The sequence below is a fragment of the Pteronotus mesoamericanus genome, unplaced genomic scaffold, assembly GCF_021234165.1.
Source record: "Pteronotus mesoamericanus isolate MK-2021 breed Mesoamerican mustached bat unplaced genomic scaffold, CSHL_Meso_final contig_25, whole genome shotgun sequence".
NCBI lineage: Eukaryota > Metazoa > Chordata > Mammalia > Chiroptera > Mormoopidae > Pteronotus > Pteronotus mesoamericanus.
The window spans coordinates 878949-1000844 of NW_026555105.1; the positions used below are offsets into that span (position 1 = coordinate 878949).

The window sequence follows — 121896 nt, forward strand, 5'->3', positions numbered from 1 at the left end:
CGTGGGGCGGTGACAGAGCCCACCCCCTCGCGCTGTTTGGGGAGGTCCACGAAATAGGTCTTGGGAGCGGCGCTGCCCCGAGCCGGACAGAGGGCCACCTTGTCCTGTCGCTGTATCTGTGATGATGATGATGATCATGACGATGATGATGATGATGGCACGCAGCATTTCTGCAAAATAAACGGCTCTGCCAGTGGCCGTCCCCGCGGTGGTCGGGCGGTTCCCCAGGCGAAGGCTGGTCAGTCTGGTCGCCTGGGAGGTACCTGTTATGCTGAACTCCCTGTGTATAATGGTCCGAACATTGTCCAGCTTGGAAAATGTTTAAAAACCAGAGCTCAGGGGGCTGAGGTGACTTGGTCACTCAGGGAGCTGGACGTCGGTGTGGCTCTGGAACCCACTTCTCCACGCGTCAGCGACGTGGCCCGGGCTCCCGCCGCCCGCAGCGGCCACGAGTTGTGGGCTCCTCCCGCGTTGGGGGTTCTCCACCCCCGCACGGGGCGTGCTCCTTCCCCACATGCGCGCACATGCAGTGCACACACAATCGCCCATACACATGTGGGCATGGACACACACAAGTGCACATTATCACACACAGGAACACATGTGCATGGGCACGTGCACACATGTGCACAGAAGTGCACCCAAAGGCTTAACACGGCAAGAGATTTTAGACGGCAGCTCTGATGTCGCTGCTGACGTGGACACTGGACACGACATGGTAGCAGAATGGCCAATGGCCTTGGGTGGTAAAATCTGCAGCGCCGTCTGTGCGCTGCGGACCAAGCACCGGCCCGGGGACGCCCCCCGGCAGCCAGCCCCGTCTGTGGGAGGGGGTGACGCTGAGTGTGGCGGGCGATGCTGGGAGGCCCTGCAGACCGCCGCGGCGACTGAAGGGCCAGGGCCGCGCCCCCGGGGCCCTCCGCGGGGGCCTGGGTGTGCGAGACGCTCCGTCAGGGTTGCTGCCGTTGTTCCCGCGCGTCTGGTTTCACTTACTCACAGACCAAGGTGCATCAGAGTCTCACCGCCTCACCCTCTGGAACATGCACGTCCGCTGTTAACCAAGAAGCCCCCTTGCCGAGCGGCGCTCTGCTCGCTGCACGCAGAAACGCGGCCGTGACCCAGCCTGGGCTTCGCACCAGGAGCCAGCCTCGCAGCCTGAGAGAGCACCGCGGCCTCCCCACGTGGCCGCCGCCAGCCGCTCGCCAGAGCCTGCCGGGTGGCACAGCAGCTGAGGAGCCCCGAACGCCAGCGGTGGCTTCTCCCCGCCTTCTCCATGTAGAAAAGTTCTCATTTTTTTAACAGAAGCTCATTTGTTTAAAACCCCTCCCATGCGATTCTGCATGTTTCACTGGCTGTCTTTCTGAGACCGGGAGAAATACAACTTTCCTTCTGAGGAAAGCAAGTTCCGCGCGCACTGGCTTTCTCTCGGGAAGACCGGCTCGGCTCCGCCCCACAATGAAGGGCATCGCCATCCGCAGCCTCCTCCTTAGACACGAGGTGCCCAGACCTGGGCTGGGGACAGGGGTCCCTAGCAGGCCAGAGGGCAATCCCTGGAGGGGGCGGGGGGCTGCCCCCATCCCTCGGGGCCCCACAGGGAACAGGGGCGCCCTGAGGGGAACAGAGGTCAGCTGTGCCCACTTAGTACTCTCCTTTATTCTCTGGGGCGACCTGTTTCCCAAGATGCTCCGTGGAGCGTTCAGCAGGCGGCACCCGGGCCCGGCTACAGCTGCGGAGCCCGGGCCGCCTGCTGGCATGTATATCGCCTGCGGGAGACACAGCCACTGCACCGCCCCAGCTGGGCTGATGCAAGAGCAAGTCGGGGATTTGTCCCAAGTCCCCTCGCCTGCTGCTCTGTGTGAACATTAGTCCCAGAGACACCCGAGCAGGGAAGCTCCCGGGAGCTGCCAGGGTGTGACCCCTCCTGTCCCGGCCCCGCCCACCGCGGGCTTCCCTCCCGGACTCCGCCCATCAGTGCTCACTGGGCATCACCCGGCTTCCTCCGCCTTCCGGGCTCCTCTGCAAAAGTTGGACCCATGTGGCTGGGGACAATGGGCCAGGAACAGAAGTGGCAGCGTGGCTCTCGGGCTGTTCAAAGGCAGGTGTGTCCGTCTTCTCCTGACTCCTTTGCAAACCTTGCACACCATGCAGCCTGGATGGGGGGCCACCGTGTGGCCGAACCCCCTCCATCTGGGGTGTGGCAGGTAGGGGGCCCCACCTGGCCGCCCGGGGAGGGTCACGTGATCAGAATAAACCTTCCTGAGCAAAGCCACCTGCCCTTCCAGGGTCATCTGCTGCAGCAGCCAGAGTAGGTCACTCCATCGAAAACAAGCCCCTACTCTGTGCCAGGCCCTGGAAGGGACATTTGGCAACATAGCAGGAGACACAGGAGAAACAGACCAGTGAATCTGTACTAAGAAGCAGGACCAATTCATGGTCAGGACGCGGGCGCGGAGGGTAACCGGGGCGCCCTCTCTGTTTCTCTCGGGGGAGGCCTCTCCAAAGGGTAACCTCGGCGGAGAGAGCGTGAACCTCAAGGACCAGCCGTGCCGAGTGTGGGCAGGAGGGCGGGCGCCGCGGCAGCCGAGCAGGCCGGTGGAAGAGGCCAGTTGGGACCCCACAGACAGAATGCAGCCGGCGCGGCCGCGACCTGCTGCCCGCGTGGACCGAGCAGGCGGACACGACAGGCAGGGACAGATCACAGGTGTCATCCGGTGTCATCCTCACCGTGCGGCAGGCGCCCGCTGGAGGATTCTAAGGGAGAGAAAGTCATGGTCTGATGGACTTTGTAAGGGATCGTTCCGGCTCTGCATGGAGGGGACAGAAGCACCGGGAAGATGACAGAGGAACCGTGTCTGTCACCCTGGTGGGAGATGACAGTGGCTCAGGGCAGTGGCAGGGAGAAGGGAAAGGGACGGACTTGAGAAAGGTGTCACCATGGATTAATACATCACACGTGCTCCAGACATTTGTACCTGCTCCCTGCATCCCGACGCTTCCAGCTCCGTCTGGTCAAACCCGGCGGCTGAGGTCCCCCGCCCCTGCCAGCAGCGGCTCCCAACCTGGTTCCCCGAGATCCAACAGGGGCGTCCCATCCCTGGACACTGATGTCTTGACCTTACGAGAAACCCCAGGGTCCCGCGAGCCAGGGGGGAGTACCCGGAGCAGCAAGAAGGCCTCCCAAGGGGCTGCATATCTCAGCCTGTGTCCGCCTTGCGCTCCACCCTCCCAGAGACAGATCTCAGCGTGACCCGCCGCCTGCACCGACCTCTGCCTCCGTCCTCGCTGCCCCCCCGTGTGGACGTTGGCAAGTGGCCTCCCGCGCGTTCCCCTCTTTCAAGCGGATTTCCTCTGCCCGGCACGTGGGCTTGGCTTCGTGAGAAAGAGCGTCTCAGAGACGATTCTGCCTCCATGCTCCCTGGGGGAGCTTTCCAACGAAGCGTCCAGGCCCCCCGCTGCGGCCCACCTACGTGGACTGGCTCGGGAAGGGCCCGGCAGCCCAGGTTTCCGGGGCCCCCGAGGGGACTCGGAGCGGCAGCCACTTGCAGAGGTGGCCTCTTCCTTCCCCACAACGTGACGCTGCGTGGAGGGACGGCGGTGCCACTTGACCTGCCCTGAGCTGAGACCTCACGGCACGGCCGCCCCCAGCCCAGCGCTCCTGGGTCCCCGGGCCACCTGCACGTCTGACCCATTCGCTCTACATTGGGGGCCCCCACAATGCTCTGGGGCGCAATACTTTGCTGGAAGGACTCACAGAACTCAGGGGGCTGCCACCCCGTGGGCACAGCACCATCACAGGATACGGTGAGGACCAGCCAATGGAAGGGCCTGGCCCCAGAGCCTCCTGCCGCCTCCCCATGGGAGCAGGGCGCGTCCCCGTCTAGCACTTGCCTGTGTGTCTCTGACCGGGAAGCGCACCTGCACCTGGGTTTTGACTCACTGGCCACAGGCGCAAGCTCAGCCTCCAGCCTCCTCCGCTCCCCGGGGTCTGATACCACGAAGTCTCAGTCCCCACCCTCCGGCCCCAACACTGGCTTCTGCAGCGGGGCCAGCCCCGCCCCTTGGGTCATCTCATTAGCATAAGCCCAGGTCTGGTCCAAGGGGCCGCCCAGGAATAACGAAGACACTCCCATCGCCCCGGAGATCCCAAGGATTTGGAAGTGTCCTCTCAGAAACCAGAGACAAAGGCCCCTTATTACGTGGCCGGGACACCCGTCCTGGACTGCCGTCGGTCACGAAGGACAGCCCTGTGAGGTTCCGGAAGCTTCCCTGCATGGTTCACCAACAGAGTCCGGAGGGAAGGGCCCCAGGCACCTGAGGCCCCGCCTCCTCACCCGTGACCCGAGAGGCCAGGCAAATAGCAAAGGCAGTCGTGGGTCTGGCCACTTACCGCTGGGCGTCTCTTGCTGTGGACATGAAGGGAGCTGACTGGGGAGAGGACTTGGAGAACATTCTGGAAGGCCCGCCTGCGCTTCGGGGACAGCCAGGGTGTGCAGCGCCCCCTGGCGTCCTGGGGGACAGGTGGCCCACCGGCTCGGTGCCCCGGGCAGGGCTGCAGGCGTTCCCGTAGCAACTCTAGGCCCCGCCCCGCCCCAGCCCTTGGTTTCGGGCTCTAATGGGCAAACAGAGGAGAGAGGATGGAACCCGGCGTTTCCCGGGCCAGGACCCGGACCCAGGGACCAAACTGCTCCCACCGCAGCGTCCCCTCCCAGGCCTGTGGGAAGAGGTCCTTCTCCAACCTGCTCACGCACCTGCTCCGGAGCAAGCGCCATGAGCCGCCGGAGACAGGGCCGCACCGGGACGGCCCTCCCCCAGCGCTGGGCCGTCCGACCCACCGGGGCTCCTCCTCGGGGCAGCCGGCTCGGGCTGGCCCGAGGCGGGCCGGATCCAAATGGCCGTCAGCAGCCAGCGTTTCAAGCAGCACTTGGGCCCAGAAACATGGCAATGAGGGCTTCTTCGCGTGACTCGCGGAGGCCAGATACAGCAGCCACTCCCCGGCCACTGGCACTGCTTTCAGTGACTCCCCCGTGGCCGGGGGCTCTCAGGCTGTGGGCGGCCGGAGGCGGAGACGGCCAGACAGCCGGCTGCTTGCACACATGCCTGGTCAGCAAGTTCCAAAGCATTTGCTCAGCAGTTCCTGCTGCTTCCAAGAAAGTGCACCGTCTCCTCCCTTCTCCCAGTCCCAGGACGGACTCTGGGGCCTGAGGGGGAGGCCGAGGCCGGGCCCCCCTCCCGCGTGGCCTCCGGGCCCTGTGCCAAGGGAATGAAGGAACCTCATTGAGCTCGTCGAGGCTGCAGGGTGCCTGCCGGCCTGGCCTCGGTGAGCACCCTCCGAATAAGGTTTCCAAGAGGGAAAATGGCCGTGGCACTGTCACTCACTTCCTACCCCCAGGAGCCACATGAGTTCAATTGGCAGGATCGCCGACTGGGTCTCCCGGCAGGAGGCGCTAGGGGAGCCGGAGGCAGCCCCTGGAGGAATAACCAAGCGCCTTCGGAAGACGTGAGCCCTGCCAGCACCTCGGAAGAAATGGGCTTTCAGGCGACGAGCAGATTCAGGCAGAAACCGGTCCATGCCGCGAAGGACAGGCAGGCGAGGCAGTGCCCCGCTTGCGGCAGGGGAGGCTGCGGCGAATTTCTGGCTGCAGCGGCAAACACGGAGGCCAAGCGGCGCTTTGGCGCAACCCGCTGGGTTCTGGGTGCCCGGTGTAAGTGCCAGGCTTGAGAAAATCAATCAACAGTGGCTCTAATTAATTACAGGCTCCGCTCACTCAGCGACAGACATCCGTGAGGCAGAGCTCCGCACGCAGGCTGGGCGAGGGCTCTGTCGCCCAGCGTCACTGCAGCTGGGCTGCGAAGAACCCTCACACAGCTGGGGGCTGCCACCCGTCGGCTGCCAGGGACCCTAGAGGAGGGTCCCACCTGCCGCTCCACAGCGCGTTCTTGGGGGCATTTGTTATTTTTCTTGTTAACGACAAAAGGAGGCGGGCTCACCCTGACCTCTCCTTGGGTCTCAGTCCGTTTGACCTTGACTGGGTGTGCAAGAGAGCCCCCTATTGGCCGTTTATATGACATAACGTCCACATTTTATCAGTTCCGGGAAAGGCTGCGGGGAGCAAGTTTTCAGGCCTCAGAAGCTCAGGTCGCATTTGTCATGTAATGAAGAGACAGGTTAAAGGCAGGGACTGAGTCAGATCGGGGGGCGGGGGGGCAGGCAGAAGGGGAGTCTGTCCAAACGACCTGAACGGCATGGCCTGAGGGGAGGGGACAGGGGCCGCAGCGTCCACCCAGCCTCGCCGCCACGCCTGGGCCCACGCTCCGGCTCCCCTGGGGCACCCACGCAGGTGCATTAAAGGGGCCTTTTCATTCTGTGAGTAAATGCAGGTAAAATTTTGACCAGTAAGTATAGATGGACACATGCACATGTGTGCATGTGTGTGAAAGTATGTGGATACCTGTGTGTGCATACACACATGTCTGTATGTGTGCACGTGCATACTCATATATGCATGTCTATATATTGTATATGTATCTGTGTGCATGTGGGTATATATGTTTATATATCTACATATGTTTATGTGTGTATCTGCCTGTGTGTATATGTAAATATGTGTGCATGAATATGCATATATATGCGTATGCCTACATTCGTGTGTGTGTATGCATACATGTATAGATGAGTTAGGCATGCACATATGTATGTGTAGTGCATGCACGTACGTGCATACACATGTAGAAGTGCATGTGTATCTACATGTACGTGCACATGCGGGCATTGTGCACACGTGTGTTTATCTGTGTGCATCTGTGGCCATGTGGCATGTCATGTGTGTGCACACACACGTGTGTTTGTACAGACATCTCTGCGCTCTAAGGTCTGCACAAACAGGAAGGAGGGTTCCGTGGCTGCAGCTCCAAGGCAGATTCTCCAAGGACCCATCTGCAGGTGTCACTTCCGAGTCCCCTGGGGCCTCTGCCTCCCCGGAGGCCAGCTCAAGTGACCACAGGAGGGCAGGATGGGAGGCTCCTGACAGCCAGGCCTGGGACACACCTGCAGCAGCAGCCACTGGGTGGCAGGAAACGGGCCACGAGGAGGAGACGAGACGCGGGACGGCCTGATACTCTGCACGCCTGAGTCGCGAGGAGCCGTCGGCTCGCCGCCTTCTCAGACACAAGGAGCAGCGACAGCAGGGAGGGGACAGGCCAGCCCCCACACTGGTTCTGCCCAGCCCAGGGACCAGCGCCGGGCCTCCCCAGGCCTGGCAGGGGGCTGTCGGGAGAGCCAGTGCGCAGGCCCGAGCCGGGCCGCGGCCGCAGGAGACAGAGCTTGCTGGGGACGTGGCGTCAGCGAGGGCAGCTAGGAGTCGGCCTGACACAGTCCAGCGGCCCCGAGCAACCTGATCCCCTGGAGCAGGGGTCGGGGCAGGGGAGGGGAGCTGGAAGTAGGATCTGAAAAGCTCATAAACCACACCCTCAGGGAGACGTACGTCAACAACGGTCAGGTTGAACCAGGTGAAATTGCTGCCCTTGGCCAGGTGGGCACTTTGACATTCTCTGCCCAGTGGAACCCCAGCTCCTGACGCTGCTCCCGGTGGCCAGGCCCTGGCACCCTGGCCTGCGCCCCAACCCCAGGCACTCTGCTCAGCCGCCCGGCCCCTTCCCGTTGTCCAGACGGGCAGCTCCCTGTACCTGAGTGCCCCCTCACCTGGGACTCGCTCCTCTGGTCATCCGGGCCCAGCCTTCCCTGGCCACCCGCCACAGAGTCCCCCCGGTCCTCCTTCCCACGGTTCCTGTATCTGGCAGCGTCCCCCTCGACCTCCGCTCCTCCCCGGCCGTTCTCCTTCCCTCCCACCGGAATGCGAGCCCCCCCGGCGGCCGTGGACCTCGTGTGCGCTGTTGGCGCTGCTCCCCCGAGTCCGGAAGAGGCCCGCGCAGAGGCCGAAGCCCTGGAGCACTGGCTGAGTCACTGGATGATGGGCCATGCCCACCGGGGCTGGCCCTGGGCAGTTACCGTCAAGAACCCCCTTTTGAGCGACAAGGACACACTGTCCCCAATTCCGTCCCCGGGCCTTGGCACACCACCAGCAAGAAACGTCCTCGACAGCCACGGAGCCGAGGCGAGCGGGCATCGCTCTGCCAGCGGCCGACTCGGGGGAAGAAGTGGGCATCAGTGCCGCTGGGCTCAGGCGGGAGCCCTGGGCCGTCCGAGCTGGGCGCGGAGCCAGCGCTGAGTTTGTTCCGCGACACGCCTGGAATGAAGGACGGCTCTCACACCGCAGGTCGCCTGATACAGCCACCCGGGCCAGGGGTTCTCAAAGACGCTGCCGCTGCCGCCCCCGCCAGCGGAGAGGCCCTGGCTCCCGTTCCTGGCTTACGCCTGCCATCTGCTGGCCACTCGTTGAAATGCATCGGAGAAGGGTCTGGCCCAGGCTTTGGTTTCCTTCTGAGGATTCTTTGCCACCTTTACCTCCTGCAAGTGCAGTCTGGCTGGCCCAGTCCTTGAGCAGGGCAGGCTCTAGGCCCCAAGCCGGTTGAGGGGACCCTCGGGCCCTGCATCTCCTGGCGTCTCTGCATTTTGCATATATAGTAACCCTATTAACACTCAATAGGCAACACATGAGGGAGGAACACTTCTATCACTGGGTACAGGTGAAGACGTTAAGGCACAGAGAGGTTAGGTAAGTCGTGCAAAGCTGCACAGCACAGGCGGTGGAGTAGAAATGCGAACCCAGACAGGAAGGCACCCGAGGGCACATTGCCCCAACAACTGTGCACTGCGGCCCAGGTGCCCCCCTCAAGTCCGCTTGGCGTGAACACGTGCCCTTCTCCAAGGGCCCACGGGCGCACCGAAGAGAGCAGTGCGGGGAGAGGGGCCCTGTGCAAAACTTTTAGCCCAGCGGCAGTACAGGGCAAGTGCTCAATAAACGTTACCTGTCACTGCACCTACCGTAAAGACTCTGAGAAGTCCCGCAGGAGGGAAACCTGCCAAACTTGAGCTCGGCCCGCCTCCAGACCAGCTGTCTCAGAGCCACCCCGGAGCCCCGAAGAGCCATCGCTGCAGCAAGCCCGGTTGCCCTCACTAGTTCAACCCGCTTCCTCGGACGGTGAGAGCCCTGGGCCCCACCGGGGGCGGATCGGGGCGGGGACTCAGGCCCCTGGCCCCCAGCTCCCTGCGCCAGCTTCCACCACATCCCTCCGCCCAAAAAGCGGCTCTCACCCCTGACAGGAGCCTTGGGCGCCGCCCCTTGAGGCCCAGAGACTAAGTGTTTCACATTTGAAAGCTGCGGTGCTAATTTGTCAGCTTTACAGACCAGAGGCAATTAAGAGTCCAAGACCGGGAAGCCTGTTTTTAATAATTCCGTCATTATTCTCAATTTTCAACACCACCACACATGAAAAACTCATTTCCAATTTCTTTAAAGGTGCTAAATGGCTTTGTACTGCGTGGCAAAAGTTTACCCCCAGCCCAGCTGCAGAGCAGGCTCGCGGCCCCCAGGCCCTGGGCTGCCCGGCAGCCAGGTTCGGCCGGGCCCCCCGGGCGGTGCTCTCTCCTGGAGTGTTTGGTGCCCAGCACTGGGGACTTGGGCCCCGGAGAACTGGGCAGAGTGGTGCTGGGTGTTGCCGTCCACTGGGATTTCACAAGGCCCAGGGCCTGGCTGAGGTTCCGCAGAAAGTGGACAGGAAACCAGGCTTCCCTGCTGGGCCAACAGCCCGGAAGCCGATGGGGGAACTCAGCGACCAGCCTCTGCGGTGGCAAGCGGAGTCAAGAGGAGGGAAGTGACTCGGCATCGGGGCGGTGTCTGTGAGGACGGCCCGGAGGGAGCCAAGGCCAAGGGGGCTGGGCCCCGGGGGCCGCTGGGGGAGCCTGTCCTTCTCAGGGCATGGCAGCTCTGGGGCCGGAAACCGGAGCTTTTCTAAGGGGCCAGGATCTGGGCGAGAAAGACACTGGTGAGAGAGGACGCCGAAGATCTCAATGAATGAGGTCACCGATTGATTGAGTGATGAGAGAATAAATGAGTGAAGGGACAGATGAGCAGCGACTGAAGGAGTAAGTGAACAAATGAATGGATGAATGAATGAGCAAATGAATGTGAATGAATGGACAGTGAGTGAACGAGTGGACGAACCAAAGGACGGTGAGTGAACGGGCAGGCGAACCCCCCGGCGAAGGAGGAGCCCGGGGCTGCCCGGGCGGGGCCTGAGGCTGCCTCCCCAGCGAGTTCCGAGTCGCGGCCAGCTCTCCCGCCTCTCACCCTGCTACGGCAGGCGCAGCACGTGCCGAACACAAGGGCCTGTGTGCGCCGGCCGGTGTGTGTTTGCACGAAGGCTCAGGGAGTTCCCTCAGGGAGAAACAGAGCGGAAGGAGGCAGCACGTCTATTTGGCAACAAAACACAGCAAACACGGGGAGGAGGGTTCCGCCTCGGCCGCCCGCACACACAGGCCACGGTCCGCGGGCCTTCGGAGCGGCAGGGCCTCCCGGCCACGGGCTCCTTTGCCCACGTGAGCCTGTGTGGGTGTGTTTGGGGGGACCTGGAGGAGCCGCACGGGGATCTCCTGAACGCCCAGGACAGGCCTGGGCGGCCGGCACTGTTCCTGCCCGCCCCCAGGTGGGGGTGCTGCGGCCCAGGGCGGCGCGGCCCTTGCTCCAGGGCAGTGCCAGAGCCAGGATTGCCCCTGACCCCACAGCCCTCCTTCGCCAGCTCGTCCTCAAAGGCCATCGCGCTGCCCCAACCCGTGCGGCTCAGGGGGTCGGGCGTCCTCCTGCAAAGCACAAGGTCGCTGGTTCAATTCCTGGTCAGGGTGCATGCCCGGGTCGTGGTTTCGGTCCCCGGACACGGTGCCTCCGAGAAGCGACGGATCCACGTCTCTTGCTCTCTCTCACGCGTTGATGTTTCTTTCCGTCTCTCTCTCTCCCTCCCTACCCCTCTCTCTAAAAGTAAATAAATAAATACAATCTTTAAACAACAAAAAAGTCAACGTCCTAACGACCTGCCATTTCCAGGGAGGGGAGTGCCTCTCATCCAGTGAAGCCTTTGCTGGGAAAGGTCGAGCGAGAGGATGGGAGTGAGGCTGCCCCCGGGGAACGTCGGGGTCGGGGTGGACCTGGGGCCAGCGGGAGGCGTGCGCGGTGCCGGCGGCAGGGGCTCCAGGCTCGGGGAGCCCGTGCCTCTGGGCTGGGGCGTCACCCGTGTTCTCAGTTCCTTCCTCCTCTGAAGGTGGGTTGGGGGCAGGAGAGGCTGGAGTTGGGCATTTCCCTGCCCAGATCAGTGGGCGCTGGCAGCCCAGCTGGCCAGGCCCCGGGAACTAGTGTCCCCGGAAGGCACGGTGTGTCCAGACCCGAGCGTTCTGGGGCGTCTCAGGGGGGCGCCTTCCTCCCGCCCCCGCCGGAAGCCCCAGAGGGGTTTTGGTTTGGGGTTTCTTTCTGATACTCACGGGAAAACCGGTCGAGCTCCCGCAGGCGACGTTCACGCACGTGTCCGGGCAGCCGGGCACTGAGGGGCAGGTCTCTGCGCGGCGTTGGCTCCCACCAAGGCCCCCGCTGCGGCCAGGGTCGGCCGCGAGCCTCCATGTGTCTGTGGGGCGCTCCAGGGCGGGGTCGTGGTGCGCCCTGGGGCTGACCCCTCTCGTAGACCCAAGCCAGGGTCTTATTTACGTTGATTTTTTTCAATGAAGTAATTAAGAGGGCCAGTTGGGGAGGCCGGAGGCACGGCCGTGAGGAGGCGTGGGAAGTGCGCGGGAGTTCGGGGCCATTGTGATTACTCCCTGGAGGCCCAGGTAGCGGCCAGGGCGGGCAAAGGGCCGGTCAGCGCTGACCGACTCCCAGCCACTCACCGCCCCTCAGGGGAGGGGCAGGCTCTGCCGGCGCGGACGGCAGCAGCAAAGCCGCACTGGGACCCTTGCTGCTCGGGCTGGAGACTGACTGCCCACTCTCCAGAAGCTTCCTAACACCCCCTGCTGAGGGCTGTACTCAAGCACACCCCTCCACGGGGGCTTCCCTCAAGCCTCACAAAGTGCTCCTCGTGGTTCAAATAGTGCCCTCAGGACTGGGACCACGGGGAATTAATGGCTGAAGCCACGCTGCCCCTCTGACGCACAGAATGTTAACCCTGCCTGTGGCCACCCACTCCGCGCTGGCCGATGGGTCCACCCACGGCTCGAGAGACCCCAGGAGGCAAGTGACACCCCTCGCCTGCGATCCGTTGGAGGAACCCTGGGGTGGCGGGCCAGGGACAGCCGGCAGCAGTCGCCCTCGGCCCCACCCCCGGGGGCACATCTCTCAGGGCGTGCTCAGCACCGGCCGGGGAAGCCACAGGCAGCGGCTGGGGACGGTGTTCAAAACACACTGGGCAGGGCTCCGCAAGGCTGTGCTTGGGACGCTGGCAAACAAAATGGCTCCATCCAAGGAGGAGCAGAACGGGGCGAAGCAGAAGCCAGGGACTGGGCCGAAGGGGTCCCCTGCCCCAAAGTGCCCGTCACTGCCCAGCCGCTCCTACGAGGGCTGTGTGCCTGGGAGTCTGGCCAAAGAGCCATGTCCAGGAGCACTGCCCAGAGGAGCGGGAGCTGGGAGCTGCCATGGGGGACATTTCTGTCCCAGAGTGAGAAATCCATTTCACACCGGGACACGGCCAGCTCACGTTTACCTGACAGTGCAGAATTACGTGGCCCTCTTTGCCACTATGTCCCCGTTCCAGGCAACGTCCTGTGCTTTGCCTCTGGTGACAAATAGACCCAACCAAATGTTTTCTGAGAACAGCCGTTCTGTCAGGCGATGAACTTTCCCCCACTCCCTGGGGCCGCTGGGGACACGGCCGCTCCGGCCCCACCCCGGGCCCCGCCACCCCGCCTCTCGGGGCACACGGCGCTGGCCTTTCCCGCCGGGAGCAGCTCCAGGAACCGCAGGCGGGCTGCCTTCTGGGAGGCTGCCCGTGGAGCTGCTAATCCCCTTGATCTTGGTCACAGATCCGTCACCTCCCAGAATGTCCTTCTTGGTGGATATTCAAAATGGACTAAACTTTACAGCCACTTTCCCTGCGGTGCCCAGTACACTGGGCTTGTGGGGCCACATCAGAAACCAGTCGGTGAGGTGGTTTGTTTCCTCTCCCTCCTGCCACTCCGATGTGACTTCAAAATCTGTCCCCAAGGTTAAGAGAAAACTCTGTGTGTGTGTGCGTGTGTGTTATGCTTTTGACCCAGCGTGACGTGGCAGGGGGCTGGGTCCTCACACGTGTCATAACCTTGAAATTAACCAGAGGAGGGGAACACTCCAAGAGGGCGACCCATTAAAATGAAACACAGCAACCCTGGCCGCCGGGACCGGGGCCCGGAGCAGAGGAGAGTCCCATTCCGCGCGGCCACAGACGCGGCCACAGACACGGCCCCTCGGGGCACGGAGGCAGGCCCTGCGGCGACCCGGCCCCGCCCCGGACAGAGAGGCAGCCTGTCGAGGCTCCTCAAGGGGCTCGTGTGCACTCGTCACTCACCTGCCCCTCGAACGCCCTGAGGAAGCGTCTGCCGCGTGCCCGGGGCGGAGGCCTCAGGAAAGGGTGAAAGGATTGAGATGCACCACCTGCCCCTAAAGGGCTCTCCTGCGGTGGGAGAAGAAGGCACGTAGGCCAAGCGGAGGTCTGCTTCCTGTGCCACACAAGGCGGCTGCGGGAGGAGCTCTGGGGGGGTCACAGGAGAATCCTGGCCTGGCCCGGGCTGCTGGCCGAGGCCTCCCCGACTTGCCCCTGCCGGCCGAGACGGAGGGAGCCAGGAAATCTCAGTGCGACTGGGACGTAGGAGCCGGGCAGAGCAGGGGACAGGCAGGCTGGAGGGCCCACCCGGAGCCTGGGCTCCCCACCGAGGACACGCAGGCCCGGACCTCGCGTTGGACTCTCGGGCAGTGGGTGTGGACGGCCCACCTGCTGTGACGGGGGGCAAGGGCCGGAATATCACCCGAAGAGCAGCGCCTGGATGGATGTCATCCATTCGGAGACGGTTTGCAATAAAATAGTCTTTACAGTTATTGAGAGTTTGCCCTGCTCCTGCCAAGCCCATGCTTGATTTAAAATCCTTCCATCTGGAATTATTAGTTAAGGGCGGTTTTTCAAAGTAAAGATGGATGGCGTGTGCAGATTTCGCTGCCGGCTTTCAGAGAAACGTGGCATCTTCCTGCCACCCGGCAAAAGTCCTTTAATCGTGGTTGATTGAAGATTAGCAGCCTTGAATTATTAGCCAATGGCATCTCTGCAAAGGAATGATTTATTGGGCCGGCCGCTCGGCAAACGAATGCAGATCGTGCACCGCCGGGCGTTTCATCTCGAGCTGAAACGCGCATCTCTTCGACTATCTGTCTTCGCAGAGGAAAATGAGCCCAAAGCGGGGGCCAGCCTGGAGCCCGGCTCTCAGAACGCCGAGCATTCGACATGTTGGGAAGACAGGAGCCTGGGCGCGGGAGAGTGCCCTGCTTTGGGGCTCCCCTTACGCCCCGCAGAGCCCCGACACAGCCACCCTGGGGCCCCCGGGACAGACGCAGGCTTCCAGCAGCGTGGGCCATGAGTCGGCCACCCCTCACGAGGGTCCTGTCCTGAATCCGCAGCAGGGCCAACACCACACCCTGCCCCTGGGTCCCGGCTGCCACCCTCTCCGTTCATTTGCTTGAGAGCAAACTGTTTTGGTTCCGAGGGAGAAGAACGTGCCGGTTTCGGGACAGGCCCCGCTGGCAGACACATCTCACTTCTTCCCTCGCCCGGGGCGTGGTTGAGCCCCCCATGCTCTGAAGGCGGCAAGGCCAGGGGAAGCCGGGATGCTGTGGATGCCGTCAGCCGCTCCCTGGCCGCCCGGGCCCAGGGAAGGCCCAGGGAAGCACCGCGCTCGCGCGCCCGCTGGCTCCTGCCTGCCCTGCCGGGCCCTGGCCTGGGCTGCTGCCTCCCTGCCGGCCGCCGGTCAGACTCACGCTCACCTCCAGCGTCACTCACGGGGCAGCGTGCTCAGGGGTGCCGGCCAAGGAAGTGGGGGGACCCCGTGGCCGCTCCGGGCTGTGGTTCTTGGCCTTCCTGAGCATCAGAACCCCCAGGAGGGCTCGTCGGGCACCGCCCCACAGCTGCAGGTTCTGCAGATGAGGGGCGGGGCCTCAGAATGTGCAGTGAGCCCGTTCCCGGCCGAGGCCGCCGCCGCTGCTGCTGCGGCGGGACCAGGGTGCCCCACTTTGAGAACCACTGCCCGAGCCGAGGGGTCAGAGGCTTCCGATCTGGGACAAAAGGCACCGGGAGGTCTGGATAACGTCCCACAAGGATCACAAGTGCAGCTTCTATTTCGGCCTCAGGGGCCTGACCAAATCCTGCCCTGAAAATAACCAATCCCAGGGCCGTGACCTGGCCTTGGAAGCGCGGCCCAGAGAGCCGGGGCCGTGAGATCACTCTGCTCACAGAGGCCCCAGCCCAGGCAGGTCTGCAGGCGTCCGAGGAGCCGCGGGAGCAGCAGCAGCCCGCTCTGCCCCCGAGCTTCCGGGCCCCGGGGGGTGGCACAGGGCAGCCACGGTCCTGCCTGGCACTCCAGCCGGGATTATACCCGACAGTGCCCGGCAGGCCGCAGGCTCAGGAAGAGTAGCCGCCGCGAGTAACAACACGAAGGGGCTGCTGGACCCAGCCCTGCCCCAGCCCCGCCTGCCCATGTGCGGAGACAGGACGTGGGCATGTAGATCAGTTACACACAGGCCTGCACGTCTGCGTGAGTCCGCGGGGCTCAGCGCCCTCCTTGTTGTTGCTTTGACATTAAGCAGCCCCCCGAGCCAGGCGGGCAAGAAGGAAGAGTTGGGCAAAATTTCAGCCCCCAGCCCCGCACCCCCCAAAGACAGTGATGCATTTCCTGCTCACATCTGTCCCTTCCCAGGAGCAGGGACAGGAAAGTATATGGTGAGCTCGACTTGTGACCCTGCAGCGATTGAGAACGGAGGTGGCCCAGAGACGCGGCTGCGGGGGCATTTTGGACGGACGCTCCTGGGGTCCCGGCCCTGCCCTCCTATTCGGGGGGTGCCGTTGCCCCCTTACCCAGGACCGGCTGAAAGTGGCACTGCGCTTGCACCTCATGCTCATGTCCTGGCCGAAGCGCGGGTCCCCAGGTGTCCCGGCCAGCGACCTTTGCGGCTGGGAAGCCGGCCCAGCACACACATTCCCGCTGGCGGGCCCCGGGCTGCCTCCGGAAGGCAGTTCCCTGCATGGAAGCCCTGGGCCCACGACCAAGGTATTTTTAGCCACTGTCCGAGGCCACAGCTCCAAGGTGGCCACGGCTCCAGGGCTCTAAGCAGGGACCTCACGGGAGGGGCCCCAGCTGATTGAGACTCTGCGTGGATTTCCTCATACCCTTCCCTCCAGAGCACAAAGCTCTCTCTTCCTGACCTGTCCGGTTTCGTGAACTGCAAGTCGGTGTCCGCTGAGGCTCCGGGAGGCTGCATGTTAAAGGCTCATCCTGCAGGCCAGCGGAGTCACCCAGGGCGATATGCCCCAGGGGACTCTGAGCAACATCTGGAGACGCATCTGGTTGTTACAACAGGGAGCAGGGTGCTCCTGGCATAGGTGGGTGGGGGCCAGGGATGCTGCTGGACATCCCATGGGGCGCAGGAGGGACCCCACCGTGGAGAGGGACTCAGCCCAGAACGCCACCGTGCCGGGGGTAGGGAGCCCGCGTGGACCCGCTCAGACCCATTCTGCAGTTCCGCCCAGGTGCCAAGAAGCTCACAGCCTGCATTTTAAGAACTGGCGCTCTCCCGTGGGCTGAGGAAGCGGGCCTGAGCCGGGGAGGCGGGGTGGGGGGTGCTGCGTATTTCGGAATCACCAGCTCTCAGCGCCCCGCCCGCCCCGCCCTCCTGGGTGTGCTGACCCTGAGCTGTCGCTCCCCTTTAATTCGCACCCTTAAGCCACCGCTCGGAGGGGGGCTGAAAACAGAATAAAGATACACAGGGGTTCTCGCCCTCAGTCCCGAGTGCAGCTGGAGCAGGCGGAATCAGCAAAACGAACCCGCAGAGCTCACCGAGATGGTGGCGGGAAGTCTCCACGCGACCTGGCATGAGCAGAGCCCAGAGCCAGGCCCGGGGCCGCGAGCACGCACGTGGCCCGGGAGAGGGTCCCCTCTGACACGGAGCCTGCAGGCAAGTCCCACGGAGGAGCTCCCTCCTCACCCCGCCTGACCATGTCTGTTGCTCGTCTCCCTGTGGGTGGCAGACTTCTAAAGGTGTCCCCGAGACCCCCGTTTGCTGAGGCAAACTGTAACCTGGCACCGCCTCAGGGCCCGACAGCCTACACTGAATAATAAGCTCCCGGGTTCCAGGGCCCCCACGCTGAGGTAGGTGGGTGAGGACAGCACACTTGCCACAACTACTCCCGCTCGCACACGCGCGTGACCTGGGGCCGCCCACGGGAGCACGCCGGCAGGACCCGTGAGGACGCCGTGGGCAGCGCGGCCGTCCGCGGCCCCGCCTTGCGCCCTCCGTCTCCTCCCCACGTGCTGGTCGGACGTGGGGATCGGCAGCCGGGCCCTGCCTGGGCTGCGCGGTTTCACGTCGCTTGTCTTCCCAGTTGGTGTCTCCAGGGATGGCGTTGGGGCTGGACAATCCCAGGCTTTCTCAGGCTGTGGTTTCTTGGGCAGAACAAGTCTTTCCAAAATGTAAAGACTTCCGACCTGCTTGTGTTCAGTCATTCTGTCTGTCAAGACCCGGCTCAGCAGCCTGAAGAGCCTGGCCTCCGAGCTCAGCCGGCACCCCCGGTCCGAGCTCACAGGGCGGCGCCCGCCCACCCCCCACATCTATGCCAGGCCTTGGGCAGGAAGGCAACCCCTCACAACGGCTCGGCCACAAGGCCCGCACATCGCTAGGCTGGGCCGCTGGTTTTACTTTCTGCAAAGTTGCTGTGCTTTGCACAAAACCAGTCCAAGGACTGACGTTCGAGAGACAGCAGCAACTGCGTTTCTCAGCTCCGCAAGGTTCCAAATGACCGAGCTCCCGGCCACGGGACGGCAGGCCACAGGCGGAGGGCGTCCATTAGCACAGCTGCATCCCTGTCACTGGGCTCCGGCGCTGGCTGCCACCGGCCGGAGCCCCCCTCTCTCTCCCAGGGCTCTGCTAAAAGCAGCGAGAAGCAGTAATGCATTGCTATGTTAAAAACGTCTTCTGCCTCAATCCCTGTTCAGAGCACGAGGTGCCTTTCAACAAAAACAACAGGGGACCCTTGTTATCGAAGGCTGTGTTTCTGCGTGAAAGGGGTCACCGGTCCTCTGGCCCACAATATTTGACCACATCCATTAAGCCCATGCCGTGTTTCAGTTCAACTACTTGAAGCTTGTTTCTCTGGGTCCTATATTTTATATCAGTTAAGGTTAGATTTGGCCACAAGTGACAGAATATCCAAAATAGCAGTGGCTTGAATGAGACATAGGTAACGTATTTGCTATGTATAACGCGCACCCACGGTTTTGTACGCATTATTCACGGAATTACTATACCCATGGTGTGAATCATTATACTCATGTATATATAGTGCGCATCCTTGTTTTTCCCTCAAAAATGTGGGCAAAAACATGCACATTATACACGGCAAAATATGGCAGCTCTCCTTCATTTGAAGACTAGAGTTGGGTGGTCAGGACGTGGTCCAATGGGGCTCCCTGGCATCAGAGCCCTGCAGCCTTTCTGTCCTGTTGTTGCACTAATGGCCAGAATGGCTGCGGCAGCTCCAGCCATCACATCCTCATTCCATCCAGCAGATCTAGAAGCTGGGGAGAGACTGACACAACTCCACCCTTCAAGGATACTTCCTGGGAGTTGCCCTCCATTGGCCAGAACTTAGTCACATGGCGAAGGGAGGATGGGAAATGTCACTCACATTCTGGGGGGCTGACAATTCAGTGTTCTTCTGTTGAGGAAGGAGAGGTAACAGGTACGGAGACAATTTACAACCTATTTGTGTCGGATTTCAGCACCAGCGTCCTTGTGCTGGAAAAGTTAAAGGACTGTGTCTTTCCTGTTTTTATAGCCCCCGAATTCAGTCTCTGAGAAGCGTGTTTCACTGACGACAATGGCTAGACGAGGTTCATGGTCTGCTGTCCACGTTCTCTGGGGGGACTGTTGCGAGGCAGCCCAGGGCTCCTGCCCGAAGGACGTAGGCCAAGGTTTCCGGCTTCACTTCCACTTCCACGTTTGCTGTGTCCATGGCTTCTGCGTCCGGCAAACGACCAAAGGAAGCAGAACCAGCGTCTCCGCTGAACAGCTCCACAAAGCCAGTGCGATTGTGCAAGCACATGGAAAACCAAAATTGATGAAACGCAAAATAGATATTTAACTTTCGGGACGGCACGCATCTTCGGACCGCTAGGTAATTCGGAGACCAATGTTCTTCATACGATCACGTTTCCCTTGAAAAGATCTACAGTTTCGGCTGCCTGGCCCATCTCGTGGCCATAACAGGACATAGTTCATTCAATTCCTGAGGAGCTGCCCTGGAGGCTAAGCCGTCTGCCAGACCCTCGGGCCACCACGGTTCCCATAGGAACGTGGTACACAGACAGAGAGACCCGGGAGTGACCTTGCAGGGGGGAACCAGCCACATCTATGACATTCAGGGCCATTATCAGTGGGGAGAGGTGGCAAAGTGAACACAGACTGGCATCCGAAGGCAAGGCTGACTCTCCCAGGCCAGGAGAGCTTCAGACTCATGCCGACTGGCCCATCTTATCCCCAGGACACCACTGTGCCCCGAGGCCTGTGCCAATGGCCAGGCTCCAACACCCACATCAGCCACAACAAAATCCAAATTAACAAAAGTCTAATTCGGTGTCTACAAAGTGCAGTGTTTTGATCTTGTTGTTAATTGTTAAATCGGGCCCTGTTGACTTTGTGTGAATATTTTATTGCTTTGGAGTCTCACCGTCGCAGGGATCCCCGGACACGCACAGCGGCCAGGGTGGCAGAGCGCGGGTGGGGCGTGTGGAGCAAGCACCCCGCCACAGCGTGTTCACTGAAGACCCTCCCACAGCTGCGCGGCCGGGGATCAGCAGTGACACAGGCTGTGGCTACGTCATCCCGTTGGGTACGGTGTGGAGTTTCTGAAAAGGGTGCCTGAAACGAGGGGCAGCACCCTTTTCCCCACAAAGAGCCAAAAAGTAAATCCATTTGGCTTTATGAGAGCGTAGGTTCCCGGTTGTGACCACACAGCTCGCTGGGACAGCGCAGAGCCTTCTGAGGTGGAACAGAAACAACACAAGGGCGTGGCTGGGGGCCGATTAAACTTTATTCACAAAACAGACAGAGGCGGGGGTGCGGGGGCACAGATCCGCCCATCGCCACCATTGTCTGTCCCTTGCCCCAGGCCCAGGAAGGTCCCTGCCAACCCAGCAGACTCAAAACTACTCTTAAAAAAAAAGACTGTTTCCGTGAATCACCCAGAAGACGTCCTAGACTGCGCGAAACGCCCCACGTTGTGGGCTCAGCTGTTCTGCGGCCACAGGCTGGCTCGGGAGGCGCGGTCCCCTCTCAGATGCCCACAGCGTGGGCGTTACAGCAAATATTTCCTCCGCTCCTCTGCAAGGAAAGGGGGTTGAGCCCCAACTCAGCTGAGTCAGTGCAACGCGATACCCCACTGGTTAGCCCAGGGCGCCACGGGGTCCTCCGAAAAGATGAGGCTCGTGAACCACGGAAAGGCTTCAGGTGCGACCGTGAACTGGCTGAGCCACGTCAGAGGCTGAAAGGGCCCAAGAGTGTTTAAACCCACGCTGAGCTGGCCTCCGTCTACCGCTCAGACCGGAAAACTACATGCAGGGTGGGGGTCCGACTACTGTTCAAAATCTTTAATCTTTTTAAGAGAACCGCCCTTTCCCCTCCACCGCACTTGCACTAGCAGTAAGCACACAAGTGAAAAAACCAATGAAAGCTTGTGGTTTTGTTTAAAGACAGAATCTAATTGGAATTTATTCATAAAAGGCTACTAAATTCTTTTACATCTGCAATACCATACGAGTTAAATCATGTCTGTTCATTTTTAAAGTATGTACTACGTATACAGTTTTAGGCATAATCATTTTTCTCATAACATATTTATCACCTCAAAAAGTAGAAAGGATCACTGTGTATTCTTTTCTGTTTCTTTTTCCTTTATCCTCTCTCAAGGATTTTTCCCCCCATTGGTTTCAGAGAGAAAAGAAGAGGGAGAGAAGAGACAGAGATGAGGAGAGAAACACCGACCGTTTGCCCCCCATACGGGCCCCGACCCGGGAATGAACCTGCAGCCTGGCTACGCGCCCCCGTCAGGGAATGAACCTGCAGTCCTTTACTTACGGGACGATGCGCCAACCAACTGAGCCACACCAGCCAGGGCTCACTATTTATTCTTTTTAATCACTAAAAACACCGACCACAAATCTCCGAGAAAACATTTTCCTTTCCACCTCTTAAACTGAAACAGAATCACAATTACAGAAACACAAACAACCGCTACAGCATCTTTGTCCCCCGCCCCCAGTATGGCCCGTTGGTGCTGAATCGCTGGGTAACCTACCGGTGACATTTCATTGACCCTCTGAGCTGGGCTGCTCGTGGAAGCAAGAATTACAGAACTCAAGTTTCTCTGGAAAACCCGACTGGCGGATCAAATTTTTTCAAAAAGCATAACCTGCTGTTTAGTTCTGGTTCGAGATGTCTGGCCTGAGACTATCAAAGCAGCTAATCTACACTCACAGCTTGTGCTGCTCCTAAGACTGGGAGGAAGGGAGGGGAGGGAGGGGGAACGGTCCCAGCGCTCTGTGCTGTCCGTGGTTTAGGAGCAAACACGCGATCCCATCCGTGGGAGCACACGCCTTCAGGCCTCGGCGCCGAGCCAGTCCAGCAGCCCCGGCGGCAGAGCCTGCTCAGAGACGGCGAGGGAGCTCAGCGTCTCCGCCCTCTCGCACTCCCCCTCCTCCGCGTAGACGTGGGGCAGGGAGCCAGACGCCTCCGCCGGTGCGCCCAGGCCGCAGAGCCTCTGCAGAGAAGCCAGGGGAAGAGGAGGTGAGGGCCGGTTCGCCCACGTGTGGGGCACCTTCTTCACGTCCCATCAAGGGGCACCGCAGTGCACCGGACGACAGGCCGCCCCTCTGTCCCCGGCTGTCACAAAAGGTTCTACAGGCTCAGAAGGGGCAGCCAGAGGGGACTGAGCGCGTCTTCGCACGTTTCAGCTGATTTCTGGGGGCGGGGGGGGGGGGGGAGTGGCGTCTGGTGGTTTCTGCCCAGACTCAGGCGGCACGGCACGGGCCCTAGGTAGGGCCTCCCCCTCGTATGGATTTATTGTGGGGGGCGCGTCCCCCACCACCCGTGCCCTGACACCGGCTGTCCCTTCCTGAGTGGCCGTCCCCGGGCCTCCCTTCTGCTCTCTCCACCCCGCCTCCCCGCAGCCCGGTGTGTGTGCTCCCTCGGCCTTCGGACACCCCGTGTCCAGTGCCGGAACCAACACAACGTATCCGGCCCGAGGCTGTGCTCCGCTCAGGCAGAGCAGGGTGAGGCTCCTCTCTGTGCGGCCGTGGCGAGCCCCTCACCAGCGACCAGACCTAATGGGGCGCCCCGTCCCCAGCAGCCACGACTCTGCAGGCACAGAGACCTGGGCCGCCTGCGTCCGGGGCGCCTTCCGCCCTCGGACACGGCCTCGGTGGGTTTTTCTCAGCAGCCACCAGGCACTGTTCCGCCTGCAGCCCTGTCTGCCAGCCGCTCTGATGGCCAGTGGGGGGCAGTGAGGGCGGTCATCGGGTTTCGCAAAGCGGGGTCCGGGACCTCGCGTCCGACCGGCTGCCGCAGGCTCTGCAGAGCCGGGGCCCTGGGTCCGAGGCTTTTGCACCAGCCCCGCGTGTGCCCGCACCCCGGAGCCCAGCCGCCTGTGTCTGACTCCAGCAGTACCACTTTCGGTGGCTGAGACCTTGGATAAGTCACCTAGTTCATCTGTCCCGGGGTCCCCTCCTTTTGTGGTGAAGAAAATGATTGCTCCAGCCCGGCAGGGGCAGGGACGCAACGGGTGGGTGAGGTGACAGCCGTGAGCCCTTCGGACAGCGGCCGATACGCTGCGGTGCTCGCGGCTGAGCCCGGGGAACAGAGCAAGCCTCGGCAGCGCGGGGCGGGGCGGGGCGGCGGCGGGCCTTGACAGTTCCTCCCGGTTACAGTTTCTCGGGTTTGAGCCCAGCTTTCCTGCGACATGGGGAGCCAGGCCCTGGGAGCCAGAAATCACACCGGCAGCTTCTGTGACCTTTCTCTGGTCCAAGGGACGGGGGTGGGCGAGGGGAGGACACAGGGCCCCTCCCCCGACACCTTCCGCTCCCGCTCAGTCCTCGGGAGCCACCCGCAGGGGCGCCCAACTCCCGGGGCGCCTTCCTGGCTCGCTCAAGGACACGCGGTTGCTGTAAGAAGCAACCGTATGGGTCGCCCCACAGCCCCCTTGAGCCAACCCACGGCGCTCGTGATATCACCAAAGGACACCAGTCACCCTCGCCTTAGGTCGTGTTCCGCAGAAGCAGGCCCGGAATGGGGACCCTGTGGAAGCACGTGCCCTGGACTGAACCGCGACTCGGAACAGCTGCGCTGAAGCCCCGCCCCCAGGGAGCCGCGCAGGGAGGTGGGGCCTTCGGGAGACAATCAGGGGCCGAGGTCGGGAGGGCGGGGTCCTCCCGCTGGGGTGAGCGCCCAGGTTACGAAGAGCCCGCCCTCTCTCTGCCACGTGAGGACACAGCAGGCTCCCCCCAGAGGCCGCCCCTGCTGGCACCGGGTCTCAGGCCTCCCGCCACCGAGCTGCTGGGTCAGCCGCGCCCCCGTGGTCCCCTTCCTGCAGCCCCGCGGCAGGGGCAGTGACTTAGGAGACAGGGCCCCGCCTCGGCAGGTGAGGAAGCGGTCCTACCTGCCGCAGGATCTCCGCTATCACTCCCGCGCTCCCTTCCAGGGGCTGCCCGGGCACCGCGGTCGCTGGGCGCACCTGCAAAGCAGAGGGGCAGAATCTTAACACCGTGCGGGAGCCGCCCTTGAAGCTGCCATGGCAATGGCCTCTGCTGGGGGGCCGCCTCCGGGCAGAGCTTCTCCCCGAGGGACAGTGGGATGAAGGGCGGCTTGGTCACGTGCCACCTGTTTGTGGTGACAGAGAGAGGAGGAGACCCTGCCAACACGCGGCCAGAAACTGCTACCACCAGATTGCTTTTTCTTCCTGCACCAAGGCTGTACAACTCGTAAGGACAGCAGAGTCGGGATCCCTAGCAGAGAGAGGTCCACGGGCAAGCCTGCCAGTTGCTTTACGGGGCTGGAGCGTGGGAGTGAGGCTTCCAAGCCCCGCCTGGTGCCCGCAAAGGCTCCAGGGCCTGGCTTCACCGTCCGTGAGCGAGGGCCACCCACCCCTGGGACCCAGGAGCAGCGGCATCATTTGCAGGACCCGGCGCAAAATGGGAACGTGGGGCCCAGCGCCCAAGTAGTGGGAATTCCAGGATGAGGACGGTGGGGCATTAAACCAACAAGCACAGGCCCCCCAGAGCACAGAGCCTGTGCAACTGACCTGGTTCCGGCCCGCAACGCTGGTCCCACCCGGACCGGGGAACACGCCTGTCCATGCACAGTCCTTGCAAGGGAGGGTGTGCGGCGCCATCTCTGTGCAGCGCGGGGCAGCGCGTTCCTCTCTTTGCTCAAACGCAGGCTGAGAAGGGATCATGGAATTACAGAGCTCTTAAACATTTTTGGAAGATTTCCATCATAAAAATTGTGGCTCTTTGGCCCTTGAGGACCTCTTTGAGCTTTTGTCAGAAAAGCACTTTTTTGTTGTTGAAATAATAGCTAGACGCACGAGTGTGGTCGCAGGAAGGTCTGTATTCGAGACCGGCATGAACGGTGGCTCCCCGAAGGCCATGCTCTGGTTTTGAGAGTGCACTGGGGTTATAGAACACGCTCCCCTTGGGGGAGGGGTGCCCGGGAACTCTGAGCTATGTTTACAACTTCTTGTGAGTCTAAAATGATGTCAGAATAAAATGTTTTAGGAAGCAATCGTTCTAGAATCTGTACAAAGACGATATAAAAACATGATGCAGCGGGAAGCCGGGGCTCCTTCTGGCAGGAGGTGGGCAGTCACTGGGCGAGAACTGGACCAGCGTCAAGGCCACGAGCTCCTACTCTGGTACAATAGATGATCTCCCGTGCCCTTCAGTGGCACAGGAAAGCGTTTTTACTTGTGGGTGTTCTAAAAGGTGTCGTATTTGATCACGACCATCAATATCAACTCTTAACAATAACCACATCTGTATCAGTGGGCCAGCTGGCGTTGTTGTGAGAGGCTGCGTTTGGCTTCAGTGAAGTTTTTAAGACTCTTTCACTGAGTTTGCCCATTTCACAATGGGTGATATACCAGTGCACCTGTCCACATTGCACTGAATGTTTAGCAATTTTTGACCAAAAATGGCATGACCCCTGTGCCCCACCCTCCCTATTCACCCCCCCATCTCACCCGAAGTGACTCTTTTTTTTTTGTTTTCTTGGATGAAAAAAGTCCTCAAAGAGAAAGGCGCTGATGGGGAAGAGGTGAAACAAAAAAAACGGCAGAAGCACTAAAAAGTATTAAAACCGTTGAGTTCAAAAACTGTTTTGAGCAGCGGATCAAATGCCTCAACAGGTGTATCTCATCGAATGGAGAGTACATTGAAGGTGACTGAAGATTAAATATGTAAGAATAAATACACAAGTTTTTATAAATAAATTCCAGGGTTTTTTGGTCGTCCCCCCCCCTTATACATGAAAGTTGAGGATCACTTAGATTATGTGTCTAAGCCACAGTTCTGTAATTTAAACCCAGGTCTGCTGTGTGCCCTGCTCTGGGTGTGCAAAGATACCTCGGCAGCCTGGCCGGAGGGCTCAGGTGGTTGGAGCATTGTCCCATACACCAAAAGGCTGCGGGTTCGATCCGGGTCAGGGCATGTATGGGAGGCCGCGGACGTTTTTTTCTCTCATATCAATATCTCTCTCTCTCTCTCTCTCTCAAATCGATAAACATATCTTCGGGTAAGATACCTTGGCAGTAATGGGGTGTGTCCTGAGCTATGAGTAAGAGACAGAGGGAAGGACATCTTGGTACTAGAAGAGGACATGGGCTCTCGGCCCTCTGACGGCTGGTCCTTGGCCAGGGACGTTTGCCACCGGACTCCCTGCCACTGGCCTGGCCTAAGCCCTGCAGTGACCAAGCTTCCCTTGCACACACTCTGCTTCTGCAGCTGCTTCCTCTTTCCAGGGGACGCCACCAAGCCACCTGCCCACGAGAACAGCCCCCGGGGCATCTCCACGACCTTCCCCACCTCGGCTGTGCTGGCAGCCCGTGCTGAGGGGGCGGCTTCCCCAGCATCTCCTCCGAGCCCCGCAGCCTCAGCTCCGCACTCCCTGACCGGGGAGCCCCGTCCACGGTCCCGGTTGCAGGAGCTTCAGAGCAGGGGGGACTTGCCCAAGGCAAGGCGGTTTATCTGTTAGGCAAAGCTCCTCTAGTTGTCAAGATTGTTTCCTTCTTCAAATGACACAGACAAACCCGTTCAGGGCTGCTCTCGTTGGGGTGGGGGGACCCAGCTCCCTGGCTGGTTTGGACTGTGCCCGCTGCCTGCGCAGCCCCGCCCTAGGAGGGCAGAGAGCAGGCCTGCGTGGCCGTGGCCCAAGGCCATTGCGTCCTGTGTGCTCCCGCCAGTAGGGAAGAGAAGGCGGGGCAAGGAATCAAGGAGTCTTGGCGGACCGCCAGCTTCCCCAGCCACCAGCGGTGTCGCCAGGTACCCCCTTAGTTCCTACGGCACAAAGCCAACGTCTGTCCATGGGAGGATCTCTTCCCAGAAGCATCTCACATGGTGTAACAGGTCTAAGACAAAGGAAGGTGGTACCCTGAATCCTCTGTGAGCGGAAAGCGGCGCCTTCTGACATTTCCTTGGCTTTCGTTCGTTGGATCAGCCGCCCTCACTTCCCACTGAAGGCAGAGCGCGAGGCCAGCGCTCCCCTCTCAGGGCCAGGCCGGCCGCACCCCGGGCTGCCACCCCGGAGGTAGGGTCAGAAGCAGCAGGTGTGAAAAACCAGCAGGTGCCGGCTGAGGGCCTCGCGGCGGGGCCTGGGGCGCCTTCGCCCTCTTCCAGCCCACCTGTGAGCTTGATCTTCTCATCCCCGACCCAGCGGGGGCTGCGGGTGACGTGACATGCTCAATAGGATGAAGCTAATACGATGCAGAGCCCGGGTCTTCTCCCTGCAGGGCCAGCGGGTCCTGCTCAGCCCCCGCCAGTGAGGGGCGGGGAGTGGTTGGGCCTCATTCTCTCCCAGGCCAGGCAGCCAAGCCAGTGGGGGCGTCTTTAATTAGCGAGTCCCGCCCCTTGTCCGTTTATAGAGACTGTACCTGGTGAAATCCAGCTTTCCCCTAAGCAGGGTTTCAGACCCTCGGTGCTGCTGACGCTCAGAGCCGCCCCCTCGCTGCCAGGGGGCAGTCCTGGGCACGCGGGGACGTTCCACGGCATCGCTGGGCTCCACCCACTAGGTACCAAAAGCATCCTCTCTCCCCGCCCCGCCCCCGCCGGGTTGTGACAATCAAAGTCGTCTCCCAACATTGGCAGATGTCCCGTGGTGGGCAGAGCTGGCCCCAGTGAGAACCGCTGGCCTTAAACGATAAACCCATTTAGGTAACTCGGACGCCTTTCCCCCTTTGGCTGCGCGAGGGTGAGCGCCGGCGGAGTCGTGCGAGGCGGGCGGGAGCGGGACACGCGTACCTGGGCCGGCGGCGGCAGCGTGGGGCTGCCCTCCACAGCCAGGGCCGAGGTGGCTCTGCTCTCGTCGTTGTACGTGATCAGCGTCTGCTGGCCTTCCTCGCGTGGGACAGGGCATCTGTGCCTCTTGGCTCCAGGCACCAAGCCGCGCCGCCACAAGAAAAACAGAGCAACTGTGACGAGACAAGGCGGGGAGTGAGCTGAACAAGTTCGTCCGCATCAGAGCCTTCACCGGGGTCATGTCCGTCAGCTCGCAGCTCAGCCGTGAGTGGCAGGGTCAGGCTGGCCCTCAGTCACCCCTGTAGCTACAGGGCCTAGCAACGCCCGTGGTACAGGGGCGGCTTACTGTTCGTTGGCCCGCTTGTCGCATGCCGCCTGAGCAGGACGTGAGGCCGTGTTTGTCTGTCCGCCTCCCCCACGCCCCGGCGCCCTGACGGTCATCGGCACACGCCGCCCGGCCTCAGGGCCGCCCTCTGATGCAGTTGCCCGCGGCTCTCATGGCCGCGGGTTGCTGCTCACAGAATAGAAGCAGCTCTTGCCACCCAGACAGCGTGCCCCGACTCGCTGAGCCCCCAGGCCTTTCTCTGGGCACCCCGCTGCTCCCTGCCAGCGTCTGCTTCCCACCCTGGGGGGCTCCGTTGCCCCGGCTCCCGGCCCGGGCCACCCTGCAGCCCGCTGACCTGCCAGAACCAGGAGCACCGCACAGAGAGCGACCGGGATGCCCACGTGGAGCTCCGGCCCTGCGCCCAGGGCCTCCGCCGCACACGTGGACCCGCCGGGGCAGGAACAGACCCGCACGTGGACCGTCTGCTTCTGGGACAGACCCTGTCTGTCTCTGATGAAAAGCGGCACGAAGTAATCCCCACGGGCGAGGCTTTTCTGCATTAAAAGTTCAACCGACCAACCTGCAGGGAGAGGGCGATCTTGAATGTATTAACTCAGTGTTCGGCTCTGCAGCAGATATTTACAAACACCACGCACGTGCCAAGGCTCTGGACGAAAGTTGGCCAACTGCAGAGTTAGAGGGAACCGTCGCCAAGATCACCCTCACTTCTGACAGCAGCTGCAAGTTCAGGGGCTCCCCAGGCCAGCCAGTCAATAGAAGAGGCACGAGAGGGCAGAGTCCAGAGACGCACCGAACACAGCGCCTCTGGTCTCTTCAGAGTCCGGACAGCACCACCTCCCAGCATCAGCGAGGGGTGGTGCGCAGGGACCCTGCCAACCACGGAAGCCCACCCGAGCCTGGCCTCCCCAGTCTCTGTGGGGACTCAGCCTCAAAAACCTGGCTGCCCGCCCACATGACCCAAAGCCCCGCCCTCACCCACACCGTTCCTGTTGATTGGCGCCAGACCCCCAGGTGAACACACGGCTCAGGCAGGACACGCCAAGGGCTGGCGATCTGCCCCCAGAAGCCAGGGCCAAGGCCAGGTCTCTTTTCGGGTGGGGTCCGGTGCCTCCCTACACACTCTGAGTCTGGGAGGGTACCCGTGACCTCAACTACAAAAGCAAGCTACGGCCCCCAGAGCCATGAGTGAAAGCACAAGGGACAAGGTTGCTGGCGGGGGCCAGTGGCTCCTGCTTCGAACGGCGCCCGGGTCTCCTTTGGGGAAGCGCACGTTCCTGAGCTCTCGGCCCACGGGGGTCAGGACAGGCCAAGCCCAGACCCCAGCCCGGCCCAGGTGTGGACGCACTGCCCCCCGGGACCGGCAGGGCAGGGGGCTGCCCTTCAGCCCCGAGGGGAGACCCTGCCTGAGAGTGAAGGGGCCCCAAGCCAGGCCGCGCTGTGGGGCGACAGGCCGCGCCCTCGGGCGTCCCTGAAGTCGACCCAGCTCTGCTGGGACACAGGCTGCTCCGGCTGCATCTCCGCCATGCAAGCCGACCACCTCCGTTTGCCCACGGCTGGGTCAGGGTTCGGCCGTCTCTGTCCTTTGTCCCCGACTGGCACAAACACTCACCCTGACTTTGCCCCAGTTTCCACGCGCCGCCTGCACTTCCCGAGGCCGCGTCCAACTCAAAGGTGAACGGGCCTGAGAAGGGTTCCAGGTCGCCGTCCTCCGCCTCGATGAGGAGGGGCTCGGTCCCCGAGGGCTCGCAGACCTCCAGGTACTGAGAGTTGGGGTGCAGGGCTGGGGCGTTGTCGTTGATGTCGGACAAGAAGAGCGTCAGGGTCCCCGTCCCTGTCTGCGGCGGGCGGCCTTGGGGGATTCCAGGAAGGACTGTTTATCGATTCAAGAGCCTACCCTGTGCCCACAAGCCCCTCCCCGGAAGAGGAGCCCCCGGGAAGGGAACCATCCCACCGAGCTGTGGAAACCGTTTCCCTTCCAAAGCCGTGAGCTCGCTGTGCGTGCTTGGCCTGCTTGCCTGCTCTGTCCACATTCGGAGGCTCTCTTAGCACCAGTTAACAAGGCGCCACCTCAAATGGCCCTCAGAACCAGGCGGGATGTGGAACTGCCAAATGCACAGAAATGCCAACGGCACCGGGTGTTACGCCGGGGGCGGAACGGGCAGAAAAGCGTGTGGTGTGCGGGTGGAACCGTCTGTTTCCGGACTGGGCCCACCTCAGGGACCTGGCTGTGATGCGCGGCGTGCGTTTGCAAGGTGCTACCGTGGCGGACGCTGAGCACCGGGGACTCAGAGCCCCGCTCTGTTATTTCTGTAAATGCCTGGGAGATGGACCCCTCTTTCCTTCCTCTCACTTAGGCTGATTAGAAACACAGGTGTATTATCTTCCTAACCAACGCTCTACTGATTGATTTTTACAATCGGCTCCACATCCCTGCGACCCTGGGTTTGGATTTGCAGATTTCCTTCAATACAATTTTTGAAGCTATTTGACAGTTGTTATGTATTCAGCCTCACGTCCTGGGGGGTTTGGAACTTCGGCCTTGGCAGGGGGGTCACAGAGGACAGTGTTGAAACATGCTCATCATGCTCACCCACTGGGACCGTGACCAATCTGTCTCCTGCGGTCACGGTCACCTGAGCTTGTGAGCCATTCCAAGTCCCGAGAGAGCGCGCTGCATATTTATCACACACCGTTGCCTCTATCCAGGGGCTAAGGAGTTGTCGCGAGCAGATGAGGAGGAGGCTGGGTTTGATTGCGCTTCCGCGGGGCAGCGGTCTCCTCCGAGCGGGTGCTCCCCGCCTGTCCCTGGCCCTGGCCCCGGATGGGCCATTTACGGAGCTACCGCCAGGCACAATGAGCCTGCGCCCACAGCGATGCAAAGGCTGTGTGTCTCCCGCTGGCGCGCTGACTGCTATTTCCCTCCGGAAAACACCCTCTCCGCGTCTTGGGTAAACACTCACCGTCATCAACAGCATGCACCACGACGACGTAGTAGCTGTTGTTCACATACGGGGACTCTCGGTCGATCTGCTTCCTCGCGACCACCGCCCCCGAGCGCTCATCCACAGCGACCCAGCCGGCAGGATCGTGAACCAGCTTATACCTGGAAGAGGGAGCCATGCACAGTCTTTAAAATTGCAAAGTCACAGCGGACACGGTGGCCACCACAGGTCCCGTGGGGAGTTCTGCGAGCGACGGCGTAAGACGCGCTCCTGAATTTGGGGAAGGCCCAGAGACGGCGGCCCGAGACCGCACTTCAAATGTCACATCGACAGTCACTGCGGAGTCAGGGTCCGGTCCCTGCTGGGCTGAGCATGACTTGGTCCCCCTTAAGAGGACACTCGTCCTGGTGGTGATGGTCACACAGCGATGTGAATGTACTTCCTGCCACGGAAATGGACACTGAAAAATGCTTCGAGGGATACACCTTATGTTGTATATGTTTTACCACAATTCAAAAAAACCCCCACAAAACCAACAACAACCTCTTCTGTTGCCCAGAAACAAGGGGGCTGCCAGTTCACTCCCTTTGGTAAAGGGGGGTAGAAACACTGAGGGAAGGATCTAAGTAAGACAAGGAAAAGACAACGCCAAGTCCGAGTGCGGGAGGCGCGAGCCAGGACCGGGGCCAGCACGCGCCGTGGAGGGAAGAGACGGCGAACCTGGGCCGGGGCGCTCGGGGGCTTCTGGAACTTTCGTAACTGGGACAGAGGCAGCCTCCGCACCACATCGAAGGGGCCGGGTTTCCAGCAGGAACGTTCTCGGCCCTGTGGCCACGCCGCGTCAGCAGCTTCCTGGCGTGGCCACAGGGCCGAGAACCTCTCTCCTTCCTCGCGACTCACCTAATCTGGCTGTGGGGGCCGTCTGGGTCCGTAGCGTTGAAACTTCCCAACCGAGTTCCGGGCCCGGCGCCGTCAACCTCGCTGACCAGGAGGGTCGGGGGGTGAAAGGCCGGCGGGTCGTTGGTGTCTGTCACCTGCACGCGCACCGTGGCGCTCGCCGCCGCCTGGGGCCTCCGAGGCTCCCCGCCCTCGCAGGAGAAGAGCGGCTCCTCATTTTCCACCGCGATGACGAGGCTCCACGTGGGGCGGGTTTCATAATCCAGAGCCTGCGGGGGCCGCCGGGAGGAGTTCCTTAGCGCTGCAGCTCCCGGCCAGAGGGCCTGTGGCTTTGCGCTTCACTTACTATTGACCTTGTCTTTGATAATGATCAAGAGACAGTTGTCAGCTCATTGTCAAATCCTTCTTGCAGCTCCTTCACCTCCTCCCCCCCATCCTGGCGGGAGAGTGCCACCATCCGTCAGAGGGTAATGAAAAATGCAACAAAACCCGTCACCTAATGCAACATTCATGTGACAGCCGTGCCGCCCAATGAATCAGGGGGCCTGGAGGAGGTGACACATGAATGCTTGCCGCACCCCAGGGTGCAAGGAGGTCAGCGATTTAAAAGGGATGGAAAGACTAGGAACGTTTGGGCAGCTCAGCCGCAGGCACCTGGTGTCACAGGGTGTCTTACAGGGAACCTGCCGCGTGGGCAGGCAGAGAGGATGGCCACCCCAGGCCTAGTGGCTCAGGCCTGCCTTTGAACCTGACCCTGGGCGGCCGCCGCAGGCTCTCGCTGACAGCAGTGAAGCCTGAAGGCCTGGGAGCCGGGCCGCCAGTCCGAGCCCCACTCCACCGCGCAGCCTCATGAAAATGGCCCAGCCCCTCTGCGTGTCGGTGTCCTGGTCAGTAGAGATAGTGACACTTCGCGGCAGGACCAGCTGTCCATTCGGCACAGCAGGTCGAGCGCCAGCCAGCGGCCCATGACACTCTCAGGCGCGTGGGCAAATGTTCTCATTTTTGTTAGACTGAGAAGAAATGAGTGCATTCTTGGAGTTGGAGAAAATGCCGTAGATAATTTTTATTAAATGTCGAAGTACTTAAAGCCTTATCAAAAGCAGTATTTAATGTTGCTATTAACCTGGTGGGAGAGGCCAGGCAGGCGAAGGGGCCACAGCTCGGCCCTGCCCTCACTGGGCGCTGGGGGCCGGCCGGACACGGCGGGTCACAGGGCTTAGCTCCCGCCTCAGCGTCCTCAGGCACCTGACCGGAGTGCGTTCCGCGTGGCTTTACCTCGATCACATTTATGATCCCTCCGTTGGTCTCAGGGTCAGTCACAATGTCAAAATGCCCCTCTTCGTTGCCACTGGATATGCTGAATTTTGCTCTCCAGGCCGACGTGAATGGCGAGTCGCCGTCTTGGACCGGGAGACGCAACACGTCCTGGGTGACTTCGCCTTCAGGGACCTGGACCTTGTACTGGGAGAGACGGTCATCATTTCCGAGCGGTGGCGGCGGAGGCAAAGAAACGCAGTCGGAAAAGAAAGCAGGGAAGGAAGAGTCTGCCCTCACACAATAGCCTGGATGTTTCTCTTGCTGTTGAAGTTGACCTCAGGGGACGTTTAACTGCCTGACACAGCAGAACGGGCATCAGTAACAAACGCCTCCGTCCCCTCCCTGTGACTCCACACCTGCAGGGGACCGACTTTGAAAGGGCTCTCCAATCCAACACCGGGCCCCAGTTTTCTAAGAATTTTAAAAATAATAACATCCTAGTTTATGCTGCCTAAAAAGCCCAGCTCTCCCCTGAAATAGAACTCCCATGGTTACTTGAATCTGTTCTCCAACAAACAGATCATTCCCACAGATTGCTTTTCAGGGCTGTTGGTGAAGAGATAATTTCTCTATACGAACACATCCAAAGCGCAGGGTTTATATTTCCCAGCCCCGCTTTGGAGAGCACAGCTTCTCTCCGAGCCAGAGGAGGATTTGGAAAGGTGGCTCACACTTGATCAATATTATTTTTCAGTTATTCTGTGCTGTTTGGTGCTTTCAGTGAAAACATTTCGGCCTGAGTTCGTAGAGTTTTTTAAAATTCTTCAATGATATTTTTTAAAGATAACGATTTGTTGCATTTATTTCTGTATCGGGTTTTGTTTCAGGTGCGATGAACAAGAGACCAGCCCGCCCCCCAGGGAGCGGACGGTTGAAAGTGCGGGCGCGCTCGCCGCGTGCTGCGGGTGGGGACGCGGGGGGCGGGGCCAGAACAAGGACACAAATATAATGGATACTTCCCTTTCGAAAATTCAACAGCGGAGTAAAACATGAAGGAAAGAAAGGAAAACAGATCCTGAGCGGGTTTTGTTTTCCCCCTGGGCCACCCTGCCTACTAGAGGTGCCAGGTGGGGGTGCAACACCTCCGCTCCAGGCTGCGACACCAGGTGTCACTCCCAGTCGGGCGCCTTGTAGCATGTGACATCCTATGTGGGACACCGATGATAAACCGGGAGGCGGAGGCCGGGCCAGAGCCTGCCTGCTTGCCTTCCCTGTCCCCCCAGGGGGCATGTGACAATATCTGCAGGAAGTTCTGGTTTGTCACACAGGGGCGGCTGCCAAACATCCTACAAGACGCAGGGCAGCCTCCTCCCCCCCGCAAAGCCCCCGCCCCCAATGTCGGTAGGGTGGAAGTGGAGCGGGGTACAGTGAGCGGGGCGTCTGTGACCTCCCGAAAGGCCTCTGTGTCCGGGACGCAGCTCGGGAGCGGAAGTCAGGGGTAGTTCCAACAGCTAAGAGTGAAATGATGCCGCGGCGGCTCCAAGTGCAGTGTCTGGCACAAAACGGTGAGAAGTGCGAGCTCATTTATTTTCAAACGATCCTCTACCCCTGGGGTCACCTCTCGATTCTAGTTTCCGTGATCTTGGAGAATTGGAAGGATAGGGGGTGATATGGGCAGTCGCCCAGTGGGTGCCGTACCTCCTCCTGGGAGAACATGGGCCTGTGGTTGTTGCCTTCCTGCACGCTGACATGGACCGTGGCCGTGGAGGACAGCGGCGGGTCCCCGCAGTCCCTCGCTCTGACGAGCAGTGTGAACCTAGGGGCCGTCTGTATGGGGAGAAGAAGGGAAGTCAAGCCCTTCGCATCCGGGAGAGGGAAACATGAACAAAAATTCCATTTTAACACTTTCTAAAGCCAGTCTGGCCACAGAGGGTTCTCACTGCAAATACAAGTCCTGCGTCCGGGGCGCAGAGGTAGAGAACACATTTCAGTGTTTTGAAATAATAAAATCCACATAACCTCGTAATCTAAGCATCCCGAGAGCCGTATTTCTCCGCTTCTCTGGTCAATCTTGAAGCCACTTTCTTTCCGTGCCGGCGTTTGAGAAACAAGGGAGTAAAGGACTTGAGAATTTGGAGTATTTTCTTGATCCAAATCAACTGCTAACATCTGAAAAATAGGTCGACCTGGAAAGAATTGTTTAAAAGGTTACTATTGACCGGAGGCGGCCAATGAAACAAGCAGGAGAGGGCTGCTTTGCCAAACGGCGCTGGGGGCGCCCCGAGAGTCGCTCAGATGTTTAAATGCAAAATCACACCGTGGCTAGAGCAGGCAACATAAAGAGGGGCGTTTCCAGGGTGCGCGTTCTACGCCGCTGCAGTGCCAGCTCCGAGTGAGACCTCGAGCACGTCACAAGGTCACGCTCGCAAATGCAGAAGACTTAAAGGGCAGAACTGATAGACAGATGTTTAAATGTGTGGCGAAAACCAAACCAAACCAAAACAAACGAAAACTACAGACAGAATTTAAATGGAAATGATAAACCAGGCGGACGTCTGTGAAATATACATGGCAGGCACAGACATTCTTAACATAGAATGAATTAGAAAAAGAGGACATACACATAGAACAGGGAGGTTAAAACCAAGAAGAAAAACGGCAAACACACTAACAATGGAAGGAACAAGCGACAGCAAGGAGGTGTGGAGCTGTCCCGGAACCTGTGCAGACGGCCACGCGCTGGACTGCTCCGGGTGACCCGTCCACGCCCACCACGGCCACTAAGCGGGGAGACCGGACGCCTACCCCATGGGCGCAGTTCGAGTGAGCAGCTCGGCGTCTCTGAACCTGTGCTAACCGACCACTGCTGGGGCGGGATGCAGGGGTGGCCCAGCTCTGCTCCCTGAAGCACGTTTTACGAAAATAAAAAGGGGCAACCAAACATCGATGTCCAGCCGTAGGGGATTCGGCACCTTAAAGCGCAGCCATAAAAGAGTTCACTCTCCCATGCTGTAAAATACTGTGAGATTACAAACAGAAGATCCCATTTCTGAAATTCATAAATATGCTCATACATTTGTAAGTATTTATACTATGGTGATTTTTTCAATGTATGTATGTAAACAAATATGCATTTGAAATTATACAAAAACCTGGGAATACACACACATATATACAGTGTGGATACACACAGATAAAATGCAAAGAAAAACACTGACAGCAGAAACTAAAACAGCAATGGTACTACTGCTGATTGGTAGCATTAAAGATGCATTCTGTTGCGGTCTTCTCAGAATTTTCCAAGTTTTCTAAAGACCATTTTGCAAACGAAATAGCGCTTTTTGTTATTAAGACAGAAGTGCATTTTAGTAAGAGTGGTTTGGCTTTAAACGCTCGCAGAACCTGTAGCTCAGAAGCTCGATGCCGTCTTGTCCTGTCACCCTGGTACGAAGGTCGCAGCCAGCCGGGAACTCCGCCCCGGCCCTGCCCTCTCCCCTCACCGCACTGGGCGATCGATTGGATTGCTGGTTACCCATCAGCCCTTCCGGCGGACTCAGGTCCCATCATCGCATTGCCAGCTCAGAGTGAGACCTCAAGCATTTCGCTCTACCCCGGGGCCTGGGACCTCTGGCGTGCGGACAGGGAACGTCGTGCTGAAGCCAGCTGGGACGAGGTGCCCCGCGGCCGGGGCAGAGCGCCGTCAGGCAGCGGCGGGGGGGAAGGGCAGCCTGCGGCCCGCCGCACCCACCTGGCGTGTGGTTCTCCCTCACGCTGATGTTAAACTCCTCGGCAGGGAACTGGGGCCCATGATCATTCACGTCGCGGATCCTGATGTTGAAGATCAAGGAGCTGTCCATGACCTTTCCGGTCAGGCGGTCCACAACATCGAAATAAACCTAGGGAGCAGAGAGCCACATCAGCGCCGGCAGGCCACGGGCTGGGCCGCGCTGGTTAGCGGCCGGCGCTGCGCCCGCCGCCTCCACGGGACCGGGGCTCCGGAGGGCACGCGCCAGCGGCCCGGTCCGCAGGATGGGCCACGGTGCTGGCGTGCTGGGTGCTCAGCACACGTCTGCAGGGCAAACCTAGTGCACTCACTTGAGAAAACATGTCACTCGTCATTATGAGGTTCAAGTCTCAGTTTCTCCACCTGAGTAAACATGGGCATGTTGCTCAGGAGCTTCAGCCTCTGTGGCCTATCTGTTGTTGTGTGAAGTAACTACGTGAATGAGTTCTATTCTGCGCATGCAAAATGCTTCAGGGCACCAATACGCGTGTGATCCTTTATTTTCTGCATCAGAGGCTTGGGCCCGAGGACAGAACCCGGAGGCTCACTACACCTGGTCACGTGGCGCTGTGACAGATTCTGCTTCGCCAGCTTGCTGGGGCGTTTCCGAGCCTCCGAAACCCACCCTCCTGCCCCCGCAGTGAGTGTGATTGAGGAATCGTCACGAAAGGAAGAGCAGCAAGGAAAAGAGCCGCCATGCAGTTGGCGCTGACGAAGGGACAGGCACGGGGACAGGGAGGGGGGCGGTCTGGCGAGCGGGCCGCTTTCGTCGCCGTCCTTCAGCCCAGTCGTGCCTCTGAGGGACGCAGGAAGCGCGTTATCACACGCACTCAAGGGCGGCTCCGTGTGGGAACCAGCGCTCGGACAGGCGGCCTGATCGCACCAAGGCCCCGGTTCCGTCTTCCGCCCTTCGCGCACACGGCGGACGACTGCCGGCAGAGGAAGAAGGGGCTGCCCTTCCCTGGAACTGCTGCGGGCGTCAGCGAGCTGAGCATCCGGGGGGTGTAAGCGCCTGCCAGGGCACCCCCGCTGCAGGGCACACTGAGCTCGGCACGCGCGCGCGATGGAAGAGGGCGGAGGTGGCCCTGGGGGACCGGCCGCCGCCCTGTCCCCTTGAGAGCTGCTTGCGCTCCATCAGCACCATGTCTTTGGCGCGAGGGCCCGCTTTTCGCAGATGATCACGTGAAGCTGCAGAGGCACACGAAAAATAGGAGACACCAAAATGCACCAGCAAGGGCAAGCGTCCCACGTCCAGCTCTGAGACTCTTTTAAGCGTCTTCTCGTGGCCCGCTCGGTTTCCGTCTGTGGGGACGTTTCTGCAGGAGGCACAGCCTCGGTGACCGGCTCGGAGAGACGGGATGTCGGGGGCAGGCGTCACTGTCTGTCATTAACCGTTCGCGGGGAAGAAGCAGCTGAGTAACTCTGGGGCCACATCAGAGCCAGACCCAAATGCCCCTGCTCCACGGGGAGTGACATAAATCTGTGCAGTGTCACAAACACACGTCTTGTCAGCAGGGGCCGCTGAGAGGCTGTCTGCGCAGACGCTACTGCTCTGGCACAGGTCACGATGCTTGCAGTGGTGCCTTGTTTGCCCTTAAACTGTAACAGATTTCAAGCCTACGCTTGTTGGCAATACATGTCACCCATGCTCAGAGCACACATGTGACATGGTGGCCTCTTGTAACATTGGACCAGAGAGCAGAGTTGGAGGTGAGGGCAAGGCTTTTAATGACTTTCATAGACCCCTGTATTGTTTAAAATTTTGTAAGAAACCTTTGTTCCTTTTGCATCTTACAAAAAGTAAGAAAAGTAAGAAAAGCAACAGCCGCTCTCGCTTACTGCCGGGGGCGAAGCAGACGGTGCGGCCACTTTGGAGGACAGCTGGGCAGTTCCTTACAAAACTAAACAGACTCTTACCGTACAATCCATCAGCTGTGCTCTTCGGTATTGTATACAGGGAATTTTCAACTTATGTCCATGCAAAACCCCGCACAGCGTTGTTTAGCTTTATTTATAACCATCCTTGGAAGCAACCGAGACGCCCTTCCCAGGCGACAGAGAACAAACCGCGTACGCCCCCAGCATTCCATGCGGAGTTTTATTCAGCAATACAAAGGCATGGAGGAAACGTCAGTGCACGTGCCCAAGTGAAAGAAGCCAATCTGGACAGGCTACCTCCTGTATGGCGCCAACTATGCAACATTCTGCAAAAGGCAGAAGTGCGAGGAGGCTAGGCTCCGCGGCCGCCAGGGGCTCAGGAGGGAGCGAGGAGCTGGTGCACAGGGCCGCGGCTGCTCTGCGTGAGGCTGTGCGGGCGCATCCACGTCACCGCGCTGCACAAACCCACGGGACGTACAACACTGTGCGTGAGCCCCGCTGGGAACCGCGAGCGCTAGTTAACTCCAATCGTCACCGACGGCAACGCGTGCACCGCCGCGAGGCACGACGCGGTGACAGGGACGCGGGGGGCTGGGAGGGGCGGTGGCCCTAGAGGGCGAGCGAATCTGTACATCCCACTCTGTATTTCTGGAAACCTAAAATGACTCTAAAAAACAAAATCTTTTAATCTTTTTTTTTTTAAGTCCCTACTTGTAAAATAAAAAAGTGAGCAACCATACAGACTTTTAAAGTCAGCGTCACCTGTCTTGCTGCTGAGCCTCAGGGCGCGGGATGAACGGGAGTTTCCTTGTGGGGAGGAGTCAGCGGCCAAGCAGAGGGGCCGGGTTACAGGGAGAGGGGAGGGCAGGGGGATGTCGCACCAAGGAGCCCTCAGGTGGGGGTCCTCTGCCGTGGGGCCGGGGTTATCTTGCCGTCAGGTAGAGTCCTGCTCAGAGACACTGAAGAAGCTTCGTTCCAGAAGAAGCCTCTCTGGTCTTCCCTGGTCTGCAGATGCATCACTCCTGTCTCTGTGCCCGGCTCTCCACGAGTCCCCACTGCCCGCCCCCGCTGTGTCTTTGGCTGGGTCTGGACCGGCGCCCCCCCTTACAAGGGGGCCGGTCCCTGGATTTGGACCCTCCCCCGCAGCCCAGCACGGCCTCGTCTTAGTTTGCGTACATTTGCTGAGGGCATCTCTCCTGGGTCGGGGCCTGAAGCCATCTCTTTGGAACACACAGTTCAGCCCCCGGAGCCCTGGAGGGCGGAATATACGCTTTGCTGGGCGCGTTCATTCATCCAGCATGATGAAGGGCGGACCTACTGTGTGCAGGGCCCTGTTCTTGACACCGGGGTTGTGGCCGTGAATGAGACAGGAACTTCTCAGACCTTACACCCCGGGGGGAGATGCTCAAACACAGAGGTAGGCATCGCATGCAATGCAAAGAACTGGGGAGAAAGCCCGGAGCCGCGGGACGGCGAGCCCGGGGGTGGGGCGCGGCTCCGAGTCCCCACCCACCCGTAGCTTCCGTCAGGGAACCTGGCTGTGAAAAAAGGGGCCTGACAGACAAGTCGCGGCAGAAACCCGCGTGAAAGGACAAGAGGGGCCGATGCTTTGGGGGAAGGAACAGGGACTTGACCCACCCAGCGGCCCGCGCGGGGGGCCTCAGGACCTGGGCGGGGGGGGAGCACGGGGACCCTGTTCCCGTGCCCCCCGCCTCTTGGGCCTCACTGGCCCCTGGGACCTGTCTGCGACATGCCAGGCTTTTCCATCTGGACTTCGCGTTCCAGAAACCCTGTGCGTGCCAACCCGTAAGGCATCACCACGGATGCGAAGGGTGAACAAAGAGCAAAAACCCAAGAAGAAAAAACTGTAGGCACTGCTGGGTCATTGCCCCCTGGCACAGGCCTGTTGGGACTGGCACGTTCCAGGTCCCCGAACTCAGCATCTAGAAGCCTCTCCTGGAGCCTGAGACGGCAGGGTCTCAGGCCCCGACCCCACCTCCTGCACAGCGTCCACACCTGAACGAGACCCCGGGGGCCCCTGCTTTCTGAAGACTGGGAAGCGCTGCCCCAGGGCCCCGAGGGCCCCTCCCTGTCCCTTCTCATAACCGACACGCTGGCTCCTGTGGAGGAAGGAGAGGCGCCTCTGCCTGCCTTTCGGAGTTTGGGGTAATTTCTGCCTGTGTGCAAGTTAGAGATGCAGAGCCAGCGAGGGAGCAAGCGGTGCACATTTGACTATGTGTGTGAGTGTTTGCAGGTCACCGAGGGGCCCGCGTGCACCGTTTCTCTCTGATGTCACCGTCTTCCCACGCTGAAGGAGGCAACGCACAGCCAGGCGGGCTGCGGGCTAAGCCCGGTTTTCAGCACAAGGCAGCACAGAACAAAAGCCGGCTTCCACAGAACCTTCTAAAAGGTTTGCTGGTAACAGGAGCCCCTCCCTGTGGCCAGGACATTTTCCTTTCTGATTGCCCTTCCTGGTTTAGAACTGGAATTTCCACCTCGCAGGGGCGCTGGGGGATGAAAGCCGCAGGCGCGCCTGGGTTCGCGCCTGGGTTCGCTCCCGGGTGCCGCTGTCAGGCGCGCGGCGCCTCACTCATCGGGTATTAGTCAACACCGGGGGTTCCGCGTCGCCCTCTCTCCGCAGGTTTCGGCTGTCACTCACCGAAGGATAAACGCGCCCACTTCACAAACATCCTGTAGCTCTAGCCCCACAGCCGTCAGAGACCCTGATGCGTGCAGGCACCGGTCCACAGAAGGCAGGTGTGTGGCAGTTCACGTAGATGGCAGAAATCGTCCCGGAAGGAAGGTTACAAAATCACCCCGGGTCCCGCGCACACGTCTAAGCTCGCCACTCGCATGATACAACACGTCAGCCTCCCAGGACCTGGCACTCAGCTCAGGTCGGGCCCACCAACGCCTGACCCCCACAAGCTCTGTACAGCCGCAAACTCAGATACCATGAAGGATGGCGTCGCCTCTCGGTCAACAGGGCGGTGAACGTATATTTTCCCATTCTCGTGGTCTTCTATAGAGAACAAGCCAATCTCTGGATATTCATCCACACCAGGCCCGCTGATTAAATACATCAGAGACCTGTTGCCAGACACATTGTTGAATAGCTGGAAAGAGAGAATGTGAACAAAAAAAAAAAAGAGAGAATGAGACGAAGCCACTGTGCCCGTCACCCAGCCAGGTTAAGGCGCAAAGGCTCTTGTGAAGAACTACATACACCCAGCAACCGCACGTCGAGGGCTTATCCCAAAGACCTAAAAGGATCGGCTGAGAGGCAGGAACAAGGAACAAGCTGACTCGTGAGAGGGAGGCGTTGGAAACGGCAGCCGTGTGCGTCCGTGTGGAAGGACTCCTGCGTGACGGCCCCATCACGCAGCACAGGGCTGGGGTTCCCACGCCCCGCTCAGAGCCGGGTGGGACCACGGGAGAGGTGCCCCGCACCACAGCCCGTGCAGAGCGGTCCCCTCCTGTCCGCCCAGACTCACATGCTAAGTCCGGAGAGACGTATCCGGAAGAACATGCGTGTTTGTTGATACCGGTTGTCCAGCCAGGGAAAGACAAGTGACACCACACAGCTGACGTGTAGGAAGGGCTCAGCGGGAGCCCGCGCCCTGGCTGCCTCGCTCGCCCGGCCCCGGCTCTGCCCGTGACACGGCCCCGCAGCATGGGCGCGTCACCGCCGACCTCCCGGTGTTGGGGGAGCGGAGAGGGCCTCTCCCGCAGCTGGGCTACGGCACGTCTGCGGGACGAACGCCCTCGTTCTTGGGAGTTCACGCTTTCAGCCACTGAGCTGGAAAGCTTCCCGGAGACGTTTTCTGAATAGCAGGCAAATACTATTTTATAAACAATGCAAACGCAGGGGTTTCTCCTCATTGTTTTCTAGGGCTCACAGGGCGTCAGAGCTGCAGGGCACGTAGGCCCTCGGGCTGGCGCTCAAAGGCGCGTCAAGGCTGGGGAGGTGGTGGAAGAACCGCCGGGCCGAGCGTGTGGGTTCTGGCATTCCCACAGTCACCCGTGTCCCCTTCGGCGCCTCGGCTGGCCCCCCACCGCAGGGCGGGGACACGGCCGGGCGCTCTGGGGGCCTCAGGCGCACCTCGCCGCCGCCACGTGGGAATGGGCTCGGGTGGTCAGATCTTCCGATTTCTAAAAAGCCTCTGAAGGGCAGAACTTTCCATACAGTCTCCCTATTTTTCTTTCTTTCTTTTTTTATCGTGCCAAGACGACGCCACACAGAATGTACCATCTTAGCCAATTTTAGGGGCATGGCTCAGGGGCAGTGAGTCCACGCAGGTGGCCACGCAGCCGTCACCCCGTCACCTCCAGGGCTCTGTCATCTCGCAAAAGTGGAACCGTCCCATCCAACACTAAGCCGGCCCCCACGACGCCCCACCCCCGCCGGTGCCCGTCACCCATTGCTTTACTTCTTAGTTTAACCTCCCCTTGGTCCCATACCCAGCTTCAGGTAACCACACTCTCCTTATTTTTAAATAATGCTTTTTTGTAAAGACTCCGTGTGGGCCCGATAAGTCAGCCTGAGGCTGGAATGAACCGGTCCTGCTTTTCTCGGGGACACGCCCAAGGAGGGGCTGCCCACCCAGCAGAGGTGGGCGCCCGCGCCCAGCCCGCCGCCCCTCCCAGCGCAGGGCAGGCCTTCCGGGGCCTCGCCCTCCTGCCTCTCGAGAACAGGTGACCGGGCCTCACCTCGCCGACAAGTTTAGGGAAGGGTCCTGGGTCCTCCTCCTCCAGCTCCAAGGTGGTGACAACCCATCTTCTCTTGAATCGCCGTAGAGGTCGGTGGCTCTCTCCCTGGAAGTGACCGTGACATGGTTCTAGAAGGGTGGCGAGGCCAGCAGGCCCCGGGCCGGCCGGGGACCAGCGTCCTGTCTGCCATTCCCACGGCTGCCTCCCGCGCTCAGAGCTGCTCTGTGCCTGTTCCCGGGGCCACCGCCCGGCCCTCTCCAGACGGCGGGGCACACGCCCCCGCAGCGGTTCAGCGTGATTCCTGAGACCGCGTCAGGGGCTCTGGAGACAGGACACCAGGGGTGGCTGCCTATTCTGCGCTCACACGTGTCCCATAGCCGGCGTGCAGGTAGTTGGCGAGTGAATGAGAACGCGCCCCCTCTCCTTCTGAAATCACTGAGGGGGAAGATAGTCCCCTAGTCGGTGCAGATAGGTTTCTAACGCCTCTGCCTGCTGGTCTCCCTTGTGACAGAGGAGAGAGACTGACTCCAGCCGTGGGGTCGGAGGTTTGTCAGGAACACAGATAGAATTCCACAACGTGGCTTTGTTTGTCTTGTGTATATATTCTACAGTTACCATCTATTTATTACGTGAACCTGGTTTATTGCCACATTCAGGTTTATCCAGAAAAATGTACTTAAAAAAAAAACAAAAACGACTTAACTACACAGTGAGTCGATCCCAAGAACAAGAGGAAAGAAAGGGCCGCGGGCGGCCTGCGCGCGGGAGGGCACGTGACGGCGCTCGGAGGCCACGCTCCCGCAGAAACTCCCAGCCGCCTCTGTTTCCCCGGCCCAAAGGGGAAACGGCCCGGCCACAGAGCCTCCGGCTGCTCCCCGACGGCCGCAGAGCGATGAGGGCCGGCCCGCATCGGCCACCGGCCCGCCTGCCGCCCGCCCGCAGCGCCCGCCCGCACCCTGACGCCCGCCGCCAGCCCAGCGCTGCCGCAGGCCCGGCTCTGGGCCGCGGGGGCCCCACGGGGGGGTCTCTAGAGAAGCCGACCGCCAACCCCACCTTTGTTTGCTTCACCAGGACATCGCTTACTTGTTGGAAGCTGTCGATGAGGTTGACCTTAAAGATAAAAATGACATTAATTAGTAGGGAATAAACGTATCAACATCAGCTAGAAACAGAAAACCTGTAGAATTGGGGGGTGGGGAGAGCGTCTGTGTGTGTTTATGTTAATAAATACAGTTTCTTGTTCTAACATCTCGATCCCCAATGACCGCTTCCGGGTGTGAATGCAGGAGAGCTCGCCAAAGACTCCTGGTCCAGGGCGACCCGGGGTGAGGGCGTTTCTGGCCGCGCAGTTAGCCAAGTGGGAGGTCACACTGTCTGCTGAGGACACGCACACAGAGGCACTTCTGGGTGCACATGTGGGATGGCACCAAATCTTAATGGGTGGCGGGGATCCAGTGGGCTTTTTTCCCATTTTTCTTTTCTTTTTTCCTTATTTTTGGACTTTCTCTTACAGTAACCCCGCCCTGGCGATTACTTCAAGCATGTCAATGTTCCCATCATAGGGGCGCCAGAAGGAGAAAAGAAAGAGCAAGAAATTGGAAACCTATTTGAAAAAATAATAAAAGAAAACTTCTCTACTTTGGTGAAGGAAATAGTTATATAAGTCCAGGAAGGACAGAGAGTCCCAAAGAAGATGGACCCAAAGAGGACCACACCAAAACACATCATAATTAAAATGCCAAAGATTAAAGATAAAGAAAGCATCTTAAAAGCAGCAAGACAAAAGCAGATAATTACCTACAACGGAGTTCCCATAAGACTGTCAGCTGATTTCTCAAAAGAAACTCTGCAGGCTAGAAGGGGCTGGCAGGAAGTATTCAAAGTCATGAAAAGCAGGGACCCACAGCCAAGATCACTCTACCCAGCAAAGCTCTCATTTAGAATAAAAGAGCTTCCCAGACAAGAAAAAGCTGAAGTAGTTCATCATCACCAAACCATTATTATACGAACTGTTAAAGCGTCTTCTTTAAGAAAAAGAAGATCAAACCTAGGAACATTAAAATGTCAGTGAGTGCATAGCTATCGACCATTGAATCTAAAAAAACGAACTAAGCCAACAAGCAGAACAGAGACAGAAACACAGATGTGGAGAACATTGGGATGAGGGCCAGGGGGGTTGGGGGTCTGGGGGAGTCAGGGAGAAGGCGCAGAGGTCAAGAAGTACACATGAGTAGGCACAGAATAGGTACGGGGATGTTCAGAGCAAGTATAGGAAAGAGAGTTGCCCAAGAACTTATATGCATGACCCAGGGACATGAGCAACGTGGGGAGAGGGGATCGCCCGAGGGAGTAGGGGTGCTGGGTGAAGGGGGGCAAAGGGAGAAAAATTGGGACCACTGTAACAGCATAATTAATTTTTTAAAAAAGAATGAAGCCATCGATGTGGTCACTTAATTGCTGAAATCACTTGAGAGACAACGGAGCCGGGAAAGTTCCTGATCTTATTCCGTTGCAGCCCTGGAGCCGACACCTTGGCAGCCCTCTGCGGGCCAGACCGGGGGTGGGGGAGGCCCGAGAGGCGGGATGTGTCGGAGGGCGGCCCCTGTGTGGTGGTCACAGCGGCCAGCTGAATAGACCACCGTTTTTTGTGGTTTTGTTTCTTTTTTAAAGATTTCATATATTTGTTTTTAGAGGTGGGATAGAGAGGAAGAAAGAGGGGGAGAGACGCATCAATGTGAAAGAGAAACATCAATCGGTTGCCTCCCATACGCACCCCGACCGGGGACCGAACCTGCAACCGCGGCACGTGCCCTGACCGGGAATCAAACTGGCGACCTTTCACTTTGTGGGACGACGCTCAACCCACTGAGCCCCTCTGGCCAGGGCGAGGCCACTGTCTTCATGGGACAGCAGTCGATAGAATTTAAGCTTTCGAGCAAAAATTAGGATGTTGGAAAACATGCGCCTGCTACCATGAGCTAGGCAGCTGTCCCAGTGCGTAAAGATTCTCCCGATAGACCCACGGAGACACTATTTTTATTTTGTGAACTAACCCACGTCAGCGTTCGGAAGATCCGCGTGGCCCAGGGGACCGAGAGCCTCCTCGGGGCGAACGCATCACGTTCCACGCCCAGGCGCCAGCGAGAGCTGTCCAGTGCGGAAGAGAGGCCGGGAGTTTCGATGTCCCCAGGACATTCACGTCCCACGTTGAGAGTAAGTGCTGCTAAACGACCTGTCCAGTGCAGGGCAACTGGACATTGTTCCCTTTCCAGAGGCCCGTCTGAGCGAGGCCGGACCGTCACCCCACGCGCTAACCAGCCACACTCCCAGGAGGCCGGACGCAGAATCGGGGGGAGGCTCCCGCGTCCTCTTTTAAGCTGGACATTCAAGAGACTGGCAAAAACACACAACAGTGCCACTCCTCAAGCTAAATGGACATTGTTAAAATATGGTGTTTTTTTTTTTTTTTTTTTTTTTTGTCCTGGCTGGTGTGGCTTCATGGATTGAGTGCCAACCTGTGAACCAAAGGGTCACCAGTTCGATTCCCAGTCGGGGCACAGGCCTGGGTTGCAGGCCAGGTCCCCAGTAGGGGGCGCGTGAGAGGCAACCACACATGGATGTTTCTCTCCCTCTCTTTCTCCCTTCTCCCCTCTCTCTCTAAAAATAAATAAATAAAATCTTTAAAATACTGTTATTGTCCCTAAGATATGTGATTTATATTAAGATGCAATCGGCTTATCATCATCATCTTCAATGGACTGAGAAATACGCTTCAAACCCCGCAGGCTCCAGTGCTAGCCCACAGACGCCGACGCTCCCTGGGTTTTCAGTGACATTCGCACGCGTGACGGAAACAGGCAGAAGAGGCAGAGCTTTGCCGCGTGCTTCCTGTCAGAGCAGCCGCGTGGGTGTGGGGATGCGTAAGCGTGACAGCTCTCCGCAGAGCAGCCTCAGTTTCAGATTCGGAGGTCAGAGCAGGGAGGAGGAGTAGAAAGCAAGCGCGGCCTAGTGCTCATTCGGCAAAAACACTCACAACCCGATATGGAGAAGAGTGAGCCTGCCGGGGCTCCCAGCGCCAAGCACCTGGCGCCAAACCAGCGTCCCCTGCAGGGTGAGTGCCGTAGACGGGAGTTCTTCCCCTCTTTTGTTTCCTGTGACGTCCCGGCGCTAGGGAAAGTGCCTGGCCCAGGACAAGCCTGCAATGGGCCGTCCAGTGTGGGGACTGAATGCACGGAGCCAACTCTTCCCCGGGGGCCGGACAGACCAGGAGAGACCGAGGGGTGCGGCGGCTGAGCCGTCACCGGACCGAGCACTTCCTGGTTCACTGCCATGACCGAGGGTCAGGCAAATGCTGATGTCAGCTCCCTCTTCCAGTGAAGGAGAGAGGACCAGACAAGGTTCAGTTCAAACCTGATGCCCGGGCCACACCCCCATCAGCGCAACACAAACTGCTGGACGAGGCTTCAGGAGCTTCACAGCTGCTAAAAGACTTCTGCTGAGGCCACGGTGAGGACCGAGGTCAACCAAGTGACCCAGTTCTGCAGCCAGATGTGGAGGAGCCGGGGGAGGCCAGGGGAGACCGCACACCTGGGACCCACCCGCCCAGAAAGGGCTGGCAGAAATCAGGGAGCCACAGAGTGGCGGGGACGGGGGTTGATGCCTTAAGTTTTGACCACATCTCTCACACTGAGCGTCTGATCAAAAGTGGGGAACTGTTAGAAAAGAGAGAGCAGACCCCACATGAAGTCACCGGTGCTCATCAGCCCCATGTCACCAAACTGAGGCTCAGTCCTTAACTTCTTGCAGCTTCAGCCTGTCCCAGGAGTGGGCTCTTCACCCAGTCCGCCTGGCATCGCTCCCGGGTCGGCACCGGCGAGGTCAGCGGCCTGGCCCGGCCCCGCCGCCCCCTCAAGAAAGGCGCCCTGGCCACGGTCAGCGCTTTGCCAGCCCAGGCCCCTGTCCCGCGCCCCCCGCCTGGGACGCGGAGCTCCCGTCTGGCAGGCGGGAGGCTGCGCGGCTCCTGAATCGCTCAGGACACCAGTCAGAGCATTGGAATTTACCCATCTGCGCTTTGTTCGTGAGCAACCTACACAACTGAGATTCTCTCGGTCTGACGTCAAGTGTGAGCAGGAGACTCCTTGGTAGACTTGCGTGTTGATAAAAATCTAAACAAGACAGTGTGCGCCGCTTCGAATGGAGTCCCCTCAGCCTGGCCCCCCACTCCCCCAAACCCTCATGGCCTAAGCCCCTCGGGAGGTCCCGGCAGCCCCAGCACACTCGGCTCTGGCCCTGGCCCACGGAGGCCACGGGCGCGCGGGCTGGTCCCAGCCCCACTCACCTGCAGTGGCAGCAGCAGCAGCACTGTGAGCAGGCGCAGCCGGGAGAGGGGGCCCCCGGCGCCCATGACCACACGACTGCCCTAGGGGTCCGAGCCCAAGCCTGTGGGTGGCAGCAAGTCCCCTGGGCTATGGTCTCCCCTGGAGCCAGGCACCGTCCTTCCCAGCAGGACCGTCTCCCCAGCCACTCTGCGTCCGTTGCTCGGCCCCAGACGCTCTCCTCTCAGCACTCCCCTCCCGGTCCCCTCCCTGCTTCATGTCTATGTGGGCGGGGCTGCTGGAGCCTTAAACTTTGACCTCCCAGTTCCTGGGAAGGGAGTGGAAGGGAGGCTACTGCTCCCTTTTGTTTCTTTGTTTGTGTTGAGTTTCCACGTCCACTGCCCAGAGCTGAGCTCCCTCTGCAGCAGGGTAGTCAGAGCTGTTCCCTGTCACCCCCTCCCTTGTACAAAAGAACTAGAAAAGAACTCCAAGAAAAATAACTTTATTAAGGAAAAGAAGATGGAAGGAAGGGAGGGAGGGAGGGAGGAAGGGGGAAGGAAGGAAGGGAGGGAGAGGGAGAAGGAAGGAAGGGAGGGAGGAAGGAAGGGGGAAGGAAGGAGGAGAGGAAGGAAGGAAGGAAGGGAGGGAGGGAGGGAGGGAGGGGGAAGGAAGGAGGAGAGGAAGGAAGGACGGGGAAGGGTCATTACTTTTCCTTTCCAAAGCACTAACCATCTTCATCACAACCATGACTCAGGGCTCTGGGGTTGACAGACAATTGCTGCCAAAATCCCTTTTAAGCTTAGATGGATCTGCCACTGGAGTTCGGGATTAGAGAAGGAGGGAGAAGGCGAGGGGGAGAGACTCCCTGTGGGAGGGCCTCCCTGGCCCGGGTCTGGCTCTGCATTCGAATTCTGGAAGAAAAGGACACCTTGGGAATTCTACTCTGTCAGTACTTAGGGTTGCAGCGGTGAAGCTTAAAGCAACACCTGAGATCGGTTGTAATGCTGATTACCTTAGCAGACGACTGCGTTATCATATTTCCTTGTTTAAAATAGTAAACAGCTCTGGCTGGGCCAGGCGCGGCTCAGCCGGTCAGAGGATCGTCCTGACTTGCCAAGGATGCGGTCAGAGCAGAGCCCTGGTCGAGGTCGTACAAGCCTCAGTAAGTGGATCAGCAACTTGATGTTTCCCTTTCTCTTTCTTTTTCTCTCTTAAATCAATAAAGGAAACAAATTAAAATAGCAAACACTTCCTTAGTGGGTGAAACAGGTGGTAAACTTTCTTACTGGACTCCTTTAGCTCTACGAGATGCTGCCGAACACTGCAGCTGGAATAGCTTATTATCTTAGTCCAAATTAATGGCTTATTATTGAAGAGGGTAACCAATGCAGTTTTAAGCCCTGTACATATTTCCTGCACATAAAAAGAAACAATAAAAATTACTGGATTTACAACTCTGTGCTCATTTTTACAGTGGGTAAGTTCATCCCACGGCAGTCTATTGGGAAACTTGATCAAGGGAGAATCTCTCAGAACTCATGGGTCAGGCAGGCTGAGCCTTGCTGAACGGTCGTGGGGGCGTCAAGACGCAGGTTGCACATGGCTGGTGGCAGGGAGAACAGAGATGAGGAAGACAACGTCGAGCCAGAAAGGCTGGGTGCTGACATCCAGGGATCGCGGTGCGGGGGAGGGGATGCTTGTGAAGGGCCCTACTTTTCCATCTGCTGTAAGTGCAAAGAAATTGGTATATTAAAAACAACCAAATTTTTACCCTGGCTGGGGTGGCTCAGTGGGTTGAGTGCCGGCCTGCAAACCAAAGGGTTGCCAGTTCGATTCCCAGTCAGGGCACCTGCCTGGGGTGTGGACCAGGTCCCCAGTGGGGGGCGTGTGAGAGGCAACCACACATGGGTGTTTTCCTCCCTCCCTTCCTCTCTCTCTAAAAATGAATGAATAAAATCTTTTTTTAATTAAAAAAAATAAAAACAACCAAACTTTCAACATCCTCAAGCGTTTAAAAAGAGCTGAGCAGGAAGGCAGTTTCCTCTGTGGCAAGCCTTCTCCGTGAGGCTGTGCCACCCTCCGCAGGTGACCCCGGGCTTCCTCCGCTGTTGTCTTAGCTAAGACCCACCTGGGGGACACTCGAAGGCTCCCTTATGCTCGGCGAAGACGGTCTCGGGTCGTCCCCAGAGGTGCAGTAACGCGCTGCGGCCACAAGGTGGCAGCGCCCCGCTCGGTGGAAGCTGCTACCGGAAGACACGGACAGCTTGGGAGATAAAAGCGCCTTGCAGCCCCGGGGGCCCGCGCGTGGACTGCAGCTTGTCACCCAGGCTTCTCCCCTCGGGTGTCCAGAGCGCCCGGCCGACCGCCAGCACTCAGTACTCTTTCCGCAATGACGAACTTGTAAGGCAGGGTGAGAAAGGAGGGACTTTGTCCTGAGTTTCCCGTGCCCACCAAGGCGGGCGCTCGAGTGTCTTTGCAGGGTCCTGAGTCCCCGCGACATCAGCCTGCTGCTTTGTCACCTCCTGGGCAGAGGGGCGGGGGAGCAGCGCGCTGAGGAGGAGGCTTTGCAAATCTGCTCAGAATGCACTTTCCAGTCCCAGGAGTCCGAGGTCAAGGTCGCAGGTCTTCGGTCACAAAAATAGTTTATCTCCCCAGAATAACCTCAAGTGAAGAAACAGAGAGACAGAAGGGGCCTCGGGGACGGGCTGAGCGCCCAGGAAGAGAGGAGCGGCCCTTCCTTAGCTGAGAATGAAGACACAACTCAGCGCCTTCTGAAAAGGAAGGCCCGCCACCTCCGGACTCCACAGGGCGCGGCCCAGAAGGCCATCCCCTGCCATCTGCCCCTGCCCCGGGGGCCCGGAGCCCGCCTCCCCGCTCCCCGCCGCCCCGGCCAGGTCTAGAGGACCCGGGGTGCCCGGCGCCTCCTCTGCCAACTGGGAGGCCAGTGGGTGGGTCCCCAGTGGCTGGCACGGGAGCCAGGGAGCCCCTGGTGGGTCCCTGCGGGGAGCAGGGGCAGGGCGCGGGTGCCACGGCACTGCCCGGCGGGCAAGAAGGCCAGGTTGGGCCAGCAGGGCACCCAGCAGCGGGGTAGGGAAGTGCCCAGTGCGCCCCCAACTGCACCTGGCCCAGAAACACCGTCTGTCCTGTGTCACAAGGACAAGTGCGAGAAGATGGTCGGGCTCTGCCTCCTTACTGCTGCCGGGCGGGAGCTGGGGAGGGGCACAGGCGGGGCCTGCGCCTTCCTAGGGACAAGCCGTGTGACACCTGTCCCCAGGTGAGCCAGGAAGCCTGGCAGAGGGGCCTGTGGAGGGGGCACACGGGCTTGTTCCTTCGCCTCTTTCCTTTGTCCTGCCCCTGGAGGACGCAGAGCCAGCAGAGGGGGCCGATGGAGGGTCCCAGGGGCCGAGCACAGCCATGACCTCTCCCCGTCGGGGCTGGGGACCCTCACGTGCTGACCCGGAGGACAGCGGCCGTGGCAGGGACCTGGTCGTTCAAACTGGGCTGGTTTCCCCGACAGGAGGCGGGTCCTGGGAGTCGCCCCGATGGGCTGCAGGGCGTGGGGAGGGGGCGGACAACGCAGGTGAGGGACGTTCCGCGGCTCCTGGCTAGGCCTCGCGTGGCGGCCACCCTGCGGGCGTGTCGCTCAAAAATGCACATTCCAGTCCCAGGAGTCCGAGGTCAAGGTCATACGTCTGCACAGTCACAGGAGAGTTTAACTTCCCACAATAACCTCACGTCAAGTGAAGAAACAGACAGACAGAGAGGACCCTAGGGAAGGGCTGTGCGCGGGGGATGGGGAGGTGGTTCCCGCAGCGTGGCCCGGCCACCCGGACCTGTCGCCTGGCCCTGCTCTGTTTTCAGAGCTTCTGCTGCGCTTTCTGTCTCTTAAAAATGACCAGCCTAACATGACCCTTATGCCAAGGAGGCCTGTTGTGGTAGCCAACTCTGCCCCCTTTACCTTTTAGGGCCTAAGAGTTGGAGTCATAAGGCAGAGGCGACAGGAGAAAAGCACCCCAACGTATGGAAGACAAGTCTCCCAGGCCACGGGGGCTTCCGAAGGAATGGAGGCCCCAGGGACCGGGGGTGCGGACTTGCTTCTGCGCGCAGGTGGGACGGAGGGGCCACGGTGAAAGGGAAGCACGCGGCGGGCGAGGCGAGAGCAGCAACTAAATCTGCGCAGACCTTTCCGGGTCTCAGCCTCTCGGCTCTGATGGTCAGGATGTGACTTTCTTTCGGGTATAGGGACGCCTCTCATACAGGGTTTTCACCTGCTTTCTGTCCGCTGGATGGGAGGCCGCCCCATCCACATGCCACTGAACAAAGCCAGGAAGGCCTTTGAAAGGCACTCAGCTGAATTTTGTTTAACATGCCCCCCAATTATACGCTGCCACTGCTCGGTGGGCCCAGAAGAATGCATGTCGCTGAGGGGGAGCGAGTTGAGAAGGGGAGCCAAGGGCCTCCCATGGTGTCCGGAGCAGCAGCTGCCCAACACTGCCTTCTCCGCACCAGGGGTCACGGGAAAAGAGGGCACGTGTTTCCAGTTAAGGTGCAGGTGACACGCGGCACGTGACGTCAGGTGTCCAACTCCCCACCCTGCTCCCAAGCCCCCCAATGCTGTCCGGGCGATAAAAAGAGGAAGAGGGACTCGAGACAGGCACAGCCCGCCCCGGTGCTGTGGGTGTCGCTCCGGGTTGAGAAAGGGGTGGAAGAGCTTCCTGCTTGGCCCATCCCCAGCCTCAGCAGGGGAAAGGCAGACCCGGAAAGCGAACGGCGTTAAAAACCAAGCAAACCCGGCAAGGTGCTGACGGCGCCCTTCCACCGCCTCATGGATCCCAAGGAAAGAAAACTGCAGGTCCACAAAGACTCGGGCGTGGTGGTTTTATTGCACACAAAACAAGCATACGATAATTGTCCGCACAGCAAAGAACACACATGCTGCGTACTTTCAGGCTGTTTTGAAAGGTGCTCCGTGCGTGTACATGAACAAACAACAAATACTGGCTCTCTGGCACCTTGGAACAAGCTGCCTCCCAGCTTTGTGTTTTCCTGGGGCCGCTCGAGTGAGTGAGCATCAAGGGAAGCGGGAGGAGGCGATGTTTGTATCGTAGGAAGAGGGATTCTCGCGTCTTCTTGGAAACTGACCTCACAGGCCTGAGGCCCCCTACGAACCGCCTTCCTTGTGCCGCTGGCACAAGGCCAGCAACGGCCCCGGCCCCTCTTTCTGTCTTAGGCTCCCAATGTGACTCCAGACAGGACAGTTCCAAGCCTTCAGCCAGCGCAGTCAGTCAAGTTCTGAGACGGTCTAACCCTGCACGACGTAGATAATACTGGTGTAGATTTTTAGGTCATTCTTGTACATTTTAAAAAGTTTCCCCACTAACCGGTTCTACCCTGAAGCTGTTCTTCTTACAGTCTCTCCATGGGTTATTATTTTTTACACGTGGGATTGTTTTAATTGGTTTAAATGCAACTTGTATGTAAACAACTCCCCAGAAATGAGGCACTTCTTAGAAATACAGTGACTTCTGTCACCAGATTGGCACGAGACTCAGTGTCTTAGACATGAACTGAATGACTTCCTGACTCAACGTTCCAGCATTGGCTGCTTGAAATCAGCTGGGTTTCTATCTACGGCATGTAGGGCGTTGAGCTGGGTCAGACGCGTGCATGAGAGATCGTGACGCCAAGACCATGCGTGTGCTCTCTGGTGGAGCCATCCTAGTCATCAGTGGCCCGGGTCCATCCCAGGACCCCTGGTTAAGTGAACCATTGGCCTGAGGAAGCCGGAGGCAAGCAAAGCCACTTTTCCAGGCTTTTGAAACTGCCTTGCCGCGTAACGTTATGGCTGTTCCCAAATGAAGCCAGGCCCTCAATTCTAGAGCAAGGAACAAATGCAACACTCAGGGTGTTGCCTCTGAATTTCTTAAGCAGTATGGCCTTCAGCTCAGACACACACGAGGCCAGCAAAGTCGCCCTTGTGGGCTCGCCCTGTAGGGTCCCCGGGAGCACCCACAGGATGGGCAGTTACCGGGACAGGCAGCAGCTCCGCGTGAGGCCTTCCGCGTGAGCAGCGGGAGTATGCGTGCACATCAGGGGCTTGCAGAGGTTTATCAGCCCAGGGTCTTCTCAAGAGCCATGTGAAAATACGGCAGAGAAGGAACCAGGGGTGAGCTGCCGGCGTGTGCGAAGGACTAACCCACGTGCGCGCACAGGGAGCAGGCGGCCCGGACACGCGGGGCGCCCCCTCCGGGCGCACAGGGAGGAGAGCAGGCGTAGCTGTGTCTCTAGAACACAGTTCCCACGGGTGGACGCCCGGCGCTTGCCCCGATGGAAAGGTGTGAGGCCACAGGTGAGAGAGTGCGTCCTCCCGTTGGGTGCGATGGGGGGTACAGGATGGAAGACAGGAGCCGGCTGTTCCTCAAAATAAAGCCTGGGGAAGAAAAGACTGCCGTGCACGTTTGTACATTGTTTAGTGTGACCGAGAAGCAGAGTTTAACACAGGATCTTAATATCTAGCACTGGCCCGTTATTCTAATTATGTGTATCTGGTCCTTCTGCTGTTACTGACAAAGTGTCTCGGATGACGCTGGTGATTGCTGAGGGACCAATCTGCAAGCTGGGACGTGTGTTCAAATGCAAAGCTCCATGTTTTTCATTTGCTCCCAAGTGGAGAAACAGAGAAACGCGTTACGTAAAAAAGTAGAACATAGGATGGGTGTTTAAAGGGATGCAATCCGCTCCTGCCGCTAAAACGCACTGTCCAGCGAGCAGCAGTCCAACGGAGGCCTGAAAGCGGTTCCGAGAATGGCAGCAGGTGGTCACGGCACAACCCCAGGGCCGCCGACTTGTTACTCAAGTGCGGTGACAGGAGAAGACTCCCGGAGGCCCGGAAGCCAGGGCCGGCTGAGGCCGCCCAGAGGGCGGGCAGGAGCGCCATGCATTTCCACGGCAGGGCTTGCCCCCGGCAAGACTCTGAAATCCTGCTCAAGCAGCTGACGAGGTCACTGTTTTGACCGCAGACGGCGGGATGCAGGTCCCAAACCAGTCGCATAGTAACTGTTCCGTTCAAAGCGGCTCCCCCGTTCTACCGTGCAGGCCTCGGTTCACAAACTCAGCTCAGTGGTTTCGCCGGGGCGCCTGCAGGCGGCGCCAGGGACCCCATGCAGCTCCACGGGACAGCAGCAGCCGCAGCCGCAGCCCCTCCCTCGGGACCTCTGCACCCACAGGCCACTCACTTTTGTCCTCAGCGTAGGGGACGCAAAGAGCCGCCGGCTCTAAACTGAAGATGCCCTCTTTTTTTTTTTTTAACCCAGTTCAGGGAAAATGCATGAAAACATTAGATTCTGCAGTCTCTGGTCAGTTCCTGATAAACGTCTTTGCTCAAAGTACATGCTCCCTAAACTGAGCCTCTGGGACTGAATGGGACAGGGCTTCTGCTCCAAGGGCCCATGACGGGGACTCAGAGGCCTCACCCCCTCTGCCGCTTCACACCCCAGGTGGGTAACGCTGGAGGCGCTGTTTCCCTGCGCACAGGCCAGGGGAGTGGGGGGTGCTGGACGTGCCAGTCTGTTCCCCACGCTTCCTGCCGGTTCAATGGAGGCGACTCTTCCTCCGAGAGGCGTCGCTTTGTCCCTTCGCATGGCACAGGCCTTGGTTAGTTTTTGTCCAAAGGGCTACCATTTGCTTGAAAAGACAGGCTTCCTGCCAGACACCTTTTTTGGAAGAGAACCCGGGTGTGTGGGGGTGAGGGGGTTGGGGCGGACTGAAGAACCAGCGGAGTCCTTAGGTGGCAGTCATCACACCATTTCTTAAAATTCACAGTATTGTCGCGCTTGAAGGAGCTCTGATACTTGGGCCCCTGTGGGTCTCCGCGGTCCCCCGTCTCGGCCGTCATTTGAATTTATGTGCATTTTGCTTTCCTCCGTTGGTTTTGAGTTTTTTCTCGCCGCCGGACCCCGAGGCGTGGCCGCAGGTGTTCGCAGTCCCCTTCTTCTTCAGGCCCGCGTGTGCCTGCGGTTGGGAGGCCTTGTGGGCGTCGGCGGGGTCCGGGGTCGCGGAGGCCTGTTTGGGGACGCGGATGTTGCCACTGCTCTCCATGGCGGCGCTGCGGTCGCCGCCGGCCGGCAGGTGCCAGCGCGGCGGCCGGGGGCTCTTGCTGCATTTCTTCTTCTTCTCCTCGGCCCTCAGGTCGAGGCTCTGCTTCTGAGAACACAGCCGGCCGCCGCTCGGCCCCTCGAGGGGCTTGGGGGGAGTCACAAAGGAGTGACAGGCCGCGGGGCCCTGCGCCCGCGGAGGGCCTTTCTTGCGCGCGGGGCCTGGCTTGGGGGCCCCGTCCTGGGGGGGCCTGGACGCCGCGCCTGCGGGGAGCTTGCCTCCGCCTGGGCTCCGCAGGGGCCCGCAGGGCGCGGCGGCCGGCCGGGCTTTGCCGCCCTTGGCCTTCTCGCCCTGGATGGTCTGGATCTGCAGCCATTCGAGCTGAAGCAGCCGGTCCACGTACCTGCCCAGCAGCCCGCCCGCGCGCGGCACGGCGCCGGGCCTGCGCTCCGCGTGCGCCAGCACCGCCATGCCCCGCAGGTCCCAGGAGCTGCACGGCGGCGGGAGGAAGTCGGGGTAACGGTACTGGGGCCTCGCGGGGCGCTGCCCCGGGGCGAGGTCCAGATCGAAGCAGGCCGGGTCAATGTCCTCCGCTCGCAGGCGCAGGTCTGGAGGCCTGCGCGGCGAAGGGCCCATGGGGACCCGCTCCGAGTCGGAGAGGTCGCTGGCGCTGTCCTCGTCCGCATCTCCTTTCAGGATCCCCATCGACCGAACGGTGAGAAACAGCTTGCTCTCCGGGGTCCCCAGCGGGCTCCTTTGGGCTTTGCCTTCCGCCGGGGAGATGCTGCCCCCAGGAGCCGCCGGGGCCGGCGGGGAGACGCCCACGAGGCTGCTCTCGGGCCCGGGGGACACGCGGGGGACGTGGGGCTCACTCTGCCTTTTTCCTGAAGAGTTCTTCCCACGTGGCACTTCGGTCCAAGACGGGCCAGCATCCATACTGCTGCGGGAAATAAAACTGCAACTCTTAGTACCTGTGACCAAGGCTGGTCTGGGAGCCACGACCCAGGAACTGGGCCCTCTAGTGACCGCTGGGGGTAGAAAGGGGACGGCCTCGCAGCCCCTCCCAGAGCCAGCCCTTCTCGCAAGTTCCAGGGCCATTTCCACCCGGGCCTCTCGTTAAGCAGCACGATGTTAACGATTAACTAGCACAGGTGCAGGAAGTACAGGCAGGGGTTCTATTTTATGTCAAACACCAGCATCAGAGGGAGAGGTGAACATTTGTTAAAGTGCCTATGTGATAATCATCCATGGCCATTTCCAAAGGCCATGGCATGGACTTTGGAAAACACAAGTTGGAAAGAACCCGTCAGAGAACTCCGTCTGTTTTGTTAATGCGGACCGGAGTTTAATAACGTTCGTGAGGAAAACCCGCGGCGGCCTTTGGCAGGCCCGCTGTAAGCGAAGCGTAAACAAGATGCCAAAGGCCCGCTTTATAGAACTTACTGATGCGAGGGGGTCCTCAGCTCCCAAAGTCCTAACGTGAAAAAGGGTAGCACCTACAACCTGGGCCTTCCACCGAAAGCGTCTTAGTGTTTTCCAATGGGAAACACTCCGAGCCCTGGGTTTCTTCAAATAGATGGCCACATGGCGTCTTGATGCACGGCATGAATGGAAACTCGGGGTTAGTGCGGGTCTGGCAAGTGGCGGGTGGAGGGAGGCAGCGAGTGCTGTGTCGCGATTCCACAGCCTGATTCTGTTGGGGGTACCTGAGCCTGAGGCAGGATCTCATATCCAAACCGAAAAGACTTTCTTTTCAACCGATTTACCCAGGACAGAGCATTTTACTAAGAATAGTAATACCTCTCCATACCCTAAGGCAGATGGAGTAAAAAAAAAAAAAAGGGGGGGTGAACGAGCTTTTTGGACACCTCAGGGGAATCATGTGTCCACGCAAAGTCATCTGAAAACGCGTCACCTGTGGATTCGTAAGCAGGGAGGATATGAAATGGTCGCCCGTAGCACACCGGGCGCTCAAAAGACAGATGGAGGAACTGCCAGCACTTAGTTCTCCTGACCAACTCTGTCAACGCGCTTGTTTACCTCTCGCTGTCTGAGTGGATCCCCAGATGTTATCAAACATTTCCTTTTTAGGGAAAAGGAAACTAAGGTAGAAAGATGATTAAGGGGCTCACCCAAAATGGTCGGTTCTGCCAGACAGAGTGCCAGAAGGACGACCTCTGGAACTTGTACCAACTAGCTCTGTTGGAAAGCACTTGCTCACTGACCCCTGCTAGAGTAAAACATACACGTGTGCGTCTCTCATCCACAGACACGCCATCTCTTTTCCCAGCCACGTGCAGCCCCTCTGGTGGACTGAGATGACGCGATTTCCCCAAACCAAGCAGTTATACAAACACTCTTTACCCGCTTTTCGGATGAGATTCATTCACCCGACTCCCTCTCTGGAGAAGGTCGCATGGCTGGTCATCATCTAGTGCTGCAGGGACTGTCTACAAAACAGACACGCAGTAAGAAACAGCAGGGGCACACGCACCAGGAGCCAACGCACAGAAAAACAGAACAGATTGAAGCGAGGTCCTCCTGCAAAAGTTACATCACCTTCGCCGCGGCGTCTGAAATATTCTTGCTCAATCCGCTGGAAGGGGATGGCCGCTGGGGAAGTGGCCGCTTTATTCCTCTTGCAGCGGGGACGGCCTCCCTGCCACCGGAACTGTAAGCGACAGAACAGTCAGTGAGCGCGTCCTTCACTCACCTTTCGATTACAGTGGACAAGCACGGCTATGTGAGTTTCAGGTGTACATCGTGGCAGTCAGACATTTCCATAACTTGCCGATTGCCCCTAATACGTGCAGCGCCCCGCTGACACCGTGCATGGCAAAGACAATAACACTGACTCCGTTCCCGGGGCCGGACACGACAGCTCTGGGACAGCTTCTGTCACCGCTACTTTGTGCTTCTTAATCCCTTCCCCTTTTTGACCCATCCCCCCCCCCCCCCCCCCCCCCCCCCCCGCTGCTCCCCTCCCATCTGGCAGCCATCAATTTGTTCTCTGTATCTAAGGGTTTGTTTCTAAAAATATGGAACACTTTGTTTCTAAAAATATGGAACGCTTCACAAACTCGGAATTTGCGTGGGCTCCTTGCCCAGGGCCCAGGCTGACCTTCTCTGTGCGGGTCCCCTTTGGGGGTATGCACCGCGGAAGCCAGCAGAGCCAGCGGGCATTGGTCGCACGTGGTCCTGTCCCCAGAACGGGGCTGGTGTTCACCTGCTTGGTTTTAAATATTTGCTTAGTATGAAAATATTGGTAGGGCATATTGCCTTATGTTTACAGTTTTGTTTTTTCAGTTTTTTGTCCACAGTGGACATGGAACACGAGATCACACGACCGTAAATGCTGTGGAGGGATTCCCGCACCCGCGGTCTCCTTGGAAATAACACACCGAGGGAATCCGCCAGGCTACGGCCAGGTGCTACGCCAAAGCTTCACAAACAGGGACGGAAGTGCCTAGGAAACGGCAGACACCATGGCCACGGGCCAGTTCCCACGGAGCTTGAACTCGGTGGGGGAAGCTCCCTGTCAATTCTCCCTATCACAGCAAGCCCATAAAAGACTATAAATATACTAGCGCCTATCTTATCTCTTCGCGAAATTCTGTTGACTCAGACCGCAGGGCCCTGCTACTGCCTCTGGTTCGGAGGGGCCTAAAAGCACCCAGAGTGGAAGGTGGACACTTTCTCCGGTGATAGCCCCTGCCTCTCTCTCCCTAAACAGAGGAGGAGGTGGGATTTAGATGTTTATTTTCTTCCTGAAAGTTCACTGTATCACTTCTCACAAAAACAGTACGCCTTTGTAGCCAGTGTACCTGCCACGGTGATCAAAGTCCCACCTGGGCTCTCACAGTTAATGAATTCCACCCTGGTCCACAGGCTTGATTGATTTTAGACACACAGGCTGTCCTTTCCCGGCCCCCTTTCATTAGTTGGGTTTCCCTTCTGCTCTGCACAGTATAAAGGAACCCTCTAGAATTCCTGGCCCCAAACTGCCCCCTAGGCTGCTGCGTTTTCTGCACAGAGTTCCTGAGACACAAGCCTGCGAGGCCCTGGGGATGCAGAACACAAGAGCGGATTGGGGTTCCCGAAAGGTCCAGGCTTGCCTCGCAAGAAAGCTCCAAGTCTGCGACTCTGGCTGCAGAAACGCTTCCCCAGCGTTGAAGGCAGATTAAGGTCAGCTACGTCATTCATCACAGGGTATTAACTCTTGTCCCCAGATCTTCCTCTCTGGCTGGGCGTCCAGAGACAGACAGACAAGCAGCACCGCCCCTCCCGGCTTCCCCACCCCCAGGAATCGGCTGGCGGTCCTGGGCGGCAAAGCATTGTGGGTGATGTGTGGACAGGACGCTGCTCCACGCAGCCAGGCTCCCTGGGTCTGGGCGAGGGTCCAGGCGGCAGTGCAGACGTCCAGAGAGCTCGCCAGCCTAGAGGCTTCAGAATGAGCCTGGGGACCGGCTCCTGGAAAGGCCAGTTTTTGCGTCCCCCATCCCCCTGCGCCCAGTAACCCAGAAATCCAAGGACCCGCAGCATTTTCCCTGTCTTCCGTGTGTGCAGACACCGATCTACGATCGATAGGCGCGCGGGCCAGGCAGACGCAGACAGAAATTGATCAGACCTGTTTCGCGATCGCCCGGGACACGTGACGAGGCCGCCAGCCCTCCTTCCCGGCGCGCGGGCGGGAGGCCGTTCCGCCGCGCGCTGCTGCAGGGGCGCCGCAGGGGGCGGCGCGCGGCGGCGCGCGCCGGGCAGGGCTTCCCGGCTGTGCTCCGGCCGGCGCGAGCCCGCGCCCGCGCCCGGGCGGCGTCACCAGGGGCGGGGCGGAGGCTCGCCGGGAAGTTGCACCCGGACAAGTTGCAGCTCCGTAAGTAACATCGCGGACCGCGGAGGTGGGAGGGGCCGCCCCACCAAAGCAGCCTCCCCATAAGAACCTCTAAGGAGGCCAAAGGCGGTGTCACCCTGCGCTCTCTGGGTGGCCCCGAAAGGCTTGCCCTGCAGACAGCACTCATCTCTTGGGAAACAAGCTCCGGTTTCGCTGCAAGAAACGGAAGACCTGGTAGGGAACTCGAGGGGCGAGGTGGCAGAGGAGGGAAAGGCGGGGCAGGCCCCAGGGTTTTCCTCCAGGCTGCATTTTGGGGACTTCTGAGCTCGGCCAGGGAGGCCGCCGAGGTAGCGGAGGCAGGGTCGGAGGCTGCCCCTCGGATCCCTACCCCCATCGCCGGAGGGCCGGCTGGGCCATGTCCACAGGCTCGGGCTCCGCGGTCCTGCCCCGTGCCCTGGGGTCTCGGAAGATCGCCCTACGGAGCCTTAGCAGCCTCTCGGACTTGGACGGCCGCGCGGTCCCGGAGCGGCGGCTTTGCCGGCCCCCCGGGAGCCCAGGGCGAGCGCCGCCGCCGCCGTCCGCACCGTCAGGCTGCGACCCCAGCCTGCGGCCCATCATCCTGCGGCGGGCGCACTCGCTTCCCAGTTCGCCCGAGCGCCGCCAGAAGACCGCGGGCGCCCCGGGCTCTGGGTGCCGGCCGGGCTGCAGCCGGCAGCACCGCGTGCGCTTCGCCGATGCACTGGGCCTGGAGCTGGCTCAGGTCAAGGTGTTCAATGCGGGCGACGACCCGTCGGTGCCACTGCACGTGCTGTCGCGGCTCGCCATCAACTCAGATCTGTGCTGCAGCAGCCAGGACCTGGAGTTCACCCTGCGGTGCCTGGTGCCCGACTTCCTGCCGCCCATCGAGGCCCCCGACTTCGGCGAGCGCCTGGGGCGGCAGCTCGTGTGCCTGGAGCGCGTCACCTGCTCAGACCTGGGCGTCAGCGGCACGGTGCGCGTGCGCAACCTGGCCTTCGAGAAGCAGGTGGTGGTCCGCTATACCTTTTCCGAGTGGCGCAGCGTGCACGAGGCGGTGGCCAGGTGGCGCGGACCCGCGGGCTCCCAGGGCACCGAGGACGTCTTCGCCTTTGGCTTCCCAGTGCCGCCCTTCCTGCTGGCGCTAGGCTCCCGCGTGCACTTCGCGCTGCGCTACCGCGTGGCCGGCGCCGAGTACTGGGACAACCACGACGGCCGCGACTACAGCCTCACCTGCCGCAACCACGAGCTGCACATGCCCCGCGGAGAGTGCGAGGAGAGCTGGATCCACTTCATCTGAGCCGCGGGGCCAGGGACCTGGCGCCTCCGCCCCCAAGCCCCACCTGCGGGGGCTCTTCTGGAAGAGGCCGTTGCTCTGCCCGACACTCCATCCCCAAACCGAAGCCTGACCTCACGTCCTGCTGCAAGGTCCCTTGGCAGGGGCGATCCCACCATCTACTTGAAATGTGTCACTTGGTGTAAATAGTAGCCTCAGGTGGCCAGAAGGCCGGGTGCGTAACATGCTGGGGGCGGTGCGGGTGGCCGCTGCGTGGGAGTGACGCGCCCGCTGGGAGCGGCTGTGGCTGGGTGTCGGGGAGAGGCCCGCCGCCCTGGGCCAGCAAGGCCGGCGCTTTTGCACGGGTCGCGATTGGGTGTCTGTGAACGTGATATTTATTGTCATTGTGAAGCTGGAGCTTTTGACGGATGCCTTCTCAGGAACATTCTGGATTTAATAAGCTAAAAAAAAAAAAAAATCAAGTCTTGCGTATTTGTGACCGAGTGTGACTCCCTTCATGGTCCCTTGAGGCATTCCTGCCCCGGGACAAGGAAAACTTGAGACCATGTGTGCTGCCAACGTCCGTGGACCTCTCGCCGTGGGAAACTATTAATAGGCAAGAAATTTATGCCTCATCAGTCACCGCACAGCCATTCTGAGGAGCTCAGGCTGTCCTGGCCAGGCCGTGTGCCCTGCATCACAGCCGGGAGAGGGGAAGCGGAAACCTTGTCACCCAGCAAGACAGCCCTTCCCTGCGCTGTCTCCTCTCACCTCGTGTACTTCTCCTGTACGTGTTTGATAAGTATGTATGTGCATGTTACCAGGCCATTCTGTGGACGTATGAAACTGCCAAAACCTGATAAGAAACTCTGCCTTAAGTTATTAAAATTTCCAGGTGACTCTCTAGAATTTCAGGCAACAATGTCCTTCTCAATTACCTTTCTATGATTAAGATGACTTTTTTTGTCTCCTGAAGTGGCAGAGTGCCCCAGCAGTCCTCTCGGAAGTCAAGATACCAAGTGGAATTAGGTGTTTTCAGCCACGGCCAGAGAGCCCTGGGGAGAAAGAATTCCCAGTATGTACACTTTTTGATAGTTTTAAGTTGTATGTAGTATGCACGCTCTTTTCAGTTACCTGCCAGCTCTGTGTGTGCCTTCAGATTGGGGAGTGTCTGGATTGGTTCCCCAGTTTTAAAATGTTAACTGCTTTTCTTTTGTAAAACATCTCCAACCAAGAAGTCAAGGCCGGTGTCCCCTGCAGAGCGCTGCAATGACTTAAACGCCCGGCAAGGGGCGGTGATTTCTTTGGGTGCGAAGTGATGTCCATCGGACAGCAGGTGCTGGCGCTGAAGTGTGAAACCCACCGCAGGGTCGAGGCCTCCAAGTTGTGAAGTTCCATTATGCTACTGTTGAAACCAGTGTGGTCAGTTTTGTGACAGCTGTCGCCAGTGGATTAATTCTAAATTTGTAAATTCTTGTTGACATATGTTAAATCAGTAGGTAAAGCTCTTGCCTTTTGACCAATTTCTTTTTTACCATGGCAACTTCTGTGGTTTTAGAATTCCGAGAAGGAGGAAGCTTTCTGATCTAGAGGGAGTACCTTCTGATGAAGAAACACTGAATTTTGATGTAAAGTATTGTGATTAAGTTGAACAGCCTTTGGCTGTTAGCACTGGGCACTACATTGACATGCAAGAGAGAGAGTAGCCTGGTTGCATTTCCTGTTGTTTAACAAACTGTCCAGTTAGGTCAGCAAGCCCGTGAGAGCCCTGGCCGCTCTGCCCTCGGCCCCAGCCCAGAGTGCGAGACGATCACCCAGGGTATTCACGCACGGAGGTCCGAGCTGCCAGAGGCATCGCTGTACAAGGCACGCAGAGAATCTTACAACCCGTGGGGAAGCCACTTACCAAAAAGGTTCTGGTCATGGAATGGAAAGTAAATATTGTATCTGCAGTATTAAGAGAACCTTTATGTGCCTTTTAAAAAAATCAATGTTTTTTTTTAATTTAAAAGCTTAAGTATCCTTGCTTAGTTCATAAAGGTCAGCTTAACAAGAACTTCCACACCCTAAAACAGTCATATTACTTAGATGTTAACATTCTGTTATGGATTGTGCAGTGTTGGGTTGTCTCGCCAAGCATATTTTAATGTCTGTCACTTAAGATGATTTTACCCAGCCCTCAAATTAAATTATATACGCACAAATTGGTAGCTGGAATGTGTTTTGCTTGTGGCCTCATTATAGAAATAAGGTGTTAGAAACTTGATTGTTTAAGTCATTTCACGGTTAAGTCTTATTCTTCCCAAAACAGTCAGATTTAGTGCCTTGCCAAGTACACACACACACACACACACGCGTGCGCGCGCGTGCGCACGCGCACGCATGTACGTATGGTATGCTGGTACCTCAGTGTCAGTAGCACAGCTGTGTATGTCTTTAAGAAAGCGAAATACAACCACTCGTTTGTGCCAAGTCCCATGTGAAGAAAGCTCTAGCAGGCATGTCCAACCTCCGGCCACGGGCCTCATGTGGCTCAGGGTGTCTGTGAATGCGGCCCAACACAAAATCCTAGATTTACTTAAAATATAATGAGATGTTTTTGTGATTATGTGTCACAATGTATTTAATGTGTGGCCCAAGACAACTCTTCTTCCAGTGTGGCCCAGAGATGCCCAGAGGTTGGACCGCCACCCCTGCCGTTCGGGGAATGTAGGGGGTGGGCTAGTGTTGTATTTCCTTTACACTGCGTATTGAATCACATACATGAAATAATTAGTGTGTATTCTGCCTCCCCCAACTGTGACTCAAGTACAAAGCCCTCACACAGGGAAAGGAAACTAACATTTATTGTGGTCTGTGTTTCCCCGGTGCTGGGCTCTGTGTTTGATTTCATCTAATTCTGAAAATTACCCTATTTGGTAGATAATATCCCCATTTTTTACAGTTGAAGAGAGTGGAGCTTAGAGAGGTCTAACTCATGCACCTAAAATCCCAGAGCTGGTAAACAGCAAAGTCAGCCTTCGAACCTACACCAGAGACCAATTTTGATGACGATTGATAACCTTTTTCCAGCTCACACCGTAAATCTATCTATCTAAAAATCTATCTTAAAACAACTCAAATAAGAAAAATGAGTGATTAGCTATTTTCTTCCTTGTGAATGTTTTACATTCACTGATGTTTAGTAAACAATTCCAATGCTTTTTGAATACACGAAACAATAAATGGACTAACTTCTCTCTACTACAAAGTGGCAGGCAAGGTGAGAAACCACTGTTTTTAATTTTTGAAGTGACTATCTGCCGCATCCATTTCCGAATTGCCGAATATTTTACACAACAAGCACCACTGCTTTCATCATTTAAACTGATAGTTCAGATGGAAACCTTGTAAAAAGCCTGGAATACGCCGAGGATTCGGCTCGGTAAGTGCTGCGCCTAGACGGCCTCAGCCTGCTTTCCCCCTGGGGTCTCGGGTTCCGGCTAATGAAGGGGGCGGCACCTGTTTCTAGGAAACCCAGGCAGCAAAGCCGCTGGGCACCGCAGCTGTCGGGCGCGGCAGCCGGGCGGGGCGGGGCCAGGCGGGGCGGGGCAGGCGGGAGGAGGGGGCGTGGTCAGTGGGCAGGGCGCTCGACTGACGGGGAGGTGTGTCTCGGCCGGATGTCGAGGGCGGGGCTCGGCGGTTAGGCTTCGCGGTCAGCGCGGAGACTTGCCCAGGCATGACTCTGCTGCCCTCTGCTGGCCCGCAGCGTGAAGCTCTATAAAGGGAGTGCAACCCTCGCATCTTCGCAGGTTCCGTTTGGTGCCCCCGCGTCTCTCCGTCCCGGCCAGCCCTCCCAGGCGGTTGTGGGGGCCCCGGGGGTCTCCTTGGGCCCATCGGTCCTTCTGCCGCGCGTCCTGCAAGCAGTCATGCCAGGGCGCTCGGCCGCGTCCGCACCACGGGAGGAGGGGAAGAGCAGCGCGTCCGTGAGGCGCTGCCTTCGCGTCGAGGCAGGCAGGCGTCAGGCGAAGGGGTTTGTGTCAGGGTCCGGGACGCGGAAGTCCACTGTGTTGAGGGTCCGAGCCACGCCCACCGCGTCACCCCTGGCTCCCTCCTCAAACGGCCCTGCGCACGCAACTGCACGCAGGGCGGGGCTTGGTCCGACGGCCGCACTGATTGGACGCAGTGACAACCGCACCTAGCGCCGATTGGAGGAGCGCTTCCCGCCTCTTGTCGGCCAGCTCAAATAACGCAGCGGACGCTGAGGCACTGAGGTGCGACGCCCGGCGATCGTTGGCTTCGGGACGCAGAAGCCTCCGGAGAGCGGGCAAGTCGAGCGGAGCACGCGAGCGGGTTTCCTCTGAGGGCGGGCGCGCGGAGGGAGGCGGGGGGCCGTCGGGGCCGAGGGGGCAAGAGGAGGCGGTGTTGAAAAGGGGCGGGCCGGCGCGACGCTGGGCCTGAAGGACGGGGCTGCGGCCTGGCGTCCAGAGGGCCGAGCGCACCTCGCGCGGGGCGTGGGGGCGCGGGGGCGCGAGGTGGGCGGCCCGCGCAGCCTTGGCTCCCGCCGGTATCTGGGGCTGGGGCGACCGAGGTCGCGAGCCCTCTCTCAGTCCGGGCTGTGAAACCGCGCGGGCGGGCTCGGCCCGAGTGGTCGTTACGGTGTCAGGGTGGACGGCCTGGACGGCCACGGCGGGGCCAGGGCCCCTGCCCCGTCACCCACAGGCCGGCTTTGGAAACGGTGGGACGGTGCCGGGGGGGGCGGGGCTCGGCCCTCGCGAAGGCACCGGCGCCCACGCGGGTCCTGCCGCCCGCCCCGCGCCTCCACGGCCGCGCCCCGCCCCCGGGCCCCGCCCCCATCCCGGCCCCCGCCCCGCAGTCCTTCAGCCCCGGAGCGCGCCTGCGTGGGTTGCTCTCGTCCACGCCGCTGATGCCCCCTGGCGCGGGAGGAAGACGAGCATGGAGAGGACCCGCGTGCCGAATGCCGGGGGTGGGCTTGACGAGCGTTCGGTTGGAGACGCGTCGGCACTCCCGCCGCTAGGGAGGCGGGCGTTCCCCGCCGCCCCGCGCCCGCGTGGCCGGCCTCTGACGCGCGGCGTCGTTAACGGTGGAGCGGCCCGTGCCGAGCTGCTGCCGCCCGCGCTCGTTCAGCCCCTGGGGGGACGCGCCGCCCCCGTGTGCCCGGCTGCCCGCTCGTCGGCTGGCCCTTGGCCTCCCCGCCGCGGGCGCGGGCGCGTTCGGCCCCTCGCCGGCCGTCTGCCTGCCCGGAGCCGGCCGGAGCTCGGTTCCGGCGCGGGGGCCGAGAGCCGCGGGGGCGCGGGGGCGTGCGGGGCGTGCGGGGCGGCGGGGGCGTGCGGGCCGCGGCGGGGGCTGGCGGACGCGCCCCCAGCGGCGCCCGGCGGTTGCCTCCCCTCGGGCTGCGCGCGGGAGGCGCGAGGACGGGCCGAGCGCGCTCCGTCCCGTGGAGCCCCGCGCCTTGGAGAGGCCGGCGGGGGCAGACGCGGCGGCGCTGCCTTTCCCCCGCCGCCGGGCAGGGCAGCGGCGGGCAGGGCCGCGCGGCGGGCGGGCCGCGCCGGCCCGGCTCCTCGGCCCCGGCTCCTGGGCCCCGGCTCCTCGGCCCCGGCGGCGCGCGGCCCCGCCCGCAGTCAGTCTGTCCTGAAAATGCCGTTAGGCGGGTGTTTTTAAAATTTGTTTTTATTTATTGATGTTAGAGAGGGAGGGAGGGAGGGACATCTCTTTGTTGTTCCACTTTTTTATGCAGTGTGTTTACATTTTTAATGTTTTAAAATTGTGAAGCGAAGTGTTCCAGTCTTCAATCTCATCAATATACCATCATTGCTTCAAGGTAGAAAAACACATGTAAAGCTATTTTGATGACCCAGTGTTGAGAAAATATCAGATGAATGAATGTATTTATTATGGATATTTGATGATGGACTGGTGAATTTGTATAAGTAATAAAATAATGACTTATGCAGAAATTAGTATCATTTTAGCAAAATCAGTAAATACGTTGTCAAGACTTTTACTTATTTTATGTTCTATTGACTATGACTTAAGGATTAAAACAACATATCAAATTTTACTAACTTGAATATATTTTTATCAAAAACATGAAATAAGCACAAAAGTTTTTAAAATTCCATGAAATAGTAAATTTTTTTAAATTAAGGTAAAATAAAAATGCTTAATGAACATTAATATAGTTTTAACACTAAAAATATTTACTTTGAATAAGGAAATCTTACTTAATTTTTTAAACATTTTATTTCCTTTTAGAGAGAGGGAAAGGCAGGGAGAAAGGGAGGGACACACCCCGGTGCGGCTGCCTCGCGCGCGCCCCCTGCGGGGGGCCTGGGCCCCGACTGCGGATCGCACCGGCGACCCTGAGCGTCGCAGTCCGCTTCTCAGTCTTCCGAGCCCCACCAGCCAGGGCTTATTAAATATTTTGTAAAAGTAAACTCGGTCACCATTCTAGAGTTCGCTTGCCATCTAACTGCCATTTTTTTTTAAGTGTCCATATCATGCTCATGCAGTTTGGTCTAGATTTACATAGAGATTAAAGAATAATAGAAATTGCTTACAACTACAAATGTTCCTCAGTCACTGGGTACATCTGTTGCACATACTGAGCACAAAGTTGCTAGAGCTTCCTGGGCCACGGGTTGGGGTAGGAAGAGAAGCAAGAAAATGGACATTTGGCATTATTCAGAAGCAGTTCTTCCTGAGGCAAGAATCAACCGGCAGCTCTGCCAGAGGAAGGATTTGACAGCTGATTGCTGTCTCTCTCTCACCTGAGAGCAGGTGGCTTGCTCACACTGTCGCTTCATCCCGAAGCAAAGCCTAAAGCGTCAGTGTCAGCACAACCGACAGCCTTCTCGGCATTGATTTAGACTCCCCTCCGCCCCCGAAATCTTCACGTTTGTTTTGATTTGGGCAGATTTCTATCATACACAAAATAAACGGAACAATGTAAGTAACGGCAGTTCCCTGTTTTCAGAGGAACAGGCACGGGAAGTGCTTCCCTGGGGCCGGATGGCTGTGAGTTTTGAGAGCGAAGGTCTTCATCCTGGTCCTAGGACTTGCCAGGCAGCACCCAGGACTGGGCTCTGAGTGACTAGAGAGTCCCGTGTGCTCCCTAGTAAAACCGCGTGTGAGAGCGTGGGTGAGGGAGGCAGTGATGTCCGGAAACTTCCTCTCTGTTACGTTCATGGTTTGTGCTTTTTATGTCTTAAATCTTACCATATTGTAAAGTCTGAGAGATGGCCTCCTGTATTTTCTTCTAATAGTTCTTAAATATTTACACTGTACAGTATGTAGTTAATTCATCTAGAGTTTATCTTTGTGGATGGTGGGAGTTAGAAGTCTAATTTTATTTTTTTTCCATATGATGAGTTAATTAGTTTCCCCATACCATTTATTATATTAGCTAGTTTGCTTTCCCTCCCGATTTGCAAAACCTTACTCATATGTGAACTTACAATATGTGCTTGGGTGGTATGCATTTGAATTCTGTTTTGTTTTATTGATTTCTGTGTCTATTTTCTATTCTTAATACTTTTTTTTAGTAATTGTGACTTTGTGATGTCTAAGTATCAAGTGAGATGATTCTTCCCTTTATTTTTGAATAGCATTTTTGATGGCTATAAAATTCTAGTTTTCTTTTTTTTTTTCCAGCACTTTGTAATTTCTTGCACTTCGTAACTTCTGGTAGCATCCTTGCTCTGACTTTGGTATCCCAGTAGTGACGGTTCTTTAAATGAGTTTGGAAGTATTTCTTCTATTTATTTTATTTTTTTTAGAGGGGGAAAGAGTTTAAGGAGGATTGGTGTAGTTCTTAAAGGTATGGTAGAATTTACCAGTGGAGCCATCTCATCCTGGGCTTTTTATTTCCTGAGAGGTTTTTGATTACTGAATCGATCTCCTTTCATAATTGGTCTGTTCAGATTTTCTATTTCTTTATGATTGATGCAATATTAGTAGGTTGGATGTTTCTTGTAGCTGTCATTTATTCTAGGCTCTCCAACTTGTTGGAGTGTAATTACTCATAGTAGCCTCTTATGATCCTATGTATTTCTGCGATATCAGTTGTAATCTCTCCTCTTTCATTTATAATTTTGTGCCTCCTGTCTTCCTTTTGTCTTGGTAACTCTAGCTAAATGTTTTTCAGTTTTGCTTCTCTTCTCAAAATATCAGCTCTTAGTTTCATTGATCTTTTCTATTGTCTTTTTAGTTTTGATATCATTTATTTCCACTCTGATCTTTATTTCCTTCATTTCCACTCTAATATTTATTTCCTCCCTTCCTCTAATGTTTGGCTTAGTTTAATTCTCATTTTTCTAGTTCCTTGTTTTGCCGGCACTTAATTCACTGAGCCACAATAGCCAGGGCAAGACAACATATTTTTAATCACTTAAAATTGACTACAAATATCTAAAATTCTGGGGCATTTTATTTAACTGTTATGTTCACAAAATTGATTCCATATACCACATTTAACTGTTCATTTCTCACCCTCCCTCTCATTCCCAAATCCTAGCTAGGTGCTTTTAAATCCTTGTCACGCAAAACAATACTGCAAAACCGTCTTTAGACTTGGTTCCTTATATACATGGAGGAAATGTTTCTTTGGGCATCAGAACTTTTCCCGTAGAGTTAATCTTTGGAAATCTAAGATTTTTTTTTTACTCATCCTTTCGGTATGCCTTCCTTATATGTATATCTTTATTGGGACTTAAATTTCTCTACTGGCATATCTGTAAGAAACCAATGCCTCTTGTTGCTTTATGGGTACACAGTCCTCTATTCCTCTGGATTAATGAATTAATTACCTCTCTATGTTGGATTTCCTGGTGACTCTGTTATATAGTAGAAATTCTTTTAAAATTGTTCTAGCTGTGATGTCTAGAAGAGATTGTATTATATCTTTCACTTTATAGAGCTAACCTCCAAATTGCTTTGGAAGTTGAGGATTCTTTTGTTAAGATGATAGATGGTGTGTAATGTAACCATATTGTTTCCTGTTTCCATTCTCCTTTAAAGGGAAAATGTGCTCAGGTTATCTTTTCCTCACTCCTTTCATTGCATTTTTGTGTGTTCTCATGTATCCTGTTCTTTGGTAATATTCTTCCCTTCTTAAATGTTGTATTACAAGTCTGAATATGATTTAGACATTAATTCAAAGTTATTTTTCTGTTTTCCCCCAAGTTGGAACAAATACAGCAGGAACCTCGGATGAGGGAGATGTCGATTTGCCTTCTTCCACTAGTTCTGTGAATGTTAAGCAGGATTTTTGGTGGTTAAGTAATTCATAAAAAGAGAAAACTTGAATAAATGATCTTCAAGCTTTTCTCCAAAAACTTCTCTGGCCAGATTCCGCAAGGAACTCAAAGAAACAATATTTATTGCCTTTGGGATAAGCAGCAGTGCTTATTTATGCATACAGTATTAAGATTTTTAAACTGTATATATGTAGAAGAGACTGTAAGATGCAGAATGAGTATGTTTTCTTTCATAGGTGTTTGCTTTGACCTGCCACTTTAAAATAAGTCAAAATGCCAATAAGACCAGATCTCCAGGTATGTAGTTTTGGACCAAAAGCAAGTATTTTTTGTTCCTAAAATCATTTTTTTATTTACAGGTATTAAGTGCTATATTTTTGGGAAAGACAAGCTTTCTTATTTTTATGGAGTAGACAGAGGAGAATAATTTAAATTAAGATGCTATCCTTTCATTTTTTTCAATAGGTTTGTTTTCAAATCTGTTTTAAAAGCACTTAAAGTGTAGATGCTAATTGCATATATCTATAGCTATATATAACTTTTACATTGAAAAGAATAGTGCACTAATTCATGTATAAAACTTATGCGTGGGTATTATCATATCAAGGTTTAAATTGTAAGATACTTCACTTAGGTAAAGAGTAACTTGTAGCTATTTAACTTCTGTGCAGTTCACCCCCAAGGCTGGCGATCTGATTGTAGAATGAAAATTCCTTATTAGTGATGTTTACACCAATACTAGAGATGGCAGACTTGTAAGGTTAGATAGCCATGCGCTGCTTAATGGTGGGGGTATTTTCTGAGAAATGAGTCATGAGGCAATTCTGTGGTGCGCACACCATAGTGCACTCACACAAACCTAGATGGTACAGGCACCCACACACTTAGGCTGCATGGCACACAGCCTGTGGCTCCCAGGCTGCAAACCTGTCCGGCACGTCACTATACTGAGTACTGTGGGCAGCTGTAACACAGTGGTAAGTATTAGTGTATCTAAACATAGAGAAGGCAATGTAAAAATATGGTATAAAAAGATGAAAAATGGTACAGCTCCGTAAGACACTTACTATGAATGGAGCTTGCTCTGAGTGAGTCAGTAAGTAGGCTATTACTGTACACACTAATGTAGACTTTATGAAAACCATACACTTAGGCTAAACTAAATTTATAAAGTAACACGAGATTAAGTCAAACATGAGAGCAAATAATGCAGAGATTAGTAAATATGAGATGTTGAACCTGCTACAGGCCTAATGGTGCACTGTTTTACAGCTGCCATTTTTAGGTAAAAAGAGTATACTCTAAAATAATGGCAAAAAGTGTAGTAAATATATTATACCAGTATAATAGTCATCTACTAGCATTATCAAGTACTATGTACCATACGTAATTGTATGTGCTGTAACTTTATGACTGGCAGTGCAGCAGGTTTGTTTACACCAGCATTGCCACAGACGTGAGTCATGTGCTGTTATATGAGGTTACAATGGCTACGATGTCACTAGGCAACAGGAACATATCAGCTCCATTATCATATGGGGCCAGGATCACATATGTGTGTGGTCATTGTTGACCCAAACCTTGTTATGTGAAACATGACTATAAACATGTAATATAATAAAATATATATATACACACACACATATATATGTAATGCTTAAGTCATACTGGCTGGTACAGTTTCTAAATAGTGCTTTTACCTGTCTTTAAGAAATTTTTTTTACTATTTAAACCTCATTAAGAAGTTGGTAGATATATTAAGGCTTTATCCATAGTATTATGGATTATTTACTACAAAGTTTATTTTACTTCTTTCATTAACAGGTTTGTGTTGAATCCAACATAATGATGACTTTCTAATTTAAGACATGGAGTGGAAAATTAATAATATATATTTTTTCATATATAGAGTCTTGTCAAAGAAAATTAACTGCATTACTCCAAATTTGAGAGTGGGCAGTTTTTTTTTTAAAAATTACTGTATAAGCGCTTCCGAGAATTTTCATGTGAAAACAATTTTCAAATTACTAGATTGTTAAAGTGACTAATTTTGATTTTGATTCAATGTATGTGCCATTGACTCTATTTCTCTAGCAGTTGGAAAAATGCATTGATGATGCTTTAAGGAAAAATGATTTCAGGCCTTTGAAAACACTTTTACAAATTGACATTTGCGAAGATGTGAAGATCAAATGCAGCAAACAGTTTTTCCACAAGTTGGATGACCTTATATGCAGGGTAAATATTTATCTTTGTTGAATGATTGTTAAAATCATTAGACAGCAATCTTCTTTTGAAGAGGAAGTATTCCATTGGAAGAAATGAATAAAAAGACCTTGGCAAGCTTGCTTATAATTATATAAATAAATGCTTGTTTTACCACTTCCTTTTTTAAATGTTTTATTTGATGAGCTCTAAATAGCATATTGGACCATTTTTTAAAACAATATACAAACAGTTGTGTTTACAGAGTTACCATTGGGGAAAATAGTTTACCTGTTTGGAGTTTAAACAACTTGATCTATTCTTAAGAGAAAGAACTCATAGATGTGACGACAGTGTGATGACTGGGGTGGGGGAGGGGCGGGAGAGGCGGCAGAGGGTGTGGGGGAATAAATGGTAATAGAAAAAACGCAGTAAAGATCATGTAAAAATAAACAACTTGATCTATTTTAATAACTTATCGACATATTCTTCATGTTCTATGGACAATGCTTGGTGCTTACAAATATTTTTTAAAAATTGTCCAACCTTGGACTTGATTTATCATGTGTAAGGCAGTTTTATAGGTGAGAAATGTTATTATTGAAAATCAGTATTTGAGATTTGCTTTCTTGTCTCTCTTAGATACATGGGATTTTTTAGAATTGGAAGGTTAACTTGGCATCATAATCTAAAGTTTCTTGAATTTATAGAGCTCTGCACTTTTGTACCTAGTTTGTCATTCACTGACTTTAGGCTTTTTTTAAACCACGTTTTTGTCCTTTATCCTTGAAGATTATGATAATGGCTAACTTTCAGGATTGTGAGGATTATAAAGCTGCTAGCACAATGCCAGTTCCGTACTATCTTGTGTTAACAGATGTTTAAATGTATGCTTTTCATTTTAGGAACTTAATAGAAAGGATATCCAAAGTGTTTCAATCATTTTCATTTCTTTTGGAAGATGTGGCAGAAATATCAGTATATTGGGGCAAGCTGGACTTCTAACTTTGATAAAACAAGGACTAGTCCAAAAGATAAGTATAGAATATGGAACATTAATGTGAGGGAAATACGATTACAGCTGTGCTTTCTAATAAAATAAATGGTTCCAACTGTTGAAAAATAAATATAGGGGTTATATATAAAACTTTAAGATAAAATAACTATCTATATAACCTGTAGTATATGTACAAAGATAAAGCTCCCCAGGAAACTATGCACAGACTCCTTGGTAATCACGTAAACTTAGGGTCACAGGATTCCTTAGAGCCTTTACTTGCTTTAGTTTCCCTTAGGCTCACCTTAGTCACTATCTGACTTTATTATTTTTAAATATTTATTGTCTGTCTGCCATGCTAGAATGTAGGATATTGATTTTTGTCTGTTTTGTTCATTGCTATTTATCCAGTGCCAAGAACAGTATCTGAGATGTCATTCAAACTCAGATATCTGAATTAATTGAAGGTAAAAAGTACCAAAACTTTTCCCACAGTAACAATGCTAAAATAATCTTACTGGTGGTCATTTATTTTCACCTCTTATTTGAATGTACTTGAACTAGGTATTTGAAAGGGGAAATAAAGTTATTCTATGCCTAGAATTAGGATTAACATCATTCATTCCTATTTAAACAGTGGGAAAATACAGTGAGTTACCAAAACACAAAACAATAATGATGTTTGAAAGCATAAATTTATTTTGGTAGAATACTGGAATTTTTATTTTTTTGTTATTTCTTTATTCCTAGGTTTACTATTTATACTAAGATAGATAAGTACAGTCTCAAAATTGAATTCAAAGTAACTAGTATATATGTTTTTCTTTACATGGTTACCTGGTTTGAAAAGTCCAAGGAGATAATTCTGAGTCGAGGAAATTCAAAAGATGAAACTCTTACAAATATGATAGAAGACTTACTTGATCTTCTGATGGTAAAATCACATTGATTAACTGATGCTATGAAGCATGTGTTTATTTAAAAACAGTCTGTGTTCTGTATGCCTTGAACCTAAAAGTCGCTGAAAGATTGGTTTGTGACCTGTTTGGATTAAGCTGTTCAGATTGTATAAAACATTTATCTTGAGTAATGTGATTAAATAATTAGTTAATATATAAAAGTTAAACAATTACGTGGTGACTTCAAATTTAATGTTATTTCAATACTATTTGTAATGGTTTATAATATAAGATAGTAAATTATAAATTAAATACTTTCACTTACTTTTCAGGTCATATATGACGTCAATGATGAAGGTATAATAATCATTTTATTTCTATGGAACAATAATTTGCAGTTAGAATTTTAGTATAATTTTGCAATTATCATAGTGTTTTCCTAATATTAGGAATTCATTATCTAATTCAGGGATCAACAAACTTTTTCTGTAAAGGGCCAGATAGTAAATATTTTAGGTTTTGTGGGCCAAGAAAAGTTGAGGATAACAAGACAGAAAACAAATTTCCACATATATTTTATGATGCAATTCAAAACAATAATTGAGTACAATGTTTTTGTAATATAGGTATACTAATAAGGAAAATAGCACTCTTGTGAGGGGAGGACATTTCACTTATTCAGGCTCAAAGTCAGTTTATGCTGTTGTCAAAATGGATTACAAATGTTTATTTGGTGCTGCTTCTCTGTGATGAGATTTTACGTATATTGCATTAGAAAATGTCTTTTCATGCAGATAATGACAAACACCAACATCAATTTGTAAGCATGATTTTTAATTGAACATGTTCATTACTTGGAAAGCATTTACAGAATTATATTAGTTTCTCTTCTTAGTATTTGCCTTTTGGAATGTCATTGTATTGCAGATTAATCACTTTTGATTGAAGGTTAGGTAAAGCTCCTCAACTGTACAATTAAATAGAGTTTTCCACAAGGGAATTTTCTCTTGCACTTACATCAGTGTCCAGTAATGCTGCTGGACCTGTAGTTGGAACTTGAAGAAAATATATCCCCTGTAATTTCATGTAGGAATGGAGATGTCACTTCTTGTTTTAACTCTCGACAACCCAGGAGGTACAGAAAGCAGTTTGGCCTTACTGGCAATGTAGATAACTTTAGTTTCATTGAAATAACTTTACTGAAGTACGTGCGTTTCTTACACAGCGTGATTTTGCCTTATAATTTTGGGATGAAGTCATTGAAAAAGAACTCTGCAGTGCAAGCTATTTACCAAAGTCATTCACTGGTAGCTGATGATGACTAAGTTTATGAAAGTGAATGACATTCACCTTGACGCTGCTGGTTCAATAAAACATGAGAAATTCAAATAATTTCGTAGAGTACTTGCTAATGAATAATACAGCCATACAGAAATAGGCAGTGAGTTAGTTCATGGGCCATGGTTTGCAACCCCTTGAGCTAACGGAACAAAATTTTCAATAGTCCGCGAGAAGTAGAACATGTTACAACTCTTCCTTTCACTTATGGCCAGCCAGTCAGTGTCTCGTCGTTAGCAATCAGTCCAAGTTATTTTATCTCTGTGTTGCTTGAGAAAGAATTACCTACGATTACTGAGACTGGTGAATTATTTATAAATAAAGAAAGCTGCTTTTTGAAGGCTGCTTTTTGCTGCCTTCAAAGCCAGAAGTTTTAAAGATCAATTGCTTTCTATTTCAATAGTAGTTAATGCTACTTTTTCAATGATTTTTTAGTGATTAGCATAACAATCTATTCTGAAATCTTACATTTTTAGAGGAGAAAACAGTCTGAAACCACCAATGACTATAAAGTGATGCAACAGAGTTCTGTTTTGTTTTTTAAGTAAATTATCATTTCTTTTCCCCTAATCAAGAGGCTTTTTCCCCCCCAATGTGATCACTTTGGAAGGCTCTGTTACAGTACTGCCATTATTTAAAGTTATTTTTTAAATTTGCATAATGAAATAGCATGTGGAAAATTCTTTTGAGTATATTTAGTGTTAATAAAGCCTGGTCTTTGAGAATAGGTTTGAATTTTGTGAGTTGGAGGGAGATTGATGGCCATTATGGAGTTTTTGGGTACGCCTATTAATGAGGCCGGTTTTCTAAAAACCTCGATATAAAAGTTTCTACTTTAGAATTGTATTCATTTCATTCACGAAAGTGCCTTATGTGCCTGAAAGGAGAAGCTGGATTTGGATTCCTTTGCCAGAATTGAGATCGGTCACATCTATTGAGTGGTTTTTTAATTCAAAGCCACATAGCTAGTTAGTAACGGAACCAGGACTGAATTTTATGCTTCCTGATGCCCAGGCCGGTCCTGTGGGCCTTCTAAACTGAACTAATGCTTCCTTTATAGTAACTCATGTAAGTGAAGCTTGTCATTTAAAGTAATTTAAAATACGCACTTATCAGTAATTTTAACACTTTTATTCAGGTAAAAAGCAAGTAATGGAAAGTTTCATCCCTCGGATTTGTGCCCTGGTTATTGACTCAAGAGCAAATATTTGTATTCAGCAGGAGGTAAAGACATTTGTTAGACTTTCTTTTGAAACCTAAAAATGAGAAAGTGAAGAAAATTTGGTAGCAGTTTATCAAAGTGAATAATCATTTTATCTTGGCACAAAATTGTTTATCATGTAGTATATATCTGTTATCTTAGCAATTCATTGTCTGACATGATGAATATGTTACCTATTTATAAAAACTTATAACTGTACGAGTTTATGTTTACATATATAGTTCATATGAAAATATTCCATTTAGACATTAGTGGTTTTTTAGAATTTAAATGCTAAAATAACATGTAATAGTCTATTGATGTTTGTACATTTGTATAACAAGAATAAATATTAATAAGGTAATATTTTTGCCTTCCCAGTTCTTAAAGTGATAATAAACATATGTCATATTGTGAAGAGTATAACTTTTAAATGTAGAAATCATGGTATATTCTTTTTCTGATACTGTGTTTCATGTTTTCTTATATTAACTGTTTTTTACTGCATAGTCTTTCCGCTACCCTTTTCCATTCCTTGCATAAAATGGTATGATTAAGAAGACATAGGCTTCTAAGTTAATGTACCTAGAATATTTTTCTAAATACTTAAGGATTTTCTTTTGTTTTTCTTTTCTAGACTCTAAAAAAAATGAATGCTATCCTTGACAAAATGCCTCAAGATGCCAGAAAAATACTCTTTACCCAAGAAATGTCAATTCTCATGTAATTATTTGTACTATATTGCTTTAATTAGTGGTTAAAGTCAGGAGTTTAAAGGATGTTTTATAAGGCAATAAGGCAACTGAGTTGCATTAATAATTAAAACTGATAAAACTTTTAGCTTTCTAATATAATTTATGGGTATATTTTCTGCAAAAGCACGTGATACTAGCCAACTGTAAATTTTAGTGAAGTTCCCCCCTCCAACATATGTGTTTTCTATTTAGTTGATACTAGTCTAGTATATAATCTGTTATTTTGATTCATAGGAACAGTATGGGAAAAAGGATTTTAGATGTTGGAGGTAAGTTTATTTCAAAGTGTTTATATTTGAAATCGTTGCAAATTTATGAATAGACAGCATCTTTTTAGTCAAAATATAATAATTAACATTGTAATGTAGTGAGATTATGTGAGGGAATTATAAACTAGATAGTCAAGCAATTTTAATTACTTGAACAGGTAATTAAATGAGAAATATTTGTGGGACCGAAACAACAATTAAGCATGACAGTAAGAGTTGTTAAGTATAATTTGCACCTAAATAATAGATTTATGAATATTAACTTAATTTTCCAAGGGATTTGAATTACTTTTGCTAGGAAGTTCCTCAAGTGGTATTTTATGAAGTTAGTAGGTCAAATTTCTTGGGATTGATAGATTTATTTTGAAATAATGTGTTTAATAAAAAACTCAAAATTTTTCCAAGTTTCATATGAGAAAATTTTGATGTAGTGATTTAAATATATCAAAGAATAAATCACTAGCTTAAATACTTTGGGATAACTTTAAACATCATATTACACAAAAGGAAAACAGGTTTTTTGATTTATAGACTATTACATGAGTTATTTTACAATTCACAACTCTGATAATAATGAAGTGGCATAGTGTTTGAATATTTAGGAATTTATTTTTAAATATCCTTTAAAAAATTATTTCTGTTAGTAAATTTTTTTTGTTATTTGGGTTGTATTCATTTCTATAATGATCTAGTTCTAATTCATATGAAGAAAAATGGCAAAAGGGAGTAAATTACCCTAATATTTTCTTTATCTTGCTTGTTTTAATACCTTATAAAATATATTGACTTTTATAAATTCTTAATTTTTAAATTTCAAATAATGCATTACCTCTTTTTTCAAGATTATGACTTACAAGTAGGTATCGTAGAGGCTTTATGTAGAATAACAACAGAAAAACAGAGACGAGAGCTGGCATGCCAGTGGTTTTCAATGGACTTTATTGCTAATGCATTTAAAGGAATTAAGGACTCTGAATTTGAAACAGTAAGTAGTATAAAAATAAAAAAATTAACAATAGTTTTTGAAAATTACTATGGTTTGTTAAAAGTCTCTCTTTTTTACAAAAATTAGGACTGCAGGATTTTTCTCAACCTTGTAAATGGCATGCTTGGAGACAAGAGAAGGTAAATTTAATGCAGATTATTTAATCTCAGGAATGAGCATGTAAGGATAGGTGATGTAAATTTTGATCACTTTGATAGTGACAGAAGAAGAGAATATTTGCAGTGTCAGGCACCTTATAGATGCTCAGGACTCACTGGATGACTGAGTTCCTGTTTGTTTTACCTACTAAGGAAATAAACGGGAGGGTGAGGGTTAAGTGCAAGGGATCATACCACTTGGATTTGAACCATAGTTTCTCTCTCCCTATTCTACCATTAATCAGATTATTTAACCTTACTTGCCTCTGTTTCCTTAGCTGTAATATGAGAATACTAATAATACATATTCAATGTTTGTTGTGAAGATTGAGATAATTATATGGTAGTAGTTATAATTGTATCTGACCAAGAAAGTGTTCACCGAATTCAGCTATTTTTATTCAAGTCTTATGCAGTTCTCTTCCCATCTAAGTCCTGTGGGAACTTTCATTGTATTACTAGTAAAAGCTAAAATAGGAATCTCTGCCCAGAGTCAGTAGCATGGAATGTAATATGAAACAGTCACTTCACTCAAAATGGTAGGTTGAGTAGTATCCTCAAAGTAATATGCTTTTTCTATAGAAACAATTTTTTATTAAACTTTTAAAAAGTAATAAAGAAGGAGATATGATTTTATTTTAATTGTTAAGACCACTTCCTGATTTTCTTTTAATCCTAGGCACGATTTCTATGGCTAGTCAAGCTTATGTTGTTGTAAAAACTGATTAATTTATTTCTTTACCTCAAACTTTTTATTTCAGGGTCTTTACATTTCCTTGTTTATCAGCATTTCTTGATAAATATGAGGTAAGTTTTAAATTTAACATGTTTTAGTTATTGAATGACTTTTGATGCAAGGGTGAACTACAGATTACAAATTGGCAAGAATATTAAACATAGTTATAATTATATCACAAATACAGCTGGTCTAGTATTCTATGTATAAGAGACATTTTATGACAAGACATATTTGTAGTTAAGGATAAATGAAATACAAAGACTGTATTTCAAATTTTATTGTTTCTTTAATCAAGCCCATTATTGATTTATCATTAATGAATATATTCAAAGTAATACTTTCAACCTTTATTGCACTTGGAATATTTGTGATTGCTTGGAGCTGGTTAATTTCTGTGTGTAATACTAAGCAGAATTTTTTTTATTCTTTCTAAACTGACTTAAATGCAATACTTGTCTCCTCTATCTTCCCTCACCTTCCAGCTATACCCTCTTCAAAAAAAAAAGAAAAAGAAAACTCAACCATGAATATTACAGGATTAAAATTCTCTCTTGTCACTGTTAAGAGCATAGGATATATTACTTTTATATCTTTATTTCATTAGCTGCAAATACCATCAGATGAAAAACTTGAGGAATTCTGGATAGATTTTAATCTTGGGAGCCAGTCTCTATCATTCTATATTGCTGGAGATGATGATGTAAGTTTTATTTCCTCTGTACTATTTTCTATGTATGTATATATAAGTGTCTTAATTCAATAAAAGAATATAGAATTGATTGTATATTTTTGCAGCCATTTTAATGTTTCAATGTTATCCCAGTGATTTTGATTAGCATGGTAACTAACATATCAAGCTAATTAGGAATGAAAACTATTTCTGATGTTTTATTGAAACAGGAAAATTAATGCTAAATTTTAATACTAGTTTTTTAACATAAACTTTTCAGAGATAAGTTACATGTTACCTTCAGATAAAATTTAACATTCATATAAATAAAGTGAATTGAATTTAGGAAAAAAACAAGTTACTCAAATAAGGAGGCACTCAGAAATAACATTAAGAAATAATGACGAATGGTCTTAGTCATATAACATCCTGTTTGAAAATAGTGAGGAGTTGACTCTCATGGTAGCATCTGGAAGTGAGTTATAGTTCTTTTCCTTCTGTGTGCTATATTGTAGCCATGTTCAAACCCTCCAACTAGGTGGTATATTTTCTACTGATCTCTTTCTAACCTGAGGAAAATTTTTGAGCCTTTGTTTCTAAATAGCTACTATTTAATATTTGATACTTGGGATACTTCTAGCTCAAACTGTGTGATCATTTTGCCAAAATCTAAGAGTTAATCTGCATTACTAATCCAATTGCTGCACCTGCTATTATAGTGAAGCTTTAGTCCTTTTAGTTGATGTCTTACAAAATCCTGCGTTCTGCGCCAGTTCAGCTCTCTCAGATGAACACTAACCCAGACGCCTCTTAGGACTGCCACACACTTTTATTTCTTTGTGTTTTATAGCGCCTTCGTAGACTGCGTATTTAAAACGGAGTCCCAAATGCCAGCGCTGCTTCTTGGGCACTGGCAGTTGTATTTACTCCTGCTGGGTTTGTAGGGATATTCTTAACTGGATTTTCTTCAGAAACTGGACTTCCATTTTGGGAGAAGAGGATAGAATTGGATTGATGTAGTTCCTGCCCTCACTCAGCGTGGTCTAGTGGATGATTTGGACAAGAAAATGAGCAATTATAGTATTAAACGCAATTGGGATAGTATAAAGTGCATTTACAAGTACTTAATGCCTATTATGTTCCAGAGGCTGATCTAGAGATGCTGGGAGACACTTCTTCCCCGAACTATGTATATTTAGAATCCCCTCTCCTCTGGTTTCTGCAGCAGTTGCACATCATTCCTGTGTTCTCTTACTAGAAGCCATGCCACATAGAGTGGCTGCGTAAATCCCTTCTTTTGCCTCTTCATCAGCCCATTTTAGGGTCTTCTACTTGCTGGCTCTTCCACATAGAAACTGCCCCAGATATTTGTGTCTTAGTTCCTTCCCAGGTAGATTACTGGCTTCCTTACTGAGGTGCTCTCTAAGGTCTTAGTCTGAAGTAACCTCCCAGCTGCATCATAACATGGTGTCCTGTTTTATTTTCTTTACAGTAGTTATGTATACTTAAAATCACTACATTTATTGTTTATTGCCTGTTTTCGCCCCATTGAATGTAAGTTTCATGAAATCAGGGACCCATCTTTCTATTTATAGCGATACATATTTATTATAACAATGCATAAACAGAGTATTCAAAGAACTGAAAGATATGTAGTATGGTTAGTGCAAAGAGTGCAAAGGAGAGTGGAAAGAGAGAAGGCAGTGGGAATCCAAAGAAGGGCTCTAAGTGAGCGGTGAGGACCACATTCTTGTTAACGATTCTCTGGGTGGGGACAATGGATTAAAAAGGGACGAGACTAGAAGCAGTTGGGAGACTTGCAGTAATCCAGGCGAGAAACCGTGGTGGCATGGTTTCAGAAGGGTGCCGTGGGGATGGGTGGGAACCGATGGGTTCCAGAAAAGCTAAGAGGAGGTGGCACTGAGCAGACTGGGTGGTTTGTGTGTGGGAAAGAGAGGCAGGATCAACCAAGTGTGAGTGACTGGGTGGTCTTGTCGCAGGAGGACGTTTTGTAGGGAAAATGACGGGTTCAGATTCGAGCGTTTTGGTTTGGAGATACTTGCGGGATATTCAGCAGAGGGTATGTGGCAGGCAGTTGGACATACTAGTCGGAGGTTCAGGTAAGAGAACTGGGCCACAGTGGAGATGTAGAAGCTATTGCCATATAGATGATAAAACCACGGGATTTAAAGAATGCCTAGATGACAGAACTGTGACAAACACAAATTTATTCAGGATAGGCAGAAGAGAGTCTGAAGGATACTTGAAGAATCAGCCAAAAGAGACCAGGTTAAAAGGGTGTCATGTTATGGAAGTCAAGGGGACAGTGTTTTCATGAGAGCAAATGATCAGCACTGTCAAAGCAGCGCTCTAAGTGAGAGAGCCCCCTCACTGCAGAGACAGGGGTTTAGGCGCTCCGGGAGCCCTGCAGCGCAGAGGGAGGGAGACGCCAAGGTAAGGGAAGGGGCACAGGCCTGGCGGAAGTGTGCTGTGGACTCAAGGGAGGGGTTTGTGTCAGGTGCTTTATTTCAAGGTCACAGGCTTTTTGAAATTGATGACTGGGGTGATAGAGAGGCTGGACAGAAGCTGATGCCGAAAGGAAGAGAGTATGATGCAGGGAGAGCGAGGGGTGAAGGTGACACAAGATGGGCACCGCGCATTGGCAGCTGTTGAAGCTAGATAAACACACCCTTTGGGTTTGTTAGGTTATGGTTTCTACTTCTAACAAAATCTGTTTGAAAATTTTAATATGAAAAAAATTTAAAGGAAGGAGTGACCCCGGTGCCTCCGTATACAGGAAGAGGCATTTCAAAGTCAGATGATAACAACCAGTAGGTCCTGGCACACACTCTATGGGCCTCGAAGGAGCACGTTCTTCACGGAGAAATAGAAAGCTGCTCAAAGCGCTGGCGGGGGGGCAGGGGGGATGATTCCAGCCCTTTGCCCCTGACCCAGAGCTTTCGAGGTACGGGACAGTCAGCACCTTAACTGGAGAGGGCTGTCACGGCAGGGGTGCCGTCAGAGTACGGGCTGGCTTCGGTTCAGGACAATCTCTGTAGAATGGGAATGAGTTGTCCTTTATCAACTAAAAAATCAGATCTATTTTTCTCACAAGATTACTGGAAAGTTTTAAGATCCCGTTTTTGAGGAATGGTATCTAATGTTTACTATGACTTTTTTTGTGAATTCAGTATTTTTCAGTTATACAAATGAATATACTTGGAAGAGGAAAAACATTTTAGATTATTACTAATGTACATTTGATGTTTTAATCTGTGGACAATAAGTGAGAATTAAGAAATGTGTATTTCACAAAACATTTCAAAGAAAGAAATTATAGGATTTGATAACTTTTATTTAAGAAGGGTATCTTCAATTTTTAATGGACAATCACTCTTTTTTGGTTGAGAATAGGACACCATAAAATTACTTCCATTTTTAAAAGTGAACAAATAGATTAAATGTGACACTTATAATGTATTATGCGGTCAATTGATGGAGCAAGAATTGTATTATATCAACTGGTTACTTAGTAATATATAGCCACTATGGTTTGTATAACTGAAAAATGGTGTTTAAAGAAACTTTAAAGAAGGAATAAATTATTCATTTATAGTCAAAACCTGTTTTTAAATTTTAAGGATCATCAGTGGGAAGCAGTCACTGTGCCTGAGGATAAAGTAGAAACATACAGCATTGAAGGTATTGATCTTTTCTAGAAGTCTCTTCTTGATGCCTGTGATACGGAGTAGAAGTCACATGCTTTCTGGGGAAAAAAATAAGCTAATGAAAGCAAAGTCAACATTTTCATTATGTTCACCATCCTAAATTTGTTACATTTCCCTCTTCCACAATCTTCCATCTTCCTCCGATACTTATTTCCTTTACTGTCTAATCTAAAATTCATGAATAATCACTTTCTTATTAATATGTTCAAGGTTCTTGCCCTTCTATTCTATTTGTGTGATTAGATCCAAGTATCTCAGTTATCTACTCCTAGAGCCAGAACTGCGTAACAGCGCTGGACAGAGCCATACCATTTGGCAGACTGGCATCACTACCAATTCAAACATCACGACATGCTGGTCATTTTAGTGGGCATGTTGTGTACATCATGATAGTTATTTGTATTTCCCTAATGAGCGGTTGATGTTGACCACTTTTTCATGTGCTTGGTGGCCATTCGTATATTGTCCTTTGTGAAAGATGTGTTTAAATATTTTGTCCATTTGTTTACTGGGCTGCTTATTTTATAAAGTTTTTGAGTTCTTATGCATACTAGATACCACTTCTTTGACAGATATATTTTCCATGAGTATTTTTCTCCCAGTCTGTCTTTTGCTTATGTATTTTCTTAATGGTCATTATTAAATGACCCTATTTTGCCTATGGTAGTATTCTTTGCTCTGTAATCTACTTTCTGTAATGTTAATATGTATGCATATACCCTTCCAGGTTTGCATAGGGTAGTTATAACATGGCATATATTTTTCTTAAACCTGTTTCTGTGTTTGTACATTTAAGGATCATCTATACATATATATATATAGTGGGTTTCTTGGAGGCAGCATATACTGGATCTTGTTTTTTAAATGTAATTTGTAACTTTTAAATGTAATTATTCATATGTTTTAAATTTACCATCAAGTCCTTGTTTTTTCTACCTGCCATGTTTTTCTCTTTTTCTTCCTTAATATTAATTGATTTTTAAATAATTTCATTGAACCTCTTCTGTTGGCTTTATACTCTTTTTAGCAGTTGATTTAGACTGTATTTGATACATCTTTAACTTAATAGTGTGTATGTTCAAGTAATATTATACCCCCCTATGTATAATATAAGAACCTTGTACTTCCAAAATAGCATAGAATGTTTCCTCACCCAATTTCTCTTTTTTTATTATGGTAAAAAAAAAATGCATAACATAAAATTTACCATCTTACCCTTTTTAAGTGTAGAGCTCAATAATGTGAAGCATATTCACACTGTCGGGAGACAGATCTCCAGGTCTTTTGTCATCTTGCAAAAGTGAAACTGTATCCATTAAACAACTCCCTTTTCACCCCTCTGCACAGCCCCTGGTGACCACCACTCCACTTCTTGTTTGTGTGAATTTGACTCTCTGAAGTGGAATGAATCTTAATCTCTAAAGCTTGATGACTTAATGTTGAAACGTGTGACTTTCTTTTCCCAAAAACAAAACCCCACTCGCACTGTTGGAGTTACAAAGTGTTGCCACTGTCTTCAAGCAACTAATAATTCTTAGTTAATCAAAGGACATCACTGTGAAAGTCTCATGACTGTTTGGCTGCAAACACAAGACATTTTCTGCTTGGGTTAGCCTCACAAGAATCAGAGTATTCTAGCCTGTTGGGTCATTTGTCCTTTAGGTTAGGTCACCGAGTGGCCAGCAAAGCTCTTTCTATTGTAGGGACAAATTTTTCTATTTGGCGTGTCCTTCTCCCTCAAGATATTTTCCTTCTGCCCAGAAGTATACACAGAGGGCAAGCGTAGGGTCTCCTCAGTCACCAAGAGGAGCACTGCTTGAGGTTGGGACAGGACCACGGTGGCCGTGAGTCCCCAATACAGGCACATGCACTGGGTCAGAGGTAGTCCTGTGATGACTTCTTGGAGGAAGGGAGGTGAATGCCTCTTATAAACTGGTGTTTACAGTCTTTTTTCCTCTGGATTGATAAATTCATTGAAGGAGCGTATCGTATGCTTACCTCACAATTCCCCAGCACTCATGTTTTCATCACATGTTATTTGTTTACTGTCAACATGTTTGTAGTAACTGTGGATTTAATAGAACTGTTTGAACAGATGATAATGCACAGAAATATGGTTATTTAAGGAATTAGCTATTTTTTGTTTGCTTCTTTTAAATTAAGAAAATAGTTTTCTCAGATGTGTTCAAGGGATAATTATTAAGAATCTGTTGGTGTCCAGCATGTATTCAGGCTTTAGTTCATTAATTATTGTATTACTCTGTGATTTATAGATCAGGAAAGTGAGGCTTTGAAAAGTAAATTCACTTAAAATTTTTTTACATAAATTGACTTTGTTTACATAGATACTATTAGAATTCATTTAAATACTGTTAAATCCTAAAAGTTAACTTTATTAAGTTAATTTTTATTAATATGCGGTATGCTTTTCTTATTTATAGTATACTTATAGGGTGGTATCATAGAAATGGATATAAAGTAATCAGTGTGATTTTGTATATGTGTGTACAGAGAGAAAATCGAAGAAGCTGCTGACTGTAATTCTGAAAAATATTTTGAAAATTGGTAAAAGAGAAGGGATAAAATTGCTTTTGTATTTTGATGCATCATTAGAAATCACTAATGTGACACAAAAAATTTTTGGCGCACATAAACATAGGGTAAGTGTTTAAATGTTTTTAATAAAAACTCATTTTCATGTTCTGGAAACTTTTGGTTACTTGAGTTTCTAAGTTTTATTCACTTCTTTTTTTCTAGTGTTCTTAAAATGACATGTAGATTTTTAGTTTTTTAAATTTGTATTGTTGTTAACCATCAGATTGTTAGCCATATCCTTTGACATAACTATTAGTAAAAATCTCAGATGACAAAATTAGCAGCAGCTACTCAAAATATTTAATGAATTCCTGCTAGGTATTTAAAAAATGAAATGAGACAAATCCCTATTTTCAACATGAAAACATAGTTTGGGAGAATTACAGGCTATACCTCCAAAGATGTAAGTAAGTGGCGTAAGGAAAATGAAGTCTAGAAGTTGAGGAAAGAGAATGCTCGTTAGGAATCAGATTTGAAGGAGAGGCCGTAGAGATGGGGTTTGACTGGCCTTCAAAGTTGATGGATAGAAGTAGGTCAGACCCTTCCCACGACTGTGGAAGAACTGTGAGTTGGATACTCTTTAACTGGGAATCTAAGGTGACAATTCATCCTGTGTTTGGGGGAGATATGCAGTTGACAAGTTTGGATAGTGTATGTCTTCGTTAAGGCTGCTGTAACAGAAATGTCCTAGACTGGTTGGCGCCAACAGCAATGTTTATATCTCATAGTTCTGGAGGCCGGGAAGTCCAAGATCAAGGTACCAGGAGATTAGGTGTCTGGTAGGGTCCCTTTTCCTGGCTCATAGCAGACTTCTTGTCACTGGGTTCTCACGTGGTGGGTGGAAGTGGGGAAGGAGGTCTCTTGCGTCTCTTTACTGGGCACTCATCTGCTCAGGAGGGCTGGGTGCTGGTGACCCCATCCCCTCCCAAAGTCCCCGCCTCCTGCGCCATCACTGCGGGGGCCAGGCATCCACACGAGCCGGGATGGGGGCCCATTCAGTCTGCAACGGTGCCAGAGGGTTATGGTGAAGACTAGCGGAGACGGTGTTTGTGAGGAGTCCTTACCAGAATGGCAGGCTAAGAAGTTCAAGTGTTCTGAGAAGGGTATTTATATGTGCAAAATTATGACTTGAGATAATTTGGCAATTTTGAAAGGAAACAGGTAGGAAATAATTGCATTAAAATGGAAAGGACTAGAAGAAAATGACATCACTTTGCATTACTTTAATTTTAGGAATTTACCAGAAAACAGGGTATTTCAGTTGCCAAAACATCTGTGCATGTACTTTTTGATGCAAGTGGATCACAGGTATGTATCTAACTCACTTAATTTTAATCATTGGGCTAAGTTTAACGCAAATAATAACACAAAGTTTATGCTGGAGGTTAAATATCTAAAAAATAAATCATTTTAACATGGATAGTGCTTCAATGAGATGTATGTGATTTTTAAACATGTTGTTAATGATGATTTATTTTAGTACAGAAGGTAGATGTTCTTAATCAATACTAGTTTTGGTAAGCTTAAAAATTAGAAATAGATGTCCTACTAATGCAAAAACTTGTGTTAGGTCTATTAATATTTGAAAAAGTAGATGCTTTTAGTTGGGTTACTTTGTGAGACTAAAAATGATAACAGTAGGTAGAAGACGGAAAGAATTGACCTTTGGAAGTATGAGATGAATGGCCGCTTTATTAAGACATCCAGTGGTTTTTGAGGATGTCCTATGGTTTGCAGTTTTAAGTATTTTTTCCATATTCTCCTACAGATTCTAGTGCCAGAAAGTCAAGTCTCACCCGTTGCAGAAGAACTCGTTAGTTCAAAAGAAAAACCTAACTCCCAAAAGGAATTTGTTAAACCTCAAAAACACATCCAAAACAGTACTCAAGGGGATGGGAAAAATAGTCAGCCTGAGGTAAATGTGGTGTCTAAATAGTTGTCCATTAACAAAATACATCAAATTGTTGCTGCGTATAATTACAGGGGCAAAAAAAGCCTCTATGACAGTTCAGGGGACTTTTCCTGCCTTTTACAAACACAAACAGAAGGTAGTGTTTTCGCAAATTGCTTGTACATGTAAGGGTTAGGACAAGGTATACTCTACACCTGGAAATTCTAAATTAGAGACGTTTAGGAAAGTAACGACCACTTTTCCACATAACCTTCCTGTTCTCCGTTTCCCCCTCCTGCTCCACTGAGGATCTCCTCTGGGCCGGATCCCATAGAAGCATTTCTCAGCCTTCTTTGTCATAACTTGCTGTGACACTTGAGACACTGCTGACAGTCCTCTGTGCCTTAATGCCCTCCTCTTGTTTGACTTGTTAGTGCTTTAATTCTCTACCTCCTTCTATTACTATATCAGAAATACTCTCTCCCCACCTCCTGAGAGTAGATTTGCTCTAGAAGCTTCATGCCCAACATCTCTACGCCTTCTCCTGTAGTGAGCTGCCTTCCTGTGCTTAATTTAAGCCCCTAAAGTTCTATAGCTACCTCTCCACTCACTGTTCTAACATTTCCTCCATATCTCTTCAAGCCCTTTCCTGAAGTCTGACAGCAAACTGTTTTCCTTTCGCCTCAAATTTGCATCTGCCTCCATACTCCCATAATGCACCACTGATGACGTCCTTGATTCCAGCCTCCTCTCCCCTGACTCGGACCAGGCACTGGTGACTGGGTTCCCATAGTATTTCCCACATCCCCTCCCCGTCGTCTCCTTCCGCCGCTCACTTCAGCTCACCATACCTATACCTAACACAGGAACCTCTGAACTCGCCTTTACAACATTGTTTCCACTCATTTTCCTTAATCTTAGCTTTTCTTTCTTTGCTCAGAAAACTTTGTGATCTCTGTTTATCTTAGTCCAAACTTTGACTGTTCTGAGACTACAATTTTACTTTATCAAAATGTCCTTTAGGTAGGTCAGTTGCTTCACGCTGTCTTTTTATGTCATGCTCATTCTTGCCTTGATACCTTTATTTATGTTGTTTGTTCTTGTTTTTACCTTTACTCATCTAATGTGTACCTACATTTTAAGTCTTGGTTCATTTTCACCTTCTTGAAGCTTTTTCTGATTATTTTGGTATTTATCAATTTCTCACCTTTAAGCAACTATAAATCTCTCAGGCTTTTCCATACATTTTTGTCATGTTTGTCACAATTTTTCCTTTTTTCTCTTTAATCTTGTGTCTGTCCTTAAACTAAAAATGGCACCTTACATTTCCCTCAGATGATTAGGTCATAAAAGGCATTTCTGTGTCTTTGTATCAGAATTGTAACTTGAGTACTTATTTAAAATGCAGATACTTAGGCCCTCCACCTATTCCTTCTGAATCATAAAGTCTGAACACATTGCACTATTGTGAAATAGCCACTATGTTTTCAATAATTTCAAAAGATAAGGGTGTTTACTGTGGTTATTTCTCATGGTTTAAGATAATTGCTCCTCGCAAAAGAAAAATGTCTGAATCCTCAATAAGGAATCACTGTTAAAAGCATTTATATGGATAAGTAACTTTCAGGTCCCATTTGCTAATACCACTATGTACTGCCATTTTTTAAGAAGAAATTATGGTCCAGTAGCTTGTTTTACTTTAATCCTCCTCTGAGGATATGCTTATTGATTTTAGAGAAAGAGAGAGAGAGATCAATGTGAGAGAAACACCGATTGGTTGCCTCCCAAATGTGCCCCAATGGGGCATTGAACCCTCAACCTTTTGGTACATGGGGCGACACTCCAACCAGCTGAGCCACCCGTCCAGGGCAGTAGCTTGTTTTCTGCTTAACCTTAGAATTCCTTTTCTCCTGTCCTTCACCACCTGTCCTCCATGCCTCCTGTGCAGACCTGCACAACACTCCATCAGTACTTTTTTCTGTCTTAGGTGCAGGAGCCTTTTTAAAAACAGCTCTCCTCTGTCTTTATAGTTCGCCACCATCTACTCCTTATATGGTATCCGCTGACACTCCTGTCCCATGTGGTCTCTTCCTCTGCTCTCTACTTCTGCAGCTCATTCCAGGCATTCCAGGATGAAGTTAAAAATGTAGGTCTTCATTGGGACCACTAGGTGGTGTGTCATTGAGATTCTGAATTCCTGTAGCTACTTTTTACTCCAAAGGCAGTTTAGTCTTCACAGAATATTAATACAGTTTTTTAAATGTGATAAAGTTTTAGATGATCCTTAACATTATGAAAGCATTCACAAACACGTTTACATAAATATGTATCCAAACATCATGTACATGAAATAGAATAGGAAACCATGAGCCATTGCTTAACTAGGTAAACCCAGTATCAACTTAAAAAGTTTTTTTTACATGTCTAGATGTTCTATAAATGTTCTTCTACTTTTTTTTTATCCTCACCTGAGGGAAGGGAGGGAGGGAAGGAGAGAGAGATGGGGAGAGAAACATCAATATGAGAAACAAGCATTGATTGGTTGCCCCTTGGCCATGTGCCCTGAGTGGGGACTGAAACTGAAACCTAGGCGTGTGCCCTCACCTGGAATCAAACCCATGACCTTTTGGTTTACCCAACGATGCTCCAACCAACTGAGCCATACCAGCCAGGGCTATAAATATTGTTTAAAACAATATTCCTTACTTATTTTGGCTACTTGTTCAATATCAAATATTAGGATAAAATCCTTAGTGAAAATTCAGCCTAAAACAAGAAAAACGTCTGGGTATCGCATTGTTTATAAAATACCACACATCTTTTGTGTATAGTCAGGGTGAAATGTTATGAATAAAAATTGTAGGATAGTCAACTTCAAAAGGTACTGTGTGTTTACTGTGGTTGTTTCTCGTGGTTTAAGATAATTACTCCTAGCAAAAGGAAAATGTCTGAAGCCTCAATGATCGTTACTGGTGCAGAAAGGTACACCGTGAGAAGTCCGTTACTTTTAATCAACACATGTGAGTTCTACAGTCTTGTAAAATTTCTATCAACTGTTATTATATTTTAATGTAGACATTTTTTAATTCAGGGATATCCTGGGCATCATTTACCTAGAGGATAAGGTAGGGACATAAAAATTGAAAACTCTGAACCACAAATGTCTTCTAATTGTCAAGAAATTTCAAAGGCCTAACAAAGGTTTAGTGGGTATTGACATATAAATGTCACTCAAAATATTAATATCCAGCCTTAATAATTTATTGTAATTTAAGCGGGAGCGGCATAACGTAGTGGATAAAACACTGAATTAGTCATGCCACCTGGGCTTGTTTCCCACTCCCAAGTGTGTACTTGCAACAGATTGTCCTCTAGCTAAGTTTAGAACCAGTTTCCTTTCCATAAAATGGAACTAAAGTTTGTCTATCTCATCAAGTTGTTTAGAGGTTTAAGTAAAAACCATTCATTCACATGATGTTTGGACAGTACCTGGTACATACTAAGAGCAAATGGAAATAATCTGATACTGATACTAGTTGCTACAAGCATCATCTTATTTAATCTCTATGACAATTTAATAGTCGCCCTCTGTTCCCTGAAATCCAGTTGCCCACTGGGCAGTTGTCTAATGTCCCCAGGCTCCTCAAACTTAGCAGTTCCAAGGTAAATTCATCTTTTCCACACCTCCCCGCCACCTTCCCACCAACTTTTTTCTCCATTTCTTACCGCAGTAAAGGGTATCCATATTCACTTACTCATCAAAACCAGAAACCTGGGACCCACCTTAGAACCTCCCTCGTTCGCCTTCCTCATCTAAAGAGGATCTCAATAACAGCAATATACAACTTTAAAATCCCACAAATGTACCGATCCTTTGTCCTCCCTTTTAGCAACACCGCGAAGAGGAAGAGTTAAACCACCACTGCAAATGATGAGTTCTGCAGAAAAACCTGGTGTTTCTAAAAGAGCGGAAAATGAAGGGGACCATGCGACGTCATATCAGTCTAAATCACCCGCAGGAAGAAACAGAGATGATACCGACAAAGTAACTTGACTTTGAAAGCATTTTATAAATTTTTTTCAAGTTATTGTAGAAATACATATTATGCTCACTTCTTTCATAGGCAGCAAACATCTCACTTTAAGGCGCTGCTTTCTTTCCTTTTTTTTTTTTTTTAAGATACCATTTGTTGTCCTTGAATGTAAGGTCATTGTCAGATACAACTCATTTACTGTGCTGACAATAAAATTTAGGACTATCCATTCAATATGACTCTGATTTCTACATTTGGTAGAATGGACTTACAATCTTTTTTTTTTTTTTTAATCTTCACCCAAGGACATTTTTTCATTGCTTTTAGGGGCAGGTGGGAGAGAAACATCAATTGGCTGCTTTCTTGTGCATGCCCCAACCGGGAATCAAACCCCCAACCTGGGTGTGTACCCTGACAGGGGATTGAACCCGTGACCTTTCGGTCTATGGGATGACACTCCAACCAACTGAGCCACACTCACCAGGGTGTCATTCTTTATATAAATTAGCGTCTGCTATAGGGACGGTTCTGCTATATAAATATGAAATACAAGCGGAGCTTGTCATTAAGTATCTCCAAGTCTAGCATGGGACTTAGACAAATTAATAAGATCTCTATAACATTGTATAGGTTTTCTCAGATGCACCTATGGGATGCAGTAGGAACCTAGTGGAGGGGCTGGTGCCTAAAGCCAGAGCTGGAAGGGGTGGTTGAAGGTCAGGAGAGGCTTTTTAAGGAGACAGGGAAAGAGTTATTTTTGAAAGGTAAATAAAGGTAAACAAGTGGATATTATGGACAAGGGCATCATTCCAGGTAACTGAAGGGACTTTGCAGGGAATGGATAAGAGGAAGTTGTTCCTTGGAGAAGCAGAAGGTAATCAGAGATACAGATAAGTCTGTAGATAAAGAACACCTAGAAGGTTAAGTTTCCGGAAGTGTGAGGGTGCTGAACCGCTCCTGGGGATGAGGTGGTGTCGAGGGCTCAAGGACAAGTCAAGATCTGGAGCCGCTACTGAGAGGCAGTGGAAGGGTAAGAATGAGTGCAAGTGTTAGGCGCTGGGGGCGGCAGGTAAGACGTTACCTGTGCAATGACCAAGGCTTTACAAAACATTTACTGTTTCATAATTTTCAGCTTCTCTATGTGTATTAGTGAGAAGTCAGAATAAATACACGTTATCAGATCAAAACAACAGGAGGTGTTCCTTGGAGGGTCTAGAAATTGTCAGTTAGAGAGGAAGATCGAATTATTTTACTAGCTATGGAGAGATCAGAAAATTTGTAGCATCTTCTGCCTCCTCTGCAGTGAAAGTTATCTTATTGTAGTTTAGGATAGGAAATATTCTAACATGGGCACAACCTTAATGAAATACAGTTGACGCTTGAACAACACAACTCTGAACTGCACAGATTCGCTTGTACATGGATTTTTTTCCCAATAAATACTGTAAATGTATTTTTCTCTTAAGATTTTCTTAACATTTTATTTTTCTCTAGCTTTATTGTAATAATATAATATATAATGCCTTTAGCATACAATATATGTATTAATCAACTGTTTATGTTACCAGTAAGGCTTCCAGTTAGCAGTGGGCTGTTAAGTTTTGGGGAAGCCACAAGTTACACGCAAATTTGACGGTGTAATGGGTTCACCTCCCAAACCGCGCCCCCCCATTTTTTAGGGTCAACTGTAAACAGAAATACTATCTAGCTTTTAATAGCAAGGCAGATTGATTTTAAAAGTTTTAATCTTTAATACTCTGACTTTTAAAAGTTGTTTTCATGTAATACCTTAATTCAAATTTACATTAACATGTCTTCTGTGTTTATAGCATATCAAAACTGCTAACGTTGTAGAAAAGACAGAAAATAAGGACATTGAATTCCTAAACCAAAATTTTAGTAAGTACTTTTCAGTTTAATCTCAGGCACGCTTATAAAAAATATATATACTTCTCTCTATTCTTCCCTTTGTCTCACTGCCTCTCGTTGATTTGAAAAAGAAAGATTTCTAATAAGTGTATTCGGCTTTACTCAAGGAACTTAGAGTTACAAGGAAATATAAAACAGCCTCTGTTTCCAAGTAGTTTGGTTTTGAGAGGGGGAAAATGGAATCAATTTCTCCATCCCAGTATGTAAACCTTGATCAAAATGTATACCAATTTTACTTTGCCAATTGCATGAAAATACCATAATTTTTGTTTTATTTAGATGAACCTCAGTATATGGTTCCTGATTCACAGGCAGTAAGAAAAATAGATAAATCTATGTAAGTATGAGAAAACCCATCAGATCTTTCAGCATATATTGTTACTTTTAGATGAATGTAACAAATTTTTTTAAAAAAGGCCTTTATAGTCTTAAAATATATTATTGCTTGTAGCATTGACCATCTCTCAAGTATTATGGTAGCGCACTGGGGAATAGTGTATGTTTTGTCCATATCAACCAACATAACTCCTTTCAAATTGAGACTTAAAACGAATGAGATTTTAAAAATAATAAAGTATGAATGTAAAGGAATTTAAACTAGTTTGGGAATATATAAATACAGTAGCAACAATAGAACTTTTTAACCTTTAATCTGCTCAATTCTATGGTAAATTTTAACTTTCATAATGACTTATGAAAATGCTTTCCTACTTGATTGTTAAAAAATTGCTATCAATAAACATTGATAAAACTTTTAAAAATCAAAGTCTTATGTCAGTCATAGCTAATGTTTTGTGCTACATTAAGCAAATGAATTCACTTTCCAGGTTTCCTGGTGTTTCATACAACAGTCATGGAAATAAAACACCCTCTAAGTGGGCATGTTGGACACCTGTAACAAATATCAAGCTATGCAATAAGCAAAGAGCAAGCGCTTCTTCACAAGGAGATGCCCTTAATCAAGGTGAGGCGCAACAGTTGGCCCTTGAACAACCGGGTTTGAACGGAATGGGTCCACTTATATGCAGATTTTTTCCAATAAATTTTGTGAATGTATTTTCTCTTCCTCATTATTTTCTTAACATTATATAATACACATTGCATACAAAATATGTGTTAATTGACTGTTTATGTTATTGGTAAGGCTTCTGGTGAGCAGTAGGCTATTGTTAAGTTTTGGAGAGTCAAAAGTTCTACGTGGATTTTTGACTGTGTGGGATTGGCACCCCTAGTCCCATGTCATTTGGGGGTCAACTGTAGTTTGTATGTAACAGTAGTTCATGAAAATATTCATTTCTTGAAATGTTTGACAATATCTTTGGTTTTAACAAATTTTATGCATTATCAGTTTATTAATTTATTAAAGATTAATTTCCTTTTCCCACTAGATGTTGCTATCAACAAAAAAATTACTAAACAAAAATCATCTTCTTCATTATCTGATGATAACTCCGAAGAAACAGGAAAGGTGGACTATAGGAAAAAAATAATGCAGCATAACAAAATAGATAAAGCAGAAGATGACATTCGCAGAAGAAACAATCAAGTAAATCAACATTCAGAGCAGAAAAACATTGAAAATACTGAGCAGAGTGATTGGCATATTGAATCTGAAACTACTTTTAAGTCAATTCTCCTAAATAAGACAGTTGAAGAATCTCTCATCTATAGAAAGAAATACATATTGTCAGAAGATATGAATACTGCTCTTTGTGATAAAAGCCCTTCTCCTGGTAAAAGCCTAAAGAGTCATAGAAAATCAAGGAAAAGATTAATGTCTGAGCTTGATTCCTGGGAACGGAAACAAAAAACAATGGTAAGCTTTCAGTGTGTTTTATTTCTGCGTACCCATAATATCCTACTTTATAACATACGAAAGTGAAGGCAGCTTGATTGATCACCGCAAATTAAACACTTGTAACGCCTAGTTCTTTAACACAAACTCAGAGTCAGGGCCTCCTAAACCCACGCACCTCGCTCCAGGCCTGGCTCTGATAAAATACACGCGCCTGCAGGTGCATAGCCGGTATGTACCCAGGTACCGCATGAGTGAACCCTGGGTGTGAGTTTTAGTTCTCTAGTTACATTAAATTTTCTGTTATACATTTTTTAAAGTTTACAGGTGAAATTAATTTTAGTAATGTATTTATTTGCAGTTACAGTTGACATGCAGTGTTACATTAGTTTCTGTCCTGTCTCTTCTTGTCGGGTCTTAAACCATATACTCTTTTAGGGAAGGTTCATTTTCACTACATTTTAATCAAGCCAAATAACCCTTGTTTTCATTATGGTAGTCTTCAGAAGGTTAATAGGGAAAACTTTATTATATACTAAAAATATATGAACTTAAAAAAGGTTAAAATAGTAAACTTTATGTTGCTATGTTTATATTTATGCTGTATTTTATTAGAATTATAAAAACCCATATGCCTGATTCCCAGAAAAGTGGAAACAGCATCAGGAGAACTTATATCTTTAAGAAATATTGGTAGAGTTTTCTAAACTTTTGCAGATAATAATTCTTTGTAGTTCCAGTTTTAAAAATATTAATACAATTTTCTATAGAAGTTTTAGGTATACAGGTGAACAGTTCCCCCCGTCATTAACATCTTGCATTCATGTGGTACATTTGTTACAAATGATGAGCCAGTGTTGATACATTATGATTAACTAAAGGCCATAGTTTACATTAGAGTTCACTCTGTATTGTCTATTCTGTGGGTTTTCACAGATGCACAGCAACATGTATCCACCCCTACAGGATCAGACATAATAGTTTCACTGTCTAAAACTCCCTTGTATCCCGTCCCTCCCTCCTTCCCTTCCTTCCCCCAAACCCCTGGCACTCATCCTCCTTTTTACCAGCTCCATTGTTCGGCCTTTTCCAGGGGGCCGTACAGTTGAGATCACACAGTATGTAGCTTTGCAGACTGACTGCTTGTACTTAGCAGTATGCACTGACCATTCTTCCATGTCTTTCTGTGGCTTGACAGCTTGTCTTTTTATTGCTGAATAATGTTCCATTGTATGGATGAACCAAGGTTTGTTTATCCACTCACACCTTTTGAGGGACATTGTGGTTGCTTCCACATTTTGACAATTATGAACAAAACTTTTATATGCATTTGTGTGTAGGTTTTTGTGGGCGTAAGCGTCAGTTCATTTGGGAGAACACCAAGGACCATGATCGCTGAATCACATGATAAAAGTGTTTCGTTTTATAAGAAACTGTCTTACACAAGTGGAAAAAGTGGCCATGCCATTTTGTATTCCAGTAGCAATGAATGAGAATTCCTGTTGATCTAAATCTTTGCCAGTATTGCCCTGGGTGGTGTGGCTCAGTGGGTTGAGCACAGACCTGCACACCGAAAGGCCATTGGTTTGATTCCTGGTCAGGGCACATGCCTGGGTTGTGGGCTAGATCCCCAGTTGGGAGTGTGCGAGAGGCAGCCAGTCGATGTGTCTCTCACATATTGATGCTTCTCTCCCTTTCTCCCTCCTTTCCCCTCTCTCTAAAAATAAATAAAATCCTAATAAATAAATAAATCTTTAATAAAAGTGTAAGTCCTTGCCAGTGTTGTTTGTTGTGTTCTGGATTTTAGCCATTATTACAGGTACTTAGGTATCTCGATTTAATTTGCAGTTCTCTAGTGACACATGCTGCTGATCATCTTTTCATATACTTACCACCTATATCTTTTGTTGAATTGTTGATTCAGATCTTTTGCCAATTTTTTAAGATGAAGTTCTTTTTCTTATCGTTGAGTTTTAACACTTTTTGGGTATAATTTAGATACAAGTTACTTATTAGATATGTGTTTTGCAGTTATTTCTCCCAGTTTGTGGCTTGTGTTTTCATCCTCTGAAACAGTCTCTCGCAGAGCTGATGTTTTTAATTTTAATGAAGTCCAACTTACCAATTTGCTTTTTCATGGATTGTGCCTTTGGTGTTGTATCTAAAAAGCCACAGCCAAACCCAAGGTCACCTGGATTTCGCCCCCCCCCCCCCCGTTATCTTGTAGGAGTTTTCTAGTTTGCATTTTATTTAGGTCTATGATCCATTTTGAGTTAATTTTGTGAAGGATGTAAGGTCTGTGTGTAGATTTTTTTTTTTTAAGCATGTGGACATCAGTTGTTTCAACACCATTTGTTTAAAAAGACTCTTTTCTCTATTAAATTACCTTTGTTCCTTGGTCAAAGATTAGTTGACTGTATTTGTGGACTTATATCTGGGCTTTGTTTTGTTCTGTTATTCTGTTGTTTACTCTTTCATCAATACTACACTATCTGATAACTTTTTAGTAATTCTAAAAGTAGGGCAGACTTACACAGTGTCAGGTCTCCAACTTTGGTCTCCTTCAATAGTGTGTTGGTTATTCTGAGTCTCTTACTTATCCACGTAAACTTTAGAATCATATTGTTGATAACCAAAAAATAACTTTCTTGGATCTTGATTACCTTGAATCTATAAATCAAATTGGAAAGAACTGACATCTTGACAGTACTGAGCCTCTCCATTTATTTAGATGGTGTTTTATTTTTTGTGAGTCATGTGGTTTTCCTCATACAGATCTTATGTATTTTTTAAATATTTATGCTTCATTCCATTTTGGGGGGTGGTAATGTAAAGGGAATGTAATTTCAAATTTCAATTGGTTGTTACTGATATATAAGAAAGTGATTGGCTTTTATCCTTTTACCATATTAAAATTGCTTTTTAGTCCCAGGAATATTTTTGTTGATTCTTTAAGATTTTCTACATGGACAGCAATGTTATTTGTGAGCAAAGACAGTTTCTTTCTTTCCAATCTGTATACCATTTATTTCCTTGCTCATCTTACCGCATTAGCTAGAACTTCCAGTATTATGTTAAATAGGAGCACCAAGAGAAGATGTCCTTTCCTTGTTGCTGATCTTAGTGGGAAAGCATCTAGTTTCTCTCCGTTAAGTATGATGGTGGCTGTGTTTTCTTTTTGTAGAGGATGTTCCCCTGTAATCCTAGTTTTCTGAGATATAGGATTGAGGCAATTTTTTGGGGTCATCTATTGATATGATCATGATTTTCTTTATCCTATTAATATGATGGATTACATTCATTTATTTTAAAAAGTTGAATCTTGCTTACCTGAAATAAATTCCATTTGGTTATAGCAGGCAATTATTTTTATACATTATTGGATTCCCTTTGCTAATACTTCATTGACGACTTTTGCCTCTATGTTCATGAGGTGATATTGGCTTCATAGAGTGAGTTAGAAAGTATTCCCTGTGCGTCTGTCTCCTGGAAGATTGTGGGAAATTGGTATAACTCTTTCTTAGGTGTTTGATAGAACTCACCCATAAACCTACCTAGGCCTGGTGCTTTCTGTATTGAAAGGTATTGATTATTGATTCAATTTCTCCTCTGAGTTTTTGTAGAATTTTAAGGAATTGGTTCATTTAATCTAGGTTATCAGATCGTGGGCACAGAGTTGGTCACAGTATTTATTAACCTTTTAATGTCAGTGTAATCAGTAGTGATAGCCTCTTTCATGTTTGATATTAGTAATCTCTGTCTGTTACACCTTTCTCTTTTTTTCTTAGTTAACCTGGCTAGAGGCTTGTCAATTTTATCAGTCTTTCCAAAGAACCAACTTTTAGTTTTTTGTCTCATTTTTGTTTTTCCATGGATAGAAACTTTTAAAAAGTCTTATCTACAGAGCACTGCGCACAGATCTTTCTACATGTTAAATACGACTTATCCCGACTTGCTTTACTGCCTAACAAAGCCCAAAATAATTTCTGATACCCTTTAGTTCCCTTTGTGGTTCTACACAGAGCCAGATTTTTAAAAAAAAATTTTCAGCCACTGTTTTCATTTAAAGGTTAACTTGTAGAGTTTTTAAGTAACTTATAAATTGTTTCAGAGAGAAAAGTCAAAAGAGAAAGCACTTAATAATGCAGCAGATTCCTTGATAAGCCAAATTAATAAGCGATACAAACCAAAGGATGATATGCCGTCTACAAGAAAATTAAAGGAGTCTTTGATTAACAGGTATGTTCTTAAATTTTAGACATGAATATTTTTCTGACACACATAACTAAATTATTTCACACTGTTTTAAGGTTAATTTTCAACACATTAAAATAATGTCATTTCCCATTAGAAAACACAGTTATTTACTTTTATATATAGCAGCTGTTTAAATTAGAACTAAATTTCCCATTAGACATTTAAAAGGCTAGCTCTTTTCTTCTTACAAAATGTTTTTATAGGATGCCTGTTGGTTAATTCACATTTACATTTATTCTGGTCTTATTATAGGGCAAGGAAGAAATTATTCTTATGGCAGAACCATTCCATTTAAATTGTTTGGTACCTCCTGCTACATGAACTGACTATTATTGTTGCTGTTTACTATTAGTGAAGTTGAAAAAATATGAGACTAGTGCTGTCACATTTTAGTTATAGCATTTTTTGAATATGGACTTAGTAACCTTACGTAAAATTCCTTTTTATGAAAAACATTCTACTGATATTTAATTGCTTTTATAATTTTGACAAAACTTTTTTTATAGGGGTTTTTCAAACAAATCCGATCTACAGCTCAGTAAGGTAGGTGTCATTTATTTACTACAGCAAATATGTGTGTGCTCACGCTTTATGATCATGGACTATAAACACTAAAATAGTGGTAGGAAGGATTTAATGTTTTGGCATATTAAAAAGTGGATTAAACTACTGACATGTTTAGTGGCAAGTACTCACAGCAGCCCTCTAATCTGCTTTTCAAAGCAAGTGCTCCATTACATATGCGTGTGATACTTTTACTTTTTGGTTCATGATTCAGCATATCTTTATCTCCATTTTTTTCTAGCTACTTCTCTCTCTCCTGACAATTAGATACTTCTTAAATCCCTATTTTTGTTAAAAATGTTTACTTACCCAGGCTTAAAATATCAATTATCTTTTATTTATTCCTCACAGTTACTTTCTCCATTTAATTTCAAGTTTGGAGATTGACCTTTTGTAAGTTCCTCTTGAATCTTCCCGCTCCTGCCTATTCCAGCTCCTGTTTTTCTGGTGTGAGTTCTAAATTTCTAATCCCTGGATTACTGCACTAGCCTTCATGTCAGTTTTATTGCCTCTAGTATTTCTTTGTGCCAGTTCATTCAGTTCAGCTGTTTTCTTTCTAAATTGCACAGCTTCAAGCTTGTCATTCTCTTGTTCAAAACTTTTCTTTGATCCCTGTTGCTTATTGAACTGAGTGTGGAAAATTAGTCTGGCTCCCTAGTCTCTTTAAAAGTCAGTCTTGTTTCCTAATATTTAGTTTCCTGGCATGTTTGGTGTAGCTGAAATATAACTTGAGATTTCCTGAAGTGTTCATTTTCTTTTTCTTCCACCTTTGGAAAGACCTTGGAACTGACTCAGCAGGCTCTCACCTTCTTTTCTGATTGTGAAAACTTTATGCCTCCTTGAAAGAATTACTTGAGTCTACCTTCTTTACAAAAACTTCCCAAGGTGCCCCGATTCAGAATCCAAATGATCAAGAATTTTGAATCTGCACAGTAATGTCTTTTACCTTTTTTGGTATTTTCCTCACTATTGCAGTTCTTTATTTTTTTAACACTTCAGTCTTACCAGAGTGTAACTGTTTAGAATCATCTTTTATCTTGTACGACACCTTTGCTCAGTCTTGTACCTTATTTAATATCTTTGCTCATTTTTATATCTTCTGTAATACCTAGCACACATTGGCATGCAAAAGATGAAATGAACAAATATATCTGAACACTGGTAGAAATCATACTAAGGTTAAGTCAGATAAAGTGATCAGAGAAGTAATACAGTGAGAGAGAAATTTTTTGGAATAACACAAATCTATATAAAGTAGCCAAAAAAAACTCCCTAAAAATTAAAGGTTAACCTGGCCAGGTGGCTCAATTAGTTGGAGCACTGTCCTGTGCACCAAAGGGTCGCAGGCTGGACTCCCAGTCGGGGCACATGCCTAGGCGGCAGGTTCCATCCCTGGCTGGGCACACATGGGAGGCAACGGATGGACGCTTGTTTCTTCTCTCCTTGCTCTCCCCGTCCCCCCTCACCTTTACTCTCTCTCCAAAAGCAATAAAAACATATCCTCGGTGAGAATTAAACACAAACAACTACTTAATTAAAAATTTATTTGACAACTTCTCTGCCCTCACTACTTTTTGATGAGGTTGAATATATTTTGAGCAGCAGGCTACAGGAGTAATCTTACACATATTTCCCCTTAACAGTCCTAGTTGATTAATATAATTTTGAGTCTTTCACATGAGATTTTACATAAACCTTAACCTCTCCCAGAGTTTTTTTATTTAAGGATTTAAAGCAAATGAGTGTGGGGAAACAAGTGCTTTGTGTGTGTGAGATTCTAGAATCACTAAGATTCAATTTGTAAATACCAGTGAGGTCATTTTACCTATGTAAAAGAAGGTATTTGATTTATAATACTTCCCATTATGTTTTTAGTTAATACTGAAGTCTTCAATATTTTTAACTATGGATATGTAATACTATTATTTAAATAATTCACATTAAGGAACCTGTTACAAGTGTAAAACTTATGTTAGTAGAAAAACAACTAGAAAATATATGAAAATTTAATTGCATATGTTATTTGCCAAGTGTAGGAATGTACAAGTTTGAATGGTTTTATGTAAACTTTTGTATTTAGGAAAAAGTTCAGAAAAAAAGTTATAGACAACTGAAGACTACTTTTGTTAATGTTACTTCTGAATACCCACTGTAAGTAATTTTTTATAAATTTTATAATTTTCTTCATATTTGAAGAAAATAATTATATAATACAGTTAACATTTCTCTTCATTTTTACAGGAATGATGTCTATAATTTTAATTTGAATGGAGCTGAGGAGCCTATTATAAAACTTGGAGTAAGCTAGAAATCTGTAGTTATTTTATATTTAATTTTTTTTGTATTTATCATGCAGTCACTAGAGTGTATATCTTTTATTTCCACCCTTATAGATATGCTTTAAAATATTTAAAATATATATTCTTTATTTTTATTAAATGTAGTGGAGTAATATTAGTAACATTATGTGAACGTCAGGTGTACAACTTTGTAGTAAAACATTTGTACAGTCCATTGTGTGCTCACCACCCGAAGTCTAGTCTCCTCCCATACAGTTTTAAATATTTTAAAATTTCTGTGGCACCGACATAGGTGTATGTGATTTCCTGCAAGTCCTCTGGACTGAAGGAGGGGAAAATGAGTACTTGGGACATGGAGGGACTCAGACTGCTTCACCAAGAAACTCACTTTTCTTAGATACAATTTAAATTTTTTACAATTGTTTTAAAATTTTAAAACGATTATTTATTTTATTTTTAGTATATTTTACAGTACTAGCTTTCTTAAATATGAAACCATTTTAGTAAGCTTAGTTTTATTGTCACATCTTATGGCTACATGAAGTGACAGAAACTAGACTTTGTTTATTTTAGTTTTTGTTTACCTTATTTTGACACTAAAAAAATTTTTAATGCTTATTCACAATATAGATCCAGGAATTTCAAACTACAACTAGAGAAGCCTGCGTGGATAATTCAGTGAAATCGTAAGTGTTTTGTTACAATTAGTTGGATCAGACTAAAATACACTTATCTCAATTGTCCTTTTTCTTAAATATTTCCTCCCAGTTTATCTGCGAGTTTTTAATATATGAAAAGAGTGAATTAAAAGGCTATTGTTATGATTATTGCCATTATGATCCTATTATCTCAGCATTTATAGTTGAATCACATGGAAGTTGGGGCACAGACCCTCCATGTAGTTAAAAATTTGTATATAACTTTCAACTCCCCCAGAACTTAATTACTAACACCCTACTGTTGACCCAGAAGCCTGATTACGTAAATAGCTGATAAACACATAGCTTGTATGTCATGTGTATTAATAGACTGTATTCTTACAGTAAAGGAAGAGAAAAATGCAGTTGCAGTATTGAAAATAATCTGTGTATAAGTGAACCTGTGTAGTTTAACAGTCAACTGTACTTCTAAAATTAATAATGCAGATTCTGTGGACTTTTAATACTAGTTATATATCTTACATGAGAAAGCTGAAAGGATTTAATGGTATTTTTATCTAACCTTGTAACTTCATAATTAACTGAGGTCAGAGAGGAAAAGTCACTTAGCCAGCATTATATAGTGAGTTAGTAGAGGGTAAGGCTGAAAACCCAGGTCTAGCTGTCTAGTGCATGCTACCTGAAGAAAACAAGTACTTACAATAAAAATTAATTAATGCATACAATAAAAATCAATTAATGCATATTTTTGTTTAAGGGTTGGTTTAAGGAATCATGATGAACTTGAACCGTCTCTCAAAACAAAAGATAAAAGAGTAAGTTATAATATCCTGATGTCCATTAAAACTAGAATTTCTTTTGAATAACTTTCCAATATCAAAGGTTATCACAGAACTGGAAAACAGAAATTGGACCATTTTTCTCCTCAGAAATTGTGTTCTCATTGTGACTTTCCTAATGGTCTCCGAGCTACTGTGATCACCTAGTGATACACAGGACAGCTTTAGTTCCTTCCTTTGATGGGCACAGGTTATGTTTCTTTGGAAGTAAGCTGTTCTGATTTAACCTTTAATTAACAACGACACTGACAGCAAAATACAAGTCTTGCTCTCTGATTTCTGATCTAGATGTCCAAGCAGCTTGCTTGGATGGGTCCCTAATGCCAGCTAGATTGGTATGCTAAAAGCATGAGAAGTTTTTCTGGTTTTTTGGTGGACTTTTTTTTTTTTTTTTTTGGCCAATCTTACTTTGCATGATATATAAGGCACAGTTCTTCATCTTTTACAAGGATTTTTTTTTAATAGATTGTAACAAGGAATAAAAACAAAAACCTGTTTAGTGATACTGACACAGAATACAGATGTGAAGACAGCAAGACTGACGTTAGCTGGCTAAAAGAACCAAAATCAAAACCGCAGCTAATAGAATACAGCAGAAATAAAGGTGTGAAGAAGAGACAGAAAAGTGGGAAATCAAGTAAGAAATCACTTCATAGAGAAATGCTGCAAATGATTTCACTGTTTCAGCTATATGAAATAATTTGTTGGTTGATAAGTATATTTTTGTATGTGGACAGTATTTTTAATGATATACCCTTGTGAATAGGAAAAAAGAGTGAAAACAAATACGCAAGCACCACCATGGTTTTGCTTTTTATTATTTTGGGTAATATGGTTATATTTATATTGCTTCTTTACAATGGGGTCTTAGGGATATAAAATGTGATTTATCATAATCTTTAGGTCATGGCCTACTCTCATCATTTGTCTATTTTTGGCCTTGTTATGCAGTTATTAGGTATTTATTGTGATTAATATATTAAATACTCATGAACCCAACACCCTTAACAAAATCAAAGCTTGGATAATATCTGCATCCCCTGCCCCACCAACACACTTACTTTTAAAGAATTCATATAGATGCAATAAAAATAAATTGAAAGGAAAACAATTTTCTTGCAGAAATATTTTGCCTAAATCTCACAAAATGTTTTCCTAGCGAGTAGCTTCTGCTTTCTCTAAGCAAATCTCTTGATGTTTACTAAAACAGATTTTATATATCCCATTTTTAATAGAAAACAACATAACTCTGAGCTATTAAACTTATATTTAAGGAAATCAGCTTTTTTATTGTTTTATTTTTCAGTTACAGTTGACGTACAATATTACGTTAGTGTCGGATGTCCACTCTAGTGGTCAGGCATTGTATCACTTACTGCAAGACCGCCCTTATCAATCTAGTACCCATCTGACACCATGCATACTTGTTAGACTATTACTGACTATATTCCTTATGCTGTACTTTACATCCCCACAACTATGCTGTAACAACCAATTGGTACCTCTCAATCCTGTCACCTTTTTCACCCTTCCCTGTAATCGCCCTCTCATCTGTCAACTGTCACATATTTTTTGTCTGTGATTCTATTTCTGTTCTGCCCTTTTTTTAGATTCGTTGGTGGTTAGATATGTATGTATTGCCATTTTATTCATATATTTCATCTTATTTTTTTCTTAAAGACAACTCTAACATTTCGTGTAAAACTGGTACGGTGGTGGTGAACCCTTTAGTTTTTTGTCTGCAGAGTTCTCTGTGTATCCTTCAATTCTAAATGACAGCTTTGCTGTGTAGAGTGATCTTGGTTGCAGGTCCTTAGTTTTCATCACTCTGAATAGTTCTTGCCAATCCCTTCTGGCCTGCAAAGTTTCTGTTGAGAGATAGAGCCTTAAGGGAGCTCCTTTGTAGGTAACTGCTTTTCTTTTGCTGCTTTTAGCATTCTGTCTTTAACCTTCTGCATTTTAATTATCATGTGTCTTGGTGTGTGCCTCTTTGTGTTCATCTTGTTTGGGACGCTCTGTGCTTCCTTGACTTGTCTGTTTCCTTCACCAGGTTAGGGAAGTTTTCTGTCATTATATTTTCAAATAGGCTTTCAATTTCTTTGTCTCTTCTTCTTGCAGCATCCCCACGGTGCGAATGTGGTACACCTGAAGCTGTCCCAGAGGCTCCTTACACTGTCTTCATTCCTGGGGCTTTTTTCCTGGGAATCAGCATTTATTTTATTTCAGGGTAAAAATAACCAGTAGTGACCTGTGGGGTGGGACAGGAGTGATGGCTTAAAAAGAAATAGAGACACAGAAATGAAGCATTGACTGTGTTTAGAAATGAGGCTGAATCTTGAAAACAGGTGAGAGGCAAGTCATATATGCATGAGGAAAAGCAGCAGCAGAATTATCATATATAAGAGACACAAGTATGAAATAGCATGTGTTCAGGGAACACAGTGCTGCAGTAATTAGAACATACATTAAACATGTGGGAAAACGTCCAAAGGTGCAGCTAGACCTGGTCATAGTGAGTGGACTTTGAAGCACTGGAGAAATGCAAGATTCACATGTGCTCTGGGAGCTTACAGTCTAGTGGAAGGATGGACAAATAAAGGCATTTATAACAAAGTAGAAGATCAGAGATCCTGGAGCAACATGAGAGGTTAGAATACTATAGTCAGTAAGTACTTCTGAAGTTGAACTTAAGAGTGAATTGTTTAAATGGCTGACAACAATGTCTGAGCTGTCTTACTGCCAAGAGTTGGGGTTCTTTCTTCCAGAACCTCATGGCTTCCTTTGCTTGGATTATCCCACTTCTTAGGCTTCAGAGAATATTTAGGAAGTTGAAATTGTGCTTGAAAGGCAAAAAAGGGGATTAGGGACTAAAGCTACTTCCAAGAATGTGGATAAATCTTAGAAACATAATGAGTGAAAAATAAAGCAAGTCATAGAACATTACTTATGACATGATTCTGTTTTATAGAGTTCGTTATATTGTTTGGGGATACATATCCGTGAATTAAAACTTTTTCTGAGATCAAATAAATGAGAAACAGATTTCAGGATAGTGATTACCTTTCAGCAGAGGAGATATGGAGGATCACAAAAAATACACATAAGTAAATTCAATGTTATTCACAATCTAGTTCTTAAAACTGAATGGTAGAATCATGGGTATTAACTTTATAACTTACATATTTTCTTATATGCTTAAAAAGTTTTACAATATAAAAAAGGGAAATTAATTCATATCAAATATTATAGTTCAAGTTATCAATGTCCACAGCCTCAAATCATCTTGAAATTTAAAGTTAGAATGAGTTTAAAGATATATTCTTATTTTTTCTATGATTTTAACATATGCAAAACCATTCTAATATGTTTTAATGCCAGTTTTTATCCATGAAAAATTTAACCTTATTTTCTTAAATTGCAGGACCATCTTTGGAAAGGGAACAACCAAGATCTAAAATGGTAAAACTTGGAAGTTTGTGTTCAGAGATCCCTTTAAAAATCATTTTTCTCCTTGTCATGAAAAAATTTGTCATCTCATAGTTTTATCCTTGTTATCAGTTACGTGTTTCCCATGATTTAGTGTTTGCACCCGTACTTTTACCTTCTGCCTTTTTGAATCATGTTAGTCTGTTTTAGGTCTATTTTATCCCACGCTGATAGGTATTTTTGATACCTCTTTTTCTTGTCTTTTCTCTTTTTATAAATCAGGCCTCTCAAAGATTTAATGACAGGGATGGAAATGTGACAGAGAAGATATCTGGAATGGAAATATAAAGTTCAGTCCTTTTTAAAAAATATATAACTAGGAGTTTGTGCTTCTTAACCCCCCCTGCTTTGGCAACCACCAGTTTGTTCTCTATGAGTTGCTTTGTTTCATTTTGTTTTTGAGATTCCATATATAATTGAAATTATATGGTATTTGTTTTTCTCTGTTCAATTTATTTCACTTAATCTCTAGGTTTACCCATGTTGTTGAAAATGGCAAGATTTTTCTTTTTTTATGGCTAAGTAATATTCTGGAATATCCCAGTCTTTTAAAAAATTCTGTCTCTCCAGTCATTTTTAAAATATTAATGAGGAATCCTTTTATTTCTAGAAATACTTTATGTAGGTGTTATCACAGTTTCAATTTTATAGCAAATAATTTGTATTTCTTGTAATTCAAATATTGATATAATATTTAGGAAATTTTCTCCCAAAGGCACCCAAGAAAAACATCACCAAAAAGGCAGGTGAGATCATTCCAGATGGGAGAACCAGACATCCACGAAGAGCAGCAAACACCAAAAAAAATTATAAAGATCTCTCAAATTCAGAATCAGAATGTGAACAAGAAGTTTTACCGCCATTGAAAGAGAAAGTGCTAGTAAAGGTAAGTAGAAACAATTCGGATTAGGAATTTTTAAATGCCTTTTAAAATACTAAATATAGAATATATTTTTGTAAAAATGTTAATTTTTTCTGTTCACTTTTTAAGATTTAACCCTCTATAAGAAAACATATGTAAATTATAAAAATTGATCCTTAGGTAATATGTTAAAATTTGCAATGAGTTGGCATTATTGTTACAAAACCAGTGTGTGACTCTAGCAGAATTATAACTTTAATATCCTTTTTGCCCCAGCTGGTGCAGCTCAGTGGATTGAGTACCAGCCTATGAACCCAAGGGGTGCCAGTTCAATTCCTAGTCAGGGCACATGCCTGGGTTGCAGGCCAGGTCCCTAGTAGGGGGTTGCATGAGAGGCAACCACACATTGATGTTTCTCCTCCCTTTCTCCCTCCCTTCCCTGCTGTCTAAAAAATAAATAAAATCTTTAATTAAAAAAAAAGACACCGTCCTTGAATTAAAGTACTTGATCTTTCCAAAATTATGCTTCAGGAAAGCGCACACTGTTAGGAAACTGTGGATCTCCCTTGACTGAAAGTAAAAATATGGGATCTGAGGTTCTTGTCATACGCTGTTCCATCGCTGTCCGTCCCTGACACTTCCCTTCAGCCTTGTAGTGTTACAGACATCCCTACCCACCTGTGCTTTAAAGTTTATAACAAAGGTTAACAAAAAATAGCGTTAATAATGTGCCAGGTACTATCTGAAGTGCAAACAGCCCTCCTCTTTCGGTGGTTCAACTTAAAATTTTGTGACTTTATGGTGGCGTGAAGTGGCATCAAGTAGAGCCCATTCTTCAAGTTTTAAACTTGACATTTTCCCAGGCTAGCGAGCCACAGCGCCCGGGCAGGCACGTGGTTGCCAGGGTCTGCGGCCCACACCGCCATGCGCTGTGCTGCCAGCGCCTCTTGGATATTTCTTTCTGAACACAGTTAAGGTGGACTAGACTAACGAAGTTCGGTAGGTTAGATGTCGTCAATGCATTTTTGACTTAACCGTATTTTCCACTTACATTGGGTTTATCGGGACCTATCTCAATGTAGATCGAGGAACATTTATACCTTACAGGATTTTTAAAAAGAAAATATCTTAAGTACTATAGCGACGGCACTATTACTGACATCTTATTTTACAAATGAGAAAACTGAGGCTCAGGGAGAGGGAGGAACTTGCCCAAGGCCAGCACAGGCCGGGAGGGGCGGGACAGAGGCTTGAACCCAGAGTCTGGCACTAAAGGTAGGTCTCTGGACGTCACACTGTTCTGATTTGAAGTCATTAAACCTCCACATCCCCTTGTTTGGAACCTTGTTATCTCTTATGTGGAAGACATTAAGGACGTCATAACTTGTCTCCATATCTCCTATCACCTCTTTAATTTATTACGCATATAGTGAGGGAAGTCTTCCCAGACCACCCTCGTCTCTTCAAAAAAAAAACCCTGGAATATCTCCATGTAGTCAGATACTCAAAGCATCAAAATACCTTTGCAAGCTCATCCCCCCACCCCAGTACACCTCCAGAGCTGGAACAGGCAGGGTCCCCTGTGACTTCCACACGAGCACGTGCTGCTCTGCTCTGCGTGTCCGCTGTCCTCTGTTCTCTCCGTGCGCTGTCCCTCGCCACCTTCCGTCGCAGACCTGGGGCTGTGGGATCCAGGACCTCTCTCTGCTTCCCCTAAACAGAATGTCATCTCTTTTGAACCCTCCGAGTGTCGGCTCCTCTCTCTCACAGTATTCATTATAGTGTATGTATTGTACTTCTGGTGAGTTTCTAGTGTATTAGCCTTTCACTGCTCATAGTGTGCCCCTTGCTGTGTAGCGATATAAGACATTTCATACAAATTTCGATGTGATTTAAATAGTTTTATGTGCCCAATTATAAATTCCTCATATTCTAGTATAATTTGAAAGTTATCAATGCATTTAGGAGGAGAACACCTTTTCCAGAAGCAAAACCACGACGCTGCCAAAGAAAGAGCAGGGCGCTTTCTCTGCCGAGACCCAGAAGGACGTACCAAAAGACAGGGCAGGTGCCTCGCCGCCAAAGGAGGCTGCGGGAGACGCCGGCCTCGGCTCGCCTCTCGTGTCTTCACTGGGGAGTCCATCATCTATAGAAGTAATGAGATGTCAGTATCTTTTTTTTCTTTAGTTGAATATGCAATAGTTTTTATTACAATTCTCATATGAAAATATAACTTGAAGACTCATTTGAGGGATGTATTAAGAGTATGGGCAGTCAAAAATTTTTTTTTAATTGATGCTCAGAACTTGATCTTTGCTAAGTTGACTTGGAAGCAGCGTTACTGAAGTTCGCCCTTGTTCTGTCCGCTCCTTCAAGGGTGCTTTAAGGCATTTCTAAGTGTCCATCCTTTCAGTTACCATTCAAGACCTACATGAGTAACACACGTACTTCCTCTCAAGTGGCTATTCTTTTCTAGAATATTTTCATTGTGCTTGCGACCATGGTCACCTCGGATAAGCACATACTCACAGGTGCCCATGCCTTGATTTGATATGAAAACTTGAGAATTCATTTACATTAAGATTTATTGCATTTATGAATTTCCTCATCTCTACATGAAGCGATTAGAGCAAAGCCTTTGCAACCATGAAACTCAGACGTTACGCTGTGACAGCGCTGGCTGTGACGTCGGGGACTCGGGTTGCTCCGTTAGTGCAGCGCCCACCGCAGGGGATTCTGTATGAAAATGTTTTGAATGTTCTTATAGTTTTCTTACATTTTAATTAGAATGTAATTGTAACTATGAGAACATGTAATATTTTTAAAAGTCATAATATTTTAAACACAATTTGGTCTTGATTTAGTGGTGAAAGTTTATCCTTTTTAAATAGGGTAAGACGAGTGGACTTGATAAATCATACCATTTCTAAAGCAGACATCAGTAACGCCTGCCATCTCTTTTTTGTGTTTTGTGAGGTAATATAGGTACGGAGGAAGTAACAGAAAGGGATTTCACTCAGGATCATGACTGTGTAACAAAATCCATATCATCTAATGCAAGAGCCTCATCACCTGAATCCTTAAACAGTAAATACAGAGTTGGAGAGCCAATAAAGTCACCAAAAAACAGGGAGAAAAGTTTACTATGTTCAAGAGAAAGTTGCTCACCTCTTCCACACTCACTCTCTTCGGTAAGATTGTATTTTCCTTGGTCAGGTGTATTTGAACAGGGGAAATCACTCTCTGTAATCAAGCCCACAGTGCTCATCTACTTGGCTTAAGGCTTTGTGTCTGGTCGGGAAGAGGGGACCTACTGGCCAGCAGAGCAGCCTCAGCGAGTGGCAGAGACTGCGGAGCAGGAGGAGTGGGAAGTGTGGTGCAGCGGATGTGTTTCTGCTGGGACAGTGGCTTCTGCAGAGGGGCGCGTGCTTGCCCCTCAAATCCCCGTTTACTCTCTGGATTCGAACAGGCTTCATCCTCCACCAGCGCTTCCTTCAGATGTTACACTAACTCAGAGTCTGTACCTTTTAGTTACTAAGTCACTAAATGAAAGGTGACAAAGCCAACTGACAAGAATTGCAGTTGAAAACGGTATGACTATAGCATTTGCTTTAGAGTTTTGTAAGGAACCTTAAAACTGGTAGGTAAATGGTATGAATATTAAATTTAATATATTGAAAAATTCCTTTCATGTGTTGTTATATGGACCATGTCTTAGTAAAATATGTAGGTAGGCTCAAAAGTCTTTTAAAAAGACATTAGAAATAGGAATCAGTTATGGGTTAAAGTGAGAGAGATAGGTAAAAATGCAATGTCTACAAGGAATAGATTTGTATTGAGGTGTTTGTTTTTTTTTAAGTTGTGGATACTTTGGTATCAATTTATAACCCCGCCCCCCGTTTTTGCTTGGGTCGTACGGGTGGCTTAATTTGGAGACTTCTGGAGTAGGAACCAATCCACATAGCTGATTGCCAAGCTACGAGAGCTCACCGTAAGTGGGCACAGCTGAAAAAGCGGTGAGTCGGCCAGCGCTGCAGTCAGATCCCGCCCCGCTGCTGCCGCCTGTGGGACATCTCGCCAGTTGACGATCCCCTCAGCAGCTGTTTTTCCCATCAGTAAAATGGGGCTGTGAAAAATTAAACAGGCTTTCACCTGATACCTTGTAAATGCTCAAATATTTACAGAGTAAATTCTCTCAATGCGCAATTACCTCTGTATACAGAGATTTTTTTTGGGCTTTCTCTTTGCACATGGATAGTGAAGTAGCGCAACATCACGCTTGGCCCACCCCGCCCCGCCCCGCCCCCGCGTCCACCATTTGTACCACTAACGCGGGCGCAGGTTTGGCCACCACTGGGCCAGCTGTGAGCATGGCCGGCGAAACACTAACAGTGCTCCACGGCGCTTCAGTGAGTGTGGTTCGCCCCGCTGCACCTCGCCTGGCCTGGCTCTCTTACTTCCTAATTCTGTTGGCCCTTTACTTGCCCATATAAATTTTAGAATGTTTGTCTAAGGAAATAATTACCATTTCCCAGTATTGATATTGAGCTTTCTCATCCACATATTTCGTTTTTCTCTGTACTTTTTGGTCTTATTTCCAGTAACGTTGTACCAGATCTTCCACAGAGAAAATAGTACTACTTGTTAGATTAATTCCAAGTGTTTTATGGGTTTCCTTTTTACTGTATTGAAAAAAACTTTTAAAAAACTTTTCTGGGTTTACTTTTTTGCTTTTGTGTAAAAACACTGTTGATGTTTTCTACCTCCAACAACTTTGACAATTCTACCAGAATCGCCCCCTAGATTCTGCTGGATTTTCAACAGAGACAGTCATAACCTGTTGTGCACGATAACTTCGCATTCCATTTCACGCCCCATACGTTCCAGTCTTTGTTGCTGAGGTGACTGCGCCCCCCTCCGGCGCGATGTCAGGCGCCAACAAGCGGGCAGGCTTAGCCGCCGCTTCGGTGAGACGCCTGGCATCAAATAGATGTTCTAGTTTTCTATGGGCTCTTATTTTTCTTTTTAATTGAATAGGCATTGAATTTTAGCAGCAAAGGAATTAGTACCTCGAAGTTTAAAGTAGTTTTGGTTTACTTTTTGGGAACTTTAATTTTTTACTTTGAGTTTCTAGATGTCTTGTTTACTCATAGCCCAGGTAAACTCCTATTAATAGTAATACTATCGTGAAAGGAAAAAACAAATTCTGTGGTCCTTAAACAAGAAACACAAAATTGCATTAGCTTTTCAGATGTAAGCAGTTATGGTTCAGGAAAAAACTGTTCATGGAAATTAAACCTCCAATTAGCAATGAAAATTACATACAAAGCAAGAGAGAGATCTGTATCTATGGTAGTAGAGCATCACTTTCTTCAAGTTAAGATGCTCTGGTAAGAATCGATTACTGGCCTGTAATAATTATCATAGTATTTTAATATTTCCAACTTATTATCTGTAAATGTGCTGTTTAAAGTATGTAGGATAGTGTGATCATGGAAAAGAGCTGACATTTTTAAAATGGTAAGTAGCAAGGTCTTACATAGTGAAGCTAGAGCTGCTGAACCACCTACTTGCGTATTTATAACTAGGGCTTTCTGGCTTCATGATTATATAGAAATTTGGTTGAGCTTTTTGTCAGTATAAAAGTTCATCACTCCTTCAACAAAAATATTTTAATAACCTGAAAATACAGAAAGTGAAGACAGTATTTCACAGCGCAGAGAGGGCTGGGCTCGCCCTTGACCTGAGCGGAAGGGTAAAGGGTGGGCGCTCACAGGCCAAGGGAGAAAGAGGGGCCCTCGAGGTAAAGGAAAGGCGCTGGAAGAAGACACCCATGTTCACAAAACAGGAAAAAAGCTCATTTAACTGGAAGAAAAGAAACCTGTATGTTAAAGCAGTAAAACATGAGGTTAGATGAAAAAATATTTTTTAAAAGTGTATTTTATTGATTATGCTATCACAGTTGTCCCATTATTTTTCTCCTCTTTCCCCCTCTGCCCTGCAACCCCCACCCCCTTAGTTCATGTCCATGGGCCGTACATACAAGCTCTTTGGCTTCTCCATTTCCTATACTATTCTTTTTTTTTCCGATGCAAATGGAGAACTTTGATTGCTTAATGTCTTACATTTTTAAAATTTTTGTTCAAGTACAGTTGTCTCCATTCCCCCCCCCCCCGGCCTCCCACCCTCAACCCTACTCCCCTTTGGCCTTGCCCATGGGTCCTTCGAACATGCTTCTTGATGACCCTCCCCTTCTTTCCCCTGCTACCCCTCCCCTCTGGCCATTGTCAGTTTGGTCTTTATTTCAGTGTCTCTGGTTCTGTTTTGCTTGCTTGTTTGTTTTGATTAGGTTCGACTTACAGGTTAGATCATATGGTATTTGTCCTTCTCTGCCTGGCTTAGTTCACTCAGCATAATGCTCTCCGGTTCCACCCATGCTGTCACGAAGGGTAGGAGCTCCTTCTTTCTTTCTGCGGTGTAGCATTCCATTGTGTAAATGTGCCACAGTTTTTGGATCCACTCATTTACTGATGGGCACTTAGGCTGCTTCCAGCACTTGGCTATTGTAAATAGCACTGCTATGAACAATGGGGTGCACAAGCTCTTTTGAATTGGTGTTTCAGGATTCTTAGGGTATAGATGTCTTAAACGTATAGATTGAAAAAGAGTTTAGACTTTCATTTTCTACAATTCTCCATTTTCTGACTCAAAGAAATCAAAATCCTAGTAAGGAGGAATTGAAAGCAGGAGCAGTCACAAAAGCCAGCTGCAGAGTATCCCTGTGACTTAAGGTGGAGATTTGCCTAAGAACTCAGGTGACGTGCAGCCGTGTCAGAGAGGAAAGAGGGGCGGGGAACCGCCGCAGAGAGGGAGGGACAGCACAGGCAGCTCGCCAGCTTTAGGGCTGGAGAAGGCTGCGCAAAGGCGAGTCAGAGCGCTTGTGGCATTCTTCCAATTTCTGGTATGTACTTCAGGGAGCTCCTTCAGCATCTCCGGTGTCCATGTCCAGTGAAGGGGGAGAGAAAATAGGATGCGCCACGCCCGGCGACCCTGCTCACGGATCAGGTTTGTACTCACAGCCTCGCTTTGGTTTTTAAGTCACTCACCAGAATGATATATTTTAAGTCATACTAAATTATTCAAGTTCGCTAATGTCAAAATGAAAATAAGGAACTAGATAGGATTTAATGCACAGTTGTCTAAAATGATGTAAATAATTAACTGAAACAAATGTTTTTTTCCATAAAAGCAAGAACATCTTAGGTCATCAAGATTATAACACTATTAATCATTTAACTGTCCCTCAGGCCCTACACACCATCTTAGTCGCAAACGGATGTACATAGAAGATGAAACAATTAATCCTGACGAAATAAGAGTGGAAGAGGAAGAGGAAGAGGAAGGGAGAGCAAACTTGCTTCCCCAAAAACTGTCTAAAATTGAAGATGGAGATCACAAAAGTACGTATAACAAATGCATGTGTCAAAATGAAATTATTTGTGAAGGTAGTTTCTTAGATGTCGAATGACTCCACCGAACAAATCCCTTTGTACAGACACCTTGGGTTAAATCCAAGGAGGATGCTGCTTCACTGCCACGTCCGCCTGGCGTGAATAATGCAGGGGGGCCCTTTTCACGCATCGGGACCCCTTGGCTTCTGCTCCCTGACTGCCACACGCAGGCCACGGTGCTCAATGGCGGGCTTACCAAGAAAGTAGTGTGTTATTAAATACTTGGGTTCCTAACATGAAAGTAGCTAAAACCAGTTACAATAATCTAAAAACGTTCCATTTTAATGTGACTATTACTGCTTTAATACCCAAAAGGTTTTTTATAAAACTATTTTTAAATTAAAAAATAGGATGATGTCTGTGCCTTTCATTTCATAATCCTTAGATTACACATAGAGCCTGAAAATAAGATTTTGTTCTCAGCCTCATGACAAGTAAGGATAAGGTCATAAAAATGAGTATTTTAATTTTGGCTGCTATCTTCATTTTTTAGCGTCTGAAAGTACATCTTCAGTATCAACAAATGACTCTTCTTTTTCTGGGAAAAACTGGGAAACTGAAGTTTCAGATGTAGGCATGGTGTGTGAGCAGTTTAATACAGAATTTAAGAAGAAATTTAATGTGAGTTATTTGAATCATACCAAATAACATGATAACACACCATACTTTCCCCTAGACTATCCCCTTGTTTGACCTTTTGGCAATGGAACGCCCATCCGTGAGCCCGGTCCTCCCCGCGCCCTGGCGAACACCTTCTGTTTCACGAGGGAGCTTCTCCTCCACGCTCTCTGCATTATCCCTCTCCTTTTTCTACACGGCCTTTCTCTTAGTCCTCTTTTCCTTTTTAACATTTTGACTCTTCCGTGACTTCTCCTCCTTTATGATCTCACAGGGGACACAGCTGGTGGGGGCACTGAAGGGCGGGCGGCCCGCGCCAGCGCGGTCCCACTTCCCCGCGGCTTGACCAGCTCGGTCCTTCCGCGCCCTCAGCTGCTGAGGTGCCGCTGTGCTCCCACCTGGTCTACCCAAGGCGGGCCTCGCCTGAACAGGGAAGCCCTGGTTCTCATACCGGGTGCGGCAATAGTAGGTTTACAGATAGGTTTCCAGTCATGGGCAAGAGAAACACAGTTTATTCTTGCATTAGGACGTTATTAATTAGTGTATTGTTCTCCATAGGAACTGTAAACCTACTTTTGCCACACCCTATATTGTTATGCATTTGTGGCTAGATATAATTATATGTTTTTGTGAAAAATGGTAATAAATAATTGACTGACTGACTTTGAGGCCATGTTCCTGAAGAGAACTGTAATCACGAGCATCTTTAAAAATATTGTAGTCTGGTGTCCTTACGAAAATAACTAGTTACCAATTCAGCCCTTCATCAAAGTCTTTCTGTTGGAACCAGACACTGCTCTTAGCTTACTTATATTAACACTTTAGTTGCAATCACTCAGTTCTTAATTTTACACTTTTCTAAGTTCTTAGTCCTTTACACTTCATGGAAAAGGCTTTGTTCTTAATATAGTCTTGGTTAATTATTTTGTAAATAATATTTTTCAGATCCACCAAAAATTGATGGATTACTTCACTAAGCAGTCTTGGAAAACAGCTCAACAACATCTGAAAACAATGAACCATCATATTCAGGAATACAGGTATGTAATAAAATCTCTTCCGAACACTGTTTTCTGAGTGCTGTCTTTAAAAATAAACTCATTTCGTTTAATAGGACCCAAAAACTTGATAAATTCCAGCTCAGCATCATAGAAGAGTTGAAGAATTTTGAAAAAGATTCACAGACCTTGAAAGATTTGGAGAAGGAATTTGCGGTTTGTGCTTTTGAGAATTTAAAAATAGTTTTAAAACCTCATTTTTAAAGAGCTACCCTCAGGAAAACCTCTACAGACGTTCTGCTTTTAGAGCCACCATAAAGATTTTTAGTCAGTTCCATATAAACACACTTAAATGACAGGCATAGTGTATGACGAATACCTATAATAATAAAGGAGCACTCATAGGAGATTTTACTTTCAATATTTTTTATCTGAAAGAGTTTATGACATCTGTCTTAGCACACAGCCAACTTGTTTGATTAGAAATAAGAGGAATGTAGTAAACTTTTAAGTTTGTGTTTTTAATCATATTAAAGTATAACTAGTTTTGTATTAACATTTAGGACTTTTGGGAAAAGACAGTTCAGAAGCTCATTGCCTATCAGAAATGTGAACAGGAGAGGTTAGTATGGCATCTTTCATGATTGGAATCTATAACATGAGATTTCAAGTGAACAACTTTATACTATTTAAGATTTTTTAAATTAAATACAAAGGTAACATCTCATTACTTCACTTGTTAGGCTTCACCTGCTGAAAGCCTCATTGGACAAAAACGTCTTCTACACCACTGACCATGAAGAAACGATTTGTGTGTCTGAGGTATGCATTTCCTATTTTTATCTAGTTTCTCTTGGTACTGGTGAGTCTGTATTTCTGCTGGGAAAATTTTACAGTAAACTTCATGGGGCGATATATTTATTTTACAGATGTGCTTCATGAAGGAAGACATGAAAATTCTGCAAGACAGGCTTCTTAAGGAAATGGTAAAGCAACTGTCCACTTTGGATTTCTCAAGTGGGATCATCGATCATGCTTTTATCTTTTAACAAGAAATTCTTTCACAGGTTTTCTTTCCTTTGGGATTGACAGGAGGCAGTTTTAGCTCAGTGATTTGTTATTTAAATTAGAATACTGGGAGCATATTTATGGTAAAATAATGGGGGTGGGTTTAAACAGTTGCTCCTAAAGAACTGAAAGACTATCAATTTGCCAATTGAACCATTCTCTAGAAGAATGATTTCTTTGTACCGTGTCTGAGAGCTGCCTTCTCAAGCAGAAAGGGTGT

General features: G+C 49.4%; 4 protein-coding genes across 4 annotated transcripts; 2 read left to right on the forward strand and 2 right to left on the reverse strand.

The window, feature by feature from the left end:
• Window positions 1–21819: 21819 nt before the first annotated feature.
• Window positions 21820–53680, reverse strand: CDH26 (cadherin 26). The gene is made up of 17 exons (XM_054573534.1): window positions 53644–53680; window positions 51530–51595; window positions 48877–48899; window positions 44592–44648; window positions 43539–43643; window positions 41783–41944; window positions 36915–37062; window positions 35186–35352; window positions 34865–34993; window positions 33185–33370; window positions 31913–32178; window positions 31031–31173; window positions 29680–29919; window positions 28405–28629; window positions 27728–27897; window positions 23875–23949; window positions 21820–21981 (listed from the first exon to the last, which is right to left on the reverse strand). The coding sequence occupies exons 1-17, from the start codon at window positions 53678–53680 to the stop codon at window positions 21820–21822; spliced, it is 2361 nt and encodes a 786-aa protein (XP_054429509.1).
• Window positions 53681–56219: 2539 nt separating this feature from the next.
• FAM217B (family with sequence similarity 217 member B) lies at window positions 56220–61732 on the reverse strand. The gene is made up of 4 exons (XM_054573337.1): window positions 61575–61732; window positions 59507–59618; window positions 59312–59397; window positions 56220–57887 (listed from the first exon to the last, which is right to left on the reverse strand). The coding sequence occupies exon 4, from the start codon at window positions 57881–57883 to the stop codon at window positions 56744–56746; it is 1140 nt and encodes a 379-aa protein (XP_054429312.1). The 5' UTR covers window positions 57884–57887; window positions 59312–59397; window positions 59507–59618; window positions 61575–61732; the 3' UTR covers window positions 56220–56743.
• Window positions 61733–62192: 460 nt separating this feature from the next.
• Window positions 62193–63482, forward strand: PPP1R3D (protein phosphatase 1 regulatory subunit 3D). Its single transcript, XM_054573338.1, has one exon. The coding sequence runs from the start codon at window positions 62194–62196 to the stop codon at window positions 63091–63093; it is 900 nt and encodes a 299-aa protein (XP_054429313.1). The 5' UTR covers window position 62193; the 3' UTR covers window positions 63094–63482.
• A 9117-nt stretch (window positions 63483–72599) lies between these two features.
• SYCP2 (synaptonemal complex protein 2) lies at window positions 72600–121402 on the forward strand. The gene is made up of 39 exons (XM_054573339.1): window positions 72600–72623; window positions 74421–74564; window positions 75437–75565; window positions 76358–76462; window positions 76760–76784; window positions 78904–78989; window positions 79604–79689; window positions 79956–79990; window positions 80833–80975; window positions 81063–81115; window positions 81895–81940; window positions 82477–82572; window positions 86184–86244; window positions 88782–88930; window positions 90099–90173; window positions 90634–90780; window positions 93677–93776; window positions 94647–94801; window positions 96620–96689; window positions 96999–97056; window positions 97547–97683; window positions 98108–98535; window positions 102626–102753; window positions 103278–103314; window positions 105416–105486; window positions 105577–105634; window positions 106266–106321; window positions 107052–107109; window positions 107599–107770; window positions 110555–110592; window positions 111335–111505; window positions 113447–113645; window positions 114467–114672; window positions 118456–118546; window positions 118789–118941; window positions 119486–119613; window positions 120556–120650; window positions 120725–120824; window positions 121352–121402. Exons 1-39 carry the CDS (start codon window positions 72600–72602, stop codon window positions 121400–121402), a joined length of 4164 nt encoding a protein of 1387 aa, XP_054429314.1.
• The last annotated feature ends 494 nt before the right edge of the window (window positions 121403–121896 follow it).

Coding starts and splice junctions, on each gene's coding strand:
- SYCP2 (XM_054573339.1), top strand. CDS start 72,600: ATGCCAATAAGACCAGATCTCCAG. Junction 74,565..75,436: donor TGGATGACCTTATATGCAGG/GTAAATATTTAT, acceptor TTTTCATTTTAG/GAACTTAATAGAAAGGATAT. Junction 94,802..96,619: donor ACAGAGATGATACCGACAAA/GTAACTTGACTT, acceptor CTGTGTTTATAG/CATATCAAAACTGCTAACGT.
- CDH26 (XM_054573534.1), bottom strand. CDS start 53,680: ATGAGGCGGTGGAAGGGCGCCGTCAGCACCTTGCCGG. Junction 31,174..31,912: donor GGCCCCCACAGCCAGATTAG/GTGAGTCGCGAG, acceptor TCCCTCTTCCAG/GTATAAGCTGGTTCACGATC. Junction 21,982..23,874: donor TAGCGGAGATCCTGCGGCAG/GTAGGACCGCTT, acceptor GCTTCTCTGCAG/AGGCTCTGCGGCCTGGGCGC.
- FAM217B (XM_054573337.1), bottom strand. CDS start 57,883: ATGGATGCTGGCCCGTCTTGGACCGAAGTGCCACGTGGGAAGAACTCT.
- PPP1R3D (XM_054573338.1), top strand. CDS start 62,194: ATGTCCACAGGCTCGGGCTCCGCGGTCCTGCCCCGTGCCCTGGGGTCT.